Source organism: Lepus europaeus, chromosome 3, assembly GCF_033115175.1.
Source record: "Lepus europaeus isolate LE1 chromosome 3, mLepTim1.pri, whole genome shotgun sequence".
NCBI lineage: Eukaryota > Metazoa > Chordata > Mammalia > Lagomorpha > Leporidae > Lepus > Lepus europaeus.
Window position 1 is genome coordinate 10,411,962 of NC_084829.1, and position 143,318 is coordinate 10,555,279.

The 143,318-nt window shown below is 47.5% G+C and overlaps 1 protein-coding gene across 4 annotated transcripts; it reads left to right on the top strand.

Annotated features, from left to right (window-relative positions):
* The first annotated feature begins 7,954 nt into the window (after positions 1-7,954).
* GCNT2 (glucosaminyl (N-acetyl) transferase 2 (I blood group)) lies at positions 7,955-119,429 on the top strand. 4 transcript variants are annotated; one of them, XM_062184511.1, is made up of 3 exons: positions 7,955-9,080; positions 107,784-107,876; positions 117,049-119,429. In XM_062184511.1, the coding sequence occupies exons 1-3, from the start codon at positions 8,147-8,149 to the stop codon at positions 117,237-117,239; spliced, it is 1,218 nt and encodes a 405-aa protein (XP_062040495.1). In that variant the 5' UTR covers positions 7,955-8,146; the 3' UTR covers positions 117,240-119,429. The 4 variants fall into 4 exon arrangements, with proteins under 4 accessions (XP_062040495.1, XP_062040509.1, XP_062040515.1 ...); XM_062184525.1 differs by lacking the exon at positions 7,955-9,080 and adding an exon at positions 22,287-23,636; XM_062184531.1 differs by lacking the exon at positions 7,955-9,080 and adding an exon at positions 48,997-50,147.
* The last annotated feature ends 23,889 nt before the right edge of the window (positions 119,430-143,318 follow it).

Consider the following 143,318-nt stretch of genomic DNA (forward strand, 5'->3'; position numbering starts at 1 on the left):
AACTCCCAGCTCTGGCTCCTGACTCCAGCTTCCAGCTAATGCAGATCCTGGAAGGCAGCAGACAATGGCTCAGAGAATTGGTTCCTGCCACCCACAGTGGAGACCTAGACTGAGTTCCCAACTCTTAGCTTCGGCCACAACCCAGGCCCCCTCCAGACACGGATGTCATTTGGGGAGTGGATCAGGGGATGCAAGCTCTCTGTGTTTCTCTCTGTCTCTACGTCTCAAATAAGTGAACATTTAAAAAGAAAAACAGGAAAGCATAGTAAAACAGAACATCAATTTTAGGCACTATTTTAATTGATCAAATCATAGTTCCACTCTGTACACACCTGGCCTCAGAAGGAAATCGAATGTAGTAGTGGCTGGTGTGCTTCAGCAGTTGGGGTCAGAAGTCAAGGAGAAGGCGGAGGGAGGAGCCAGAGGAAATAGTGGCTTCTGCCCTCCACCCATCCCCCGAGTCTCCCCTGGCTCTGGAAAGGATATGGAAAAAGGACAGTGCTTAAATTTCTTCCTGATCAATCTCTTAATCCCATTACACGGAATTAAGTTTGTCTGGACACAGAAAAGAACTGAATGAAAACATCAGGTCCTCTTTCTCTTTTTTCTTAACATTCTGTCTCTCAAGGACATTTCAGACTTCCTACTGCAGTTTCTCAGGACGCCAGTGTCCGGGATGTGGGGGACACTCCCTGAGCACAGCTGGTTTACACGTGGTCATTTCTAGCCTCACACGTTAACTCTTAAAAATGAAACCGAACCAAGTATTTTCTCTGCTGATAAGGGCAACGCAGACTCTGGAGTGGAGTGGAGCAGCAGTGATACCTGGTAGCACTACAGCACAGAGACAGCCGCCGCCAGCATTCTGGCGTATGCCTTCTAGACCCCTCTGCGTGTGTGTGTGCCTGTGTGGCACAGACATGTCTCTCTCACTCCTGTGTTCCAAGTACATAGCACACGTCTAGCTCAGTCCCTGCGAGAGAGAACACCTTCACTAAATAGCGCTAAATAGTCTTAAATGAAAACCAAGAAAATGGAGAGCACACAGATCCATTCTTTAGAAAGTATTAGTCTTGCTCAGTCTTCTTTGAAAACTGATGTATTCTTCAAAATGATGGCTATATGGTGTCTGTAATAATATAACACATGGAATTAGAGAGCGGTGATGATTGCACAACCTTGTGAATATACTGGAAACCACTGAATGGCTCATTGCAAATGAGTGAATCACATGGTGGATGAGTTAAATCCCAATAAAGGTGATATATAGAATATTTATTACAGTAACATTGGTTGTGTTTGTAACAGGCTTATACTTTCAAAGGACATTCTTTTTGCTGCACAATTTGAATCACATTGTAACTTTATAAAGTGCACAGGACAAGTTTATTTATGGATTTTCATTTTTAAAAAAGATTTGTTTATTTATTTGAAAGAGTTACACAGAGAGAGAAGGAGAGGCACAGAGAGAGGTCTTCCATCCAATGGTTCACTCCCCAGATGGCCACAATACCTGGAGCTACACCGATCTGAAACCAGGAGCCAGGAGCTTATTCTGGGTCTCCCACATGGGTGCAGGGTCCCAAGGACTTGGACATCTTCTACTTCTTTCCCAGGCCATAGCAAAGCACTGGATCGGAAGTGGAGCAGCCAGGACTCAAACTGGCGCCCATATGGGATCTGGCACTGTAGGCGGCAGCTTTACCCACTACACCACAGCACCGGCCCCTAATTTTCTTATTTATTTGAAAGGAAGAGAGACAGAGAGAGAGCTACAGCTCTTCCATCTGCTGGTTCACTCCTCAAATGCTCTCAGTAGCAAGGTTGGGCCAGGTCAAAGCCAGGAACTCAGTAGAGGTCTCCAACATGGGTTGCAGGGATTCAAGTACTTGAGCCATCACCTCCTGCCTCCAACGGTGTGCATTAGCAGGAAGTTGGAATGGCGAGCAGAGCCAGGACTCCAATATGGGATGCAGGCATTCCAAGTAGAGTCTTATCCACTGTGCCAAACACACACCCCCATATTACTGTTTTTAGGAGTTAGCTTGTTAGTCAAGGTTGGCTCAGGGAACATTAGGCAAATGTCATTTTTGGTTGTCACAGCTGATGGGGTCAGGTGCTGCTGGTGTCTGGTGGAGAGAACCCCACACCCTACCATGCACAGGACAGTCCCCACTAGAAAGAATTACCTGATCTAAAACATAGGGAGGGTGAGGCTAAGACATCCTGCATTCAATAGCAATGATATCATATTTTTGGAAACCCTCCACAAATGCAAGTCGCTATTTCTACCATTTTACAAGTAGATTTTCTAGTATGACAACATTTCTGGAAATGTGAGCCAGTGCAAGTTCTCAGCGAATGTTTCTCGGATGGATCAGTAAACACCAAAGGTGTCTTAGCAACCATTATGCTAAGTGAAATAAGTATTTATCTCCAAGATAAATATGGCATGATTTCACTTACGTGACGTGCATTAAGTAATCAAACCCTTAAAAGCAAGTAGAATGTATGTTTTAGGGTTGGGCTGGGGAGAGGGAAATAGGAGCTGTAATTTGATGGGAACAGAGTTTCATAGCACAAAGCTGAGAAAATTCTGGAAATCTGTTGCACAACAGTTTGTGTACAATCAACCCCACTCTGCTGTACAGATAAAGATGGTGAAGATGGCAAAATTTGTGCTATGTGTTTTTTTAACCACAATTCTTTAAAAAAAAAAATGCTTTAGCAAGTCTTCAACATCGGTGATTAAAGATAAAATCTGAAGTTTCCAGGCCTCAGAATTAGGAGTTAAAAAAGAATTATGTGTGATATTTTCCTGTGACTATGTCTGCACCTGATGGAAAGCTACCATCCCAGGGCAGGTGTTTGGCACAGTGGGTAGGTCACTTCTTGGGACACCCGCATCTCACTCTAGAGTGTCTGGGTTCAAGTCCTGGCTTCACTTCCAGTTCTAGCTTACTGACAATATGCACCCTGGAAGGCAACAGGTGAAGGCTCAAATGAGCCTGAATTGAGTTCTCAGCGTCCACTTTCAAAGTGGCCCAGCCTGTGCAGTTGCAGGCATTTGGTGTTGGCGAGTGAACCAGTAGGTGGTAGATCTGCCTGCTCGAAGAGACAGAGAGAGACAAAAACTTTACAGAGATCTCTTGTCTCCTGGCTCACTCCCCAAATGCCCACACAGCTGGAGCTGAGCCAAGCCAAGCCAGGAGCCCAGAATTCAATCCACATCTCCCAGGTGGGTGGCAGAGACCCAAGTACTTGAGCCATCACCTGCTGCTTGCAGGGTGCACATTAGTAGGAAGCTGGAATTGGACACAGAAGTGGGACTTGAGCCCAGGGACTCTGACATGGAGTGGAGGGATCCCAAGCAGCATCTTGGCCACTGCCCCAAATGTTTGCCCTAGGGATTTTTATTTTGAAGACTCCTCTCTAATTCTGAAAGCCCGCTCAGTAATGCCTATCACCCCAGGTGCGTCTTTGGCCTCTGTATTCTCTCCTGGTCCTGAGCCCTTCCTGCAAGCATGTTTCAAAAGACCCCCTTGGTATCCAGAGCTGGAGTGCTTCTCTTCCATCTAATCTTGTAGGCCGTTCTCTCAGCACATCCGTTGTCCCTGGTTGTTAATGGTGAGCAAGAGTGACCGCTATGGCAACAGTCTGTCTCCTCTGTGGTGTCACCTTGGACACCGTGGCTGGCTCATGGAGCTGAGACCTCGGGACAGGCAGGTTTCTCCGTGTCCCTCATATGCCGTATTGAGCAACCTCTATGTCCTCATAGAAGTATTCTTGGGGTCGGTGTTGTGGTGCAACAGGTTAAGCCACCGCCTGTGACACAGGCATCCCATGTGAGCACCAGTTTGAGCCCCAGCTGCTGTGCTTCCTTCCAGTCCAGCTCCCTGCTAATGCACCTGGGAAGGTAACAAAAGATGGCCCAGGTAATAGGACTCCTGCCACCTGCGTGGGAGACAGGGATAAAGCTCCTGTCTCGGCCGGCGCCGCGGCTCACTAGGCTAATCCTCCGCCTTGCGGCGCCGGCACACCGAGTTCTAGTCCCGGTCGGGGCACCGATTCTGTCCCGGTTGCCCCTCTTCCAGGCCAGCTCTCTGCTGTGGCCAGGAGTGCAGTGGAGGATGGCCCAAGTGCTTGGGTCCTGCACCCCATGGGAGACCAGGAGAAGCACCTGGCTCCTGCCATCGGATCAGCGCGGTGCACTGGCCGCAGCGCGCCAGCCACGGTGGCCATTGGAGGGTGAACCAACGGCAAAAAGGAAGACCTTTCTCTCTGTCTCTCTCTCACTGTCCACTCTGCTTGTCAAAAAATAAAATAAAAATAAAAATAAAAATAAAAAGCTCGTGTCTCCTGACTTCAGCCTGGCCCAGCTCCAGCCCTGGCTGACATTTGGGGAGCGAACCAGTGGATGGAAAATCTCTCTCTCTTTCTCTCTCTATCTCTCTGTCTCTCTCTCTTTCTCTGTAACTCTACCTTTCAAATAGATAAATACATCTTTAAAATAAAAGGGGGCGTTGAGAGCAAAGTAGCATTACACATTCGCAAACACATCAAAATATTGCACTAAATGTTTAGTACAAAGACACATTCTTCCCTTCTAGCTGTTCACAGTCTGGTGGGGAACAAAATGTTCCCTTCCTCGCTTCCACATAGTTCCAATCGCCATTCCACATATGGCCACTATGGGGCAGCACCACACTTTGCCAAAGCTTTGGCTGCAACAGAATCCAGCGAAGTGCCATGAGTGCTGTGATTTTTCCAATTCACCAGCAGTGCAGTTGGGCCTTAAAAGTGATGGTGTCTGTTAGCAATAAAAGGCAGTATGTGGCAGTGTTTACCATGGGTTAGAATTTGCTTCTATGTATCCGTGAATCAACTCACAGATTCTAGAAACAACCTTTCTGGTACTATCCTTTCTAGACAAAGACACTGAAACAGAAAGGCGAAGTAACATGTGCCAGGTCACACAGATAGGAACCAGCAAAAGCAGGACCCAGATCTATACAAGTCTCTCTTTAGAGCTCACATACAACATCATTCCAGCATTCCCAAGGAAAACCTGCAAATCAGGCAAAAAGAAGTAAAATGGTACCAACCCCACAACAGTCATCTTGATGCAATTAGAATATGATTAGAATATGAGGCGCAAAGCAAAGGGTACCAGTAAGGATGGGGGGCAGTGTTCGGCCAGTAGTTAAGACACCACTTGGGACACTGCATCTCACACCAGAGTGCCTGGGTTTGACTCCTGGCTCTGTTTTTGATTCCGGCTGCCTGTAAATGGACATGCTGAGAGGCAGTGGAGATGGCTCAAGCAGTTGGGTTCCTGATAATCATGTGTGTTGACTTGCTCACTCCTGGCTTCAACTTGAATCAACTTGAGCTCTTGTGGGCATTTGGGGTGTGTACCAGCAACCTGCGGAAGGAAGATCTCTCTATTCTGCTTTCTCTGTCTGCCTTTTAGATAAATAAAAATTAAGTGGACAGGCTCAGATGGCACATGCTTTTAAGGAGAAAAAGAGAAGAAGGCCGGCGCCACGGCACACTTGGTTAATCTTCCACCTGCAGCGTCGGCATGCCATGTGGGTGCCGGTTCTAGTCCCGGTTGCTCCTCTTCCAGTCCAGCTCTCTGCTGTGGCCCAGAAAGGCAGTGGAGGATGGCCCAAGTGCTTGGGCCCTGCACCCGCATGGGAGACCGGGAGAAGCACCTGGCTCCTGGCTTTGGATTGGCACAGCTCCGGCCGTGGCAGCCATTTGGGGAGTGAACCAACAGAAGGAAGACCTTTCTCTCTGTCTCTCTCTCTCTCACTAGCTATAACTCTACCTGTCAAATTTAAAAAAAAAAAAAAAAGATTCAGCAAGGTAAGTGCCCAACAGTGAACAGTTTAGGCTTTGGTGGCCAGGTGGTTTCTGTTGCCACAGCTCAACTCTGCCAATGTGATGTGAAAGCAGACAGGATATGAACGAGGGGGCCTGGCTGCACTCCAGTCCAACTGTATTTATGGACACTGAGATTTGAATTTTATGTGTAATATTCACACATCATAAAATATTTTGCTTATTTGGATTTTTCCCAGCTGTTTCAAAATGTAAACTATTCTTTTTTAAAAAAAAAATCTATTTATTCATTTGAAAGGCAAAGTATCAGAGAGAAAGGCAGAGACAGGGAGAGAGAGACAGATCATCCCCCTGCTAGTTCACTTTCCAGATGGCCACAATGGCCAGGGCTGGGCCAGGCTGAAGCCAGGAGCTCCATCCAAGTCTCCCACTAGGGTGGCAGGGACCCAAGTGTTTCAGCCATCATTTGCTGCCTGCCTGGGTACACTAACAGGGAGCTGGATGGGAAATGGAGCAGCTAGGAGTCGAACCAGCACTCTGATATGGCATGCTGTTGTCATAAGGGATGTCTTGGGGTCAGCATTGTGGCGTGGTAGGTAAAATCACCACCTGCAACACTGGTTCATGTCCCGGCTGCTCCACTTTCGATCCAGCTCCCTGCTAATGTGCCTGGGAAAGCAGTGGAAGATGGCCCAAGTGTCTGGGGCCCTGACACCTACATGGGAGATCTGAATGATGTTCCTGGTTTCTTAGCCATTGTAGCCATCTGGAGAGTGAACTAGAAGAGTGATGATCTCTTTCTCTCTCTCTCTCTCTGACTTTCAAATAATAAATAAATCTTAAAAATAAAAAAATTGCTGCCTTGCCTGCTGTACCACAGCATTAGCCACAAAATGTAAAACCATTCTTAGCTCACAGGCTGTATGTAGGCGGGTGGCTAGATGGGGTCCCCAGCTGTAGTTTTACTGGCTGCTGGTATAGAGAAGAAGAGCGGTGAGTTAATTCAATGATGAGCGCCTACTGTAAACCAGATGCTAAAAATACGGTGATTAGCAGACACAAATAATCCTCCATAGCCAAAGGTAGAGCAAACAAACCAGCAATTATAGGGAGTACTAGGCTCTATCAAGGCAGGTGCAGGGACTCCCAACTCAGATTTTGGAGAGCAGGCGAGAGTCACCAGGCAGGGAGCCTGAAAGTGAGTAGTAACTTACCAAGAAAAGTTAGCAGGAGAGTTTATTCCAGTAGATGTTCTGTGGAGTCAAAAGAGTTAGGTTTCACAGGGTAGATGTTGTGACACAGCAGGTTAGGCTGCTGCTTGGGGCACCTACATTCATTTCAGAATGCCAGCTCAAGTCCAAGTTCCTTTGCTTCCATTCAGCTACCTGCCAACCATCCTGGGAAAGCAACAGATGATGACTCAAGTACTCGGGTCTCTGAAACCCACATGGGAGAGCCGGATGAAGCTCCTGGCTCCTGGCTTTAGCCTGGCTCAGCCCTGGCCATTGTAGCCATCTGGGGAGTGAACCAACAGATGGAAGATATTTTTCTCTCCTTGTCTCCCTCACGCTCTGTCAACTCAGCCTTTCAAATAAATAAGAATAAATTTTTTTAAAAAAACTTATCTTTTTATTCCATTTTCTACAAACTCTTTAAAGAACCCTTATGATGTCCGTGCTAACCTTCCAGCTCATCAACGAGATGATAGAAATGAATGCATGATAGAAATTAGTTACAATTCCTTTTCAGTCTTCTCCATTTGTGAGTTGAATGTGGTAGGGGAATAAGCTGCACAATTCCTTCCAGCCTTGAACTTCTGTGAATTGTTGATCTTTATTTTTAGGTCAAGAGATGAGGCTGCTAAGCAATTCTGAGTGCTGTCAATGTCCGCACTGACCTGAGGACCACAGTGGCTGCCCAGCACTGCACAAATACTGCGACATCAGTGATCCTGAGTGTGGCACTCTCAGGGGAGAAAGTGCTGCAAGACAGACACGCACCCCAGCCCTGCCCTACGGAGGAACACCGCCCTGAGCTGGCAGCCCTGGCTAGCGTGGCAGGGTCTTAACTTGACATTGAACTAGACAGAGGTGTTGGGTCTGTCGCCTTGTCCCAGCGTCTCATCTTCTCAGATCCACTGCAATCCTTTTGTATCAGAGATTGGCTTCCTTTCAAAGCACATTTTCCTCATCTTACCAAAAATGAGAAGTTAGAGCGGATTTCTTGAGGGCCTGGGCAAGGACCTGCAGGCCGACCTCAGTAATGGTATGAAGTCCAGCAGGTGACACATGAAGAAGAGATGGCACGAAAAATGAAGCGGAAGCTGCTTGCGTTTGTCACAGGGCTTATGGCCGTGTCTGTGACTCTTCTCTGGCTGTATACCGACAGTTTGGTCTCTCGAGAATACCTGAGCGTGGAGGAAATCTCAAATGCGTCAGTCCTTGCAGAAGTCTGTGACAGGATCATGACAGGAAAGAAAGTTCTCTCGCGTGCGAGTATGCCGATGACACCACTGAGACATGTAACTTGCCAACAGTACTTGATGCACAACCACTACATAATGCAACCTCTGTCCAGGGAGGAAGCCGAGTTCCCCCTGGCCTACGTCATGGTCATGCACAAGGACTTTGACACATTCGAAAGGCTCTTCAGAGCTGTCTACATGCCCCAGAATGTCTACTGCGTGCACGTGGATGACAGGGCCCCAGCCGCTCTCACAGACCTCGTGGGAAAGCTACTGGACTGCTTTGCAAATGCCTTTATGGCTTCAAAGAGGGAGTCTGTGGTCTACGCAGGCATCTCCAGGCTGCAGGCCGACCTGAACTGCCTGCAGGACCTCGTGGCCTCCCACGTCCCCTGGAAGTACACCATCAACACCTGTGGGCAGGACTTTCCCCTGAAAACCAACAGGGAAATCGTTCAGTACCTGAAAGGGTTCAAAGGGAAGAACATCACCCCCGGGGGGCTGCCCCCTCCTCCTATTATCAGAAGGACCAAATACATGCACCTGGAGCAGAATTACCGTTGGTTTTCCTTCATGCTGTGGACTTGGAGGAGAAAGGCACCTGCTCCTCATAATCTGACCATTTACTTTGGCTCCGCCTATGTGGCTCTTACAAGGGAATTTGCCAACTTTGTTCTTCAAAACCCGAGGGCCATCGATTTATTCGAGTGGTCCAAGGACACCTACTCTCCTGATGAGCATTTCTGGGTCACGCTCAACTCAATTCCAGGTATGTGGAACTCGATTTCCATTCAACATAAAGTCTACAGCATGTGCATGCGTGTGTGTGTGTGTGTGTGTGTGTGAGATACTGGCGATGTCCTTGGCGGTGTTATGTGCGTTCACCAGTTTCCAGGCTGTACGGACATCCTGTAGACCATTTGGCATACCTGTTTTAGGGAAGTCGTGCAAAATGAATTCTGCTTCTGGCGCATCACTGAACACCCTGTGTGCCTGCAGGCGGTGCACGTTCAGTGTCTCCTGGCATTGATGTCACACGTTTTCACCTGACACCCAAAGCGGTTTTGTAAACAGTAGTCGACTGTGGGTTCAGAATCCAGTATCTTAGAAGTGGATGTTCCCCCTCTGGTCCCTGTGCCGCACAACGGCTTGGTGGTGAGTGGTGAATGGACACCTTCTGTAGGCCAGGCTGGCGTGAATCTTGAAGAACCCCCTTTTTGTGCAAAATTTGGAACCAGTTATTGGCGGGTAGAAAATTTAGAAACGTTTCTTCTCATTGCAACATTCAGTCTCATTGCAGAAAATCCAGGAAGTGTGAAAAAGCATGAACGAGACAGTGAAACTGTGTTTTGTGCAGAGACAGAATTGCTGTTAACAGCTCTGCGTGAATTTTCTCTGTGCATTTGTGTCAGCTCAGTTACACTGATTATGTCATTTCAGATCCTGCTACTTTCAGTCTGCAATAGGCAGTCATTTCCCTGTTATTGGAAATATAAAATAATTTTGCATTCTTTCTCATAGAAAATGAACCATAATTTGCTTACCAATTCCTCCACGGCTGAGCATCCCTCCCAGTTTCTTTTACCGCGTAAAACGTTATTGTCATCAGTGGTGAATAACAGAAAAATAAGTAACATCTTTTCTCTTAAGCCATAAAGCTTTACCACACTTTAGTGTATTGCCTTTAGAATTAAAACCTGCTGGATTGAGAGAGATGAATATTTTGAGTTCCTGGTAAATATAACAAAGTCGGCTGCTTTCCGAAATATGTTCTCATTTTCCTCTAGTGTGAGTACAAGAGAGCTTTATTTCACAGCACCTCTGTTAACAGACGGTATTCTTTTCAAAAGCTACCTCAATGAAAGAAAGAACGGCATTATTGCTTCTGCTTACGAGCCATCCTATTTTCCAAGTGTGTATTCGCCGTTTTTCCTGTTCTTGGTGGGTTGCCAGTTCTCCATGTGGCCGGCAGCGAAGGAGGAGCAGAGCAGGCTGGGGGGGCGGAGATAAGAAAGCAGAATGGGTGTTTAGAGGGAAGAGCGGCCTCTGGGGGCAGGTGTTAGGAACTGCACTTAAGAGGCAGCCTCAGAGTTCAAGTCCTGGCTGCACTCCCACCTCCAGCTTCCTCTTAACAGGCACCTTGGGAAGCAGCAGGTGATGCCCAAACGCGTGGGTCCCACTCACTCATGTGAGACCCAGGTAGAGTTCCTGGCTCCCGGCTTCGTCCTGACTCAGCTCTGGTTGTTATGGGCTCTTAGGGAATGAACCAGCAGATGGAAGATTTTCTCTCTCTCTGTGTATCTCTCTCTCTCTCTCTGTCACTCTGCCCTTCAAATAAATGAATAAATCTTTAAAAGAAAAGAAAAAAGGAAGGAAGCCAGCTGGCAAGCATGCCAGACTATGACGAAGCTATGAGTCAGGTGCTATGAGGAAGTTGTGTTGTAGACCTCCGCCTAGCACCTGCTAAACAGTGGGAGATAAGGAAGGAGGTCACCAGCCAAGGCCATTGCAATTGTTCTTTTCCAATGAGAAAAATAATTCATGAAAATAAGAAAATTGGGCCAGCGCCATGGCTCAATAGGCTAATCCTCCGCCTTGCGGCGCCGGCACACCGGGTTCTAGTCCCGGTCGGGGCGCCAGATTCTGTCCCGGTTGCCCCTCTTCCAGGCCAGCTCTCTGCTATGGCCCGGAGTGCAGCGGCCATTGGAGGGTGAACCAACGGCAAAAGGAAGACCTTTCTCTCTGTCTCTCTCTCTCTCTCACTGTCCACTCTGCCTGTCAAAAAATAAAAAATAATAAAAAATAAAGAAAATAATAAAATTGGAGAAAGTGTATATTTCTGATAATCCCTACACCCAAAAAGAAACTCTATTAAAACAGTTGTGCTTGGGGCTGGTGTTGAGGCATGGCAGGTAAAGCTGCCGCCTGCACCCATGTGGGCGCCAGCTCCAGTCTTGGCTGCTCCTCTTGCAATCCAGCTCCCTGCTAGTATGCCTGGGAAAGCAGTGGAAGATGGCCCAAGTCTTTGGGACTTTGCCACCCACCTAGGAAATCCAGATGAAGCTCCTGGCTCCTGGCTTCTGTCTGGCCTAGCTCTGGTCATTGTGGCCACTTGGGGAGTAAACAAGCAGATGGATTTGTTGATTTGCTATTCTTCTTCTTGGTTCTTGACTGTACACCTGCAAAATCTTTGTAACTCTGTTGAATTTTATAAGCTGCTTCAAGCTTCAAACTGTTTTTTGGGGAAGAGAGAGGCATGGATGAATGCACACATGCACATAGCTTATTCCCCAGAACAGAAACCATTTCATTTCTGGAAGGGAGGGGCGGCATTATGGAACAGTAGATTTAACTGCTGCCCGGGACACCCACATCCCCTATCAGAGTGCCTGGTTCACGTCCCACCTACTCCATCTCCAATCCAGCTTCCTGTTGATGTGATCCTTGGGGGCAGCAGATGGTGGTTGAGTACTTAAGTCCTTGTCACCCATGTAGGAGACCCAGTAGAGCTCCAGGCTCTTGGATTCAGCCCGACTCAGACCTAGCTATTGCAGGTATTTGGGAAGTGAACCAGTGAATGAACTCTCCTTCTGTCTCTACCTCTGCCTTTCAAATAAAGATGAATAAATAAAACTTCAGAAAATAAAATGGTGCACTGTTAGCAAAAAAAAAAAAAAAAAAGTCCACTTGCCTTGCCTCAGAAGAGCCCAAGGTTTACCCAAGAAGTGATTCTTTCTAGGTATTCAGCTTAGAGAGGCAGAAACTGGCCTACTGACTCCCAGCCCGGGCATCTTCCACTAATTCCTGTTGTCACCTTGCAATTCACTTTTCCCTGGGGACACTGGTGTGAAACAAGATCCAAGGCTATGAAAGGTCTCCCTGACTCTGAAGCTGGAAGATTTCTTACCAGGAACTAAATGGAAAGGCAGAAGCTTAAGCAGAAGTCTGTGCAGGGAGACCAAGGCTTCCTTTTCTACACAAAGCCCCCCTCTGTGGTGCTGGGGAGGAGGAATTGGAGAGTGGTCCCAGGGAAATGCTGGGGATTATGTGTGCTGAGCCTGCAGTAGAGGGGCTGAGTGGAGACCCAGCTGTATCCAGGAAGGGGTTCTCCCCAGCAACTCCTTTTTTTTTTAATATAATGATTTTTTAAAGTTTTTTAAAATATAACTATTTACTTATTTTCATATACTTGCAAGGCAGAGAGACAGAGACAAAGAAATTATTGCAGAGAGGCCGGCGCCGTGGCTTAACAGGCTAATCCTCCGCCTTGCGGTGCCGGCACACCGGGTTCTAGTCCCAGTTGGGGCGCCGGATTCTATCCTGGTTGCTCCTCTTCCAGGCCAGCTCTCTGTTATGGCCCGGGAAGGCAGTGGAGGATGGCCCAAGTGCTTGGGCCCTGCACCCGCATGGGAGACCAGAAGAAGCACCTGGCTCCTGGCTTCGGATCAGCGAGATGCGCCGGCCGCAGCGGCCATTGGAGGGTGAACCAACGGCAAAAAGGAAAACCTTTCTCTCTGTCTCTCTCTCACTATCCACTGTGCCTGTCAAAAAAAAAAAAAAAAAAAAAAAGAAAGAAAGAAAAAAGAAATTGTTGCAGAGTAACCCTCAAACTAGTTGGAGCTGTTGCTATAGGACCCCCCAACCTGGGTCCACTCTCAATGCACAGAAAGCCAATCACTGACATGGGGTGGAGGATGAAAGTAGGTGTTTATCGCAATGTGCAGAGCAAAGAGCAGGGCAGCTCTTGCTTAATTCTCGGGCTCCCCAAGGAATTAGGGGTGAAGGTTCTTATAGATTGAAACTGGGGCTGAGAGGTATATGATCAGCTCATGTTCAAGTTCCTTGTTGGTCAGTGGTGTTCAGAACCTTCCTTTGATCGGTCAGCAATGCTGTGCTCTTTCAAGAATTTATGATGGCCAGGTGGGCTCCAGTTGGTCTGGGGGTTACATGTACTTGGTAGAACCTTCTGCCTCAGACCTGGAACTTCCCTCCCTGGACCTGGAGTTCATCTATACAAAGCCCTCTGTACAATAGTGGCCTACAGGGTTTTCTCTGTTGGAGAAGCAGGACTCCTTGAGTCTGGTGATTAGAACCTCGTTGGGCCAGCTGTACCACTCTTAAGTCAATGAATTCCTTTTGACAAAGGACAGGCAAGGACACCTTGGGCTAAGGGAGACAAATGAGAGGCTGGGTCCCGTCTTTACATTATAGGCTTTGGGTCTCAAGATCTTCCATCCATTCATCCACTCCCTGAACATCTGGGTCTCCCATGCGGGTGGCAGGGGTCTAAGCACTTGGAAGCAGAGCAACCAAGACTGGAGCCTGCAATGCCAGTGTCGCAGGTGGCGGCCCGATCCTCCCTGTCACAACACCCACCCAACCTTCTGGAGTGGGGGGCGTTCAACTCGATTCCCTCCAGGATTCTGTAGAGAGAGGATAAGCTGGTGTGGGATCGCACTTGAACTTCAGTAGCTTGAGAAATCCAGACTCCAGGCCCCTTGTATTGTGTCTCTGGGGTTCTAAGAGCAGCCTCAGGGTTGGGACTGAAGGCTAAGAGGCCTTTGTACTATCACATTCCAGCTTTTGTTATTCTCCCTTATAAACTTTATGGTTAAACTGCCTTTGCCTTAAGAGGCCCAGTGTTCCTGTAAGCCACTTTCAGGCAATTTATCCTGCTGGGTAAGAACTTACTGGAAAAATACTGGAGGAAGGAAATCAGAGAGAACACTTCTCCCCTCCCCCACCTTCCCATCACTCTGCTTATCCCCAGAGAGCAGTTAAGATCCTGTAGACTGGCACCCATTTGGGCTACATTTGTGTTTTCTATTTCTGGAACCTAGAAGAGCACAGAGGCAATGCTGAGTGAGTGGATGAACTGTTTGGCTATGACACATGAGATTTCTGTTTCTGAAAGTTTCTACAAAGAGTACCATGTTTGTACGTTAGTTTGCGATGCAGTGTGCCCACAAGGAGCTATGATTTTTTTTTTCGGTCTGTCTTGTTAAATCACAAGTGTCGAATGTGTAGAAGTTGCAACTTTCAGCATTTTATGGGGGGAGCAGTGCTCAGTTCTAACTTAATGGTTTATGGTAGGTGATTCAATTCCCTTCAGGCAATGGGTAATGTTTCCAGGATTTAATAAGGTACCTGGTACAGTCTGGCATTTAAAACATACTTCAATTAGTCACTCCCGAAACATTCCTGTGAGGTATGCATTTCATGTGATAATAGGTGAAACTGAAAACGAGGCCCTGGGCCACAGAGAAAAGTAATAGAGGGGGTGGGTGTTGTGGCACAGCAGGTTAATCTTCACTAGGGATGCCCGCATCCCAGAGCAGAGTGCCTGCCCCAGTCTTGCTGTCCCTTGTTTCTGGTCCCAGCTTTGGGGGAGGCAGCAGAAGATGGCACAAGTACCTGGGTTCCTGCCACCGGCGTGGGAGACCTGGGTGGTGTTCCTGGTTCCCAGCTTTGGCCTGGCCCAGACATGGCTGGTGGGGGCATTTGGGGGATGAACCAGTGAATAGAAGATCTCCCTCTGTCTGTCTGTCTCTCTCTCCTGTGTGTGTGTGTGTGTGTGTGTCACTCTGCCTTTCAAATCAAGAATTTTATTTTAAGTAAAGTAATAGGGTAGTATTGCAATTCTGTGAAAATCCATCTTCAGACATTAATGAAAGATCAGTAAGTAAGCTCAGGTTTTGCCAAACTTACAGCTGCTTTTCTGGTTTCCTTATCTTTCACCTGGGGTCTTGGGTCGCCATAGAGGATCTTTCGCACCTGTGACAGATCAGCCAAAGAGCCAGCAGGTGTCCAGCAGTTCCTCATAGACTGCAGCCTTGGAGAGGAGACGAAGAGACCCCAATCCCAAGGCCTGCTTCTGCCTGGCCCAGCCCCACAGTTGCGGCCATTTGAGAAGTGAACCAAAAAATGGACGATCTCTCTCTGTCATTCCCTTTCTCTGTAACTTTGCCTTTCAAATAACTTTTTTAAAACAAAATAAATCTTAACAAAAAGAAGAAGAAGAAGAAGGAAGAGCTTCCTGTAGGGACGGAAGCCTCCCTCTGCAGCTTGAGACCAGCTGTCCAGGCCCAGCCCTCTAGTATCTCTCCACTCATCACTTTGACCTTGTTCATTAACTTCTCACTTATGGCCGTGACTCCTTAATCTACTAGCTGCCTTTGGTATTACTAAATATTATAGTTGACTGTTAAACTGCTTTACCTATTGTTCTTTTTAAATATATATATATATATATATATATATATATATATATATTTGAAAGGTAGAGTTACAGAGAGGGAGGGAGGGAGAGAGAGAGAGAGAGAGAGAGGTCTTCTATCCACTGGTTCATCCCCAAGATGGCTGCAATGATCGGAGCTTCGCCAATCCGAAGCCAGAAGCCAGGAGCTTCTTCCTGTTCTCCCACACAGGTGCAGGGGCCCAAGGACTTGGGCCATCTTCCACTGCTTTCCCAGGCCACAGCAGAGAGCTGGATCAGAAGTGGAGCAGCCGGGACTCAAACCAGCACCCATATGGGATGCCGGCACTGCAGGTGGTGGCTTTGCCCACTATGCCACAGCGCCAGCCCCTTACCAGCTATGAATTGAGCATGTTTCCTGGTTGCTCAGATAGATAGGATAAATTAAGTCTATCTGGATTAACATTAGATTCAGAATTTGCCATTCGCCTTGCATAAATTTGCCCTCACAACTACCAAGAGGCACAGGCACCTCCAGACACCTTGGATCCCTCAGGATGACATGGGCTAGAGTTATTAATTTCAATCCAGGCACTTGTCTTGTAAAAAGACAAGCATTCCTTTCTTTTTTTTCTTTTTTTCTTTTTTTTTTTTTTTTTTTGACAGGCAGAGTGGATAGTGAGAGAGAGAGAGAGACAGAGAGAAAGGTCTTCCTTTTTGCCGTTGGTTCACTCTCCAATGGCCGCTGCGGCCGGCGCACCGCGCTGATCCGAAGCCAGGAGCCAGGTGCTTCTCCTGGTCTCCCATGGGGTGCAGGGCCCAAGCACTTGGGCCATCCTCCACTGCCTTCCCGGGCCATAACAGAGAGCTGGCCTGGAAGAGGAGCAACGGGGATAGAATCCGGCGCCCTGACCGAGACTAGAACCCGGAGTGCTGGCGCCACAAGGCAGAGGATTAGCTGTTAAGCCACAGCGCCAGCCAAAAGACAAGCATTCTAACTGCAGATATGTCCAAAGTACAAAAATGCTAACAAATCTTAATCAAAAAGGGAGAAAGTAAACACTCATATATACATGAGTATGGGTTGCCCCACACCAAGAAATAGTTGTCATGAGTGGGCAATGGGCCCGAGAATTGCCCAAAGGGAGGAGATGTGGCAGAGGGAGAGAGATGGGGAAAGAGAGAGCCCTCACCAGTTGTTGGTTTTGGTGGTGCCTCTACATGCATGAAGCCACCTGGGAATTATATGGGACCTCCACAAATTCTGTAGAATTGTACGGGACCTTCCACAAATATTGCAGAATCCAATATCCATATTTTCATTGTGTCCCCCCCTTAGGTTCCTGATGAGACAGTTATGTCCTGGGAAAGGGGGTGTACAGATTGACAAGTAGGAGGATAGGATTCCATATGGGGTCTTGAGACTTCCATCTCAGCAGACCTAAATTAACTACCGGCCTACTTATCCCACATCAAGGCCTGCCACTCCAGTTGCTGATCAGCTTGGAATGATCCGCAGAGCATGGCACTGTGGGGAGACACACACAAGAGTAGGTGGCCGAGTATTGCTTCTGCGGCTCACAATGGCAGACTACCTTCTTTTGTAAGGTTATCCTTGGTGATCAGCAGCTCAAGACCTCCTTTTGGTAGAACTCTGCCTACAGCAGTGATCTTTCATGCCTACAGCCTCAACATCCCATCAGGGACTTGCTAAGGAATAGCATGGAAGAAGAGCAGAAATCCAGAAAGCTGACAACAACCAAGCTGTCACTGGAACCGGGCTCTGTTCTACCTTCTCCCCATAATACCTAGCCAATAAAATACACCCAAGTCAGAGATAAATCAGGCTGTTAAATGTGGGAGGTTCTTGGCCTCAGACTTCTCCCACAGCACTTGACATTTAAAGCCTGGGGTAGCCAGGCACCTTTCCATATGCAAATACAACTGAAAAGTACCTAGGGAGCAGACTCTAACCACCACTGAGGTGGCCTTCACTGTTCAGCTTCTAGCCAAAGTCTTGAGTCCTGCTAAGGAAGTATTTAAAGGGCTGAGCTTGAAAAAACCAGCTTTCTCTTGCACTTCCCCATTACTCTCTTCTCAGCTATTTTAAGTTAAAACCATCGCAACCTGCCCCATTCCTCCACCGCTACCCCACACCCTTTCCTTCACCCTGGCTTCCCCTTCCAGGTCTGAAATTAGCTCTGACATCACTGACCAGACCCGAGCTAGACGCCTTGGGTAATCACCTTCAGAACGTCCTGACTTTACAGCCGAGCAACCAAGACACAGAGGAGCCTGTGGCTAGGAGTTGGAGGTCTTCTCCTCACTGCATCAAGTTTGCCCATCAAGGCAAACTCAGAAATGACAAGCGTAGGCCGGCGCCGCGGCTCACTAGGCTAATCCTCCCCCTTGCGGCGCCGGCACACTGGGTTCTAGTCCCGGACGGGGCACCGATTCTGTCCCGGTTGCCCCTCTTCCAGGCCAGCTCTCTGCTGTGGCCTGGGAGTGCAGTGGAGGATGGCCCAAGTGCTTGGGCCCTGCACCCACATGGGAGACCAGGAGAAGCACCTGGCTCCTGCCATCGGATCAGGGTGGTGCGCCAGCCGCAGCAGCCATTGGAGGGTGAACCAACGGCAAAAGGAAGACCTTTCTCTCTGCTCTCTCTCACTGTCCACTCTGCCTGTTAAAAAAATAAAAAAATAAAATAAATGACAAGCGTAAAAACAATGACTTTATTTGGAGGTCTTCAGAATTGCAATTTGGGAGACACGGCTTCAGATAACTCTGAATCAATGTTCCAAGCAAGGCAGGTAACACAGGAACTTAGATGTTGAAAGGGAACAGGAGCTATGTGACGGACAGATGATAAAGAACAAAGTGCAGGAAGAGGATAGAAATGTCCATGAGACAAGAGTCCAAACGGGTCTCAAGTTTCTAAGCAGTGTGACTGTCTCGCTCGGTCCAGATGCCTGTGGTCAACCAGTGGAGATGACAAAAATTCACATCCCAGGCAGCAGCTAGAATCATGCATTAGCCCTCTTTCTTCACAGCCTCGTGACTCTATTTTGAAAGACTTTCAATGTTGCTTTCATCATAATTTTCCTTTTTATTTTTCACAAATTCCCCTGCTGCCTGCAGGATCCGTGGGGGTTGGTTTTCTCAGATATACTCCATGGGAAGCTGTGAGATGTGGGATCAAGTGACTTGTTGAAGGGCTCCATGCCTGTCAAGAAATGGCCTCGGTTCACCCCGCGAAACGTAATCCAGGGCTCTTTTCAACCCACACTTCTGGCTATTTTAAACCCTGTTGCTTCAGGCCATTTCCTGTAGTTGCAAAGAAACACGGGTGATGGTAAAACACTGAAAAGGAGTAAATGAATAAATGCACCAAGAAAGTAGAGGAAAACAACTGGAGAAGTGAGAAAGCACAAAACGTCAACACGTTTCAGATTAGAAATCCATGCAATCCAAGCTCTTATTTCTCCGAGACCTCACCAGGCTTTGGTAAACAGTGAGAAAGTTTCCAGTGGCTTCTGTTTTCTAACTTGGGCAAAGAGGTGATGTCACGTTGAAATGAATGTGTGGAAGGCAACTGGGCATCACATGGTCCATGAATAAGTAAGGTAAGGACAATGAAATCAAGCCCTTTGCTTTTCCTGCCCTTTCTACAGACACTTGTCAATCTAAGTGCACTTTTCTTGGTGCAATAGAAATCAAGTTTCTTTCCTGGACTGGAAATTTAGAAGAGTATGTGTTATGGAGAAAAGCATTTCTTAAGTGACCAAATCACAAGTCTATCCTGGTTCACAATGTCTTTAGAACTCTTTCTCTTACCTGAACGGTGCTTCCAATTTAGAATTTACATAATTAATTTTGATCTAATGTTCAACGTGAGTTGAACAATCTCAATTCTTTTTTTTTTTTTTAGATTTTTTATTTTTTTTATTTATTTGAGAGGTAGAGTTACAATCAGAGAGAGGGAGAGACAGAGAGAAAAGTCTTCCATTTGCAGGTTCACTCCCCAAATGGCCTCAATGGCCGGAGTTGGGCAGGTCCGAAGCCAGGAGCCAGGAGCTTCTTCTGGGTCTTCCACACAGGTGCAGGGGCCCAAGGACTTGGGTCATCTTCTACTGCTTTCCCAGGCCATAGCAGAGAGCTGGATCAGAAGTGAAACAGCTGGGACTAGAACCAGCACCCATATGGGATGCTGGTGCTACAGGTGGAGGCTTAAGCTCACTATGTCACAGAGCTGGTCCCTAGTCTCTGTTCTTTTGCATCACTCATTAGCATCATGCCCTGCTATTTCAACCCAATTGCAAGAGCATATAGCCTGGGCCCAGAGTTGAGAAGAATGATTAGTAATAGATTAAAGAGGGCATTGGGAAGGCTAAAGGGCCAGGAGAACAGTCTTTCCCAACAGCAACCAAGAGAACAAGAAAATAGGTTCATATTCATTCTTTCAAAAATGGTGAGGGGCCAACATCTTGGTGTAGCAGGTTAAGCTACCACTGGATGCAGGCATCCCATATCAGAGCACCAGTTCAAGTCCTGGCTGCTCCACTTCCGACCCAGCTTCTTACTAAAGTGCCTGAGAAAGCAGTGGAAGACGGCCCGAGGGCAAGGGCCCCTGCCACCTGCCTGGGAAGCCGGGTTGGAGCTGCAGGCTCCTGGCTTTGGTCTGGCCCAGGTCCAGTCATTGCGGCCATTTGGGAGGTGAACCAGCAGGTGGAAGATCTCTCTGTCTCTGTCTATCACTCTGCCTTTCAAATAACTAAATAAAATTTTAAGGCACATCTTCATAATAAAAGACAAGTTTACTTTGCTGCAATACTTTGAAACTTAAGTGTGATTTTCTCATAGTTGGCATTTTCCATGAACCTTTTGAAGACCCTTTAAATAGAAAAGACTGTGTGAACCTGAATCACACTGTAGACTCTGACTCCTAAAACTGACTGAGTTCTGGAGAATGTCCCTGGGCTCCTCTCTTGTCCTCGTTTCCTGGGTTCCTGCTGCATGGGAAGCAGGATCGGCAGCCACCTCATTAATGCTTTAGCATTCAGCAAGGTTGGGCAAAGAAAATCAGTAATAGCTCCAGGCTTCAGCTCTAAAGCATGATTGCGAAGGCCGTGGATTATGTGCTATTAACTGCAAAAAGCAGGATGTAAACTTGCATCTCCCTTGTGTTCTTCATAAAATTAAAATGTATATGTCAGTGGGCAAAAGGTAGATGAAAGTCCATGATGTGAAAACACTATTCTTACAAACTATCTGTAATATTACATCATTTTATCAAGAGGATTCTTGGACAAACAGGTGTGTTATGTGCCCTATTCATACATACAAACAAATGCCTCTCACAGAGCTTTACTGCCTGGAATCACTCACTAATGCGATCAGGGAAATGGAAACTTGAGATTCAATCAATCAATATCTGATTTTCTGCTGTGTAGAGACAAGGCTAGGAGCTGGAACAGATGAGGAAAGTGTGAGCCCAGAGCCAGCAGGGACGCTCTGTCTCGTCCATGAGCAGCTAACTGATAAATAACACAGAACTCAATGGTGCCATTGTAGATGGGAAATTCAGCTGGCATGCCTTCACAGAGCAAGACGTAAATAAGGGAGGAGTGAGAAGACTTCAAGGGAGAGATCCTACTTGTGTCATTTTCTTAAAGTGTGAGTGTTGGCGGGGGGTATGTGAGTGGGGAGCTTTCGTTGACTCTGGAGTCACAATGCCGCTTCTCCACTGTGTTTGTTACTAGACAGGAGGGTGACTTCTTTACATTATTTTATTCTCATGCTTGACCAATGGTGGTAAAATTGTTTTCACTTTTCTATATATAAAGAAATTCTTTTTAAGGCATTTGTAAATCTGAATCGAACAGCTTCTCTCTAATTCAGAAACACCCAAAACTGACATAGCTTCTCTCTCCTGCCTCGAAGTGTCAGGATGCTCTGCTTGTATCCTACTTGGGCTGGATGAAATAAACTCGACATTCATTCTCTAAATTTAGCCCGCATACAATTTCTGGGTGACAACAATCTGTTCATTCCTTTGGTGTGTATATATATATATATATATATATGTAATATATATAATATATATTTTAAAGAAGTTAACCAGAGCAGGTGTCTGGTAAAAAGGTTAGGACACTGCCTGGAATGCCTGAATCCCAAAGCAGAATGCCCTAGTTCAAGACCTGGCCCCTCTTCCCATGCCATCTTCCTGCTGATGCATAGCCTTGGGAGCAGGAGGTAATACCTCAAGCCCTTGGGTCCTTGCCACCCACAAAGGAGACTTGCATTGAGTTCCTAGCTCCAGACTTCATCCTAGCCCAAACCCAGCTGTTGTGAGCGGTTGGGGAGTGAACCAGTGAATGTTGATCTCTCTGTCTCTCTGCCTTTCAAATAAATAAAATAAGTTTCTAAAAATTAACATAAGTGAGCCTTTTATCATCGGAGTACTGGATGCTGAGGTAATCTGGCTAATTAACATGCCTTTCGAGGACTTTTCCAAGCAGCAGAGAAAATTTAAGCTGTGGGAAGAATTTGGCTGCACAGGCAGTCGTGTGCCGAGCTGTGGAGCAAACCCAGCCCAGGTGGAGGGGGTTGGGGGCAGGGTTAGGCGATTTATTTTTAAGCGCGACATTTTTATTAACAGAATGTCTCCCGGCAGCGTTCACATGCTCCAAACTGAAAGCTTTTAACTTGGCAGTGCTGTTTAAGCAAACAAACCCGGTCAGTTGAACGCAATGATTAACAGGAAGCCGGGGGGAGCTGACACAGTGAGCAGCCTCTGGCCAGGAGACGAGGCCGGGGTTGAAGTCTAGAGCCATGACTTGCCGGTGGGTAACCCCACCCGCTGGTGATTCCCCTGTGGGGACAGGTGGAGCCCTAGGAATCGGGACCTCCCAGAGGTGGTTTGTTTGTGTGTAGTAACAGGTTGCAGACTGACCAGGGAAAAAGCCGATGCAAAAGAGCTACTTCAGAAATGTGTCAAAGAAAAGTGAAAACGCAGCCCAGCGGTCACTGAAGGGGGAGGGAGGAGAGATAAAGGACAGGAACCCGGCACCTGGAAGGACACAGAACAGCGGGACACAGGCGCATGGAGCAAGACGATGATTTTGGAGCCACCAGCAACTGTGAGTTAGCTCTGTCGCCGCTCGGATCCTAGCACAGGACACGCCTGACTCATTTCCTGGTTTTGAATGATGGGCTCTTGGAAGCACTGTCTCTTCAGCGTGTCTCTTGTTTCTGCCCTTGTTTTCGTGTTTGTTTACAACAGCGAGCTATGGGAGAATAAACGTTTTCTGAGGGCAGCTCTGTCCAACGCTTCGCTCTTAGCCGTCGCCTGTCAGCAGATTGTTTCCGGGAAGGTTTTATACACAGCAGAAAACACGCTGAAAACGACCCTGGAGGAATCTACCTGTCGTGAGTACATGGTTCAGAGCCATTATATAACAGAGCCGCTGTCCGAAGAAGAGGCTGACTTCCCTCTGGCCTTCACCTTGACCATCCATAAAGACTTCAGGACTTTCGAGAGACTCTTCAGGGCGATCTACATGCCCCAGAACGTCTACTGTGTGCACGTGGACGAGAAGGCAACAGGTGCATTTAAGGACGCTGTGCAGCAGCTGCTGAGCTGCTTCCCCAACGCCTTCCTGGCTTCCAGGATGGAGCCGGTTGTCTACGGCGGCATCTCCAGGCTGCAGGCCGACCTGAACTGCATGAAAGATCTTGTGGCCTCCAAGGTGCCCTGGAAGTACCTCATCAACACCTGTGGGCAGGACTTCCCCCTGAAAAGCAACAGGGAAATCGTCCAGTACCTGAAGGGGTTCAAAGGGAAGAACATCACCCCCGGGGTGCTGCCCCCTGAACATGCCATTGGACGGACTAAATACGTGCACCGGGAGTTGTTAGACAGCAAAAATTCCTACGTGCATAAGACAGCCAAACTAAAAGCTCCTCCACCTCACAACATGACCATTTACTTTGGCACTGCCTATGTGGCTCTCACGAGGAAATTTGCCAACTTTGTCCTCCAAGACCAGCTTGCCAGGGACTTACTCTCCTGGTCCAAGGACACCTACAGTCCTGACGAACATTTCTGGGTGACGCTCAACAGGATTCCCGGTATGTATGCACCTCCACTTTTGTTTCTGTGACCAACTACGCACTGCCTGACTTATTAAATTGCTTTAAAATTTTTTTTTAATTCCACATTTCAAATTTAGAAAAACAGTAAACCACGTAGAAAGGAGTGGAAATTTTTAACACTTCAACTTCTGTGCAGTTTCCAATTTTAATCCAAAAATCTTTATAAGCAGCAATATTCAGAATGATTATAAAACTCATCTATAGTTTACAGAAGAGAAAACTGAAGCCTGTGATTTACAGGGTAGATGTGGAGACTTGACTGTCTAACTTGGTTTTGCTGATAGACACGCTGTACTCTGGTTCCATAGAGCCACCCCAGTTGTGTGCCGTGGCTTTGACACAGGGCAAAACTCTAACTGTCCAAATGAAAGATAAGCTTCCTTCTCCTCCAAATGCAATGGCATTTCAAATCAGGAATAAATATTGTAAATAAAATCTGAATGACAATTTGAACATTTTAATGGTATTGTTGCTCCTATTGAGGTTCCCATAACTGAATTCCCATCCTTTCAACGTAGGAGCAGGATACATATTTAGCATTTTTTATTTGCGACATCTTTCCTGGAATTGAGTCAGAAATTTAAGGCACCTTACAGATTTCTAGATCAGTGCGTCACTTCATTGATGAGGAAACTTCAGTGTGGTTACGTGATGTGCTGGCGTCAACCCGGCAGTGAGTGAATCTCCCGAGTTTGATGTTCTTGATAAGTTGGTTTTCAGCTAAGTCTCAGTGATGACTAAATTAACTCCGCCTTTCCTTCGGTCCAAGTTCCAAACGATTTGAACGATCTCAAGTTGTGTATAGCGAACCAACTCAGTTCTGCCAGTTCAACTCGAAATAAAAATTAAGATTCATAGTGCAAAGGGCAGAGCACATGGAATCAGTACAGGGGTCAGGCTGATGACAGCTCAACCCTGGGCGCCTGCCTCGACCACTGGAAACTTTTAAAAACATGTAAGTCCAGGCCCATTTCCCAGAGAGTCTCCCTCCCTGGGCTGGACCTGGCCCCCGGCATTTCTGTACGGCTTCCAGGTGATTCCAGGACAGCCAGAGGTATTACTGCACACGTTTGTTTTTGATGTTGGTATGCAAAGCTTCATAGACTTAGAATGCTTAAAAAAAAAAAAAAGAAAAAGATTGATTCATTTGAAAGGCAGGTTAACACAAAGAGAAGGAGATACAGAAAAAGATCTTTCATCCACTGGTTCACTCCCCAAATGCCTGCAGTAGCAGTGGCTGGGCCAGGCCCAAAGTCAGAAACCTTGAACTCCTTCCAGGTTTCCCACAGGAGTGGCGGGAACTCAAGCACTTGGGTCATCCTCTGCTGCCTTCCCAGGCACATTAGCAGGGAGACGAGTGGGAAACAGAGTGGCCGTGGCTAGAACAAAGGCACTCCAGCATGGATGCAGGGAGACCCAAAGAAGCGGCTTAACCTGTTGCAGTGCAACACCCACCTCTGGTATTAAGATTCTTAATGAAGTAATAGCATCAGAAAAAAAAAAAAAAAAAAAAAAACTCTCAGTTGAAATGTCCCCAACAGAGAACTAGACAGTGTTGGAGAGAAATATACTGTGAACCACACATATGATTTTAGGTTTTCTGGGACCACATTAAAAGTAATTAAAAAAAAAAAAAGGGACTGGCATTGTGGTGCAGTGGATTAAACTACTGCCCATGATGCCTGTATCCCATATGAGCGCTGGTTTGAGGCCTGGCTACTCTACCTCTGATCCAGCTCCCTGCAGGTACATCTGAGAAAGCAGAAGGTAGCCCAAGTGCTTGGGCCCCTGCCATCCACACAGGAGACCTAGATGGAGTTCCAGGCTCCTGGCTTCATACCTGCCATTTGGGGAATGAACCAGCAGATGGAAGATCTGTCTCTTTTTCCTCTCTCTCTCTCTCTATATATATAAAACTCTGCCTTTCAAATAAACAAATGAATCTTTTAAAGATAAATAAAAATAAAAGTAACAAAAACCAGATGAAATGAATGTGTTGTCGCTTCTCTGGGGACTATGGTCAGACAGAGTCCTGCCGCCCTAGCAGAGTTCCCGTCTCTGCTTATTTTGCTTTGCCTACTTCTGTCCCCTCGTCTGGAATTCTTGCCTGTGCCGCACAGCTCCCTATCGCTCAGGGTGCCCACCCTCCGCCCACTCTTCCGTGGCTTCTCCTTTCCACATCTTCCCTGGTCCCCTGCTGCCCTGTGGCCCATGCAGGCTACACCTGGAGAGTCTCGCTTCGAGCCATGCGGCCACTTTACAACGAGCATCCCATTCTCCTCTCACACCACTGCTGGGCGGGCAGCTGCCCTTCCTCTAGGCCCCCTCTTGTCCGGTCAGCTGTGGACAATGTGACAGGGTCATGAAGTTTTAACAAAGGAAAACATGGTCACCTGTTCATCACCTGTCCCTTAGGAGGGGGCCGTTCCTCTCGAGACCTCTCAGAAGGTCCAGTTCTGCATGGCCTAATCAGGTGGCAGTGACCATGAAGGAAGAGTGTTAGGAAGGCAGAGCTCACAGAGGTCTTTAAAGATGTTGCCCGGTAACCTCCACTGGCTGCCGCCATCAACTTGGGACTTTCCATCCCACCTTCCTCCTCCCTTCACTCCCCTCCTGCTCAGTCCTTCCCATCTCCCCTCCCCCTCCAGTCCACCACAAGAGGGCAGCCTTTTAGTTTTTTGTTTGATTCGGCTGTAAATGGTTTCCAATAAGGGAAAGGAACCATGAAGAGGCCTGAGTTGCCGTTCATCCACCTCCTTCCCTACCAACTCCTTAAAGATCCTTTCTCTCTCTCTCTCTCTCTCTCTCTCTCTCTGCACAGAAACAGAGAGAACACTTCTATCCACTGGTTCACTTCCCAAATGCCTACGAGAGAGGTGGGAGCCAGGCCCCCAATCCTGGTCTCCCATGTGGGCAGCAGGAACCCAGTGACCTGAGCCATTGCCATGCCTTCTCTGGGACTGTGTTAGCAGGAGGCTGGCGTCAGCGGTGCCGGGACTCAAGCCAAAGTACTCCACTAAACCAAGTGCCCACCCCAACTGCACCTCTTAATACCTTCATGACAATTAAATTTCAACAGAAGTCTCAGAGAGGAAATTCAAACCATGCTAGTTGTCATATATGTAAAAACTCAGCGTTGGTACACCATTAAGTTCGTCCTTGGGACACCCACTTCCCAAGGGTGCCTAGGTTCAAATGCTGGCTCCAGTTTGCATTCCAGCTCCCTGCTCATGTGCAACATGGGAGGCTGCAGGTGACGGCTCCAGTACCTGGATCCCTGCCTCCTACATGGGAGACCCAGATTGAGTTTCTGACTTCTGGCTTTGGCTTGACCCAAGCCAGGTACCTGGAGATTCTTTTGTGGTGTAGGGGCCCAAGTATTTGAACCATCTTCTGCTGCTTTCCCAGGCATATTAACAGAGAGCTGGATCAGAAGTGGAGCAGCCAGGTCTCAGAACCGGCACCCATATGGGATATAGTGTCGCTAGGCAGCAACTTAACCAGCTATGCCACAACTCTGGCCCCAGACTAAATAATTTTTTTAAATTTTTTTATAAGTTAGAAGATGATAATTTAAAAAGAAGATAGTCAGTCCTGAGTTACCGGGAGCCAAGATCCTGACAGAAGTCACTGGAAGACAGATCAGAATTGAGGCGTTCCCATTTATTCACACTTGAGACCCAGTGCTGTGGCCGGGCCCTTACTGCATCCACAGGGAATTTGTGTGCCTCAAATGCATTACGATCAGAGAGCTTCTGAGATCACTGGGTGCACGAACAGACACACAGAGGAGGAGAATTTGCAGGACAAAGCTGACTGATAGTGTGGCCTGAAAATTTTCTATTTTCATATCTGCTAGAAATATTGCTTTTCCCTGCTAGTAAAGGAGATCCATTCAGTGTGGTGCGCCGGCCACGGCGGCCATTGGAGGGTGAACCAATGGCAAAGGAAGACCTTTCTCTCTGTCTCTCTCTCTCTCTCACTGTCCACTCTGCCTGTCAAAAATAAAAAAAAATAAAAAATGAAAAAAAAAGGAGATCCATGAGTTGGGACATCTGTTGAGCTCTTTTCAAGGAAATAAGCTGTCTGGGTGAAGACTTTGATTTTTATAGACATTATCAAGTCATCAGTGGCACTAGTTTTTAGCGCTCTAGAAAAAGCTGGGGTGGGGAGGTTGGCCTCCAAGTAACCTGATCTTCGGGTACCTTTGTCTCCTTCCCTTGGCTGTTCCATGGCTCATACTCTCTTATTACTTCCTTGTTTCTCTCCTTCCAGCTAATTTGACTATTCTTTCCTAGATCCCTTCTCCACTACACATTTCATGTTCTCTGTTTTTTTGTTTTTTAAATTTATTTATATAAAAGGCAGAGTTGGTGGAGGGGATCTTCCATCCGCTGGTTCACTCCCCAAATGGCCACAACAGCTGGAGCTGGGCTGATCCGAAGCCAGGAGCCAGGAGCTTCTTCCAGGTCTCCCATGTAGGTGCAGGGCCCAAGGACTTGGGCCATCTTCCACTGCTTTCCCAGGCCATAGCAGAGAGCTGGATCAGAAGTGGAGCAGCAAGGACATGAACCAGTGCCCATATGGAATGCCGGCACTGCAGGTGGCGGCTTTATCCACTATAGCACAGTGCCAGCCTCATCGTCTATGTTTTAAGTTATGGAACAGCAGGCTTACTTGCTGGAAGTTATAAAGTGACTCAGTAGAACCAAGGGCTACTGGAGACTCTGACATTCTACTGAGTTTTTAAAATCATGGTAATTCCTCGAGTCAAAAATTGCCCTGGGGCTGGTGTTGTGGCACAGCACCTTAAGCTCCACCTGTACTGCCAGCATCCCATGTTTTCAAGTCTTGGCTCCTCCAGTTCCAATCCTGCTCCCTGCTAATGTACCTGGGAAAGCAGCAGAAGATGGCCCAAGTGCTTGGGCTTCTGTCACACACGTGGGAGACCCAGGATGGAGTTCCTGGCTCCTGGCTTTGGTCTGTCTCAGCCCTGGCTGTTGGGATCATTTAGGGAGTGAACCAGCAGATGGAAGATCTGTCTCTCTTTCTACTTCTACCTTTCAAATAAATAAAATAAATCTTTAAAAAAATTGCCCCAATAGGTAGCTTAATTTATTTACATGCATTTTGTGTTACCACAAACACCACCATCAAAAATGGGTTGCAACTGGGGCCAGCACTGTGGTGTTAGAGGCTAAGCCTCCACCTCTGGCACCAGTATCCCATAAGGGCGCTAGTTTGTGTCCTGGCAGCTCCTCTTCTGATCCAGTTCCCTGATAACGCATCTGAGAAAGCAGCAGGGGATAGCCCAAGTGCTTGGGTCTCTGCACCCATGTGGGAGACCTGTTGGGGTTTCAGGCTCCTGGTTTTAGTCTGTCCCAACCACAAGTATTGTAGTCATTTGGGGAGTGAACCAGCAAGTGGAAGATCTCTCTCTCTCTTTCTCTCTCTCTCTCTCTGTCACTCTGCCTTTCAGTTAGATAAAAATAAATAAGCATTATTTTTAAATTTGTGTCTGTACTGAATATGTACAGACTTTTCCTTGTCATGATTCCCTAAACAATGCAATAGAACAGCATTTACCCAGCACTGGCATTGTGTCAGGCGTGGTAAGTAATCCACAGATGGTGTGAAGTGTCCAGGAGAGTGTGTGGGGGTTCTATGCAAGGACTGCACCATGCCCTGTAAGGGACTTGAGCACCTGCAGATTTGGGTGCCCCTGGGGGACCCTGAAACCAACACCCTCAGATACCAGGGCGCAGCTGTGCTCTTCTGCTTACCTCACAAGACGTTTCCCCCAAAGGGGAAAATCTACCCCCCAGCTTCGGGGAAAGATCTTCTTGACATCTTCCCTTGCTGGTTCAGCTTTTGAGCAGTCCCCAGAGCCGCAGCCCCCACCCCTCTCCTGCCCACTTGTCTGAAGGACAGGCCTCCTTTGCCACTTGTGCAAAGCCCGTTGCAAAACTTCTGGGGAGCGTGACCTGTGGGGTCGGCTGAGGTCAGCGCGAATTACCCTCTGTGTGCTTCGGAGCACTGACACTGTGCTTAGTTCAGGTCTAGGAAAGTGAAATCCAGCATTAAGGGAACTGGTCAGAGTTCTGACCCCGACAGACTTCGAATTAACGTTTGCAGAAAATGTCATTTAGAGCTGTTTATTCGGCTCCTGCTAGAACTCTCTGTAGAATCACTATTCCCCAGACGCACCTCTTTGCTTTCATGCCAGTTCCTCCCCTAGGCCCTTATTTGCCTGGAAAAACCCCAGTTATCTTAGGAAGCACAGCCAAGCCCTCCTCTCCGTGGCACCTCTGACCCCCACCCAACCCCAGGCAGAGCTAACCTTGCTGCCACTGTGCCCCGGGTGTTCCTTGTCTTCCCTTGATTGATGGCCTCGTCTTCCTGCTGGGGTTTGTGGTGAGGGCATCCGTTGGTACTGACGGCAGGCTGGGACTCGGAGGGGAAGGAGCTGGTCTTTGGAGCTTCTGCCTGGTGTTGGATTGAGTTTAATTCGCTTTTTATTTATTTATAAAAATTTATTTTATTAAAAATATATTAAAATTTTTAATATTTTATATTATTATTTAATTTTAAAATTAAAAAATTATTAAAATTTTATTTAAAAACTTATTTTATGTTGCTAACATAAAATAAACATGGTGTGGCTGTCACCCAGAAGTTCTCCACTGTCCACGTCACGGAGAGAACTTACAACAGAGCGACGGTATGATGGCATCATTGCAGCCTTTCTAGAAGGCTGGGGAACCATCATCGTCACAGACAAGCCTTTAGGATGCCAGACATTGGCCAATTGCTTTTCCCCTCAAAGTTAACAGCTTTATTGAGGTATAATTTACATACCAGCAAGTTTATGGAGGTATGGTTTACATATCATAAAATTCAAATACCATAAAGCATATATTTAAATGTGCAATCCAGTGATTTTTAGTATCCTTAGAGTTGTGCAACCATGACTCCAATCTAATCTGGGACTTTTTTTTAATCACCTCAGAGGGAAACCTCATATCCATTTACAACCACTTCCTAGTTCCACAACCCAACCCTACTTTGCCATCTCTATGGATTTGCCTTTTCTGGGCATTCCCTATAAATTGAGTCATCTAGTATGTGTTTGCTAGTGTCTGGCCCCTTTCACTTACTCTAATTAATTTTTTTATTTAAAGATTTATCGGCCGGCGCCGTGGCTTAACAGGCTAATCCTCCACCTTGCGGCGCCGGCACACCGGGTTCTAGTCCCGGTTGGGGCGCCGGACTCTATCCCGGTTGCCCCTCTTCCAGGCCAGCTCTCTGCTATGGCCCGGGAAGGCAGTGGAGGATGGCCCAAGTGCTTGGGCCCTGCACCCGCAAGGGAGACCAGGAGAAGCACCTGGCTCCTGGCTTCGGATCAGCGAGATGCGCCGGCCGCAGCGGCCATTGGAGGGTGAACCAACGGCAAAAAGGAAGACCTTCCTCTCTGTCTCTCTCTTTCACTATCCACTCTGCCTGTCAAAAAAAAAAAAAAAAAAAAAAAAAGATTTATTTTATTTATTTGAAAGACAGAGTTACAGAGAGAGGTAGAGACAGAGAGAGAGGTCTTCCAACCACTGGTCTACTCCCAAGTTGGCTGCAACGGCTGAGCTGCACTGATCCGAAGCCAGGAGCCAGGATCTTCCTCCGGGTCTCCCATGTGGGTACAGGGGCCCAAGGACTTGGGCCATCTCCTACAGCTTTTCCAGGCCATAGCAGAGAGCTGGATCGGAAGAGGAGCAGACAAGACCAGAACTAGCGCCCATATGGGATGCCGGCGCCTCAGGCTAGGGCTTTAACCCACTGTGCCACAGCACCAGCCCCGTCTCTGATTATTTTTAATTTTGTTTATTTGAAAGAGTGTCAGAGAGACAAGGAGAGACAGAGAAGATATCCATCTACTTCTCTGGTTCACTCCCCAAAATGCCTGCAACAGCCAGGGCTGGGCCAGGCCAAAGCCAGGAACCAGGAACTCCATCCAGGTCCCCCACATGAGTGGCAGGGGTCCATCATCTATTGCCTTCCCAGGCACTTTAGCAGGAAGTTGGATCAGAAGCAGAGCAGCTAGTATTTGAACTGTCATGCTGATATGGAATGCCGGCATCACAAGTAGAGGCTTAATCCACTGCACTACAATGCTGGCCGCTCACTTATTCTGGTGTCTTTGACGTCCATCCATGTCATAGCGTGAATCAGAACCTCACACCTTTACATGGATGAATACCGTTCTATCGTATGGACTTAACACATGGGTTTTCCATTTGCCTCTTGACGGGCATTTGCGTTGTTTCCACATTTTGGCTGCTGTGAATAATGCTGTTAGGAACATTCTGAGCCCATCCTGTGGGGACTCATGTTTTCATTTCTCTTGGGAACACACTAAGAGTGAAATTATCGGTCCACGTGGTAAAACTCTATGTTCCACATTTCGGGGATCTCCAAACTTATTCCCAAAGGGCTACACCATTTTGCATGGTCACCAACAGGGTATGAGGGTTCCAGTTTCTGCACATCCTTGCCAACACCTGTTATGGTCATTTTTCTGTTAGCTATTCTAAACCGTGGGTGTGAAGTGGGATCTTCTTAGTGCTTCAAAGTTCATGTTCCCCACTAGCAATGGCGTTGCACATCTCTTCATGTGCTTGTAGGCCTTTGATAGGTCATCTTAGGAAAGAACCACGCGCCTTCTGGATGTCCTTTCTTGGAATCTTGTTATGGTTGCCATCCTTACTTTATAGATACGGAAACTGAGGTATGGGAAGCTTGTTTTTCTGTGCAAAGCAGTAACATGCTGGTTTCAAAGGTTGCAGAAGCCAACTGCCCACCACTGAATTATGGACATACTGCATAGGCAAAATGGGCAAAATGTAAGCATGTTTCTACTTCCTGGATCTTCTGACCAAGCAATTCTCTAAGACACTTTTTTTTTTTAAGATATATTTATTTACTTGAGAGGCATAGTTACAGACAGGGAAAGTGAGAGACATCTTCCATCCACTGGTTCACTCCCCAAATGGCCGCAATGGCCAGAGCTGAGCTGATCTGAAACCAAGAGTCAGGAGCTTCTTCCAAGTCTCCCACGTGGATGCAGGGGCCTTGGGCCATCTTCCACAGCTTTCCCAGGACTAAGCAGAGAGCTGAATCGGAAGAGGAGCAGCCGGGACTCGGACCGGCACCCATATGGGCGCTGACGCAGCAGGTAGAGGCTTAACCTACTATGCCACAGCACCAGCCCCTCTAAGACACATTTAAAAAATAAATAAAGCAACCCACTTCATCCTATGACAGAATAACTGTGGCAAGACTCCTTTTCTGTGGTTTTGTGCAAGCCACGATTCCCCCTCATTTTAAGAATCAAATGGCTGCAACTCCCTTCTTGACACAGATGCATCCCAGCCCCCTAGCCTGAGTCATTTTCTTTCAGCTCTAGCAGTGAGCGAGGGGTTTGGGCTGCAGCTCTTTTTTTTTTTTTTTTAATTTGATAGGTAGAGTTATAGACAGTGAGAGAGAGAGACAGAGAGAAAGGTCCTCCTTCCGTTGCTTCACCCCCCAAATGGCTGCCATGGCCGGCGCTGCGCCGATCCGAAGCCAGGAGCCAGGTGCTTCTTCCTGGTCTCCCATGCGGGTGCAGGGCCCAAGCACTTGGGCCATCCTCCACTGCCCTCCCGGGCCACAGCAGAGAGCTGGCCTGGAAGAGGAGCAACCATGTGGGACGCCAGCGTCGCAGGCGGAGGATTATCCCTACCTCTGACCACCTAGAGACTTACGAGGGAGGTGTCTAAATGCAATTACAAACCAATTCCAGCCCCCTCTGGGCTGCTGCTGACTTGAATGCTCATTGTTGTGTGACTGAGCTGGACAAGTTTAGGGCAGCAGCTCTTACTTAGCTGCTGAGTTTTACAACCGTGGGTTTGTTCTGCAGGGATTCATAAATGTTTGTCTTTTCTAGTTTTCTCCTTATTAGGAAGGAAGTCGAGTTCAAATGGCTACAATCACTGCAACTCTAACCTCCTTCGAGCTTTGGTGGAAAATCCTAACCGTTTTCATGGAGGGTAAATCAGTCACCCTTGCAGAATTTTCCACTCAGACACAGAGCCCGGTGAAGCTGTTTTTAGCTGCTCTCGCTGGTTCACAGGAGGCAGCCCTGCTCTGTGAGACTCCGAATCAGGAAAAAGCCGGGAGAAGGGACAGGCTGTGATCTCCCTCACAGGGGAAGTGAGGACCGGAGGGGAAATGGAATGGAAGAAAAGGCGGGATTAGGAACGGGATGGCTGCCACGGTCCCTCCGTAGTGACAGGACACAGGGCCTGACGGCAGACCCTAGGAGTTGTTGTGAAGTCCACAGGGCCCGGCACAGCCTAATCCTGAGACAGACAGAAAGCGAGCCATCTTTTCCCAGGGTGTGTGGGCGTGGAGTGTTCTCGGCCAGTTCCCACACTGTTTCCGGCGACAGTGGCTGAGAGGTCCAGCCCACATCTCTGCAGGCTGATGGATTGCAGAATGACAGCATACGCAGCGGGCAGAGCCGGGGGCAGTAGGAGCACCCTTGCCCGGCATCTCTGGTTGAATGCAGCTTTGTCTTTATATGTTTGTTTGTTTGTTTTTATAGGTGCCATGAAAAATAATTGTTCTCACTATGAGGGTTCTTTAAAAAGTTCATGGAAGGGCACAGTTTGGTCCACGTCTCACTTCAGAGTCCCTGGGTGTGAGTCCCTGCTCAGCGTCACGATCCCAGCTTCCAGCTGATGTGCGCCCTGGGGAACAGCCAGCGATGGTTGGAGCAGCTGGTCCCAGTTACCCACAGGGGAGACCTGGATGGAGTCCTGAGCTCCCAGTTTCGGCTCCTTGCAGGCATTTGGGGAATGAACCAGCAGATGGGAGTTCTCTGTCTATCTCTATTTCCCTGCCTCTCAAATTAAAGGAAAAATCGTAGAAAAATGGAATTAAAAAATAAGTTTATTTTGGTATGAGAAGGCGGGGAGGGCGGACGTTGTGGCACAGCAGGTTAAACTGCCGCCCGTGAAGTCGGCATCCCATTTGAGTGCTGGTTCAAGTCCTGGCTGCTCCACTTCTGATCCAGTTCTCTGCTGAAGCTCCGGGGAAAGCAGCAGAAGACAAACCAAGTGCTTGGGAGAGAGCTGGATCGGAGCAGGAGCAGCTGGAACATGAACCAGCACCCATGTGGGATGCCGGAGCCACAGGAAGAGGCTTAACCTACTATGCCACAGTGCCAGCTGATAAATGATATTTTTAAAGTGTTTAAAGATCTTAGTAAGTTTTCCATCTCTTATTTTTTTTCTTTTATGTTCTCTTTATTTGAAAGGCAGAGAGACAGAGAGAAAGGGAGACAGACAGACAAGAGATATCTTCCATTAGCTGGTTCAGTCCCCAAAAGCCGACAACTGCCAGGCCTGGGCTGGGCCCAAGCCAGGAGCCAGGAATTTATTCTGTGTTTCTCATGTGGGACCCAAGCACTGACCCCTCATCTGATGCTTCCCAGGCTGCACATTAGTAAGAAGTGTTATGCCCGCAGTCCGTGGTCCCCCGAAAATCACACCACAGAGACCGAAGTTGAAGCCAATTAGCAGGGTCATTTTTATTATGAGTTCAAATCCGTGCCTCTCAGTGCCTCCAGGAGAGGAAGCCCCCCCCCCCCCCCCCGAAGAAACCCCAAGCCCAGTTCTTACAGAGATTTTATTATCATGTACAAGCAGGCTTTAGGGGAATGCTTAGGTCAAGTTGACACTTCTGATAAGTCCCAACATCGCTGCAGACTCCAGGGTAGGGGCTGGTTGTTATCTCAAGCTTTAAACCTCCCTTTTACATTCCTGGACCTGGGTCAGGGTAGGGTCACATCTGGCCAGGTGGAGGGAAGGGGGCCAGGAACAGGCAGTGGTGCGGGTCGTACAATAATCAACTTAATGTAGTTACTGGATTACTTAGCTCAACATCTAACATAACATATATATATAAAGTCAAAGACACTTAGCATTGCTTATTATTACTACTAGTTTCCTAATAAGCTAATGTGATTACACTTTAGGTTCCATTAAAATAATGATAACATTTTCTAGCACTATTATAATGGATAATAAGGGCACAGTAAAAGCTGCTTGTGCAGGTGTCTTCTCAGAAGCAGAGCCAGGCCTTGAACCAAGGAACGCAAATACGGGACGCAGGCAACCCAAGCAGTGTTTTAACTGCAGGGCCAAATTCCTGCCCCTCACTATTGCTAACTTACTATACTTACAACAATAGTATAAATTGCTCTCCTGTATGTTTTACGTATATTCCACAAACATTTTGTATATTTGCCTTCTATTCTCCCCTCCCTCCACCTCTCTCATGTATTTTTTCCTACTCTTGGCAAAATCGTCTCTTAACATTTCAGAGTACGTTTCCGAACAACAAAGACTCTGCTAACAGCCATGATACAGCCAGCAGGTGCAGCGACATTTCTACTTCATCCACAGACCCTATTCCTGGATGACTGTTGTACCAATCATGTCCCTCATAGCTCTAGGATACCCAACATATCTCTTTCTTCTCCTCCAATTGAGAACCATTTCCCCGCCTCCTTGTCTTTTAGGATCATGTCACTTTTTTTTTTTTTTGACAGGCAGAGTGGATAGTGAGAGAGAGAGAGACAGAGAGAAAGGTCTTCCTTTTTGCCATTGGTTCACCCTCCAATGGCCGCTGCGGCCGACGCATTGTGCTAATCCGAAGCCAGGAGCCAGGTGCTTCTCCTGGTCTCCCATGTGGGTGCAGGGCCCAAGCACTTGGGCCATCCTCCACTGCCTTCCCGGGCCATAGCAGAGAGCTGGCCTGGAAGAGGGGCAACCAGGATAGAATCCGGCGCCCCGACCGGGACTAGAACCCGGTGTGCTGGCGCCGCAAGGCGGAGGATTAGCCTGTTAAGCCACGGCACCGGCCATCATGTCACTTTTGAAGAATGCAGATCTGATGACTCCTCAGGACTAGATTCGAGTGAGGCCTTTTGGGCCAAGATACCACAGGAGTAAGACTGGGGAGCTGTACAGTGTTAAGTCGAACTCATAGTGATGAGTTTATCTTTGTATCACTTGGTTAAAATAGCATCTACCGAGTTTCTCCACTGTGAAGTAATTAGTTAAGAAGTATTTTGACTTACTGAGTAATTAGTATTTTGTGGGAAGACACTTTGAGATTATGTAAATATCCTATTTAAGTCAAATGTTTACTTGTTAGTTTTTCATCTATTGATGGTTCTTAGTTGACCCAGTTGTTACTGTAAAGGTTGTCAAATTATGATTGGCTTTTGAAACTCCTCCTTCTTCTATGTTTAGTAGTTGTCTGTCAACATTGAGGTAGAACCATCCCATCTCCCCATGTATTGTTTATTTATTTGTATCCTCAGGGGCTTGAATTGCTATTTTAGTCAATGGGCTACAATCCTTTATTATTTTTACTTAATTTGCTACTCAGGTTGTTCCAGACTTGACCAGTGAGGGGGAAGCGAGGCCTTTTATGCTAGTTCCTGTATTCTTTATTTTTTGTATTAAGTATATCTATTTACTCAATATATCTTCTACATTGACTATTCATAATGAAGAATCACAAACACATTAAACATACATTAATATATAAAGAGTATGTATAAAAAGTATGCATATAAAAATAGAAAAAATATATATACATCTTATTATAAGAAATTATAAATGAGGGCAGAAACATAGAACAGATAGAAGAAACAAATATATATAAAGAATTTTTCCAGGGCCAGTGTTGTGGCATAGTGAGATGAGTTGCTACCTGTGACATCAACATCCCATATGAGCTGCTCCACTTCTAATCTAGCTCCACTTCCAATCCAACTCCCTGCTAATGTCCTGGGAAAAGCAGCAAAAGATGGCCCAAGTGCTTGGGCTCCTGTACCCACACAGGGGACCTGGATGAAGCTCCTGTCTTCTTGCTTTGGTCTGGCCCAGCCCTGGCCATTGTAGCCATTTGGGGAGTGAACCAGAGGATGGGTGATCTTGTTTCTGTAACTGATTTTCAGATAAGTAAATAAATCTTTAAAAAAACAAACAAACAAAAAAAAACACTGTGGTTTTAAAAAAAATTCTTTTCTTTAGAGGTGTCATTCCAGATATGTGTGTGTGTGTATGTGTGTATGACAGAGACAGATAAAGAGATCTCTCTTTCTCAACCACTAGGCTAACCACCTGCCCCAAGAACCTTGGTTGAAGGATACAGCTGTCTTGATGTGACTGGCAGGAAAGCAGCTGGAGGGAAGAAACAGAGTCAGTGGTATAACAGGGTACAAGAAGTGTAAGTGACAAAGCTGATAGCTGACATTAGGGGCTCTAAGAGCTCCCATTATTCCTTCTTTTTTAAAAAAATATTTATTTAATCTATTTATTTAAAAGAGTAACAAAAAGAGAGAGAAACAAACAGAAAGATGTTCCATCTACCGATTCACTCCTTAAATGGCTGCAACAGCCAGAACGGGGCCAGCCCGAAGCCAAGAACCTAGAAGTCCATTTTGGGTTTGTTTCTGTTTTTTTTTTTTTTAATTTTTTTAATTTGAAAATCAGATACAAAGATAGAGGGAGAGGCAGAGAGAGAGAGAGAGAGAGAGAGAGAGAGAGAGAGAGGAAAAGAGAGAGATTGTTCTTCCATTCACTGGTTCACTCCCCCAATGGCCACAACAGCCTGGGCTAAGCCAGGCCAAAGCCTGGAGCCAGGAGCTTCATTCTGCTGCTCCACATGGGTGGCAGGGGCCCAAACGCTTGGACCATCCTCCCCTGCTTCCCCTGCCTGTTAGCAGGGAGTTGGATCAGATGCGGCACAGCTGACACTTGAACAGGCCATCTAATAGGGGATGCAGGCATCCCAAGTGGCAGTTTAACCTGCTGCACCACAATGCCTGTCCTAATCCTCACTTTTCTAATGACAAAGCTGAGCCTTGCCCCCACTCTTTCCCTTTGTTGGCAGAGCCCCTGACATGCTTCATGCAGGCCATCCGTCTTGCAGGGTGCCCAAGAATGAGAGGGGACCCTAGGGGCCAAGGGGAAGCTACTCATATGGTTATTTACCTTTTGTGTGAAGTAGGTCATTTTAATGGAGTTCTGGTTGTCCATAGGTGTGTCATCTGGAGAGTCCCAGGCCTAGTCTTCGTGTGAGGTTAGAGACCTACACATGATCAGAAGTGGTCAGGAGAGCAGGTGTTCTGAGGATGCTGGAGAGTAGAGTCCAGGAAGCAATGTAAGTGGGACCCCAGTTCCTTGTGTGTAAGCTGGATCCCAGGAAGAGGTGCTTTGGGCTTAAGGACTTACTCTCTGCAGGAAGAAAAGAGGTGACCTTGGGAAGACAGGATGCAGTACTTTGGGTGTGGGGGATGGGCTTGGTCACTTGTTCTCTGCAGAGAGAGAAGAGAAAAGGAGGCTAGGCAGGTGCTCTGTCCCTCGGGGTTGTTTCCAGGTGCTTGGCTAATTAGGGCCGTTTCTCAGGGGCCATTCCAATCTGGGGCCAGGCCTGGCCTGGATCATGCCTTCTGCTTGTGAGAGGTGAGAACAGTCATCAATGTGTGAATCCCCAGAAGAGGGGCTGGAGAGAAGGAATCTGAAAGTCAATCAGAATATGAGTCAAAAAAAAAAAAAAAAAAAAAAAAAGACTTGTCCAAAATGGTTTTCTGAACAATAAAGGAATCTGAGGGAAGGGAAAGAAACGTCCTCGTGTGTCTGGCCTAGGTGCTCTCTCAGTAAAGATGCTGACTAAATGTGAGCAGAAGGAAAGGCATGTTGAAGAAAGGAATGTGTGTGCCTTCCCGAACATGAATACAGCTCTCTCCTTGTTGCCCAGATTTCTCTTGGGCCTCCCAGAAAGCGCACAGGCTGCTACGGTGGCCAAGAACAAAAGTTCAGTTCAAGACCCAGTGCGTCCTGCCCACCTGAGTGAGCAGGGCGAAGAGAGACCAGTGAACTTCTGCGTCTGTCTCTTCATGGCAGAAATAGGAGTCTTTGCAGCCCCACTTACCGGCCATCGGCCTCATCATTCCTACTTCCCGGCTTCCCGTCCTGCTTTCCATTCTGCTACTCAGTGCAGTCACCTGCCCCTCCTTATAGGACCTCGATCACAAGGGCCTTAAACGGCCAGTACCCAGTTCTGTATGGATGATCAACACAGGATTTTAAATTTTTTTTTTTTTAACAAGTTAATTTATTTGAAAAGTAGAATGAGAGAGAGAGAGACAGACAGACATGGACAGGTCCCCAGTCTGCTGGTTTACTCCCCACATGTCAGCAACATCCAAGGCTGGGCCAGGACAAAGCCAGGAGCCAGGGACCAGGAACTCCAACCTGGCCTCCCATGTGAGTGGTGGCAGGAACCCAACTACTTTTTGCCTCCCAGGATGCCAGGAAGCACATTACCAAAAATCTTGATTGGAGGAAGTGTAGCCAGGACTCCAAATGGAACTCTGATAAATGATCCCATACAACAGCTTAACTCACTGTATCACAACACTGGCCCCATGAATTAAGCTTTAGCCTTTTTTTTTTCTCATGGTTCCTTCTTTCTTTTTTTGTTCCTAATTAAAAGCCTTGCTTTTTGAATTTATTTAAAAGGGAGACAGAGAGAGAGAGAGAGAGAGAGAGAGAGAGATGGATGAGAGATGGCTTCCATTTGCTTGTCCAATCCCAAGAAGCCTACAAGAGCCAGGGTTGGGCCAGGCCAAATCCAGGATCCAGGTATATAATCCAGGTCTCCCACGTGGGTAGCAGGGACCCAACTACTTAAGCCATCACCTGTTGCCTTCCAGGGTACACATTAGCAGAAGCTATGTAGACTGCAGCTAGACTTGAATGCAGGCATTCTGATATGGGATGGAGGTAGCTAAGCATCTTAATCACTGCACCCAGTGCCCACCCCACCATGAACTATTGGAAGTACCCTTGTATGTATGCAGTTCTGTTGAGTAAGTGCCTGGGAGTGGACCTGTTGGTTAAGGGAATGTCAATATGCTCAATAGTAGAGAACATTGTCAGTTTTCCAGTTCACACTTCCCATGTGGCACTGGTATCTCTGCAGCTTGGTGTTTTCTGCCCGCACCTCCACCCCCTTTCTTTGTCCCTCTGATCCTTCCCTGGAATCCTCTCCTATTTTAGCTAATGCAACACTGGCCACTCCACACGGCAGTGTTTGCTGTTCAGTTATCCTGCTTCACATTTTGTGGAAGACGGATTGTGTACAGGTGTGGATTAGAGATGGCATCTGGGGCAGAACAAATTGCAGCTGGGATTTCTGTCATTTAAAGAATGGCACCAGGGCGCTGGGGTGTATCCAGTTCCTCCCACTCTTCCTAGTACAGTGGTTGTGGTGGTCAGGATTGTTGTGGGGATTTGAGATCCTGGCTGGGCGTAGTCCAGGTTCTGGTGTTCCCGCATGGTGAGCAGGGAAGCTGGATTTATTGAAAGGCAAATAGATAGTACACACTCTCGGGTATGGGCAACCTCAGCAGGAAGAATTGCCAGCACCCGCCACCTAGGCTGAGGTCCTCTTTTTATAGAGCAAGGCCTGATTGAGTGATTCTAAGGAGGCAGGGCGTGGGGCAGGGCTGCCGCCTACATGGTTGTCTCTAGGAAGGAGTCGTGGAGTCTGGAAACTGAGGGTTTGCTGCATGGGGAGAGGGTGTGCCAATCCTTCAGCCACAAGGAGTTCACAGGGCAAGTAACGCGATCAGAGCAGTGCTCCTGGCTTTGGTGCTGGGAGTCCTTACCTCCTTGTTCCTCACTGACTCCCTGCCTCACCCACATCACCACGAATCATTTTCCATAAAAAATGTTGCTGTAGGTATCAATTATCCATCATCTGAGTTCCTGTTTATGACATTTTTTTTTTAAGATTATTTATTTGAAAGGCAGAGTTACAGAGAGGCAGAGGGGAAAGAGAGAGAGAGAGAGAGAGAGCGCTTTCCATCTTTCCATCTGCTGGTTCACTCCCCGGCTGGCCACAATAGCCAGAGCTGAGCCGGTCCAAAGCCAGGAGCCAGGAGCTTCTTCTGGGTCTCCCATTTGGGTGTAGGGGTCCAAGCATTTGGGCCATCTTCCACTGCTTTCCCAGGCCATAGGAGAGAGCCAGATTGAAAGTGCAGCAGCAGGGACTGGAACCAGTGCCCATATGGGATGCTGGCACTGCAGGCAATGGCTTTACCCAATGCGCCACAGCGCCAGCCCCTATGACATGTTTCTAAATTGTAGTCACTTTTGTCCCCAGTGTTTTTTCTTACATTGCTTAGTTCTAGGAAAGGAAGTAATTGGAGCCACAGGGGAGGGGAGAAAAGGAACTTTGACCTCTGGTCCATTGATTCTCAAGCTTTGCTCTGGGGATCAATATTATCACTAATATCTGTGCCTGAAATGCAAATTATGAAGCTCACCTGGAACCAAGGGTGGGCCCTTGCAACCTGCATTTTAACAGCCCCCTCCAGGTACTGGGAGGTTGAGACGAAGATTGGAAATCACTTATCTGGGCTAGACTTTTCCCCAAGCTCCACACACCAACTTAGCTAATACAGATGTTTGATGATACAATTAATGAGTCAGTCACCCTCCCAAGGTTAAAGTTGTTTCCACATGTAAATTCATTGGTAAATTTCATCTTGAAATGTCAATTGGCCAGGACTTATTTCTGGTAACTTTCTAAGCTCCTCCTGTTTCTAATTGCTAAATGTTTGCTACTAGAAGGTTGCTACCTGTCTGCATGTGCTATCACATTTGTCTATTTGAATAGTTTGTGTAGGATCTTTTGCAAATATTTGGTTAGTGTCGTTCAGCATCCAGGAAGTGTTTCCCTGGTACCTCGGCTGCATCAAGACCAGGTGCAGAGCACTCCACTCACGCTGGGGTGGCATGGTCTAGCACAGTCACCTCTGAACTCCTTTCCTGGGTCTTTCAAATTCTGCACCTTCTTTTCCCCCTGAGAGGAGAGCTGGCCATAAAGTTGTGGGTTCTGTGATGAAGACAACAACATCTCTGGCTAATTAGATGAAAGGTGTGGAAAGGAAAATGATTGGGCCCCAAGAGAAGGAAGATGGTCCCCAGTGAACCTCACTGGAGGACTTCTCAGGTATGGGAGGATTGTTGTTTTAGTTTAAGACATGCTTTGGGGATGTTTTCTTTCTACTTTTTCTTTAGCATCCTAATCCCTCCATTCAAAACAAAACAAACAAAAAGGCACCAGTTATAAACTATCCGGCCACCCAGCACAGAATTACTTAATTGGCCATCCAAAGTAAATCCCACTGCCCATCATCTACACTTTCTCCTGAATTCTTAGTTGAAGAGAAAAATCAAATCCCTGTATTTTATAAGAATGAATCCCTGGGTCATCTGCTTCAACAGCATAAACATAAAGAGGCCCTTCCAAAGAAAAGCCCAGGCATTGATCCCATCTGATTTCATTTACCTTGACCGCTCAGCGCCACTGCAGTAACTTCTATCTGAGCAACTGCTCTGAGCGCCCTTCCTGCTATGAATTAACTTGACAAATCCAGTACCTCTGCCCAAAGCTGCGTATCCTCAACTTCTTCCTAAGCCAAAGGATACAGGTTAATTGGGAGTGGAACCACAAGTCCCAGAACAATCAGAGGAGCATAGTGACGTTTGCCTGCGCACATACAATTAGTTGGGGAAAGGTGCACGAGGAATTGTGCACAGAAATCTTCCGCCACGTGCCAGGCAGGGCCTGGAAGTGTGAGTTCCTCTGGCAACAAGGTGAAGCCCAAGTTTTTCAGCGTAACACACACAAGGCTTTTCTGTCCATTGGTTGACTTAGCCTGACAAGCAGCAAACTTGTAGTTGGGGGAGGGAGGGTGGAGAGACAGAGATCCCCTCCACCTTCCTTCTTTCTTAGGTGAATCTTTGGCTAAGTCAAGGAACTTAATTAATGCAAGAGCTGATTAACAAGAGAAAATCACGAGTTGTTTTTAGTCTGTTTGTTTTTTAAGATTTATTTATTTGTAAGGCTGAGTTACAGAGGGGGGAGAGAGAGAGAGACAGAGAGAGGGAGAGAGAGGTCTTTATCCACTGATTCACTCCCCATATGGCTGCAATGGCCAGGGCTGCATCAGGACAAAACCAGGAGCCTGGAGCTCCTTCCAGGTCTTCCACATTAGTAGCAGGAGCCCAAGCACCTGAGCTTTCTTCCACTGCTTTCCTAGGCACAGTAGCCGGGAGCTGGGTAAGAAGTGGAACAGCTGGGGCTTAAACGGGTGCTCATTTGAGATGCCAGTGTCACAGGCAGTGGCTTAACCTACTGTGCCACAACACAGACCCAATGTATTTTATTAATTTTACATGTACATGAGGTTCTTCACAAGAGAGTGAAGTCTGAAGAAATGACCCAAGCATGATAATTTTATCAGGATACTTCAAAAGTTAATGGAGGGGCCGGCGCTGTGGTGCAGTGGGTTGAAGTCCTGGCCTGAAGTGCCGGCATCCCATACGGGTGCCAGTTCTAGTCCTGGCGGCTCCTCTTCCAGTCCAGCTCTCTGCTATGGCCTGGGAAAGCAGTAGAAGATGGCCCAGGTCCTTGGGTCCCTATACCTGTGTGGGAGACCCGGAAGAAGCTCCTGGCTCCTGGCTTCGGAACAGCGCAGCTCCAGCCGTTGCGGTCATCTGGGGAGTTAACCATCAGATGGAAGACCTCTCTCTGTCTACTTCTCTCTGTAGCTCTGTCTTTCAAATAAAAAAAAAAAATCTTTTTTAAAAAAAGTTAATGTAAAATAGAATTAAAACAAGTTTATTTTGGTGCAAAAAATTTTTTGAAATTCATGCACTTTTTAAGGATTTATTTATTTATTTGAAAGTTATTGTTAGAGAGAGAGAAAAGGAGAGATAGAGAGATCTTCCATCTGCTGGTTCACTTCCCAAATGGCCACCATGGCCAGGGCTGAGCCAGTCTGAAGCCAGGAGCCAGGTCTTCTTCCAGGTCTTCCACATGGGTGCAAGGGCCCAGGGGTTTGGGCCATCTTCCACTGCTTTCCCAGGTGCATTAGCATGGAGCCGGATCAGAAGTGGAGCAGCTGGGACATGAACCGGCACCCATATGGGATGCTGGTGCTGCAAGCTGCGGCTTAACCCATGGCCACAGCACCGGCCCCCATGCATGCTTTTGTAAAGTATCCTCATATACTTTTTAGGCAAAAAGCAATCTATTTGTGAAGGAAAGGTGAGATAAGTGCATCTCTGGCCTAAGGTGGTGAATTGTAGGGATGTTACTTGGAGATGCAAGGTGGGTGGGGAGGGGAGGGTGGAAGAGCTTGTGGCGGGGAGGGGTCATTCAGGTTCATCACAGCCCCCTTTAGTAGTTTCTGGCGATGAAGCCAATTGTCCAGGCTTCCTGTGTGATGGTCATCCCTTCTCAAAGAAACTTCAGGAAGGAAAAGGCACGCCAAAGGGTGCTTCCTGAAGTTAGTTCCTCACATGACGTCACCTTGAAATAATTGCTACACCAGTTTGGGCTGTTTCGTCTCCACTCCACTCCCAATGCTTTACACTTCCCACTTGTTTTTCTCCCCGTCTGGCAGGTCAGGTAAATGCTGCTTGATCCTTTCCTGCCGGAAAGCCTAGAGGGGCTGCGCACACAGAGGTCATTCTCCCAGCCCCTGCCCCTCGATTCGTTTTCTTTTTTAAAGATTTATTATTATTTTCATTTATTTTTTTAAAGATTTATTCATTTATTTGAAAGTTAGAGTTGCACATAGAAAGGAGAGGCAGAGAGAGAGAGAGGTCTTCCGTCCGATGGTTCACTCCCCAACTGGCCACAATGGCCGGTGCTGTGCCAATCCGAAGCCAGGAGCCGGAGCCTCCTCCAGGTCCCCAACGTGGGTGCAGGGGCCCAAGCACTTGGGCCATCTTCTACTGCTTTCCCAGGCCATAGTAGAGAGCTGGATTGGAAGTGGAGCAGCCAGGTCTCAAACTGGCGCCCATATGGGATGCCTGTGCCTCAAGCCAGGGCGTTAACCCACAGCCCTGGCCCCTATTACTATTATTTTTAATTTGAAAGCCAAAGTTACAGAGAGAGAGCAAGTGAACTTCCATCTGTTGGTTCATTCCTCAAATGGCCACAATGGCCAGGGCTTGACCAGGCCAAAACCAGGAACTGCAGCTTCTTCTGGGTCTCTACACGGGTGGCAGGGACCCAAGTACTTGGGCTATCATCCTCTGCCTTCCCAAATGCATTAGCAGGAGACTGAATAGGAAGTGCAGCAGCTGGGACTCCAACAGGCACCGTATGAGGTGCAGGCATTGCACAGGGCAGCTCTACCCGCTACGCCACACCGCCGGCCCCTGATTATTTATCTTATTCATTGAGATCCTAAGTCCTTCATCATTTCAAATAAAGGATTCTACTTCAGCTTCGAGCTGTGTTCTACATATCTTCATCATTGGATAAAACATCATCATTAATATATGAGGGTACATTAAAAAGCTCATAAAAAAGTGGAATTAACGATGAGTATTTTGGTGCAAAAATATTTCAAGTCCATACATGTAAGGGCTCTTCAAAAAGTTCATGGAGAACAAGTATTATGCATAAACTATGAATGGATTTCAAATTGTTTGTATCGAACTCAACTTATCTTTAATACTATTTTCCACAATCGTTTTTTTCCTTTTTAAGAGTTATTTATTTATTTGAAAGAGTTCAGAGAGAGAAGGAGAGACAAAGAGAGAAAGAAAGATCTTCCATGTGCTGCTTCCAAATGGCAGCAATAGCAAAAGGCAGGGTGGTGACCCAGGCCAAGGCCAGGAGCCAGGCGCTCCATCTGGATCTCCCACATGGGCGACAGGGGCCCACATACTTGGGCCATCTTCTGCTGATTTCCCAGGCCATTAGGAGGGACCTGGTTTGGAAGTGGAACAGCCAGGACTTGAACTGGCATCCATATGGGATGCTGGCATCACAGGTAACCGCTTAATGTGCTATGCCATAATGCCAGCCCCATCACAACCTTTTTTTTTTTTTTTTTTTTTTTTTTTTTGAGATTTATTTATTTATTTGAAAGAGTTACAGAGAGGCAGAGGTGGAGGTAAAGAGAGAAGCCCGCACTGCAGACTGGGGCTTTATTTGTACACAAAATCTGAATAAAGAGAAGGCCTTCAAGGGGTTGGTGTGCCTAGCCTGATTGATTGCCTCGTTCAGGAATAACTGCCTGGGGGTGGGGACAAGAGGCCTGCAACTGTCACTTTGTCTTCAGCTGTAGTAAAAGGCAGGAAGGGAAGGCCGAACTGTGCAGGAGCAGAAGAGCTCACAGGGTCCGTTCTGGGCAAGCACATTGTGTGCCAGGCATATCAGGAAGGGATGATAACGGGTAACAGACATCCTCCACCGGGATAAGCTACTTTAAAAAAATTCTCCTGGAGAGATTTTTTTAATACCAGCAACCGAGGGTGGGGAACATTGGTTCAAGGCTAGCCAACAGAGCTTCGAGGAAAACAGCTACATATGTCAGCACAAACAATGCCACTTGAAGTCCTGCACTGAATCCAGCAGCGGGATGGCAGTTCCTGGTTTGGCTAAAGTCTTTCTTAACATAGTAGCATCCCTAATGTCTGTCTTTGAAGCCTGCATAAATCTGAACCTGCATGATATCAAACTAATAATGTGAACCTATTCTGCTGCCCTGTTTAGCTTATGAATCTGTACTGTGCTTTCTCGCGCGGCAAATATTTCAAATATTTCCATGTTCATCTTCAGTCACAAGGCTTTGCTGAAATCACTCTCTTATTCAGAAATAGGACAATCTGTTTATTCTTAAATGAATGTTTTAGTAAAGTGTGTGCATAATTTTTATAAATAAATAATTCATTCATATTTAAAAGTGTCATTCGGGGAGAGAGAGGAGCTTGGGATTGAATTTCCCTCTGTTGGGAACTTGAGATCATTCCCGTCGCTCTGCTCCATCGAGAACGCTGGCAATCAAGTTGATCTGCTCCATTCCCTTTTCCACTTGACCTCAGAGTCCAGGGGGTGGGTTATATAGTTTCTGTACCGTGGGATGAGGGAGAGAGAAAGACGCACAAGCTGGGAAAGTGAGAAAACGGAAACAAGGAAAGCTAGCGGAAGGAAAGCTGCAGAGTGGCAGGAAGTGGTGCGTCTCGGGGCTGGAGTTCGGGATGTCTGGACTCCTGGGGGACAGCTCTGGTTTTCCCACCCAGGGTGAGAACAAAGGATCAGCATGTTGTCCCATCAGGTTCCGTTAGGACCTGGGCAGAGACTTTTCCAAGAGAAAGAGAGGAGGCCAGAAAAGCACATTCTTTCTCCAGGGGGCGGAGTCGAGGCTGAGTTAGAAGTTCAGATAAATAACGAGGGGAAGTGGGAGGCAATGGGTATTTAAATGGGTGCTTTAGAAGACATTTTAACAAGATATTAAAAAATGCATTAATCTAGGTTGTATTAAACAATAGCAAATGGAAAAGTAAATGGTTGGCCAGGAGAACCTTCTAAGAGCTGAGCCTCCTTAGCCAAAACACTACTATATGTGCAAACAGGGGGAAAAACAACACTCATTTCCCAGATGGTTGCTAGCTGAACCTGGTGGGAATAAAACACTTCTCTGAGCATTCAATTGTGTTCTTTGGGTGGTTAAAAAAAAAGCAGTATGGCCCCTAGATTCTCTAATATGAAAATCACTCGTGCCAAGGGTCAGGTTCTTTCCAGTGTAGCTTTAAAGTCTCATTCAAATCAGGACAAGGAGCTCAGGGCTTGTTCCTTTGACCCCAACATCCTCTGACAAATACCATGGCCTTACAAAGTTGAGGGCCCAGGACCCCCTGCAATTTCGGGGTGTGGGGGGGGGCGGCTGTTTTGGTGGAGGGACTGGAACTCCTCCCCCTGGAAGCGCTTGTTTTAGAAAAATGTGGGGAGGGGCCAGACAGCATTACAATGGAGCTGCCGTGGGGGAGGCTTCCTCTCACTTTAGACTGTGTCACTCGAGTCGTGTTTCATGAGACAGCATATTGCAGGACAGAGGCTGTCACATCGCGTGGGCTGGCCTGGAAGAGCCGAGAGGCCAGGCTGTGGCTCACTGCCGGGAGCAACAGAGGGGGCGAGGGCGCAGCCTGCTACCCGGACTGCAGGGAGAGGCACGCCTGCCCGAGCTCATCACTTCAACCTCGGTAATAACAGGAGGGGGTGGAGGGGAGGGAGGGAAGCGAAAGAGGAGCGCTCTGAGAAGCTAAAGCTGCAGGGGGCAGGAAAAAGAGAGTTTTTAGCGAAAGAGCTCTCGGATGCAAACGAGCCGGCGGAGGGAGGAGGCAAAGGCTGGGCTTAAGCAACCTGCCACTGGGATTTAAACAAAGGAGGTTTGGGAGAGGCTAGAGCGCGAGGAGAGAGAGCCCGCGGCTGGACTCGGGGTGAAACCGAACAAATCCCCAGCGTCTCCTTCAGGGTAGGAAGGACTGGAGCATGTGCCAAACTAGGAACTCGGAGGAAGAAGTCACTGTGGGAGAGGACTTAGGGTTCTGGAGGGAGTCTGACATCCCTTCCCTCTGTGAGGCATGCCTTCCTCCGTGCGGTACCTGTTCCTCGCCTCCGTCTCCACCGCCATCGTCTTCATCTTGTTCTATGTGTTCAGTTTCGGGGGTGAGCAGAGCTTCCAGAGGCTCAACGCCTCCGAGGCTTTGTTGCTGACTCAAGTTTGCACATCCTTTATCCACGGGAAAACACCTTTCCTGTGGAGGAACAAACTCACGCTCTCCGACAAGCCTTCCTGCAAGGACTACTTGGCCCACAGCCACTACATCACGGCGCCTTTATCCAAAGAAGAAGCCGAGTTTCCTTTGGCTTATACCATGGTCATCCACCACAACTTCAACACGTTCGCAAGGCTCTTCCGGGCCATCTACATGCCCCAGAACGTCTACTGTGTCCATGTGGACGAAAAGGCGCCCGTCGAGTTTAAGGACGCTGTGGAGCAGCTGCTGAGCTGCTTCCCCAACGCCTTCCTGGCTTCCAAGATGGAGCCAGTTGTCTACGGCGGGATCTCCAGGCTGCAGGCCGACCTGAACTGCATCAGAGATCTGCTGGCCTCGGAGAGTCCCTGGAAGTACCTCATCAACACCTGTGGGCAGGACTTCCCCCTGAAAACCAACAGGGAAATCGTCCAGTACCTGAAGGGGTTCAAAGGGAAGAACATCACCCCCGGGGTGCTGCCCCCAGCTCATGCCTTGGGTCGGACTAGATACGTGCACAGGGAGCACCTGGGCAAAGACCTTTCTTACGTGGTAAGAACAACAGCGCTGAAACCGCCTCCCCCCCACAATCTCACCATTTACTTCGGCTCTGCCTATGTGGCACTCTCAAGAGAGTTTGCCAACTTTGTCCTTCATGACCCACGGGCTGTGGACCTGCTCCAGTGGTCCAAAGACACGTTCAGTCCTGATGAGCATTTCTGGGTGACGCTCAATAGGATTCCAGGTATGTGAGATTCCACGTTTCCTTCAAAGGAGATGCTTGCGCCTCACAGTCGGTCCTCCATAACAACCAACAGCAGGTGGAAAATTCTCAAAAACAAATTACGTCAGTACTGAACACAGGCGGGCTTTTTTCCTTGTCATTTACTTTGTAAACAACCTAGCATGATAACTGTTTACAAAGGCCTTCGGTAGTATTAAGTATTGTAAGTAACCTAGAGATGATTTAAAGTGTAGGAGAGCTTGTGCAAGGTGTTATCTGTAAATACTACCTGTAGGCGTTATCTGTAAATACGACCCTACCTCTTTTCACTCAAGGAACTGGAGATTCTGCCTGGGGACCAAGAGTACCAAGGGTCGACTGTATCTGAAAGGGCTGTCGAACCTCCCACTTTTTATTCGGAAGCAGAAAATGAAAATTCAACTATGAAGTTCTCACTCTAGTTCTTTCCAAATGCAAAGTGCTGTTCTTCGTGCGCAATACTTTGAATATACTAGCAGCTTTCTGTGACAGTGCTGTGTAGTTTATCATGCTCTTTAGCATCTATCATCTTTTCTTTTTTTTTCCCCAAGATTTACTTGTTTCTTTGAAAGGCAGAGTAGCAGAGAGTGAGAGAGAAAGTGGGGGTGGGGATCTTCCATCCACTGGTTCACTTCTCAAATGGCTGCAACAGCCAGGGCTGGGCCAGGCTGAAGCCAGAAGCCAGGAACTCAATCCAGGTCTCCCACATCGGTGGCAGGGGCCCAAGCACTTGGACCATCTTCCACTGCCTTCTAAGGTGCAATTAGCAGGGAGCCAGATTGGAAGCAGAGAAGCAAGGATTCGCAATGACGCACCCCCGAATATATCATTTTATTAAATCTTTACCGTAAGAGGTATTATTGTTCTCAGCCACACTGGTTTTGTTCTCTGCCCCAGATATGTCAAACTTGCTCTTATCCCTGGATCCTTGCGTTGGCCATCCTCCGCCTACCACAGACCTGCACAGCCTCTTTCTTATTAGCCAGCTCTCAGCTCTCAGAGGCTGCAGCTCTTACTTCCCACCTTGCTGGCTCACCAGTACACCACCCTGTTTTTTCTTTAAAGAGTTTGTACCATTTGGGAATGATCAATTTACCTACTTCCATGGGTTTGTTCTTGGCCTCATCTGCACTAGCTCCATGGATTTGGGGTCATTTTCTAACTTGTTAATTACTGTAGCCTCAATGCTTAGAACATGTAGTAAATGCTCAGTAAATATATATTAGGTTGGGCTGGCATTATGGCATAGCTGGTTAACATGCTATCTGTGACACTGGTATCCCATAGGAGGGCTGGTTCGAGTCCCAGTTGTTCCACTTTCCATCCAGCTCCCTTGCTAATGCACCTGGGAAAAGCAGCGGAAGATGGCCCAAGTGTTTGGGCCCCTGCCACCTGCTTGGGAGAACCTGGTTGGAGTTCCTGGCTCCTGGTTTTGGACTGGCCCAGACCCAGCCATTGTGGCCATTTGGGGAGTGAACCAACAGATGGAAGACCTCTGTCTCTGTGTCTCCCTCTCTCTCTCTGTAACTCTGCTTTTCAAATAAATAAAATAAATCTTTACATATGGATATCTATTAGATGAATGACTGTGCAAATGAATGAATGACAGGCATGAGGCTTTACTGTGGTACACAGCTGTCTCCCTAAGACTCTGTGAGCTGAGAAATATTTGGACTCATGCGTGTGTCAGATGACCTGTATAGAGTTTTCTTTAAAACTACATTTTACACCAGATAAATAATGAGATTCTAGGAGAAGCTCCTTTATCAAACTTTTCTCCTTGTATTCATGTACTGGATAGACTATTAATATATATATGTGTGTATATATATTTATATATATATAACATGACACGGTTTCTTTGGAAGGCAGCTGTGCTTTGGACTCAATGAAAAATATAACATGGATTGCTGATGAGGTAGATGACATTATTATAGCAGGAGAAAAGCCATCATTGTCCTGGTGCTTGGGGGCCTGCCAAGTTGGAGACACTGGTGGGTGCTCTCCAGCCTCAGGGCAGGGCCTGCTGGGTGAAAAACATGGCTGCCCTCTCTGATCTCTGAATCCCAGGGGCACTGGCTGGAGAGCCGGCTGCCTCCTGTGCGGCAGGTTCTCGTCCTCGCCTCCCTCCCGCTTTGAGCGCCACCTTTCCACTTCCGATCTGCCGTTTCCTTCGCTGGCATTGGATCTGAGGGCATTAGGTACTGAGAAGCTGACGTCCATGTTGAAATCCTTAGTCCCTTACTGTTTTTAGTGTTCCTTTGGAATGCGTAAGCTTGGTGCTGGCTGCCTGTTGCTTAGGTGTTACTGTATGAGATGAGGGCGTTTGTAATTTAGCAAAGGTCCGGATTATCACTTTTCTTTTAAAAAGAAAAAAGAGTTATTTATTACAGAGACAGAGCTAGAGATCTTCCGTCCACTGGTTCATTCCCCATATGCCCACAACAGCCAGGGCTAGGCCAACCTGAAGCTAGGAGCCCGGACCTAAATCCAGGGCTCCCACGTGGGTGGCAGGGGCCCGGGTAGTTCCATCTGCTGCTGCTTTCCCAGGTACATCAGCGGGAAGCTGGCTTTGGCAGCAGAGTCAGGACTGGAACCAGCACTCTGGCGTGGGACGCAAGTGTCCTAAATGGTGGCTCAACCTGCTTCATGCTTCTTGCTTGTGTGTGTGTGTGTGTGTGTTTTAAAGAAAAATATAGATTTGGTTTAGTATTCACTAACTGTGGCTATTTTGCCAGAAGTGTGGTCAGTTTTATCAATGTCATATCAGTATAAGAGGCCGGCGCCGCGGCTCACTAGGCTAATCCTCCACCTGTGGCACCGGCACCCAGGTTCTAGTACCTGTCGAGGCACCGGATTCTGTCCCAGTTGCTCCTCTTCCAGTCCAGCTCTCTGCTGTGGCCCGGGAAGGCAGTGGAGGATGGCCCAAGTGCTTGGATACTGCACCCACATGGGAGACCCAGAGGAGACACTTGGCTCCTGGCTTCGGATCCACACAGCGTGCAGGCCGTAGCGGCCATTTGGGGGATGAACCAACGGAAGGGAGACCTTTCTCTCTGTCTGTCACACTGTCTAACTCTACCTGTCCAAAAAATAATAAAAAAAAATCAGTATAAGAAAAATCTAGGAGATAGGAAATCCCTTATAATTTCCTTAGCCCCCTCTTCCTCTTTCCTTCTCTAATCCAATAGGCAAGGCAGGGAGACCCGGAATGATACCCACTTGGACCCAGGAGAGAAACCTGTTGTGCTGCAGGAGTGTGGTGTGGCTCCCTCACAAGCAAATCACGGAACCTCAGGCCTTCCCAGCCACACAGTGCGGGACCCAGCTAGGGAGATATTCTTGGTTCCTACATGCGCTATTGTTGTTGTTTTAAAATATTTATTTATTTATTTGAAAGTCAGAGTTACAGAGAGAGAGAGGGAGAGACGGAGAGATAGATCTAGATCTTCCATCCGGTGGTTCACTCCCCAGATGGCTTCAATGGCCAGGGCTACGCCAGGCTGAAGCCAGGAGCCAGGCACTTCCTCTGGGTCACCTACATGGGTAGTCAGGGCCCGAGTACTAGGGCCATCTTCTGCTGCTTTTTCTGGGCCATTAGCAGGAAGCTGGATTGGAGGTGGAACAGCTGGGGCTTGAACTGGCACCCATATGGATTCTAGCATCACAGGCAGCGGCTTTACCCACTGCACCATGATGCTGACCCAGCTACATGCACTTCGCTTTACAGAAGACACAATGCTCGGAACCCTGAAAAGATCTCACACACAGGCCCCAGATGCCTCAGAGCGAGAAAGTGCCCCTGGAGCCCGTGCCATTCGGCAGCTTGGCCAGCGCACCCCATTTTCCTGGCAGGAGTTGGAGGTGGCAGCATCTCCCCATACAGAAAGCTGAGCATGGCCCACAGCCAGTGTATGTCCTATTTGATTCTGCAAGAGACGCGTTTCAGGATAAGATGACGTTTCCCCGGGTTTTGCCTCCTTCCTTTCATAGATGCTGGGCAACTTCCTGTTTCAGGGAAAGTGGATGTCCTGCTCTGCCCTTAGGCAAGGCCTTTCCAACGGAATTAAAAGAAAGGAAACCATGGCGTGCTGGGGCCCCCATCGTGATTCTGTCCTTCAAAGTCAGGGTGGAATCTAACCCTGTACTGGACTAACTCCAGCTTTATGCTTGAGCATTCCTTGTGATTTAAGACAGTTTATATGATTTACTGTGATTTAAGATGTGCATCCATTCTTTAGCACCAGAAGGTCTTTGCTCCAATCAGCTTTTCTGCTTTTCTGTGCCGTGCATGGTTTAAGGGGGGAAAACACTTACATAAATGTAGGTCAGCATCTCTTGCAAACACGCACGTGTAGGTGGTCTGTTCATTTCTTCCCTCAGTTACCTTCATCCTGTCCCTGAAACACCCTCTGTTACAGTGTGTGTGTGTGTGTGTAAGATTCACTTGTTTGAAAGGCAGAGTTACAGAGCCAGAGAGAGACAGAGAGATCTTCCTATCTGTTGGTTCACTCCCCAAATGGTCACAAAGGTTGGGCTGGGCTGATCAGAAGCCAGGAGTTCATCCAGGTCTCCCACGTGGGTGGCAGGGGCCCACGCGCTTGGGCCATCTTCCACTGCCTTTGCAGGCACATTGGCAGACAGCTGCATTGGAAGTGGAGCAGCCGGCACTCTAGATGCTCAGATAGGGGATTCTGGCATCATAACCTGTGCCACTACGCTGGCCACAATTTGTGAGTCTTTTTTTTTTTTTTTTTTTTTTTTTTTTAATTTTTGACAGGCAGAGTGGACAGGGAGAGAGAGAGACAGAGAGAAAGGTCTTCCTTTTGCCATTGGTTCACCCTCCAATGGCCGCCGCGGTAGGCGCGCTGCAGCCAGCGCACCGTGCTAATCCGATGGCAGGAGCCAGGTGCTTCTCCTGGTCTCCCATGGGGTGCAGGGCCCAAGGACTTGGGCCATCCTCCACTGCACTCCCGGGCCACAGCAGAGAGCTGGCCTGGAAGAGGGGCAGCTGGGACAGAATCCAGCGCCCCGACCGGGACTAGAACCCGGTGTGCCGGCGCCGCAAGGTGGAGGATTAGCCTAGTGAGCCGCGGTGCCGGCTTTGTGAGTCTTTTTAACACCTTCCCCAGACATCAGGTGTCCCCAAACACCCCCAAGAGTAACATGACCAGGAAAATGACTAGTGTGCTAAGAATTAAGCGGTATCAGAGAACAAAGCGATAATTGTGTACAATTTGGTGAGACTGAATAGTAAAGATGCCGTAGGGGGAGCACTAAATCATAGTGTCACACTGATTGTTTTTTTTTTTCCATGTCATCTTTCTGGGGAGAGTGACTTCTCTTTTCAACACTGTGATAAAAATGGTGCTGGGAGCAGGTGTTTGGCTCAGTGGTTAAGACACCGCGTAAGATACTCACGTCCCCTATTGGAGTGGATGCCTCAGTCCCAACTACTCTGTTTCTGATCCAGCTTCCTGATGGTGTGCATCCTGGGAGGTGGCAGGTGATGGCTCATATCACTGGGTCCCTGTCACCCATGTGGGAGACCGGGATTGCGTTCTCGGCTGTTGCAGCCATTGGGAGCTATCAGTCTATCTCATTAATAAAAATAAATGGTGACAAGGCACACCAGAAAGAGCCCTTGTGGACTGCAACCTCACACCCTCCTGGGGAGCCAGGCAGTGTGGCTGAGGTTCTGCTCTGTATGGCTCTCAGGCAGGTGAAGCAGAAACCTCCAGGGTGTACAGATCTGGTAGCAGAAGCCTGCTACCTCACTTCCTGACTTCTGGGGCACCCCTCCAGCTCCTAATTCTCAGATCTTTGTGAGTACTGCTGTGTGGCTAGGTCTTTGTTTTGCATCTGCTGCCTCTGTGGTCTTATTTTTCCACGGTCCATTCCCAGGGCTACACTGTCTTGTCCCACCACAGGGCACGGGGTGGGTCTGTCTCTGAGGGAGAGGCCAAGCTGCTCCCTGCTTTGGCTTCAGCCCCTCTCTTCCCCCTCACTGCCTTCAGTTTGTTCTTTGGCTCTTGGCTCGCGCATTCCTCTGACCTTTCTCTTGTTTTGCTTCCATGAAAATGTTTTCATTTACCTCTCTTCCTTTTTCCATTTTGTATATCTTTTTTTCTTCAGAGCTCCTTTGTCAAATAAATTATCTCAACCTCAAAAGGGACCACATGATGACATTTCCTCATTTTTAAATTCTAAAAATAGCATGTTTCCTATTTTGATTTATTTTGCTTTTTGAACTGTGCCTTTATTTGTATGTGCACATTCTTTGGGAGGGTGTTATGACCTTTTAGGTTATGAATATCAGAAATTCAACTCAAAGTAGCTTTAAAAATACCAGAATTTACCAGCTTGCATAATTGAGATACTCGGGAGGCTCCAAATCAAGCTGGATTGAGAGTTGAAAGGCAGGTGTTTGGGACCACAGGTCACCCGCATCGCATACTGGAGTGCTGGGGCTTGAGTCCTGACTCTGCTTCCAGTTCCAGCTTCCTGCTAATGCAGATCCCGGGAGGCAGCGGTGATGGCTCAAGCACTTGGGTCACCACCACCCACAGGGGAGACCTGGATGGACTTTCTGGCTCCTGGCTTCAGCCTGGCCCATCTCTGGCCACTGCTGGCAACTGGGGCATGAACCAGTGGATGGAAGATCTCTCTCTGGCTCTCCCTCTCTTGGACTTTCAAATAAGTATAAGTAAATAAATAAATAATTGTTGAAAGAGTTTAAAAATGCATTAGGACTCTTTTTAAAAAAAATTATTTCAAAGGCAGAGTGACATAGAGAAAGGGAGAGATACATTTGTGTGTATAGTTTAAATGACACAAAAAATACTGAATTACTTTTATGGAAAAGGCATGATCTCAAAAACCATAACCTTTGTCCTCATAAAAGTATTTTTTAAATACTTATTTATTTTTATTTATTTGAAAGAGTGACACAGAAAGAGAGGGAGAGACCTTCCATCTACTGGTACACTTTTCAAATGCTTGCAACAGCCGAGGCTGAACCAGGCTGCAGCCAATCCAGGTCTCCCATGTGGGTGACAGGGATGTGGGTACCTGAGCCATCACCTGCTGCTTCCCAGGGTGTGCATACGCAGGAAATGAGATTTTAAATGGAGCCCACACTCAAACCCGGGCACTCTGATATGAGATACATCCCAAGCTGGGTCTTAGCTACCATGCAGAACACCAGGCACCAGATGAAAAGATTTAAGACTGAGATACATGACTTACTCAAAGACAAATATTACATATACCTAGCAAGAACTTAGAACCAAGAGAAATACCCAGGGAAGGGAGAAGGAACACTTCTGTTACATACTTATTTTAAATTGAACCTGTTTTCACTAATTCTGAATTGTTGCAATAATCACAAGTATTCAGCAGATGAAACTTGACTAATCCTAGATCAATAATCCTATGGAAGAACTTACTCTTGTGTTCCATAGTTCATCCTGATTTTTACTCCATTTTTCCCTCAAATTTTCCCTTTTTCATGTGAGCAGAGATACAGGAAAATTGAGGGCCAACAAGGTATATTTAGCCTGGGCTTAGGGATTTTTTTCTCTGTTGAATCCTCATAAGAATCCTGTCTGGCGGCTGGCGCTGCAGCTCACTAGGCTAATCCTCTGCCTGCAGCACCAGCACACCGGGTTCTAGTCCCGGTCAGGGCACCGGATTCTATCCCGGTTGCCCCTCTTCCAGGCCAGCTCTCTGCTGTGGCCCAGGAGTGCAGTGGAGGATGGCCCAAGTCCTTGGGCCCTACACCCGCATGGGAGACCAGGAGAAGCACCTGGTTTCCGGCTTCGGATCAGCACGGTGTGCCGGCCGCAGCATGCCGGCCACAGCGGCCATTGGAGGATGAACCAACGGTGAAGGAAGACCTTTCTCTCTGTCTCTCTCTCTCCCTGTCCACTCTGCCTGTCAAAAAAAAAAAAAAAAAAAAAAAAAAAAAAGAATCCTGTCTGGCGTGTACTTAAAGCCATGGCTTGCAGTCCTTGGGAAAGGGCTTAAAGGGGCTGAATGATGTGCCTTGCCCCCAAAGCAGGGAGCCCAGCTGAGCGCAGGCACCTGGAACTGAACTCCCCCTTGTGCATCCTTGGATTCAGCAGTCAGAGCCCCTGGCTGGGTTCTCTCCCTCACCCCTGCTGACTGGCAGTCCCTGCAGTGTAGAGTTAGGAACTGAGGCTCTGGAGTTGAAATCCCAGCCCTGCCATTACCAGCCATGTGTGTGGCCCCATCTTCCGTCTGCGAAGGCATGGACCCAGCAGCCAGGGTCTCCTGTTTGGGGTACCAGCTCTGTCTGCCACAGTTATCAAACTTTCCCCCATTTGTAAAAGGGGGAAAAGAATCTATCAACTATAAGGTTTAAGTAAGTTAAATCAGTGCTTTGGAGCACATCGTAAGTGTTATAATGTTGCTATTAGTAGCAGCAGCGTGAGTTGAATATGCCTTATCCAAAATACTTGGGACCAGAAGTGTTTCAGATTTTGAATTATTTTGGGGTTTTGGAGTACTTGCATATACATGGCTGGGGTTCCCAGCCACTGAAGTCCAATCATGGATTTCATTTATGTTGTATATGGCCTGAAGGTATTTTTAGCAACATTTTAAAAAATATGTATTTTAAAATTTATTTGAGAAAGAACTACATAGGCAGACAGAGTTCCCATCCACTGATCCTCTCAGATGACTACAACATCCAGGGCTGGGCCAGGGCTGATGCCAGGAGCCAATAACAAACCAGGTCTCCCCTGGGCGTGGCAGGAATCCAATTACTTGAGCCATCACCTGCTGCCTTCCAGAGTGAGCATTGACAGGATGCTGGATTCAAGAGCCAGTGGCAGGAATTGAACCCAGGTACTACAGGATGAGATGAAGGGTACTTTAGCCACTAGGCCAAATGCCAGCCCCAATTTTATACAATATTTTTGATAGTTTTATGCATAAACAAAGATTCATAGTATGGAATTTCACACGCATAGTATCATGTCAGTGCTCAGAAATTTTCAGATTTTGCAGCATTTTTTGAATTTTCAGATTTGTAGATTTTATTAGCATAATGTATTTTTATCCATAAAACGGATATTCATGCAATAAGCGTTTATGGAGCACCTAAATATCAAGCTAGGTACTGGGACAGAATAGTGAATAAGACTCATGGAGAATATATTCTGGACAGGGAAGACAGATAACAAGGAGGCCGGTAAGCAGGAACACTGGGGACTAGGATACATAGAGTGAAGGAAATACACAGGCTAGATGCAGGAGGGGCCCTGTCTTGGGTCAGGTGTGTCAGGGAAGGCTTCCTGGCAATAGTGGCACCTGCGCTGCATCCCCACAGTGAGATGAGTCAGCCTCGTGCTGGGAAAGACGTTAGACAGAGAGAGAACAGGGACTGCAAAGGTGCTGGGTTAAGTGACAACCTGGGGTGTTCAGGAGCAGAAAGGCAAACAGGTGTGATGTGGCTGTGGCCCAACGAGCCAGGACAAAAGCTGGGCCGGGCGTGAGGTGGGCAGCGTAGGAGCCGTGTAGTCCCTGGGAATGACAGGCCCTGACAGCGCCTGCCCATGGGGTGATTGGCAGATGCAGTAGGCCCCTGGCTGTAAGTGCTCGGCACAGTCAACGAGGCCGCCTCCCTGCCTGGACACAGGCCAGCCCCGTGGCCCAGGGTGTTCTGGGATATTCTGGAAAGCTTCCGACCACTTCCCTCGGATCTGACTGATGTGTGCTTTTCTTTTTAAGATTCAGCTTAGAGTCCAATTCTCCACCAAGCCTTTCCTCCTGTGGACTCCTATGCCTCATTGTCTTGTTATCAGTCCTGCGGTGTGTGTTCCTGCTGGCTTTTTAGACAAGCTGCGGCACATACTGGCGTTTGTATTCCTTAGACCAACACAGTCCAGGGTGTATGCACAGTGGAGCCTTGGCTTATATCTATCCAACAGACACAAACTCAATAGTATGCATGTGCACACGCGTACAACCACACTCACGTAAGTTTAAACGGTGTCGGCCAGCCCAGCCTGGCTTCCATTCCACCTGGTGAGTCTGGCGTGAGAAGTGAGTGAGGGGTTGTGCCCGCGGCTCACCAGTGTTCAGTCCCAGTGACCGCCTCTCACCACATCGCCCCGCGGCATGAGTCAGCTTCTTCATCTGGTGGTAACAGAAACAAACCCACCTGGATCAAGCTTGGACAATTGCCTATGTTGAAACGATGGAGAGACTGTCATCTCTAGGGTGGCAGATCCCCATAGCATTTCTTAGAGGAATTCTTATATATTTGAAAGGCAGAGTTACAGAGAGGGAGAGAGAGAGAAAGAGAATCTTCCAGAGCCGGCACCATGGCACACTGGGTTAATCCTCCGCCTGCGGCGCCGGCATCCCACATGGGCACCAGTTCTAATCCTGGCTGCTCCTCTTCCAGGCCAGCTCTCTGCTGTGGCCCGGGAAGGCAGTGGAGGATGGACCAGGTGCTTGGGCCCTGCACCCGTGTGGGAGACCTGGAAGAAGCACCTGGCTCCTGGCTTTGGATCAGCGCAGCTCCGGCTGTGGCGGCCATTTGGGAAGTAAACCAATGGAAGGAAGATCTTTCTCTGTCTCTCTCTCTCACTGTCTGTAACTCTACCTGTCAAATAAATAAATTAAAAAATCTTTAAAAAAAAAAAAGAAAATCTTCCATCCACTGGTTCACTCTCCAAATGGCCACAGGTCTCCCATGTAGGTACAGGGGCCCAAGCACTTGGACCATCTTCCAGGGCTTTCCCAGGTGCATTAGCAGGGAGCTGGATCAGAAGTGGCCCAGCTTGGGCACCGTCCATATAGGATGTCAGTGCTGCAGGCAGGAGCTTTAACCACTACGCCACAGCACGGGCCCCTAGAGGAATTCTGACTGATAGGGTGCTCTGCCTCTCCATACTGACCTCAGCTAACCTCTATGTAGGATGTAGAACTATATTCAATATTTGTTGAATTTTTATTTTTTGGACAGGCAGAGTGGACAGTGAGAGAGACAGAGAGAAAGGGCTTCCTTTTGCCATTGGTTCACCCTCTAATGGCCACCGCGGCCGGCGAGCCGCGCTGATCCGAAGGCAGGAGCCAGGTGCTTCTCCTGGTCTCCCATGGGGTGCAGGGCTCAAGCACTTGGGCCATCCTCCACTGTACTCCCGGGCCACAGCAGAGAGCTGGCCTGGAAGAGGGGCAACCAGGACAGAATCCGGCGCCCCGACCGGGACTAGAACCCAGTGTGCCGGCACTGCTAGGCGGAGGATTAGCCTGTTGAGCCATGGCGCCAGCCCTGAATTTTTTATAATCGCCAAGGCAAAAATCCCTGTCTTCTGATCTAGTGTTGTGTCCCTTTTAACCAATTCATGCGAACTATAGAATTTTTGTTTTTTTAAAGATTTATATTATTTATTTGAGAGGCAGAGATATGGAGAGAGAGGGAGAAAAAGAGATCTCCCATCCAGTGGTTCATTCCAAAATGCTCTCACCAGCTCCAGCTGGGCCAGACTATGTCTACCACACGAATATCAGAGACCCAGGTACTTAACCCATCACTTGCTGCTTCCTAGGGTGAGCTTTAGCAGGAATGCTACGTTCTGGAGGGGTACTAGGACTCAAACCCAGGCATTCTGGTGGGGAGTGTGTGTGTTTTAACCACTGTGCCACATGCTTGCCTTGCAACGAGCCTTTTTAAATGTGCTTTCTCTGTACCAGATGTACTCAGAAGCTTGGCTTCCCCTCACCCTCTGACCCACATGCACAGTATGTGAATTCTTTCCTAAGCTGCTGTTGGACAAAACCACAAGGGATAGGGCTGCCTTCCGTCCCCTTTGCAGCGTTACATTTCCAGAGCATGCACAGGTGGAGGCCCAAGGCCTTTGCCCTTGAACTCTGACCTGCGTGATGTTCGTTCCCCATACTCTTTCTCTTCATCTAGATTTAAAAAGATCAGAACTGACCTGTGGCAATATCAGAGGACAAAACTGACACCCTGACTGGGTCAGCGGGGGACACTGGGGCCCTCCTAACGTCTGTAGCTCAGTCCTCCCCTCTTGGACGTTCTCTGCTTCGTTTCTTCTTTGTCCATATCCTGCCTCAGTCCCAGAACTCACAGAAGTAGTCCTTCGTTGAAAATCTGATTTTGACCATGGTGCGCATCTGGGCTCTTGGCCAAGCTCTTTTGGGGTCTACAGAAGAATGATCTTCCTGCCTGCACTCCCGGTTCTCTCTGGAATCCTATGTGTAAGCCGAGTTCCTGAAACCCTAGGCGTCGTTCGTCTCTTGGAAAATTCTCTGGTTCTCTGATTCTCTTCCTCCTCTCCCAGGACATGGGCTGGCCTGTGCCAGTCTCCGTGTACCCCACGTTCAGGGCTTCTCCGCTTATCTCTGCTCTGTTATGCTTCCGCTTTTTGGACTTTCCCCAGCAGTGACTCAATCTAAACCCAGCCTCCCAAGTACAGTTTTCCTGTGTAAAAGCAGCCTCCTCTCTATTCCATGCAGAATCTAGACTCATCCCAGCATTCAGAGCCGACTAGGGCCTGGGGAGCTTCTAGTTCCAGTCCTCGGGACAAATTAGGAAATTGTGAGGCAGAGAGATCAAATGGCTGCCGATTGCCCTGTTACATGCCGTAAGTACCCATTTCCTAACCTCACTGCTATGTTATAAATCTTAGTGTAAAAGCCGGCGCCGTGGCTCACTAGGCTAATCCTCCGCCTTGCGGCGCCGGCACACCGGGTTCTAGTCCCGGTCGCCCCTCTTCCAGGCCAGCTCTCTGCTGTGGCCAGGGAGTGCAGTGGAGGATGGCCCAAGTCCTTGGGCCCTGCACCCCATGGGAGACCAGGAGAAGCCCCTGGCTCCTGCCATCGGATCAGCGCCGGCCGCAGCGCGCCAACCGCGGCGGCCATTGGAGGGTGAACCAACGGCAAAGGAAGACCTTTCTCTCTGTCTCTCTCTCTCACTATCCACTCTGCCTGTCAAAAAAATAAAAAAAAATAAATAAATCTTAGTGTAGGTATTTCCATTCATATTTTTCTATTAATCCCACCTCATACAGAAAGATGTCTCAGGGGCTAGCAGCATCCCATATGAGCACCAGTTCAAGTCCCAGCTACTCCACTTCCAATCCAGCTCCCTGCTAATGTGCCTGGGAAAGCAGTGAAAGCAACAGAAGATGGCCCAAGTGCTTGGACCCCTGCACCCACATGGGAGACCCAGTAGAAGTTCTTGGCTCCTGGCTTTGGCCTGGCCTAGCCTTGGCCTTTGTGGCCATTTGGGGAGTGAACCAATGGGAGATAGATCTCTCTCCTTCTCTCTGTATTTCTGACTTTCAAATAAATAAATGAAATCTTAAAAAAGTCAGGTCACATATGGTGAGGAGAGGGTTTTGTTTTTGTTTTAAGATTTATTTATTTGAAAGGCAGAGTGACACAGAGACAGAGAGAGAGATCTTCCACTCCTCAGTTCCCCGTAAGAGCCAGGGCTGGGCCAGGCTGAAGCCAGGAACCAGGAACTCCATCTGGGTCTCCCATATGGGTGACAGGAACTCAAGTACTTGGGCCATCATCGGCTGCCTCCCAAGTGAATTAGCAGGGAGCTGAATCAGAAGCTGAGTAGCTGGGACTTGAACGAGCACTCCGATGTGGGATGTGGCCATCTCAAGTGGTGGTTTAACCTGCTGCACCACAGTGCCCACCTCAGAGGTTTGAGATACTGGTAACGTGACAATAACAATCTGGATGTCTTTATGTCTTTAGGTTCTCTCATTCTCATCTAGGTTGTGAGTCTTGCGCTGGCTGGGGACGGTTGAGTGGGCCGTGTAGTTTAAGAGCATTCTGTAGGCTCGCTGTGGAGCCACCCCATGAATGTTAATCACCTTGTCCCGTGCCTCAGTGGTTCACAGAAATGTGCGGGAGGGTCACGTAGTTGTCACGCACTGTATACTCAGTGATGGATCCTGTTCCCTCCCTCACCCCAGCCCCTGATCAGTTACTGACTGTTGTCCAGACAGTCACACCTTTCAGGCAGGATCCTCAGTCTGGGAGTGGGGAGGTCAGTGGTCTCTGGGAGACCCGTTCTTCCTGTTCTGTTCAGGACTTACTCAGTTTGAGCACTGAAAATCCTGCCTTCTGGGAAATTTCTTGGTCCTGGGCAAGTTGGGTCACTCTCACCTCTGCTCACTTTCCACATCCAGGACATGTCTGTGTAGATCATGAGTGCCCTAAATATTTAAATTCCGCAGAGCAGCACTAATCAATATACTGGAAGAAGATGATCATTGAAATCTCGGTTATCTGGGTTACAACACATTAAAGGGTAATGATCTAAACTACAGTATTAGCCATCAGCAACCACTCTTGTGCCTGCTGTTGCTGGCAACAATCTTCCCGTTGGTTTTGAGGATAGATCATGTCTGTTTAGATCTTATCTAAAAGAATGGGTTGGTAAATACACAATCTGAATCTAAAACCTCTTTAGCCAATGGGAAAATCAAATGCAGATGTGACCTTCAGTTTCAGACAAACACAGGACATTATCTTGGAGGCAAATTTGTTCCAGTTTTAATTTCTAGGAAAGCAGAAGAAACATCTGCGTTTTGGGATTTTTCCAAATGCTCTGCCCTAACAAACTGTCTAAACTCAAGGCTCTGTGGGAAAGAAGCTAGTTCAAGAGTGGATTGAATAAACTACAACAGCATCAAAAATTTAATGGGCTATTAAAATTAGAAGTTGGGAAACTACTGCCTATCTCTCTTTTAAGGCTATCTTGTTTCCATTTATATGAGAAGGTTCAGAAGATAAAGAGGATGGGATCTTCTAGACAGATTGCTGGCAGCAGCTGGAATGTAAAACGCAATCCCCGTACAAATCCTTCCCCTTGTAATTTTCAATTCCACATTCCAGACTGGGTCTGGGAGTGCAGAAGGGGTTGGAGTTGGGCTCAGAGGTAGCTGGCATGAGAGGAAAACCCAGACGAATCTCCGGACTGGGACAGACCCCAAGGTCAGGTCCCCACCTCATGAGTTTGCTGTCTTCTTTTTCTCAGAGTTGACCTTTGCAATCAGAGAAAAGTGACAACCCAAGACAAATCATCGTCTGGGCTGTCCCTTGAAATGTAACAGACTGTAGTGCAAGGTGCACGCTTTGCTTGTGGTTTCCTGGTTTCCGTGATTTTTGCTTTGGCTTAGACACTTAGAGGTCACAGGTGGGCAGCTAACGGCAGCAGGGAAGGAAATGAGCCACCCCAGCAGAGCTGAGAGGAAAGTAGCAAGAAGCAGTGGGACCCTGCAGGCACGAGGTAAGCTGGCGGTGGGAGGGGGAAAAATAGTGGGAGGACATCCGCAAAGAATGGAGCCAAGACAAAGCCTGATCAAGGCTCCTTTATTCAACAAATCCAGTAGTATTTAAACATGACCAGTTGTACACAAGAAGGCACACAGAAGATTTACATATCTAAAAGACTTTTGGGGTTACAAAGAGTTCCCCACAAGGTTCTTCCACTTAACAGATCGTAAAATGTTATCAATCATTGATTACAAGGGTACAATAAAACACCTAAGGGTTTCAGGTGTGACTGATTATCTACATCATCTCTTGTGAGAAGTGTAACAGTGAGATACAGTTCTTCCTGCCTATTCCTGGAACCTCCTTAGCCTTTTGTCTGTGCATCTCCATCGATATGTTTAAGTGTAAACAAGAGGGGTGACTGCCTGTGGCTGCCCACACCTGCTGATATGCCTGGAAAAGCAGATATGCTGGCCCAAGTACTTGAGCCCCTGCCACCCATGTGGAAGACCCTGATGGAGTTCCAGGCTCCCAGCTTCACGCTGGTCGAGCACTGGCCATTGTGGTTCACTCCCCAAAAGACCAGAGTGGCTAGGGCTCATCCAGACCAAAGCCAAGAATCAGGAGCTTCTTCCAGTTCTCCCACATGGGTGTAGGGGCCCAAGTACTTGGGCCATCTTCTACTGCTTTCCCAGGTGCCTTAGCAGAGAGCTGGATAGGAAGTGGATCAGCCCAGACTTGAAACAGTGACCATATGGGATGCTGCCACTGCAGTTGGCTTTAACACCTACACCACAGCACTAGTCCCCAGAGTCTAATTTAAACCTCCAAAGACACGCTCTCCACCACCATGCTTTATATTTGTCTCCAAAATACCCAGGGTGCACCGTAGGCTGGCTCTTCCCAGAAGTAACTAAGTCAGGTGTAGCTTTGAAGAACAGGCCCAAGCGTGGAGCGGGTGGCCCGAAAGCTACAGCCAGCCCCCTCCTGGCAAGAAGCCAGGGCCAGGAAAATGGAGGAAAGCCTGTCCCAGGCTTTTAATCCACTTTCAGAGGGGAGTGGTTAATTAACCTGATTGGCCGGTGGCACTCAGGTGTGGCCAGGTAGGGGCATGAGGTCACACAGGGGCATGGTGAAGGAGTGGTCTTCCAGCTCACAAACCTAATCAATTATTATTATTATTTGACAGGCAGAGTTAGACAGTGAGAGAGAGAGAGACAGAGAGAAAGGTCTTCCTTTTTCCGTTGGTTCACCGCCCCCAGTGGCCGCTATAGCTGGCGTGTTGCAGCCGACGTGCTGTGCCGATCTGAAGCCAGGAGCCAGGTGCTTCTCCTGGTCTCCCATGTGGGTGCAGGGCCCAAGCACTTGGGCCATCCTCCACTGCACTCCCGGGCCACAGCAGAGAGCTGGCCTGGAAGAGGAGCAACCGGGACAGAATCCGGTGCCCCAACCAGGACTAGAACCCAATGAGCCGGCACTGCAGGTGGAGGATTAGCCTAGTGAGCCGCGGCGCCGGCCAGCCTAATCAGTTTTAACCTGTATGCCTGTCTGCTTTGGCTGCAGTTGGTAATGACGGGCAGCTCCCCGATGCTGGGGTGGGGAGAGGGCAGAAGAGTTGAGGCTGCCCATGGTAATATGACCTTGAGCGTTCCAGCCTGGAGGACCCCCTCATGCATAGCTGTTCTGTATCCCTAAACCTACCTGGGAAGGGAGTCAGCATGCTTAGGGTCCTGTATGAGTCAGGTTTGGCCACAGAGAGAGACAGAGAGAGAGGTTTTCAAACTTGTCAAGCACATATTATTATTATTATTATTATTATTATTATTATTTGAAAGGCTGAGTTACAGAGGCGGCGGGGTGGGGGGGGGGGTGTCCCGCTGGTTCACTCCCCAGATGGCTGCAATGACCGGAGCTGTGCCGATCCAAAGCCAGGAGCCAGAAGTTTCCTCCAGGTCTCCCACCCAGGTTCAGGGACCCAAGGACCTGAGCCATCCTCCACTGCTTTCTCAGGCCATAGCAGAGAGCGGGATCGGAAGTGGAGCAGCCAGGACTTGAACCAATGCTCATATGGGATGCCGGCACTGCAGGAAGTGACTTTTACCTGCTATGCCACGGCACCTGCCCCATAAACTTTAGTTTTTTTAAGATTTTTAAAAAATTTATTTGAAAGGCAGAGTTACAGAGAGAGGAGAAACAGAAAGAAAGAGATCTTCCATCCGCTGGTTCACTCACCAAACAGCCACAATGGCCTGCTAGGCAAGGCCGAAGCTAGGAGCCAGGAGCTTCTTCCATTGCTTTGCCAGGCACATTAGCAGGGAGCTGGATCAGTTGTGGAGCAGCCAGGTCTCGAACCCACACCCATGTGGGATGTCAGCATTGCAAGCAGAGGCTTAACTTGGTATGCCACAATGCCAGCCCCTGTTTCAATATTTCTAAAAAAGATTTATTTATTTGAAAGGCAGAGTTACAGAGAGAGAGAGAGATTTTCTATCGACTGGTTCACTCCCCAAATTGTCACAACAGCTAGGGCAGGTCCAGGCCAAAGTCAGGAGCCTGGAACTCCATCCAGATCTCCCAGATGAGTGGCAGGGACACAAGTACCTGGGCCATCAACCACTGCTTTCCTAGGCACATTACAGGGAGCTGGTTCACCAGTGGAGCAGCCGGGACTCATATGGGATGGAGGCATTGCAGACACCATCCCAACCCACTGCACCATAAAATCGCGCCTCCCCATCAAGTTCTTTTTTTTTTTTTTTTTTTTTTTTTGACAGGCAGAGTGGACAGTGACAGAGAGACAGAAAGAAAGGTCTTCCTTTGCCCTTGTTTCACCCTCCAATGGCCGCCACGGCCGGCACACCGCGCTGATCCGAAGCACAGAGCCAGGTGCTTTTCCTGGTCTCCCATGGGGTGCAGGGCCCAAGGACTTGGGCCATCCTCCACTGCACTCCCGGGCCACAGCAGAGAGCTGGCCTGGAAGAGGGGCAACCAGGACAGAATCCGGCACCCCGACTGGGACTAGAACCCGGTGTGCCGGCGCTGCAGGCAGAGGATTAGCCTATTGAGCCGCAGCACTGGCCTAAGTTCTTTTCTTAAATTTCTTAAGAGCCCTATGGGATCAGTGCTCTGTATCTCCATCCCAGGGAAGAAAAGCAACCAAAGCAAACAGGGTGGCTCTGCGGCTGCAGAAGCGGCGTCCGACCGAGTGAAACTGGAGTGCTCCTAAGGCCTTGGTCACCTCCAGCAAAAACCGACGTCCATGGGCGTCAGAATCCCGATGTGAACGCAGGGGCGTTCACATTTCCCAGCCCACTTAATCCTCACGCCCCTTGAGGTTGAGGCTAAGATGACAACTACCTGAGCAGACTCTATAAACCCCAGCACCGTGTGCTGCAGCCCAGACACTGTGTGCACAAAGGGCTTCTTCATGTGAGTGTAAGGGCGACCCAGATGATTATTTTCCCGTATTTCACGCTTTCTTGAGTGGAAAAATACAGGAATCACAGGTGGTTCCAAAGACCCTGAGATAGCAGAAAGTCTGCCTGGGGGAGCCCAATTCTGACCTGGGGCCGAGATCAGCAGATTGCAGCCCCCAGGCTAACCATGGCCTAGTGTCAGTACTGCCCTTGAGCCGAGAATGGTTTTGCATTTTCAGATGGCTTCAAGAGTAAGAAGCAACAGACCATTTCATGGCATGAACAGTACCGTGCAATCCAGACTGCCATGTCATGAGGACACAGCTGTCCAGTGTAAGGGCTCTTGAACGCTGCAGTAGAGAGCTGAGCACTGTGGCAGAGACCCACAAGCCTAAAAACTCAACCATCGGGCCCCTTTACAGAAAAGGTGCCGACACTTGTAGAAGCAGGTGGTAAACATAGCTGCCTAGCATTTTTCGAGAAGAAAGCTTTCTCATAATGATGAGTTTTCTAGATAATTGAAGCCTAGACTTTCGTGCACAAAATAGTTAAGACTACTTTGACTCAATATTTCAGAAATGCCTTTTAAAATATGTGGAAGTATATCTAAGATATCTGTTGATGCAGCTGGCTTTTTGGCACAGTGGATTAAGCTTTTTTGAAAAAATATTTATTTATTTATTTGAAAGTCAGAGTTACACAGAGAAAGGAGAAGCAGAGAGAGAGAGAGAGAGAGAGGTCTTCCATCCTATGGTTCAAACCCAACTGGCCACAACGACTGGAGCTTCTTCTGGGTCTCCCACGTGGCTGCAGGTGCCCAAGGACTTGGGTCATCCTCTACTGCTTTCCCAGGCCATAGCAGAGAGCTGGATTGGAAGTGGAGCAGCCGGGACTTGAACCGGTGTCCATATGAGATGCTGCCACTGCAGGTGGCGGCTTTACCCGCTAGGCCACAGTGCTGGCCCCTGGATTAAGCTTCTGATTTTGACACCCATATTGGAGTGCCTGGTTTGAGTCCTGATTCTGCTATCAACTCCAGCTTCCTGCTAATGTGCACTAGGGTGCCAGCAGTGATGGATCAAGTACTTGGCACCCACAGGAACACCTAGAACTGAGTTGCAGTCTCCTGGCTTAGGCCTGGCCCAGCCCCAGCTATTGAAGGCATTTGCAGAGTGATGCAGTGGATGAGATCTCTTTGTGTCTATATGTCTCTCTCTGCCTTTCAAATAAATAAAATATATAATTAAGTAATTTTTAAAAACATTGAAATAGTTACCAGTCCTGGAAGCATGATTCATTAATTGGCATTAATTGCTGGCATTGAGAGGCACTCATGCTCGCTCATTCTTTTTTTCTTTTTTAAAGATTTATTTATTTCAAAGAGTTATAGAGAGGTAGAGACAGAGAGAGAGGTCTTCTATCCACTGGTTCGCTCCCCATTTGGCTGCAATGGCTGGAGCTGAACCAATCTGAAGCCAGGAGCCAGGAACTTCTGGATCTCCCTCGTGGGTGCACAGGCCCAAGAATTTGAGCCATCTTCCACTGCTTTCTCAGGCGCATTAGCAGGGAGCCAGATTGGCAGTGGAGCAGCCGGGATTTGAACCAGCACCCATATGGGATGCCTGCGCAGCAGGCCAGGGCTTTAACCCACTGCGCCACAGAGTCGGCCCCTCTCTCATTCTTCATAGCCTTCAGTCTCCTTGATGTCCATGACCCTATGGCCAAGTGCTAGCTGCCATCTGTGAACTGACTAGCCCCACTGCCTCTCTCATTTTCCCTTCCCTGCCCATATGCATTGGAGTGTGTGAATCTAGCCTACAATATGTGATCATTATTTTGATTGCTTAAATATCAGTCATTATTTGCTTTCTGTGTTTCACTTGTGGCCAAAGAGTTTGAGGTTGCCAGACCAAAGCCTTAAACGCAAAGAGACTGAGGAATCTTGGTGGAGTTAAGAGTTGAGGGGACTCACCGATAAGCATAGCCTTTACTCAGTAGCCAATCATTACGCCATGTGTAATGGAGAATGGGTTCCAGTCCTGCCCCTCTGCTGACCAGCCTTCGCCTTGGCCATTGTTAACCCAGCTGCATGGACTCAAGATGCATGTAAGGTTAACGAGGGCCAAGTCATTGTACAGGGAAAGAGACGCAGGCGTGTGCGCTGAGGCCCCCAGAGAGCCCGGCCCTTTGTTTTCCTGTCCAAGCTGGTCTGAGTGTGTGCTGTTACCCACAGTATTTGTGCTGCCTCTTTGTTTGTGATCATAAAGTTTATCCTGGGGCACAGAGAAACAGGATACAAAATGTCCACTCAACAACAGTTTTCAATATGTTAAACCAACTAGAGCGAATGGAGTAGAAATAATGTCTTGGTTGGAAGTTAATAGCTTAACTCACCCAATTATTTGCTGGAAGAAAATGCCTGTTCAGTTACCACAGACACCAGGCAAAACAAACCTGGTGCTCCGGCCGGCCAATAAATAGGCATCGCTTTCTAATCTCAGGCTGTTCATCTAAACCACTGTAAATAAGTCAGGGCAAATTATAGAAGCGGTTTTTTTTTATTTGTTTTGGTATCACTGTTTGGAACCCTAAATCATGTTGCGGCTCCCTGCTATGGCAGTCTGCTTTCACTGAATCATGACGAATGATTTCTCGAGTTTGCTTGGCGCTGGCGTCCACTGAAGCTCCCCGTTGCAGGATCAGAGCTCAAGGCGATGAGAAGAGGGGAGGGGGGATGTGAAAGCCCTTAGCTTCTCTTCCTCCCTCCAGCTCTCCCAGTCTTGTTCCCCAGAGCTCAGCCAAGGACATATTTTGCAGAAAAGGGTGTGGATCTCAGAAGAATGAAGAGCAGTAAAGGCATAAAAATGGGACTGTTTGTTCCTCGCACATAGATACACTTCGTGTGTGTGTGGGTGTGGGTGTGGGTGTGTGGGTGTGGGTGTGTGTGGGTTACCCCCTCCCTGGAGCAAGGAGAGGATGGCAGTAAGGAAGGAAAAGTGTAGCAATACCTTCTGGGAATAAATCCAGCCACTTAAAAACCCTATGGTCCATTAGCAGGTTCGGAAGTGTTGGCCACTTTTCAAAGACAACAGCAATCATAGCTAATGCTCCTTGGCTATGTACTAAGTGCCCAGATTCCTACAAAGCCCTGAACATGACTTTCCCTCGTTTACTCTTCTTCCCTAAGTGAAATGGGAGGCACTGCTGTTTACCATGTCACAGAGAACCTGGTACTTACAGAGGTTAAGTAACTTTACCCTAGTGGCCTTGACCCACTGGGATTTAGCCAGAGACTGGTTTCAGCGTCTTGATGGGTCCAGCCTGCTGAGCATCTCTGGGAAGAGTATCTGTATCTGCTTCCACCACCTCATCTGTAAGGGGGTTGCTTCAGGTGCCAACTCTCCACTCTCCAGCAAAACTCATATCCAAATCAGTATACATCCCATCCATGCCACTGCTGCCATTCATTCCTACAGTGATTTGGAGGAAGCTAAGGGGTGGTGCCAGCTAGGGAATGGGCAGGGAGAGTGCTGCAGTATGCACCAAATGTTTTCCAAACAGGAGCAGGTGCCCAAGCTGTCAATCGTGCCCAGGCAGGTGGGGTTGCTGGGTGACTGACTGTGAGTCTAACACCCCTTCTGGGGGGCTGCCACAGCTGACCCTTCTGTTGGGCCAGTTCCCTTCTCCCAGAAGGGTCCCTGTAGCAGCTTCCACTCACCAGGCCTCTCTGCCTGGAGCAGCCGCACAGGTGAGCTAGGAGAACCCCTCTGTAATGTGACCAGACCTGCTCTTCCTGGCTCCCCTGAGTTACACTGACTGCTACTTCCAGGAATTTTGCATCAGCCCTGTAGCTTTTGTGTTTTGAATCTTTAGAGCACAGAGCGGGAGAAAGGTTGGGTGGGAAGGATAATGAGAAACCTGCCAGCTCTGGGACACAACCTCAAATCTGAGGATGTCAGGGTCCGAAAGGGACCCACACACTACAGATGATACCTTGTCAACAGCTCAGGTTCTCGGAAGCTCTCTCGTGAAATGGGAGCCCAGCACATGCCCTCGGGGAACAATGGCTATCATCTTTCTCTGGGGCATGCAAACAAAAATGTGTTTACTGCATTATTTATCCTCAACACTGACCCTTTCATGTGAAAAGTCACTCTTAGCTTCCTTCTCTCCTCATCAAACGCCCCCAAGGTTGTGACTCTTCCTTCTGTCTTCCCCGAGTGTGCACACAATGTACATATGAGCTATGGCACCCCCTCAGAATCTGCCAGATTTCATCCAGCAAACTTCACCACCAGAGATATTTTTGCTGCTGAAAATCTTCTACTTAGACCTGTTGCAAGTGCGCATTTCCTTATCTGTGCCCAGAAGTGGAGACGAGACCGACAGGGGAAGAGGTAGCTGAGAACTGAGAAATAAACCCAAGGAGCAGATGTCCTGACTGTTGGCTTCCAAGGACTGATAGCAGGTGGTGGGGTCAGGCCCCCCCCACTCAAATTTTTGGAGCCATTTATCCTGGAAAGCAAAAGGAGAAGCGTGAGATGAGAAGGGAGATGAGATTGAAATTGATTGGATGGGAGGCGGGGAGTAAAGCAAGAGAAACATTTTCAGGGAGAAGGACCTGTCATTGCATTCCAGAACGTAATTTGCTAAGATCCACCAGTTACGTTTCATATGCAAATGAAGAGGCTGGGCTGAGCCGACAGTGCCCGCGTGTGCAGCCCCGATCCAGCACCACTGGGCTGCAGACCAGAGCTGTTGGGAAGGCATCTCAGCTCCAGCCAGCCCCAAGGAGGATGGATGAGACGCCCCGAAGCTGAGACAACAGAAGGATTAAAGGACTCAGGAGAGGCAGCCAGCCCTCGGGAGAAGCTGTCGAAATTCCAGACTGGCAAGAGCAGTCAGTCCAACCTCTCCCAGTTGGGATTTCATTTCTCAGATCCCTGCAGAGAGAGATTCTTTTCCCCCAGGAAAGTGAAAATAATGAACTTTTGGAAGAATTACTTTTTTGCCTGCACTGTACTCACTGTGGTTACTTTCGTGATATTTTACACTAGCCAATTAAGCTCGCCAAAAAGTTACGAGAAGGTGAACAGTTCCAGTGAAAGGCCTTTTAGACTAAATGCCTGTAATTACGCCTCAGAAGAGAAGCCGGCCTTTGTGTGGGGAAGAGCATCATCATCACCTTTGGGCAGAGTCCCTTGCCAGGAGTACCTGATCCAGAGTCACTACATCACCAGCCCCCTGTCGGAAGAAGAAGTTGCCTTCCCCCTGGCCTACGTCATGGTCATCCACAAGGACTTTGATACTTTCGAAAGGCTCTTCCGGGCCGTCTACATGCCCCAGAACGTCTACTGCGTGCACGTGGATGAGAAAGCCTCCACTGAGTTTAAGCTTTCTGTGCTACAGTTACTGAGCTGCTTCCAAAATGCTTTTATTGCTTCGAAGATAGAGCCCGTGGTCTACGCAGGCATCTCCAGGCTGCAGGCCGACCTGAACTGCCTGCAGGACCTCGTGGCCTCGCACGTCCCCTGGAAGTACACCATCAACACCTGTGGGCAGGACTTTCCCCTGAAAACCAACAGGGAAATCGTTCAGTACCTGAAAGGGTTCAAAGGGAAGAACATCACCCCCGGGGTGCTGCCCCCCGCCCATGCGATTGGACGGACTAAATACGTCCACAGGGAGCATGTAGGCAAAGGTGGCTCTTTTGTGAAAAATACTTATATTCTGAAAACCTCACCTCCACATCAGCTGACCATCTACTTTGGTACCGCCTACGTGGCCCTCACCAGAGAGTTTGTCAACTTTGTGTTCAGTGACAAAAGGGCCATTGATCTACTACAGTGGTCAAGAGACACCTACAGCCCTGATGAACATTTCTGGGTGACACTCAATAGGATTCCAGGTAGGAACCAGTTTCCATTCCCATTTGGTCATATCGATTAATTGAGTTTCCCAGTCTCCCACTCCTCCGGAGAACTGGCTCATCCACAATTATTTCACAAAAATAACAAATATCTGGGAAACGATTGATTTAGTTCCTTTTAGTGACAGGTTAGTGCGGAAGCTGTTGTCTTTCGAACTTGAGACATTGTGATCTGAGAAATGCTGAGCTCAGTTGCTCTGGCAGAACTGTCTTGGTGTGTCCCAGGGTTGCTGGCTTCCATCCTAGTCTTGTGAGTTAATGTTCTTCACAGTCCTTGATAAGTACACTTAAAATGAGACTGATTCTTTTTTTTTTTTAAAGTTGCATCCTAGAACTTAGGAGTTGAGGGAGGTGATGTTCCTGCTGGAGGAATATTATTGTGCTGTATCATTGATGGTTCCATTCATGGTTCATGGGGTTGTTTGGGATTGGAGGCTGTTCTTAGAATCTTGGAAATCTCTTTGAATGTTCACAAATCAGCATTCAACTTAAATGTCTCTGCTCTAAGGTCACAACAAACACCCAGACCGTAATTCATCTCAGTTCACCAAATCTATCATGATAGATTACTGCCTAGAAGAGTGGGTAGCAATGAATTGAAACATCCAGAGAGAGAGAGAGATCCTAGCTGGAGCTAATCTGAAGAGAAGTTTCCATTTTTTAACTCATAGATTTTTATTAGAAATTCCAGTTTGCAGTCTTTCTGCTTTTATATCCTGTCAAATCTTTGAGGGTGTTTATGATCATTTGGGAAGGGGTTCAAGGTATGTCAGGCAGCTGAACACAGAAAATACAACCAACTTCCTTTTTCAAAAGTCCGTATCTCCTGGGCAGCCCAGAGCAGCTCTTCTGTCTGCTGATGTCCCAACACACTTGTCTGTAATATTGCACCAGGGTGGTTGTGGGTGTCAGTCCTCCGGTAACGTGGCCCTCTGCCTGCCATTCCTAAAATAATTCCTGGCTCTTGTGTGTGCTGTTGTTATCATGGGCACACTGTTGAGTGCTGCTTGAAGCTACCTTTATATCTGAAAGTGAACGCAAAGCAGCAAGACATATTTGGCTCCCTAATCATTTGGCATTCCTAAGTGGGAGTGGTAAGCACGGAACGCAGAGAGGAGCAAACAAGGTGGCTGGGGACAGGCATCCTGTCCGCTGTCCCAGGAAACGGTGATTTTCAGAAATGCCAAATTCTCAGGTCATGAACAGAAGGGGAAGTAAACCAGCACCTATCAGAGCGTGATGTGTGTTAACCTAGTTATTTACAAGCACCTGTTTTCACACACCTGTAAATATTCTGTGTCTGATGCTGGTCTTCTGGGCACGGTTTGTGGCAGATGTGTTATATTCTACATGATTTATTTTAATGATGAGCAAAAACCATTGACAGTCTCATGTACAGAGGCAGCTGGTGAGGCTTGGAGAGGGCGGGTGAAATAATGTGGGCCTGGGGTTCACCCAGGTCGGCCAAGGCAAAGCTAGGAGATGATCCCGGACTTGTGGGCCTGACTTTCCTGTGTGTGTCTAAGAGGATTCCCTGCAGAATTCCAGAGAGGAGGAAGGATAGGAGTGGCTGGAAAAAAATGAACAAGCTGTGGAAGTGAGTTACACTTGGCCACTTTGGGGTCCCCTTTTGAGGTTGCAGGGATACGGAGAGAGAAAAAGAGAGAGTTGGAAGACAGCAAGCATGCGAGGCTTGTCAGGGCCACTGTGCTGAGTCCCAGGGTATCCCTTTTTTGAAGGCACCGCCACCACCCCATTGGGGCTTCTGTGTGCTTGCTTAGTTTGCTGCCCTGAGCTGGTGGGAATGGTTAGTGTCCTTCAGTGAATGTTCTCAGAGAGGCGGGGGAGCGAGATGCCACGGGAGCCTAGTCACTGTCATGACAAAAAGAAAATGACATGTTTAGTGGACTTTGCTTTCATGTGGAGCAGAAGCTTCGTAAAATAATAGATTTGCTTGACGTTCAGATTTTCAGCACTGAGTAGGTATTTATTTAGTCCTTCATGGAACCAGGTTCTCTTAAGTGTCCTGAGGGGACAGCTGTGAACAGACGTGGCTTCCAGAAATTGAGGTTTTGGGAATTGAAAATTGAGTATTAAACTTTAGTGATGATACAGTAAAAAGTATACTGAGTTAATTTTTCCTCCTCCAGAAAAACACTTTTCTCTTTAGTATCCATCCCTACTTATTTTTAAGTACAATTGGTTACTTACTGTGGACTTTGCCAATTTTTTTAAAGATTTATTTTATTAAGAAGCGGAGTGACAGAGAGAAGGGAGATCTTCCAGCTGTCCTCCATCTCCAAATGCCTGCAACAGCCAGGGCTAGGTCAGGCCAAAGCCAGGCACCAGGAGCTCCATTTGGGTCTTTCATGTAGGTGGCAGGAACCCATGATTTGGGCCATCCTCTGCTGCCTCCCAGGATGTGTTAGCAGGAAGCTGAATCAGAAGCCTGGAGTACCTGCGACTCGGGCTAGGCGCTCCCACATCAGACGCAGGTGTACCAAGCTGTGGCTTAACCCACTGTGCCACAATGCCTGTCCCAGCCCACCCCTTTCAAGTTAGCTTTAAAAAAAATAGAAAACATATTTATTTAGAAGGTTGAAAAATGTTAAAGCATATACTCTATCAGCTACTTATGTTATTAGTTCCTTGTCCATTCTTCCATGGGCATTTTATTATGTTCCTAGCAATAATATTAATTACTGTGGAAAACATTGCATATGAATATTTTAAAGCTCACCCCCCCAAATATTCAGAAAATGGAAAATATTTTAGGCACCACATCTTCCATGAGTTAGAAACAAAAAACTGCAATGTGGTCTTTATCCAAACAGGTCGTGTCTATGTTGAAGCTTTAAAATCTAAGGCCGGGGAACTCTGAAACAAAGCCTCCGGTTCCCCTGCTCTGCTGTGTCCAGCGATGGTGGCACTGCAGGACTCACAGGCTGACAGGGCACCGTGAACCCTTACTTAGAGTTTGGCAGTCACATTGCATCAGCTTCAGGGTCAGGTTTGAGCTCCTGGTGTGCTGACTGCCATGGCCTGGCCCCCCGCCCATCTCTCTCCTCTCGGTTCTTTTTCCTTGATGCCTCATACTTGTTTCAGCAACTGTTTGGTCCCACAAACTTCTGCCCCTTCCACTACTTCTCTGGCTTTTCATCATATCTCCTCGTTGCCATCTCTCACTGCTGGGATGCCCCTCCTAGCATCTCCAACTCCTCTTCATCCTCCGTAACCCACCCTTAGATGTCGCCTCCTCCAGATGTCATCCCTGACTGCCACCCTTCCAGGTAGTTGGTGCTTCAACCCTGGGTTTGCCCGTTCCCAATGCCAGCACTGCATTGTAATTACCTGTTTCGTGACCCTGCCTCCTCAGTAGCTGAGCTCCTTCAGGATAAGCAAAGTGACATCTATCCTTGTGTCTCCCATCTCATCCCCCACTCCACCATTTCTCACTGTGTCTGTGCCAGATGTGAAGATAAGCAGCCCTTGGGATGCCTGTGGCTGGGGGCTGGGGAGGGACAGGAATGTGCGAGATCATTGTGAAAAGGAGGAACAGATCAAGTACCCTGTACCCAAGGGTGGGGTGTGTGTGATAAGAATGAGAGAAACAGCAGGTAAAATATGGCTTGGAATTAGAATTCCACCATTGCTGGGTCAACAAAGGATATCAGGAAATGAGAGGAAGAGATGTGTAGAAACAGAAAGGACCGGAGTTCCAGAAGCAAGGTTCATGGGGCTGAGTCCCTCCTAAGAAAACCCGGTTCCCTAGGGGCCCACGCTGTGGCGTAGCGGGTAAAGCCGCTGCCTGCAGCCAGGATCCTATATGGGCACTGGTGCAAGTCCCGGCTGCTGCTCCACTTCTTCTTCTTCTTCTTCTTCTTTTTTTTTTTTTAAAGATTTATTTATTTATTTGAAAGTCAGAGTTACACAGAGAAGGAGAGGCAGAGAGAGAGAGAGAGGTCTTCCATTCGCTGGTTCACTCCCCAGATGGCTGCAATGGCCAGAGCTGTGCCGATCCAAAGCCAGGAGCTAGGAGTTTCTTCCGGGTCTCCCACATAAGTGTAGGGGCCCAAGGACTTGGGCCATCTTCTACTGCTTTCCCAGGCCATAGCAGAGAGCTGGATTAGAAGTGGAGCAGCCGGGCCAGAGTGGGGTGCAGCGGGTTAAAGCCCTAGCCCGAGGCGCTGGCATCCCATATGGGTGCTGGTTCTAGTCCTGGCTGCTCTTCTTCCAATCCAGCTCTCTGCTATGGCCTGGGAAAGCAGTAGAAGATGGCCCAAGTCCTTGTGCCACTGCACCCATGTGGGAGACCCGGAAGAAGCTCCTGGCTCCTGGCTTCGGATTGGCACAGATTAGGCCGTTGCAGCCGTCTGGGGAGTGAACCAGCCGATGGAAGACCTCTCTTTCTGACTCTACCTCTCTCTCTAACTCTGTCTTTCAAATAAAATAAAATAAATCTTAAAAAAAAAAAAAAGTGGAGCAGCCGGGACTCAAACCAGTGCCCATATGGGATGCCAGCACTTTTGGCAGTAGCTTTACCCACTATGCCACAGTGTAGGTCTCTATTCCACTTCTGATCCTGCTCTCTGCTATGGCCTGGGAAAGCAGTAGAAGATGGCCCAAGTCCTTGGGCCCCTGCACCCATGCGGGAGATCTAGAAGAAGCTCCAGGCTCTCCTGGCTTTGGATTGGCCCAGCTCTGGCTGTTGTGGCCATTTGGTTGGTGAACCAGTGGATGGAAGACCTCTCTCTCTCTCTCTGCTTCTGACTCTCTGTAATTCTGCCTTTCAAATAAATGAATAAATCTGGACCCATCTTGTTGCCAACCTCTGATGCCAAGAAAATACCTGGGCAGGCAGCACATGTGGACGCCCCCAGTTAGTTTCTGCCTTGTGCGCTCCTGGTTTGAGTTTCTCCCACACCTGGCACCCATTCAAACCTGCTGCTAGCACCATTCCTGGGCTACGGACAGTTCCTACAGTGGCTGCTTCTGGCTTAATTTGATTTAGAGGCTTAGGAAAAGAAAGAAAGGAGAAAGAATATGAAAGATTAAAAAGAGACAATAGAAAGAAACATAAAACACCCGTCCAGGTGTAGCTCTCAATGTAAACACTGAGCTATTTAGAAGGTAGGTGTTCTCTCCAGAAAGATTACCAGGGCCTTAAACCTGGGCGTGGCTGGGTCTGTCCCAATCTCTTTCAAAGTATGCATTGTGTTTTGTGTACATCAGCCCAAATTAGAATCCAGTTTCTAGAACCACAAAGGGTCATTCACTCACGTCCATTTTACCCTGGATGGAGAATTATAAACACTGATGGACTGGTAGAGTCCTCTTAATGATCATCAGGGACATTCAGGTCTACAAACACATGGTCTATTGTGGTCAGAGGACAATCCACAATGGCCCTTGTTCTGTCAATGTAGGGATAAATTTTGGTGAAAGTAGGGACTCCACAAAAACATACTTCCATGGCTTCCTATCCATTTAACAGAGCCTAAAAATATCATTTTATATATCAGATAATATGAAATATACAATAAATTTGAATGTGATTTTCAAAATATTATTTTAGCAATGTTTGACTCATTTTACCTCTTTGGTGAAGGGATCTGGATTCCTCCTGGGCCAGTAATGTAGGTAGGATCATGGCGGAAGATTTCTATCTACAGCGTATCCTGACCTCTGACCACTTAGACTGATGAGGTTTTTCTTTTTCTTTTCTTTTTTTAATGCTTATTTATTTATTTCCATCTACTTGAAAGAGCAACAGAGAAGAAAGAGACAGAGGCAGAAATAGAAACCACGTCTGTCTGCTGGTTCACTCCCTAAATGCCTGCAGCAGCCAGGGCTGGGGCGGGCCAAGCCGGGAGCCCGGAGCTCCATCCAGGTGTCCCACATGGGTGGCAGGAGCCCAGGTACTTGAGTCATTCCCTGCTGCCTCCCAGGTGCACACTAGCAGGAATGTTGGAGTAGCAAGCAGAGCCAGGGCTTGAACCCAGGTACGCCAAGATTTTTGAAGTCCCCTTGTTCAATGATGACTATATATCAATGTCTAAATTATCTCTTTAACACACAGTATCACTACCCTGTTTCTTGGTACATCATACAAAGGCATCTCCTTCTATCCTCCTTTGAGTCTTTGTATTATGCAAAGGACTTTGGAGGGTGTGTATTAGGGGGAGTGGTTAAGTTGCCACTTGGGTTGCCCACTTCCCACATCTGAGTCCTGGCTCTGCTGGTGACTCCAGCTCCCTGCTAATGTGCATCCTGGAAGACAGAAGCATTGACGCAGTGTGTTTGGGTCCTTCCCACCCATGTAGGAGACCTGGGTTAATTTCTGGGCTCCTGGTTTCCACTTGGCCCAGCCTCAGCTGTCGTGTTTGCGGGGGTGAGCCAATGGATGGGAGATCTTTGTTTCTCTCTGTCTATTTGCCTTTCAAATAAATAAGCAAAACATTTGTCTTTCTGCCTTTTAAATAAAATACAAATAAATAAATGAATAATTTCAAATGCAGTCTCTCTCTTTTTGATGGGGGGGCCTGGGTTTGGAGGCAGATAGAGTTGCAGTCCTTCCTCCCAGCACCTGCCAACTGTGCGACACTGACCTTGGTTTACTCGTCTATGATGAGAAGGATAATAAGCAGCTGTGTACCCAGAGGAATTGTAAGTGCAGAGCTAGATAAGACAGCATATAAGAGTGGATGTAGTGTTGGGCTTCTCAGCCCTGAGCATGCCCCAGTGTCCCCCTGCAGGACATGGGGAGGCACTGAAGGCTGGGGCCCGCCTCCAGAGTCTGATTCGGCAGGTCTGAAGCAGGGCCCAGAACTTGTGCCTGGTTCTGCTTCTGCCACACATTGGGAGCCACACTTGGGGAACTCCTGACTTAGACCATCTATCACAGAGACTGGCACGTTAAGAGAGAGAGAGAGAGAGAGAGAGAGAGATCTTCCATCTGCTGATTCATTTCCCAAGTGGCCATATAGCTGGAGCTGGGCTGATCCAAAACCAGGAGCTAGGAGCTTCTTCTGGGTCTCCCGTGCAGGAGTTGGGGGCCCAAGCACTTGGGCCATCTTTTACTCCTAGGGGCATTATCGGAGCTGGATCAGAAGTGGAGCAGCTGGGACTGGAACCGGCACCCATATGGGATGCCAGCACTGCAGGCAGCAGCCTTATCCACTACGCCACAGTCCTGGCCCCACATTGGTAGATTTGTAGCCAGTGTGGGTTCTGTTCATTGTCATCTGGAGACTTCTTTGAGTGAAAAGGCAACCACCTGTTAAAAAAATGCAAAGGTTTCTATAAGGAAAAGTTTAATGGTGTTGATTGCAAATGATAAGTTACTGAGACGTTCTCATGTGGAGGAAATGTCGTGGTTATCTCTGTTAGCTTTGTGTGCTTGTGCAACCCGAACCTCGAACTTCTTTTTTTTTTTTTTTTAAAGAATTATTTTATTTTATTTATTTGAAAGACAGAGTTACAGAGAGAGGTAGAGCCAGAGAAGAGGTCTTCCATTCCATTGGTTCACTCCCCAAATGACTGCAACAGCCAGAGCTGAGCTGATCTGAAGCCAGGAGCCAGGAGCTTCTTCTGGGTCTCTCACGAGGATGCAGGGGCCCAAGGAGTTGGGCCATCTTCTGCTTTCCCAGGCCATAGCAGAGAGCGGGATCGGAAGAAGAGCAGCCGGGACTCAAACTGGTGCTCATATGGGATGCTGGTGCTGTAGGCTGGGGCTTTAATCCACTGTGCCACAGCGCCGGCCCCCAAACTTATCTTGTAAAATCACAATGATGCTGTTGGTTTTGGAATTAAATGAACAAAAAAACTTGGATGTCACATGAGAGATTTAGTGTTTAACCACTTATCATTGTGAATATATATAAGAAAACCCAAACATGGGCTACTGTTCCTATAAATAATGAGATCTTCATGATGTTGAATTAAATCTCTTTTCAATACAAAAAAATGTCTATGCTGTGGCTCATCAACTTTGTAATAGAGATATACCCAAAGAGCGATAGGAGGAATTACCGGAACATGTAAATCATTTGATGTATAAAATGGATACTTCTTTTATTTTTGAGATAACATATTTTTAATTTACATTATAGCCAAAGGGTCACTGCTCCCCTAAATAAAGAGTCCAACAAATAAAAAGTAAGGAGATGATGGTTCAGCAGGTATATAGGCAATGGTATAAACAATAAACAAATGAAAAGAATTTGAACTTCAGTCTTATACAGTAAATCCTAAGATAGTCACAGATCATTAAAACTATAGTAGTATATAATTTGACAAAGATTTAACAATTTGATAAATATTTCAAACAAAGTTTGATGAAATTTGTCACAAAACTAATGCTCTTTTTTATTTTTAATTTTAGCTCCCACATATAAGGGAGAACATGTGATATTTGTCTTCCTGTATCTGGTTTATTTCACTCAACATGGTGTCCTCCAGTTGCATCCCTTTTGATGCAAATGATACAATCTCATTCTTTTTTATAGCTGAATAATATTCCATTTTGTGTGTATATGCCACATTTTCTTTTTTCATTCATCTAATGATGGACACCTTTGTTGGATACTTATTCTTGGTAATTTTGATTTCCCTTAATGCCACTGTTATAATTTTAAAGTCGACTAAAAAGCTTCCTTTGGTCCTCCCAGTAACACTGTAAGTGCATTATCTGTTAGAAGAGTGTTTCCTTAAAAACAAGAAGGACTTCAGTCAGATCTTCAGAACTCTGTATCTGAGATACATCACAGGAAAGGAACAGGAGTTGGGTTTAATTGGTTGCTTTGTTTTCTTAAGCTCTGCCGTGTTCCAGAAGGACTTACGATAACTGTAGAACATAATAAGATTTCTTGCAAAAGGAAATCAACAATAGCCAAGACATGAAAGAAGTGAGAAGGCCTCCTCACAATCTTTCTATACAGATTGCGGCTGGCCTGGCCACAGCCTTCCCGTTCTGGGTGTTGAACTTCCTCATTGTTAAATAGAATTGTGCCCATCCTCGGCACGCACACTGGGCTAATTCTTAAACTCCGCTGTAAAAATTTATCGATGCACACAACAAAACAGGGAGAAGAATAATCCCCTCCTGCCCATCAGCTGGTTTCAACGGTAACCAAGTAAATAAGCTTTCAAGCAAGAAAACGAAATTCAAGACAAGTCTTTGTTGTCTCTGTAAGTCTCATTCTCTTTTCATAGAAAATGCAGAATTCCAATATTCAAGGCTGAGGTTTTCTACTTAGTCCATAGCAGTTTTCTGAAGAGTGAAAATATTTTCATTCAACTTAAACTTTTAGGATATGCTACACCAGCTAGAGTTTTCATCTTTTTTTAATCAACAAAGCTGAATCTCTGAGCACGAACCCTGTAGCATTAGAAGTAAGAGTCATTTTTAAGTTAACTTTATATGAATGAAGTTGAGCGTCTTTGCATTTGGTTATTATTCATAGCCCTTCCTAATTTCCTAATGGACTCTGGTCTTTTTACTTTGTATTTGTTGAACTCTTTATTTAGTAGTGCCAATAAGGCTTTTACTATTAGTTAAAAATATGTTATCTCTGAAAAAATAGATACTTAGGTTAAAGAAAAAGGCAAGAAAGTTGCCAATAACCCTGGGTTGGTGCTAATGAACTTAGGAGAGCAGCAGCAGATGGCCCAAGTCCTTGGGCCCCTGTCACTCACGTGGGAGACCTGGATGGAGGTCCTGCTCCTGGATTTGGCCTGGCCCAGCCCTGGCTGTTGTGGCCATTTGGAGGGTGAACCAGTGGATGAAGATCTCTCTTTCTCTTCCTCTCTCTATGCCTTTCAAATAAATAAATAAATAAGGCTGCTTCTTCCTCTTCATCCTCCTCCTCCTCCTCCTCCTCTTCTTTTAAAGATAAGGGTCAGATTCTCTCTGTCTCTCTCTCACTATCCACTCTGCCTGTCAAAAAAAAAAAAAAAAAAAAAGATAAGGGTCAGAACTCTGCTTGATAAAATTTCCATTCTCTTGGGCTTCCTCCTCCTGCAGGGGAAACGGGGAGGGAGTTAGTTTCACTAAGAGTAGCACAGGACCCAACATGGAACTGACATGAAGATATTTTGCCTTCAGTCAAATCTGAATGCATTTCTATTACCATATGTTCTCATAGAGCCTTCTCTGTTGTAGTCAAACTTGTTGATTTTTCACACAACACATAAGTTGAGATGCCCCAATTAGGAAGGTTCATGGCTCTGCCAAAGATTTCTCTGATCTTTCAGGGTTGTGTGAAGAAAGACTGTGGACCTTGGGGTAGGAGAGAGCTGCCTCTAGTGCTTGTCTCTTAACAGCTTGTCTGACACTGAGCAAATTCCTTAACCAGCCCAATCCTCAGTCGGTTAATGTTGGCTTTAGGACACAAGAGAAAGTTTGGCAGTTGTTTGAGGATGTGTTAAAAAGTCAAAAAGTCAGGATTGTTTTAATTCAACTCTTTAATTCAGCTCTCTCTCTCTCTATACACACACACACACACACATATAAAATAGATGTGAAATATTTCAGGAGGATAATGAGTCTCATAGCAGTGACCATGACCTGCTAACATTTCTTTTCAAAGATGTTTCTGGAGGGTTGAAAGAATCCCCTCATGGCTCTAAGGATATGATGGTTTTGATGCCCCCAGAAGACACCATGGACTGGGAATAGTCGTTCCAGAACTTTGACATTTGAAACAATTCACACGACCGAGCTAAGAATACATTAAGCAAATGGATTATGAGCTCCTTGTGTGAATATTTTATTTTCCTTTTTTTTTTATAACTAATTCAAAGTCTAGCCACTGACTGTATAAGAGAGACTAATGACTTAGATATCCTCACTTAAAATTGTTTACTAAGTTCTTTTTTTAAAAAAAAAAAATGTACTTATTTGAAAGGCAGAGTTACAGATAGAGAGAAAGGTCTTCTACTGCTCATGGGATGCCGGCATTGCAGACAGCAGCTTAACCCAGCCACAATGCTGGCCCCTGTTTTCTGAATTCTTTTTTTTTTTTTTTTTTTAAGCAGGCAGAGTGGACAGTGAGAGAGAGACAGAGAGAAAGGTCTTCCTTTGCTGTTGGTTCACCCTCTGATGGCCGCCGCGGCCAGCGCACCACGCTGATCCGAAGCTAGGAGCCAGGTGCTTCTCCTGGTCTCCCATGGGGTGCAGGGCCCAAGCACTTGGGCCATCCTCCACTGCCCTCCCGGGCCACAACAGAGAGCTGGACTGGAAGAGGGGCAACGGGGACAGAATCCGGCACCCCAACCGGGACTAGAACCCGGGGTGCCGGCGCCGCAGGCGGAAGATTAGCTTATTGAGCCGCGGTGCCGGCCAGGTTAGGTGATTTCAAAAGAGAGGCCCATGTTATTTTTAAGTCTGGAACTTGTAACAGAAGGAACAAGTTTCAGAAGCAGATAGGTTTCCTTTATCTGCTCTGAAATCTTGAACAATTCTACTATCTTAGATGGGCTTCAGTTTATTTATCTGTAAAATGGGAACAGTACTGATTTCCTAAGATTGTTTGTGAGAGTCACAAAACAGTGGGGTCTTGCCTCTAGCTCAGCTACTATTGATTTTGCTATCACCTCTGGTCCCTCCCTGCTCCCTCTCCAGGAAGTATTAACTTCGTGACTTTTCTATTTCTATTACACTGTGACCAGTGGGATTCATGGAACAATAGCCTCTGGGCAGTGAATTTCTCTCCTTGTCATGGTAAGCACCCCTGGATCTGGATGCCAGCTACTGCAACTGCCACAACTTAGGACCCAGGCTTGCACTGAAGAAAATGTGGAAATTGTAGGTTGCCAGCCTTGCAGATTCCTGGTGTGTGTGACTGGAGACAGAGTAGAATATTTCTGAACTTCACTTCCTATATTTATTTATTTTTTAAGGATTTATTTATTTATTTGAAAGGCAGAGTTACAGAGAGAGAGAGAGGTCTTCATCCTCTGGTTTACTCTCCAAATGGCTGCAACTGCCAAAGCTGTGCCAACCCGAGGCCAGGAGCCAGGAGCTTCTTCCGGGTCTGCCACATGGGTGCAGGGGCCCAAGGACTTGCCCATCTTCCACTGCTTTCCCAAGCCATAGCAGAGAGCTGGATTGGAAGTGGAGCAGCCGGGACTTGAACCGGCATCCACATGGGATGCCGGCACTACAGGCGGTGGCTTTACCTGCTATGCCACAGTGCTGGGCCCCACTTCCTCTATAAAATGGGAATTCAGGGGCCGGCACTGTGGGCAGTGGGTGAACACCCTGGCCTGAAGCACCGGCATCCCATATGGGTGCCGGTTCTAGTCCCGGCTGCTCCTCTTCCGATCCAGCTCTCTGCTGTGGCCCAATACTTGGGCCCCTGCACCCACGTGGGAGACCCGGAAGAAGCTCCTGCCTCCTGGCTTCGGATCGGTGCAGCTCCAGCCATTGCTGCCAACTGGGGTATGAACCATCATATGGAAGACCTCTCTCTCTCTCTCTCTCTCTCTGTGTAGCTCTGACTTTCAAATAAATAAATAAATCTTTAATAAAAAAATTCGATAGACTCTGTCATTGCATGTGAGTTTTATGTATCTAATATACAGCATGATGTCTAGAGTTGTTTTTATTCTACCTAGTTGCTCTGAAAAAGGACAACAGGGACTGGAAGAACGCAATCCTATAAAATGCAGATGCATCTGAGATTACTACAAGGAATTTAGAAGATTTTTCTAGAACTGAGACAAAATCAGTGTGAATGTCCTTCCTCCCTCAGCTTCCCATGGTGCTGCGGCTCCTTCTGCACAGGGAAGTGGGAGGGACAGAACACCTGGTTAATGGGGTTGATTGTATCTTGGGCAGTGTTCGTAGGTGTACTAGAAAACACAAAAGGCTGCTAACAGTCCTGTGTAATCTCCTCTCTCTGCCCAGTAAATGATGCAGTGTTGGTTCCATCATATTGAGCAGGCACCTGACCCAGGTGTTTGCAACAGGTGTCACAGTGAGGGGCATCTTGCCTGCCTCCCTGTCAGCCTCCAGCCATTGTGTCCAGCAAGGGCTAGGGCAGCAGGGAGTGTGTCAGGTGACCAGTGGTCCTCATGGACTTGAGAACTGCGGTGGAATGAAGAGGAAGAAGCCCTTCCCTCAAAGGCTGGACCTTTGTCATGGCTTCTTCTATTATGACCTTGGACCAGTTCCTTCAAATCTTCACACTTGGCTTCCCCATCCAAGAAATGGCAGATCCTCTGCTTATGGAGGGGGTGGGCGTAGGGGGTGAAGAGGGCCTGTGTTGTGAGACGTGCAGTATGAAGTCTGTGACTAATAACTTGCAGCTCTGGAACCATGACTCCGAAGCCAGCAGCACCACTCCTGGCACACGGAAGGTGACTGCTGAATTGCAGGGGCATTGACGTTAGTGCTTCTTGTTGTTTGTTTTACCTTACATGGCGGAAACAGAAGGAGTAGAAATTCAGAGTGGCTACTTCAGAAATAACAATGTGGAGGCAGGTGTTTGGCCCAGCAGTTTAAGATACTGGTGGGACATTGACTTCCCATATCAGAGCTCCCAAGTTCTAGTCCCAGCTCTGCTCCCTTATTCGGCTTCCCGGTAATGCATAGGTGATGGCTCAACTATTTGAGTCCCTGCCACCCACATGGGAGACCTGGATTGAGTTCACAGCTCAGCCTGGCCCAGCCCCAGCCAACACAAGCATTTAGGGAGTGAACTTGGGGATAGGAGTTCTCTCTCTCTTGCTCTTTCTCTCTCTCTCTCTCTCTCTCTCGGCCTCTCAAGTAAATAAATAAAAATTAAAAGAAAAACAAAATAATTTGATGAACTGGAATGGATAATTTCCTTCTGGAATTAGAAGGAATTTTTCTCCTAAGGCAGGAATTTTATCTCCTAAGATGACAAAAACTAAGCCCAGGGAAAGGAAATGATTTGTTTGTGTCACATGACTTAGCAGCTGAACTAGGTCAGAAGATGGGGCTCCTGGGGCCGGCATTGTGGTGCAGTGGATGAAGCACCCCATATCAGAGCACTATTTCAATTCCAGTCCCAGCTGCTCCACTTCTAATCCAGCTTCCTGTTAATGTGCCTGGGAAGGCAGCAGCAGATGTCCCAGGTACTTGGGCCCCTTCCACCTGTGTGGAAGACCTGGATGGAGTTCCAGCCTCCTGACTTAGGCCTGGTACAGCTCGGGCTGTTGTGGCCATATGCAGAATGAACCAGTGGATGGAAGAATCTGTCTTTCTCTGCCTTCTTCCTCTCCCTCTGTCACTCTGCCTTTCAAATAAATAAATGATTTAAAAAGAAAAGAAGGTGGGACTTCCAAGTCTCATTACACTAATCTTTATGTATTTAGAGCTTCTCACAGTTTCTCCTTGCAGTGCTCCAGATATTAGGACAAAAGGGTAATAATATTCTGGGAGGTGGACATTGTGGTGCAGCAAGCTAGGCCACCGTTTGGGTCACCTACCTCCTGTATCAGAGTGCCTGGTTAGAGTCCCAGCTCCTCCACACTTTCAACCTAGTTTTCTGATAATGTGGCACGCACGGCAGCAGATGACGGCCTAAGAATCTAACAGCAACAACAACGACGAAAAAAGGGTAACCAAAACAGTGCCCCACTTTTACTCCAGGAACAGATAGGGCAGCCTCTTAACTCCCCATCATTGCTCCTTTCAATCAGTCAGATCATATGAGAATCCTAATGAGCATCTCCCAGCCCTAAGTAGGCTTCTTATCAGAACTCCTTCAGAAGAGGCTCCATCTAGATGTAAGTGGCTCAAGGGTTTATGTTGTCCTGTAAGTTGAATATTTTAGTCATTGGTCTTGAGCTGAAGATGTCCATGCTTTATTTATTTATTTATTTTTTAAGATTTATTTATTTGAAAGGCAGAGGCAGGAAGAGAGAGAGAGAGAGAGAGGTCTTCCATCCACTTCTTCACTCCCCAAATGGCTGCAATGGCGGGGGCTGGGCTGATCTGAAGCCAGGAACCTGGTGCTTCCTCCAGGTTCCCTATGTGGGTGCAGGGGCCTAAGGATTTGGGCCATTTTCTACTGCTTTCGCAGGCCATAGCAAAGAGCTGTATTGGAAGAGGAGCAGCTGGGACTCGAACCGACGCCCATATGGGATGCCAGCACTGCAGGCTGTGGCTTTACCTGCTATGCCACAGTGCTGGCCCTTTTGCTTTAGTGGTTTTTTTTGTTTGTTTGTTTGTTTGTTTGTTTTTGACAGGCAGAGTGGATAGTGAGAGAGGCAGAGAGAAAGGTCTTCCTTTTTGCCGTTGGTTCACCCTCCAATGGCTGCTGTGGCCGGCGCATCTCGCTGATCCAAAGCCAGGAGCCAGGTGCTTCTCCTGGTCTCCCATGGGGTGCAGGGCCCAAGCACTTGGGCCATCCTCCACTGCCTTCCCGGGCCATAGCAGAGAGCTGGCCTGGAAGAGGGGCAACCAGGATAGAATCCGGCGCCCCAACCGGGACTAGAACCCGGTGTGCCGGTGCTGCAAGGCGGAGGATTAGCCTGTTAAGCCACGGCGCCGGCCTGCTTTAGTGTTTTTAAAATATGGACCTACCTTCTGTACAGATGAAAACTCCAGCACTCAAGTGCTTAGAAACAAAGCCCTCAACACCTGCCTATTGAAGTCCCATGTTTTATTTGACAAATGTCTGTCATTATTGCATTGCTGTCCATTTTGTAACTTTCTTAAAATTTTATATTGACATAATAATACAGAGCACTATGTGTTAGGCTGTCACAAAACACACCAAACACTAGAGTAGGGAAAGGGTTTATTGGGGAAACCCAGCAGGTTGGAGGGAAGGGGAGAAGAAGGAAAAGAGAGAGGAGAGTATGAAGAGAGAGCAGAGATAAGAGAGATGAGAGGAGCCAAGAGAGCCACAAGTTCAGGAACAGGCCCTTTTAAAACTTTGCCGGAGGGCGGGCAGGAAAGCAGGAGCAGCGAATCCCATTAGGATGGGGGTGGAACTTGACACCAGTGGTTGGGCCATGTGGCCACCTGGCTTCCAGCAATGGTGGTGGGTGGGGGGTGGGAGGGCTAGAGCCTAGGATGGTGTCAGGGTGTAGATCGCACCATAGATAAAACTGCGCCATTTTCCTAACACTATGTGTATCAGAATTGAACAGATCACTGCATTTTCAAAGCACCCCTTACCTGAACAACCTTGCTCCTAGTATACCTCGAACTCCCAAGGGTTCCTTTCTGGTCACTTCCAAGAGTAACAACTGTCCCAACCCCATAAAGTAGCTGTCTGTTTTATTTTGCAGTGTGGCTGCTGATTGGAGCCCAGTGGTTTTTACCCCAATGTTTAGGTTAAATGGATGTTTCGGGAAGAAGTGCTAGGTCCGAGTGTCCCGTATTTCTGCATTTCCCATAGAGTCAGAGGATGGGGACAGGGGCCCACAAATTCCAAGCACATTGCAAGGCTCTGTCTCCCATGTTTCTGCTCTTTGTTTATTTAGGAGTTCTTTGTAAACAGAACTGCTGTGCTGCATTGTAGAGAAGATTAGGCTTGCTGTCGATAGGGACTTTATTCCCAGAATTAGCAACCTATATATACCCAGGACATGCAACAACAGATGGGATTTATCTCTGACCTTCAGCAACTTTTGACCCGTCTTGGGTTTTAAGTAGAGGTTAAAATTAGACAACAGTCCTAAGCGAGCGTGGTGTTTTTTTTGTTTTTTTTTTTTTTTTTTTTTTAATTTGGATGTCTGTGCAGGGGATAGGAGGGGAGGTTTTACAACTTGAGAATGAATTCTTGATTTACATCCAACTGGGTGTAGCCTGGTGCCTTGTTTTGAAGGTGAAGAAGGCACTTTGCTCAGAATGAGATAAAAATTTGTCTCATGGACTCATTAGGAACTTTTCCCCAGGCAATAAACAAAACAGTACAGGGCAGGCTGTGTCCCATTGATTTCGATGAAGGACCCTGCCATGAAAAGAAATCAATTTTGTGCTTTTATTTGGAAGTCCCATAAACCATAGGGAATGCTGCTTGAAATGCAAAATACCCGATTCAAGCTGTGAACAAAGACATCAAAATAAGCAGACTACAGAGGAAAGCTACACTTGATGTTCAAGTGCCACACATAGCACCAGAATCTCCCAAGTTTCGAGGAGATGATACAGCTTAAGTTTTAAGAAAACAGTCATTTATTTTTAAATTTTCTTAAAGATTTGTTTATTTATTTGAAAGCCTGAGTTACAGAGAGAGAGGGAGAGACAAAGAGATACCTTCCATCCATTGGTTCACTCCCCAAATGACTGCAACAGCCATGGCTGGGTCAGGCCGAAGCTAAGAGCTGAAGCTTCTTCCAGGTCTCCCTCTTGTGTGGCAGGAGCCCCAACACTTGGACCATCTTCTGCTGCCTTCCCAGGCACATTAGCAGGGAGCTGGATAGGAAGTGGAACATCCAAGACTTAAACAGGTGCCCCATGGGATGCCAGTATCACAGGCAGTGGCTTACCCACCACGCCACAATGCTGACCCCCATTTATGGATTATTTGAATTATTCTAACTACGATTTGTTTCACAAGGAAGAAAGATTCACACTGTAAATGTGCCAAGATGCTAAAGCTAGATAATTTGGAGGAGTTGAAAAATAAACACTTAGTTTCTTCTTTGAACTTTACTGAAACTTAAAAATAAAGAAAGTTACTTTATTTAGTGAAATATAAATTCTGTCCTTCCTGAGACACAACACTTGGTGTTTTGGTAGTATAGTATGTATATATATTTTTATCAATGATTATTTTTTAAAGGCAGAGTTACAGAGAGAGAGAATTTTCCATCCACTGGTTCATGCCCCAGATGGCCAGGGCTGGGCCAGGCTAAAACCAGAAGCCTGGAACTCCATCCAGATCTCCCATGGTGTCAGGGGCCCAAGCACTTGGGCCATCTTCCACTGCTTTCCTAGGTACATTAACAGAGAGCTGAATCAGAAGTGGAGCAGCTGGGACTCAAACTGGCACTCTGGTATGTGATACCAGCATGGCGGATGCCAGCTTAACCTGTTGTGCTACAAATCCAGTTGTGGAAATATAATATAGATAATATCATAAAGTATTATCCTGTGTGAAGAGATATTCAATAAAGGACTTTTATGAAGAACAGGTGTTTCTAACCACGGCTACATATGACAATCATGTAGGGCACTTAAGAAAACAGCAGTGCCAGGCCCCACCCTGGACTCAAGTATTCAGAATACCTGGGAGATGTGGCTTAGTGATTAGCGCTTTTAAAAAGTTCCAAGGATGAGTATAACATGCAATTAGAGGGAGGAAACACTGGGAGAGATGAAGACAAGAGTTAGAGATAAAAACTGAAGAATGGAATGTGCTGGTGACTTGGCCTTATTAAATGCATAAGTATCCATTTGCAGTGGATAGTTACTTCCAGAAAAACAAGTTAAGATTCCACTGGGATGAAAAGAACTTCCTACATTTAGGGGCTTGAAGAAAGGTTTTTGTGATTCCCTGAGTTCTTTGCCCGAGGCCAGCTCTGCTAGGGTCAGATGGTCTTAGATGACAAAGTTACCAGCCTCCCCAGGTCACGCATTCCCTAGCAGGTTTATCTGGGCTGCTTCACTCTGTGGCCTCAGGAAACAATCAGTGAATGTTTTTTAAGTCTGTGCATGTGTCACATTTGATAATGTCCCATTGGCCAAAGTGGATCACATGGCCAAATGCAAGTGGAGAAACATTTTCTACCCTTAGTGGGAAAAGTACAGAGCCCTACTGAGCAAGGATGTGCGTTAGCAATGAGACACATTCATGAATGTTTTTTCCAGTCTGCTACCACAAAGCAAATTATATCCTTGCTTACTGGAAACATCTGATTAAACAAGATGTTTACTGAGATCATTAAAAAAAAAAAAAAAAAAGAACTTAGGGAGTTCAGCATTGTGGCATAGCTGGTAAAGCTGTTGCCTGTGATGCCAACATCCCATACAGGCACCAGTTCACATCCCAGCTGCTCTGCTTCCAATCCAGCTCCTTGCTAATGGCCTGGGAAAAGCAGTGGAAATTGGCGCAAGTCCTTGGGCCCCAGTACCTACGTGAGAGACCTGAAAGAAGCTCCTTGCTTCAGCCCTGGCTTTCCCACTATCTGGGGAGTGAATCAGTGAATGGAAGATCTGGAAGATCTAATCTCTCCCGCTCTCTCAGTAACTCTGACTTTCAAATAACTAAATAAATAAATCGGTTTTTAAAAAAGAATCTCTTCCCTTTGCTGCTGTTACACTGCCTCTCAAATGATCATTTATAAAATATTTCCTTAGAACAAATGCTAATAGATTGACTTGGCAAGTCAAAAGATACTACATTTTCAAGGGTTCTGATAGAGGCATATTGGTCCTTCAAAAATGGCACCAGTGTATACTCCTGTTTGTAGGTGTGAGAGCCCCATTTCACTATACCTTCTCCTAGTAGGTGTGAGGCCGCCACAAAACACCAAACACAGGAGTAAGGGAAACCCGACAGACGGGGGGGAAGGGGCAAAGAAGGAAAAGAGGGAGAAGGAGAGCATAAGAGGGAGAGACAGAGATAGAGGTCAGGAGATGGAGAGAAAGAGAGAGCGAGCCACATGTTCAGGAACAGGTCCTTTTAAAAATTTGCCAGGGGGCAGGCAGGGAAGTAGGAGCAACGAATCCCATTAGGATGGGGGTGGTTGGGCCATGTGACCACCTGGCTTCTAGCAATGGCAGCGGGGGGCTAGAGCCTAGGATGGCATCAGGGTGTAGATTGCGCCATAGTTAGACTGTGCCATTTTACTAACAGTAGGGATTACCTTTTTCTAAATCTATGCCAGCTTAGTAAGCATAAAAGGGATATGAGGCTATCTTAGGGTTTTCACTTTGTGTTTTTTTTTTTTTTTTAAGATTTATTTATTTATTTGAAAGAATTAAAGAGAAGGAGAGATACAGAGAGGGAGATCTTTCATCTGCTGGTTCACTCCCCAAATGACTGCAAAGGCCAGGCTGGAGCCAGGAGCCAGGAGCTTCATCTAGGTCTCCCACATGGGTGCAGGGGCCCAAACCCTTAGGCCATCTTCTGCTGCTTTCCCAGGTGCATTAACTGAGAGCTGGATCAGAAGTGGAGCAGCCAAGGCTCGAACCAGCGCCCATATGGGATGCCGGTGTTGCAGGTGGAGATAAGGTGGGCAGTGGTAGAAGATGAGGCCTGGAACCTAGGGTTGTAAACCGCAGGAATGTAGGACCAGGCAGACCGAGGGGAGTGAAGCCTGGTATGGGGTTCAGCGGAGGCAGGAGAGCAGCTGGAAATCAAACTGGTGCCCCTTTGGGATATTGGGGTTGCAGGCAGAGGCTTAACCTGCTATACCATCAATAAACTTTAAAAAATATATAAAAGCTGAGCCAGCACTGTGGCACAGCAGGTTAAAGCCTTGGCTTGCAGTGCTGGCATCCCATATGGCACCAGTTTGAGTCCTGGCTACTCCACTTCTGATCCAGTTCCCTGCTATGGCCTGGGAAAGCAATGGAGGATGGCCCAAGTCCTTGGGCCTCGTACCCAAGTGGGAGACCCAGAAGAAGCTCCCGACTCCTGACTTCACATGGGCTCAGTTCCAGCCACTGCAGCTATTTGGGGAGCGAACCAGAGGATGAAAGACCTCTCTCTGTCTCTACCTCTCTCTGTAATTGTCTTTCAAGTAAATAAAATAAATCTTTTAAAAAATGTAAAACTTAAGAAATTTTTATAAGGAAAAAACTGGTATGTCCTCCACTGACATACGCAAATATTTGTCCATGGCTTATTGAGGGTGTCCAATTTCATACCCTGTTTTGTTTTAGCTTTCGTACAGCTCAACCACAGGTTACTTTCTGCTCAGATTTGGCAATATCTGGAGATATTTTTGTTGTCACAGAGGGAGTTGGGAGACTGCTAGTGGGTTAAGGCCAGGGCTGCTGCTAAATACCCCTGAGGACATAGGACATCCACCGCTCAGCCCACACACGCAGCAGTATTGGCAAAGCTGGGAAGTCTGCTTTTGATGGCAGGAAAGAATCAGCCTCTTCCATAGATACATTGTCCTCAGGATTTTCATAGAGGGATTATATTTTCAATTTTTTATTGAATGGCTAATTGCTAAGCGCAGTACATGCATGATTTCATTTTTTTGAAAAAGATTTTATTTATTTATTTGAGAGGTAGAGTTACAGACAGTGAGAGGGAGAGACAGAGAGAAAGGAAGGCCTTCCTTCCATTGGTTCAATCCCCAAATGGCTGCAACGGCCGGAGCTGCACCGATCCAAAGCCAGGAGCCAAATGCTTCTTGCCGGTCTCCCATGCAGGTGCAGGGGCCCAAAGACTTGGGCCATCTTCTACTTCTTTACCAGGCCACAGCAGAGAGCTAGATTGGAAGAAGAGCATCCAGGACTAGATTCCCATATGGAATCCTGGCACCACAGGCAGAGGATTAACCTACTGTGCCATGGCGCCGGCCCCATATCATTTCATTTAATACTGGTTTAAAGGTTTTAAAGATTTGTATACCATATCTTAAAGAGATTAAGTAGCTGTAAAAAGAATAGAACTAGTAAAAAAGACAGGGATTTGAATTCCTGTCTAGCTTCAAAGCCTGTTCTTTGCTGTTAGTTATTATGTGTAACAATGTCATCATGAATATCTTCATATACAGATTGCTGACTTTTTTTTTTTTTTTATTAGACAGGCAGAGTTAGACAGTGAAAGAGAGACAGAGAGAAAGGTCTTCCCTCCATTGGTTCACCCCCCAGATGGCCGCCACGGCCGGCATGCTGCACCGATCCGAAGCCAGGAGCCAGGTACCTCTTCCTGGTCTCCCATGCGGGTACAGGGGCCCAAGCACCTGGGCCATCCTCCACTGCCTTCCCAGGCCACAGCAGAGAGCTGGACTGGAAGAGGAGCAACCGAGACTAGAACCCGGCACCCATATGGGATGCCAACGCCACAAGTGGAGGATTAACCACGTGAGCCACGGCGCCTGCCCCTAAGGTTGCTGACTTTTAAAAACTATTGCTTTATTTTATTTTGAAAATGTTTGTTTAAAGGGTAATGGGAATTGTCAGTTATGATGGCTTTTCCTACATGTTTCCAAATTTTCTAGAGTTTACAGTCCCACCATTAAGTGGTGACAAACTTGTTTCAATACACATTCAATATATGACTATATAATGGTTGAAAACAAAAATCCTGGGCCCAGCATTTTGGTGCAGCAGGTTAGGTGTTCTGTAATCTCCCTGATTATGTGCCTGGGAAAGCAGCGCATGGCACTTCAGCCCATGCCAACCACTTGGGAGACACAGATGGCACTCCAGGCTCCTGGCTTTGGTGTGCCCCTGCCCCAGCACCAGCCATTGCAGCCATTTGGGGAGTGAACCAGTGTGTGGAAGATGTGTCTCTCCACTCCCCCCTTCTGTGCCTTTCGAATAAATAATAAATCTATTTTAAAAATGATCCTTGTTTATTTAATAAATGAAAAAAACCTTTATCTGAGCTTAAATCACAAGCAATTGCTGGAACTTGTTACCACATATAGGTCTCCTAAAGTGAGACCGAATCATGTAAGAATAAGGAGAAAGATAAGACAATATAAATACAGCTTGCATTTCAAAATAAAAGTCATGTTCATTTATTTAACAAACGGAGTTATTTGTTTAATCAAAGCTGAGCCCCAAGGAAAACATTCCTGGTTACTCTGCAAACTTTATCTCAAGTGTTTTGTTTACACAAACCTAGGAAGAGCAAATGAGGGAATTGGATTTTGTAGTTTTAAAATGTTTTCTCTGATAATATTGGAGGCCTCTTTGCCCCATCTTAGAAATAATGAAAAATAGGCTCTTCCTGGGATACTTGTGAATTGAGGGTAAATTCATTTCTTTATATCCCATAACTACCCTAACAGAACCCTGACAGCAGCAATAATCAGAGTCAAGTCTAATGACTTTCAAATAATAATTGGACTCCATTAGAGAGTGCGTGCAGAAGTCACGTTAATCGTTTTTATAGAAATTATTTATTTACTTTCATTCATTTGAAAGAGAGACAGACACAAATCTTTTATCTATTAGCTTACTCTCCAAATGCCCACAACAGCCAACAGTGGGCTAGGCTAAAGCCAGGAGCCTAGAACTCATACCAGATCTTCCACAAAGGTGGCAGGGGCCCCGTAAATGGAGCCATCACCCTCAGCCCTGCATCGGCTGGTACATCAGCAGGAAGCTGAAATCAGAAGCAGATCTGGGGCCAGTGCTGCGGCTCAATAGGCTGATCCTCCGCCTAGCGGCGCCGGCACACCGGGTTCTAGTCCCGGTCGGGGCGCCGGATTCTGTCCCTGTTGCCCCTCTTCCAGGCCAGCTCTCTGCTGTGGCCAGGGAGTGCAGTGGAGGATGGCCCAAGTGCTTGGGCCCTGCACCCCATGGGAAACCAGGAGGAAGCACCTGGCTCCTGGCTTCAGATCAGCGTGATGCGCCGGCCGCAGCATGCCAGCCACGGTGGCCATTGGAGGGTGAACCAATGGCAAAAGGAAGACCTTTCTCCTTTCTCTCTGTCTCTCTCTCACTGTCCACTCTGCCTGTCAAAAAAAAAAAAAAAAAAAAAAAAAAAAAAAGAAGAAGAAGAAGCAGATCTGGGACACAGAGCCAGGCACTCCAACAGAGGAGTCAGGTGTCTCAAGCAGTGTAAGTGCTGCACCAAACGCATGCCCCACCTTAGTAGTTTTTCACCAGAATTTTAACGATGAAACTGGATTAGAAAACAACAAACCATAGCAGGTAAAGCTACTGCCTGCAGTGCCAGCATCCTCTATGGGCGCCAGTTCAAATCCTGGCCACCCCACTTCTGATCCAACCCTCTGCTAATGCACCTGGAAAAAATGTGGAAGGTGGCCCAAGTGCTTGGGGCCCTGCACCCACATAGGAGACCTGGAAGAAGCTCCTGGCTCCTGGCTTCTGATTGGCCCAGCTCTGGCTGTTGCAGCCATTTGGGGAGTGAACCAGTGGATGGAAGACCTCCCTCTCTGTTTCTTCTCTCTCTCTCTCTTTCTGTAACTCTGCGTTTTAAATAAATAAATAAATATTTCCGAAAAAAAGATAAAAAAGCAGCATAAACAATTGCATTACATGTAATAAGCCTAAGTGTTGTTTTGTGAAACTTCGGTTTGGTGTGTGTGTATGAGAGAGAGAGTTGATGTAATTTCTTCTCTGTGGGCTGCAGTCTAAATTGAAACCCGCTGCTCTAATCCACTTATTTCATTTGAGAGATGAGGCTTGGAGACATTAAATGACGCCCAAGGGTACACAGCCGGTTCATTGTGGCAAATCCAGGATAAGAACACAAGTCTCCAATGCCTAAGCCAGTGTCTGTTTTGTCAGGGGGTTGGGCCTGAGGTCAATGTCTGGGAGACAGATAGGAAACAGAGCTATGCTTGGTAATGTCACAGAGATGGCTGGAGTAGAGGTTCTTGTCTTCCTGTAAGAAAAGAATTTCCGTCCCAAGACAGAGAGTGGCAGTAAGCAGACAGCAAGGTTTAATGGATAGCACATCCGTCAGAATGGATGGGCACCTCTTCAGACTGGGGTTGGTAAAGCTGTGGGGTCCACATCTTCCTCATGCTGGTTCAGGGGCCCGAGGACTTGGGCCACCTTCTACTGCTTTCCCAGGCAGAAGTGGAGCAGCCGGGACTTGAACTGGGGCGCCTGTATAGGATGCCGGCACTGCAGTTGGCGGCCTTATCCCCTGGCCCCAAGTGGATGCTTTAAGAAGGAAGTGATTTGAGAAGTCTGGTCAAATGCAACCATTCGCAGCAGTGGGGACAAGTTAGTTCAATTAACCAAAGGATATAAAGGTACCACATCCATTCATTAGGGGGGATTCTCAGGAGGAACAGGAGACTAAGTAAGAGCTTGACTGATAAATTTGACGAAGAGTTGACAAGCTGTGTCCTTTTCACAGGGGTACTTGTCACCCAGAGCTTCTCACTCATGATTCAGGATCCTGCACGGCCTGTCCTGTGGATCCTCCAAGATCCTGGTTCTAGTGCAGAAGGTCTGGGTAGGGCCCGAGATTCTGGCTCTCTAAGAAGCTGCCATTATGCAGCCTGGTGTGGTGGTGCAGTGGGTTAAGCTGGCATCTGTGGTGCTGGCTGCCGTTCAAATAAACAATCTTTAAAACAAACAAACAAAAAACAAGCTGCCGTGTGTTTCCCATGCTTCAAGTCCAAGACCCACACTTTCACCCACTGCTGCCAGATCTTTCTGTGCCCTAGATTTTTTTTTGCAAAAACAAAGTGGAATTCCACTTGGTCTGTGTTGGCCCTTCTGTCCACTTCTAAAAATGTAAAATATTTTTATGCACAAATGTGAATAATATGTAAACATAGACATGATTGAGAGCTGTCATCAAACTAAATGTTTAGAAGTTGAGATTTGGAATTTCATTAGCAGAAGATTAATAGTTGTAATATGTTCTTTTATTTGAAAGTCAGAGTTACACAGAGAAAGGAGAGACAGAAAGAGAAAGAGAGAGAGGTCTTCCATCCGCTGGTTCACTCCCCAGTTGGCTGCAACAGCCAGAGCTGCGCCTATCTGAAGCCAAGAACCAGGAGCGTCTTCCGGGTCTCCCACGTGGGTGCAGGGGCCCAAGGAGTTGGGCCATCTACTGCTTTCCCAGGTCTTAGCAGGCATATAGGAATATAGATGTAGGTCACAGGGAATGCCGGTGCTGCAGGCCAGGGCGTTAACCCACTGCGCCACAGCACCAGCTCCTAAGCCTTTTTACTGTAATGTAAGTTGAAAATATGTAACCTAAAAAATTAAAAAAAGAAAGGGAGAAGGAAGGAAAGCGGAAATTGTATCTTTTTTTTTTTTTTTAATTTCATTTCATGAACATAAATTTCCAAAGTACAGCTTATGGATTACAATAGCTTCCCCCCCCCCATAACTTCCCTCCCACCCACAACCCTCCCCTCTCCCACCCCCTCTCCTCTTCCATTCACATCAAGATTAATTTTCAATCATCTTTATATACAGAAGATCAATGTAGCATATTTTAAGTAAAGATTTCAACAGTTTGCACCCACACAGAAACACAAAGTGTAAAATACTATTTGAGTACTAGTTATAGCATTAATTAAACACCTAAGAATAATTGTGTATTAATTACAGAGTTCAACCAATAGTTTTAAGTAGAACATAAAAAATACTAAAAGGGTAAAGTATTAAGTTTTTTTTCTTGTTTTTTTTTTTGTTGTTGTTTGTTATATAGGTTTTTTTTTTGTTTAATAAATATGAATTTACAAAGTGCAATTTTTGTATTGTTGTGGCTTCCCCCCCCAACCTCCCTCCCTCCCATGGCCCTCCCCTCTCCCACTCCCTCTCATCCCGCCCTTTATCGAGTTTCATTTTCAATTACCTTCATATACTGAAGATCAACTTAGTATACACTAAGCAAGGATTTCAACAGGCTGCCCTCACACAACCGCACAAGGTATAGGGTATTGTTCGACTAGTAGTGTTTTTAAGTTTCATAGTAAAACACATTAAGGACAGAGATCCTACATGGGGAGCATGTACCCAGTGACTCCGTTGTTGATTTAACAATTGGCACTCTTATTTATGACGTCAGCAATCACCCGAGACTCTTGCCATGAGCTGTCTAGGCTATGGAAGCCCCTTGAGTTCACCGACTCTGAACTTGTTTAGTCAAGGCCGTGTCACAGCGGAGGTTCCTTCCTCCCTTCAGAGAAATGCGCCTCCCTCCTTGATGGCCTGTTCCTTCTGCTGGGGTCTTGTTCACCAGGATCTTTCATTTAGATTGTTTTTTGCCACCGTGTCTTGGCTTTCCATGCCTGTGAGACTCTCATGGGCCTTTTAGCCAGATCCGAATGTCCCAAGGGTTGATTCTGAGGCAGGAGTGCTGTTCTGGGCATTTGACATTCTATGAGTCTGCTGTGTGTCCTGCTTCCCCCGCAGGATCATTCTCTCCCTTTTAATTCTATCCTTCATTATTTGCTTACACTGGTCTTATTTGTGAAATCTCTTCGACACATACCCTAATAGAATTGTATCTACAAAGCACATTGAGTCTGCTAAAAACAAATTAAAAATTTAAATTAAAAAATTTTTTTAAAATAGAGTGTGTTTCTGAGCGAGAACCAGTTTGTGGTGATCAGCTGATCATAATACATGGAAAACACATGAAAACTATGCAGGGACTTCAATTTTTTGTGAAATTATTATTTTAAAGATTTATTTGTTTATCTGAAAGTCAGAGTTACACAGAGAGAGGAGAGGCAGAGAGAAAGAGAGAGAGAGAGAGAGGTCTTCTGTCCGATGGTTCACTCCCCAGATGGCTCCAACGGCCGGAGCTGTGCTGATCTGAAGCCAGGAGCCAGGAACTTCTTCTGGGTCTCCCACATGGGTGCAAGGGCCCAAGGACTTGGGCCATCTTCTACTGCTTTCCCAGGCCACAGCAGAGAGCTGGATTGGAAGTGGAGCAGCCAGGACTAGAACTGGCGCCCATATGGGATGCCAGTGCTTCAGGCCAGGGCATTAACCTGCTGCGCCACAGCGCCAGCCCCAATTTTTCATGAAATTAAACTTGAACTTTTCACTCCATTTTCCATGAACTTTTTGAAGTTCCTTGAAGCACACAGGCAAGCTAAAATAATTTTTGAAGTATTCAAATGCAAATTAATGCAATTAGGAAGTAATATGATATAATAAAATGTTTACTCCAATACTTTTCCTGAGTAATTTTCTTTTCTTTTTTTTAAGATTTATTTGGGGCCGGCACTGCGGCTCACTAGGCTAATCCTCTGCCTGTGGTGCCGGCACCCCGGGTTCTAGTCCTGGTTGGGGTGCCGGATTCTGTCCCGGTTGCCCCTCTTCCAGGCCAGCTCTCTGCTGTGGCCCGGGAGTGCAGTGGAGGATGGCCCAAGTTCTTAGGCCCTGCACCCACATGGGAGACCAGGAGGAAGCACCTGGCTCCTGGCTTTGGATCGGCGCAGTGGCGCCGGCCTTAACAGCCATTTGGGGGGTGAACCAACGGAAGGAAGACCTTTCTCTCTGTCTCTCTCACTGTCTAACTCTGCCTGTCCCCCCCCCCCCAAAAAAAAAAAAAAAAAGATTTATTTGGAGGCCGAGTTACACAGAGAGAATTTCCATCCCCTGGTTCACTCACTAAATGACCGCAACGTCCAGGGCTGGGCCAGGCTGAACCCAGGAGCCAGGAGCTTCTTCCAGGTCTCCTATGTGGGTGCAGGAGCTCAAGCACTTGGGCCATCTTCCACTGCTTTCCCAGGCACATTAGCAGGGAGCTGGATTAGAAGTGGAGCAGCCAGGACTCAAACCGGCATCTATACGAGATGCTGTTACTGCAGACAGCAGCTTTGCCAGCTACACCACAGTGCTGGCCCCTACTTTTTTTTTTTTTTTTTTAAAGATTTATTTTATTTATTTAAAAGGTAAGTAACAGAGAGAAAGGGAGAGACAGCGAGAACTACTCAGATTTGCTGGTTCACTTCCCAGATGGTCACAATGGCCAGGGTTGGGCCACATCAAGAGCCAGGGACTCCATCCAGGTCTCCCAGTTCGGGCAGTGGCCCAGGTACTTGGGTCATCTTGCGCTGCCTCCTAAGACTCATTAGCAGGGAGCTGAATGAGAGCTGAAGCAGCTAGGTCTCAAACGGGTGCTCTGATACGGGATATGCTGGTGTTACAGGCAGCTTAACCTGCTGTGCCACAACACCTGCCCCGAATGCCTTCAAGTACGGGAGCTGCAAGGAAAAGATTCTACAGAGAGCTGTTAGGGTTAAAGACCCATGTTACTTACAGGAAAGGCTGCAGCAAAATTCAATTGTAGTTGGATACTTGGGTACAGTTCTTGATTTAGATCATCAAATAATGATTATGTGATCTCAGAGCCAAAGAACAGAGTTTTTTTGTTTTTTTTTTTTCCTTCTGAAAATCCACATGTTTTCATTTATAATTTTAGAAGTTATTTTAAGGGGCTGGTGTTGTGATGTAGTGAGTGAACCTACCACTTGCAATGCCAGCATCCCATGTGGATGTCAGTTTGGGTCCTGGCTGCTCCACTTCCCATCCAGTTCCTTGTTTATACACCTGGGAAAGCAGCAGAAGATGGCCCACGTGCTTGGACCCCTCCTACAATATGTGGGAGACCTGGAAGAAGCTCCAGCTTCCTTGCTTTGACCTGACCAGCATTGCAGGCATTTGGGGAATGAACCAGTGGTTGGAAGATCAGTCTCTCTCTGTCTGTAACTCTGCCTTTCACATAAATAAAGTAAATACAGTTTTAAGAAAAGTTATTTTAAATGCCTTATCCAATTAAATTTCTTTAAATATATTGTTCTCCAATTTTTTTCTTATTAAAGAATTATGACAACTTACTCAGTTAGTGTTACATTTTGTTCTCCTTAGTGTGAGTGTTGGGTTTTTATTTACTACCATAATAAGTTACCACAAATGGAACAGCTTAAATAACAGGGGTGCCCTGGAGGTCTGTCAGGCACAATTAGGACATGGGTCTCACCAGGCTGGAAGCAGGACTGTGGCTTTGTCATCTTCCTTACTCGAGGTTCTAGGTGTGGTGCACTTCCTGGCCTCTTCCAGCCTCTAGGGGCTGCCCACGTTCCCAGCTGGGGGTCCCTATCCCATCTTCAAACGGCAAAGGGGAAGTGAGCCCGCTCATACCTCATACCCTCTGACTAGCGCTCGGCACCCCTATCCACTGTTGAAGACCCCGTGACTGGGATCACGCTGGGCCCTCCTAGATAATGAAGAATAACCTTCTTGTATCAAGCTCGGTTGACTGGCAGCCTCGATTTCCCCTTTCCAAGGAGCACTCAGTAGTATTGTAGTTTCTGCGAGCACTACATGCATGTCAGGACAGGATGTAGACCTGTGTGTGTGTGTGTATGTGTGCCCCTCATAGTATGTCATACCAAAATTTAAGAAGAGCCTTCTGGGGCTGGCGCCATGGCTCACTTGGTTAATCCTCCGCCTGTGGTGCCGGCATCCCATAGGGGCGCCGGGTTCTAGTCCTGGTTGCTCCTCTTCCAGTCCAGCTCTCTGCTGTGGCCTGGGAAGGCAGTGGAGGATGGCCCAAGTGCTTGGGCCCCTGCACCCGCAAGGGAGACCAGGAGGAAGCCCCTGGCTCCTGGCTTCAGATCGGTGCAGCGCACTGGCCATAGCGGCCATTTGGGGGGTGAAGCAACGGAGGGAAGACCTTTCTCTCTGTCTCTCTCTCTCACTGTCTAACTCTATCTGTCAAATAAAAGAAATAAAAAAAAGAAGAAGAAGAAGAGCCTTCTAAGGGAACAGCTGTAATTTGGGTACAGACGTCATTTGTGTCATCACATTGCAATTGTGTTCAGATCGCAGTGCTTACTGGTGGAAAATGCTAGAGCTCTCAAGAAGCAAAGACTGCCTTTTGGTTGCATTTACACTGATTCCCAGACAGTTTTCCCCCTCATCCATAGCTTCCCTTTCTGAAGGTTCAATTACCAAAGTCAACCACAGTCTGAAAATACTAAAGGGAAAATTCCAGAAAGAAACCATTCATTAACTTTTAAATTGCAGAGTATGCTGAGTAGCCTGATAACATATTGCAGTGTGCTGTTCCACCCCCTGGGACACACATCATCCCTTTGTGCAGGTTCTGCCGTACACACACTGCTCACATGTTAGGCCCTTAATAGTCACCTTGGTCATCAGGTTGGCTGTCTTGGTCATGACATCTCAGTGCCTGTGTTCAGGTCATCCTTGTTGTTCTTAGTGATGGCCCCAAGGCACAAGAGTAGGGATGCTGACAACACAGAAATGCCAAAGAGAAGCTGTGAGTGATGCCTCGAGGTGAAAAAGTGATAGGACAAGGAGACATCCTGAGAGGAGAGACCACATTCACATAACTTTTATCCCTGTATATTGTCATATTGTTCTATTTTTTATATTCTTACTATGGGGTGACACTACCCGATATGGTTAAATCAGCCCTCAATCTCTGTGATCTCTCCAAAGTTTATTGAGTTGATGAGACATAGCTCAGTGTTTCTCCAGTGGGCTGATTTTGTTCCTGCACTGGGCTCTGGACAATGCTGGCAGATATTTTTTGGTTGTCACATTGGGAAGAAGGTACTACTGGTATCTAGTGGGTACAGGCCAGGAATGCTGCTTGACCGCCTACAGGGCATGGGACAGCCCACTAGAACCAAGACTCAGCCAGCCCCAAGCATCCACAGTGCTGAAGTGTCACACCCTCACTAAGCATGATGGCGACCTAAGGCACCCTCCCCCAACATCTTTCTTATTTTAAAGGCTAAGTCTATATATTTCAAATAACTACATATTCATGTGAGTGTGCTTCAAAAAGTTCATAAAAAATCTGAAATCCATGTATACAAGGGATCTTTTAAAAAGTTCATGAAAAATGTGTATTATGAAAAAGCTATACATGGACTTCAAAATGTCTTGCACCAAAGCATCTTATTTTTAAAAAAGCTTTTACTTAATGAATACAGATTTCATTGGTACAGCTTTGGGAGTATAGTATTTTCTTCCCCCTATACCTGCCCTCCCACCCCTACTCCCGTCCCACCTCCTACTTACTCCCTCTCCCATCCCATTCTTCACTAAGATTCATTTTTAATTAACTTTATATACAGAAGACCAACTCTATACTAAGTAAAGATTTCAACAATTTACACACACACACACAAATTATAAAGTAGTTTGAAAATAAGTTTTCCATTTAATTCTTATAGTAAAACTCATAAAGGACAGAGGTCCTACATGGGGAGTAAGTGCACAGTGACTCCTGTTGTTGATTTAACAATTAATACTCTTATTTATGACATCAGTGATCACCCAAGGCTCTTGACATGAGCTGCCAACGCTATGGAAGCCTTTTGAGTCCACAAACTCCATCAGTATTTAGACAGGGCCATAAGCAAAGTGGAAGCTCTCTCCTCCCTTCAGAGAAAAGTATACCCTTCTTTGATGGCCCCTTTCCACTGGGATCTCACTTACCAAGATCCTTCATGTAGATCATTTTTTTTGCCACAGTGTCTTGGCTTTCCATGCCTGAAATGCTCTCAGGGCTTTTCAGCCAGATCTGAATGCCTTAAGGGCTGATTCTGAGGTCAGAGTGCTGCTTAGGGTGTTTGTTGTTCTGTGAGTCTGCTGTGTGAACTGCTTCCCATGTTGGAACATTCTCCCCCCTTTTAATTCTATTTATTGTTATTACCAGACACTTGGTCTTATTTATGTGATCCCTTTCACACTTAAAGCAGCTTATGTTTTCATTCTATTTTTCCATCAACCTTTTAAAAAAAGTATCTATGTATTTGTTTATTTGGCAGAATGACAGAGAGAGATAGATCAATCTTCCTCCTCTGGTTCCCAAATGCCCACTACAGCTGGGGCTGGGTCAGGCTAAAGTCAGGAGCCAGGAACTCCATTCTAGTCTCCCACAGGATTACAGGGACCCAGGTACTTGGGCCATCGTCTGCTGCCTTCCCAGGCCCATTAGCTGGAAGCTACATAAGAAGCCAAATAGTTAGGCCTGGAACCAGCACTCTAATATTGGTTGTGGGCACCCTAAGCAGTAGCTCAACCTGCTGTGCAACAACTCCCATCCCTTCTGCCAACTCTCTGATTCCCTTGTACTAAGATCCAGCTGGGATTAGATACTAAAATATTGATTAGAATTATAGTCATATATTGCTTGATTTAGATATTCTATTATTAGTTGAATAATGAGTCAGCAGCTAAAGTTTCAGTCAGTTTAGCTGGAGGAAGCAGAAGCCGTGTGGATCTGTGCACAGCGTCGGTGTGACTGTGAAAGGTAATAGTCTACTGAAAGAAGATGGTTAGAACTGGAGGCCACATTGAAGGAGCCGGAGCCCTTCTCTCATGGTTCTCATCTCTCTGCTTGTTCTTTATCAATATTTCAGATGTCCCTGGCTCGATGCCCAATGCATCCTGGACTGGGAACCTCCGAGCTGTCAAGTGGAGTGACATGGAGGATAAACACGGAGGCTGCCATGGTGAGGCGTTCACTTCATGTTTTTTGGCTGTGCTGCTTATGGGTGTTGGCATGGATGCAGTTGTGGCCTGCAGGTGTTCTCAGATAGAGACAGAACTGCTGATATATTCAGACCAGTCTGCTGCTTATTAAACAGTGAAGCCAGAGGCTTCAAGATGTAGTCTTAGAACATATCTCACACACATACTCCCTTTGTAATCACCTAGGGAGATGTAGAGAACATTCAAATTGTAATGATACTTTCTTCTTGCTAGTGCCAGTTATCTCTCTCTCTCTCTCTCTTTCTGTCAAAAGCAGAGAACAGAGACAGAAACAGCTCCCATCTGCTGGGTTACATGCCCACAATGCCTGGGATGGGATAGGGAGAAGAAGCCAGGAGCTGGGAACGCAAAAAGGAAGACCTTTCTCTCTGTCGCTCTCTCTCTCACTATCCACTCTGCCTGTCCAAAAAAAAAAAAAAAAAAAAAAAGCTGGAGATATCCAACATAGGCCGTGTCTTCGCCACAAGGCCCAATGCCTACCCCTAATTCCAGCTTTCTTATTCCTCATGCTCTTCCTTTGGGCAGTGTAGCTGTTAAAAGGAGAAGATGTGACGTCATGTTCTCACTACAAAGCACCACACATCGGCCCCGCTCTCCCCACAGACAGGCTGAGAAACGGCTTGGAGAGCTGCAGCTGTTTGTTTCAGCTCTGACTGGACAGCAGGTGACACTACTAAGAGAAGGTTGTCCTGCAAAAGGACAAGAACTAGAAACACTGTGTGGTAGTCACTTCTACAGGATCTTACGACATTCTGACATAGTCCATCCAGAGCACTGCCCAGCACACAGCAGACGTGTGTGTAAGCCTGCTACAGCTACCGTAACCAAGTAGCACAGATTGGGTGGCTCAAATAACAAAAATGAATTTTCTCAAAGTTCTGGAGGCTGGAAATCCAAGGTCAAGGAGTCCCCAGAGCCAGTTCCTGCTGAGGCCTCTCGCTTGGCTTGTAGGTGGCTGTCATCTCCCTGTATCTTTTCATGGTCTTCCTTCTGTGTGTGTCTGTGTCCCAATCACCCTTTAGACTTTAAAGACCTTCTCCCTTCTGAAGCACCAGTGTTAGGATTCAGCATGTAGGCCGGCGCCGCCGCTCACTAGGCTAATCCTCCGCCTAGCAGTGCCGGCACACCGGGTTCTAGTCCCGGTCGGGGCACCAATCCTGTCCCGGTTGCCCCTCTTCCAGGCCAGCTCTCTGCTGTGGCCAGGGAGTGCAGTGGAGGGTGGCCCAAGTGCTTGGGCCCTGCACCCCATGGGAGACCAGGAGAAGCACCTGGCTCCTGCCATCGGATCAGCGCAGTGCGCCGGCCGCAGCGCGCCTACCGCAGCGGCCATTGGAGGATGAACCAACATCAAAAGGAAGACCTTTCTCTCTGTCTCTCTCTCACTGTCCACTCTGCCTGTCAAAAAAAAAAAAAGGATTCAGCATGTAAATTTGGACGTGCACACAAGTCAGCCTGCAGTAAACATTTATCCAGGAGGCTGGTGTTGTGATGCAGTAGGTTAGTTCACTGCCTGTGACACTGGCATCCCATATTGATGTCAGCTCGAGTCCCAGCTGCTCCACTTCCTTTTTTTTTTTAAACAGGCAGAGTGGATAGTGAGAGAGAGAGAGACAGAGAGAAAGGTCTTCCTTTTTGCCGTTGGTTCACCCTCCAATGGCCGCTGCGGCCGGCGCATCTCGCTGATCCGAAGCCAGGAGCCAGGTGCTTCTCCTGGTCTCCCATGCGGGTGCAGGGCCCAAGCACTTGGGCCATCCTCCACTGCCTTCCCAGGCCACAGCAGAGAGCTGGCCTGGAAGAGGGGCAACCGGGACAGAATCTGGCGCCCCGACTGGGACTAGAACCTGGTGTGCCGGTGCCGCAAGGCGGAGGATTAGCCTGTTAAGCCACGGCGCCGGCCTGTGGTTTTTTTTTTTTTTTTTTTTTAAGATTTATCTATCCATTTGAAATTCAGAGTTACACAGAGAAGGAGAGGCAGAGAGAGAGAGAGAGAAATAAATAAATCTTTAACAAATAAATACTTATCCAGTGAGTGAATGAAATAATGAGAATTTGTAGCTTTAGTCTTTTCTCCTTATTATCACAAGGCTTTGGCTACTCTTCCATTCAATCTAGAGTTTCACTCATTTGCTTGTCTTATCTACACCTGAGGTTTCAGCTGAAAATCTCTACATTGCTGCTTCTCTTTCTCTCTCTTTTTATTTATTTAAGATTCATAATTACACACAGAGAGAGGAGAGGCAGAGAGAGAGGTCTTCTATCTGCTGGTTCACTCTCCAACTGTCTGCAACGGCCTGAGCTGTGCCAATCTGAAGCCAGGAGCCAGGGGCTTCTTCTGGATCTCCCACACAGGTGCAGGGGCCCAAGCACTTGGGCCATCCTCCACTGCTTTCCCAGGCCACAGCAGAGAGCTGGATCAGAAGTAGAGTAGCCAGGAGTTGAACCAGTGCCCATGTGGGCACTGCAGACGGTGACCCTACCCACTATGCCACAGCGCCAGTCCCACTGTTTCTCTTAAGACTCTCCACCAGGCCGGCGCCACTGCTCAGTAGGCTAATCCTCCACCTGCGGCGCCGGCACACCGGGTTCTAGTCCCGGTCGGGGCACTGGATTCTGTCCCGGTTGCCCCTCTTCCAGACCAGCTCTCTGCTGTGGCCTGGGAGTGCAGTGGAGGTTGGCCCAAGTCCTTGGGCCCTGCACCCTATGGGAGACCAGGAGAAGCACCTGGCTCCTGGCTTCGGATCAGCGTGGTGCGCCGGCCATAGCAGCGGCCATTGGAGGGTGAAGCAACGGCAAAAGGAAGACTTTCTCTCTGTCTCTCTCTCACTGTCCACTCTGCCTGTCAAAAAACAAAAAAACAAAACAAAAAAAAAAAACTCTCAACCGCATGCACACGTTGGTCTCTTGTTAGTCCCTCCACTGTGGATGACAGCATTCTCACCTCACCGTACAGAAATTTCAGCCTGTTCTTGTTCTTAGGCATTTTCTTGCTGTTACCTTTAGTGGCCCACGTTTTCCCCGGAAGGTGGTGCACCTGCCTACTTACCCATCGTGGCCTGGCTCCTCCCTGTGGAAGGAGGATGGGGAAGACACCACTTTGCTTTCTGATCTAAGACTCCCTTAGAAAACAGACCTCACATCAGTCAGGCTCCCAGTATGTGGACATGTTGTGTTCTCCACACTCTGCCATCAACCACATCTGCCTCCTTCCAGACCACACAGTCAGTGCTGACCTGCTTCTACACCTCCTTGCCACCTCTGACACTGGAGGACTTCACTGTGCACTGTGACCCACACGGCATTGCCGCCTTCCTCATCACAGAAGCTCACCCCACAAGTGGACTTGGCTCCAATCTCATGGTCATGACCTGCACCCAGCTCTACCCTGGTAGAGAAGGTAGAGGCCAGACAGGCTTGCAAATTTTAAAACATCTCTTTATTTTATAATTTATTCGAAGGGCAGAGAGACTGAGAGAAATCTTCCATATGATCTTTCACTCCCCAGATGTGTGCAACAGCCCAACAGCCAGGGCTGGACCTGGCTGAAGTAAGCAGCGTGAAACTCCATCCGGGTCTCCCCACTTGGGTAGTAGGAACCCAACACTTGAGCCATCGCTTGCTGCCTCCCAGGTATGCAATAGCAGGAAGCTGGATCAGAAGCAGAGCTAACAGGAGTGCAGTGGAGGATGGCCCAAGTGCTTGGGCCCTGTTCCCGCATGGGAGACCAGGAGGAAGCACCTGGCTCCTGGCTTTGGATCGGCGTAGCTCCGGTCGTAGCGGCCATTTGAGGGGTGAACCAACGGAAGGAAGACCTTTCTCTGTCTCTCTCTCACTGTCTAACTCTGTTAAAATTAAAAAGAAGAAGCAGAAGAAGAAGAAGAAGAAGCAGAAGAAGCAGAGCTAAGACTCAGACCTAGGCGCTCCGATATAGAATGTGGGCACCTTAATTGATGCACCAAATACTTGCCCCAATGGGCTTGCATTTCTGCAGGAACCCCTATTGATCACATGGTATATGTGGCCAAGACAGCTGGTCCTGGCCAGGAACCAGTATTCAAAGCTTGGGTAGCCCAACCCTCTCTCAGATGAATGTTTCATTTTTCTGATTTGAGTTCCTGTCATGCCAATGTAAATTTTTTAAAGACTTTTGTTTTAAAGATTTATATATTTATTTGAAAGAGTTACACAGAGAGAGAAGGAGAGGCAGAGAGAGGTCTTCCATCCTCTGATTCACTCCCCAATTGGCCACAACAGCCAGAGCTGCACCGATTCAGAGCCAGGAGCTTCTTCCTGGTCTCCCACGTGGGTGCAGGGGCCCAAGGACCATAGCCATCTTCTACTGCTTTCTCAGGCCACAGCAGAGAGCTGGATTGGAAGTGGAGCAGCCGGGACTTGAACCAGCGCCCATATGGGATGCCAGTACTACAGGTGGCGGCTTTACCCACTACGCCATAGCGCCAGCCCCAGCCAATGCACATGTGATCCCTTTATACATTTAAGAGCTCTAATACTGTCTAGTTCTCCAAACCACTGTATAGGGAAAAGTACACAGGACACAGGTAGAACATTGCATGCCAACCCAGTAATACAATCCGGTCCTTTTCCCCTTGTCTGGAGGTCATTAGGACTTGCTCCAAACTCTTGTGTATACTTCCTTTATCAGCCCTCCTGGCACTCAGCACGGTCTGGAACTCGGAGCTCCCGTTTCTGTTTATAATCTCTTCTGCTTCTGATTTCTTCACTGATTTACATACAATATATTTTTCTTTCTTTCTAGAACAGAACAGATGCTCCACGGGGGCTGGGGTTTTTGACATTTTGTGCATGATTATGTTCCCCACACCTGAAACATATTGTTGATGTGTAAAATGTTTTTGTTTGTTTGAACTGAGATTTCCAGAGGTTCAGCATTTCTGGATTCTTCCTGAAACGCCTGGGGAACTCCCTGTGTGATCTGGGTGCTGGGATCAAGCAGTGCCTGCCATCCTCACCCACATTCGAGCTTCCCGTGCCACTCTGACCCTACGAGGCCGACTCCTAAGCTGGGGAATATTTGAGAATGGACAAAAGGCTCGTTCACTGTCCTGCATGGGGTGGAGAACGTCTGGCCTGCAGGCATCTAAGGCCCAGAAAATCACTGGGCCTGGCCCTGCCAAAGCGACTGCAGGCAGGACTCGAAATTCACAATATCTATAGCAGCCTAATGATTGATTTATTTATTTTATTATTATTATTTTTTTTGACAGGCAAAGTTAGACAGTGAGAGAGAGAGAGACAGAAAGTCTTCCTTCCATTGGTTCACCCCCTAAATGGCCGCTAAGGCCGGCGCACTGCGCCGATCCAAAGCCAGGAGCCAGGTGCTTCTCCTGGTCTCCCATGTGGGTGCAGGGCCCAAGCACTTGGGCCATCCTCCACTGCCCTCCCGGGCCACAGCAGAGAGCTGGACTGGAAGAGGGGCAACCGGGACAGAATCTGGTGCCCCGACCGGGACTAGAACCCGGGATGCGGGCGCCACAGGCAGAGGATTAGCCTAGTGAGCCACGGTGCTGGCCAGCCTAATGATTTAAGTTGATAATTTTGTGTGGCCCACAATGATGTCATCAATACCCAAATGGCCCATCACAGAAAAGAGTTCCCAACACCTGCTAGGGACCTACTATCTCACTCCAGCAAGGCCCTCCTGGCTACCTACTTTTTTTTTGTTTTGTTTTAAGAATTTTATTTATTTATTTGAAAGGCAGAGTTAAAGAGAGAGAGAGAGATAGGTCTCTGTTAGTTCACTCCCCAAACCACTGTAACAGCCAGAGCTGGGCCAACCTGAAGCCAGGTGCTTCTTCTGGGTCTCCCAAGCGTGTGCAGGGGCCCAAGCACTTGGGCCATCTTCCACTCCCAGGTGCATTACCAGGGAGCTGGATCGGAAGTGGAGCGGCCAGGACTCGAACTGGTATCCTGGATGCTGGCACCGCAGGCGGCAGCCTTATCCACTCTGCCACGGCACCAGTCCACCGGCCCAGCACTTTTATTTATCTCGTTATTTATTTTCCTGGTGCACTTCCTGGGGTTCACTTTTTCAGCTCCTCATCTTTAAGCTCTCAAGGTTATGCCAAAACAGCCTTAGCACCCTCTGTGAAAGGTGATCGTTCAACTTAGGAAGAGCTTTCAAGACAGTTGGGGAGGCCGGCGCCGTGGTTTAACAGGCTAATCCTCCGCCTTGCAGCGCCGGCACACCAGGTTCTAGTCCCGGTTGGGGCGCCAGATTCTGTCCCGGTTGCCCCTCTTCCAGTCCAGCTCTCTGCTGTGGCCCGGGAAGGCAGTGGAGGATGGCCCAGGTCCTTGGGCCCTGCACCTGCATGGGAGACCAGGATAAGCACCTGGCTCCTGGCTTCGGATCAGTGCGATGCACTGGCCGCAGCGGCCATTGGAGGGTGAACCAACGGCAAAAAGGAAGACCTTTCTCTCTGTCTCTCTCTCACTATCCACTCTGCCTGTCAAAAAAAAAAGAAAAAGAATAAAAAAAAAAAGACAGTTGGGGAAGATTCCGTGACACTTCCTGTCATGCCACCCCTTCCCGCCATTCCCTCTTTGCCTCTTCCTGTGTTCAGTAAGAAAAGTTGCCCATTCTCTAACCCAAAGCCGCCCTCTGCGGTCTCATTTCTCCGTGGGCCTCACAGATTACGCCCCCGCCCTTGTGCGTGCTCACTCTCGCTCCCCGCTGTCTCTTCTCCCCTCTGCAGCGTCTTCCCTGCAGAACACCACGTTGTCCGGAGCTTTCCGCTGTTCCAGGCTGAAGTATCCTTTCCTGTTCACGCCTGTTTTCTTCCTCCTCCTTCTCCCTCCCCCCCTTCCTCCTCCTAGCTCTTCTGGAACTTAATGTTCTCTGGGGCGCAAGATGACGCACAATTGTCTGGAAAGAGAGTCAACAAAATAGTAATTTCCTTCTTTTTAGAAGATGTATTTGTTTATTTGAAAGGCAGAGTGACAGAGAGGGAGGGAGAGAGGACAGTCTTCCATCCGCTGGTTCGTTCCCCAAGTGGCCACAACATCTGGGGCTGGGCCAGGTCGAAGTCAGGAGCCTGAGCTGCATCCTGCTCTCCCACGTGGGTGGCAGGGCTCAAGCGCGTGGGCCACCTTCCACTGCCCTCCCAGGTACATGAGCTGGGAGCTGGATCCGAAGTGGAGCAGCCGGGACCCAAACAAGCGCTCTGAGTTGTCAGCATCACGAGGGGTGGCTTAATCTGCTTCACCATAATGCTGGCCCCAGTATTTCCTCCTTAGCACTGGTACCTACCAGCTGGCAATAAACACGCAAAAAGGAAAAAAAAAAAAAAAAAGAAAGAAAAGAAGGAGAGTCAGGGAAGGTGTCCCCGAGAACATGGCCTTGGAGCAGGGAGCCATGCATGCCCTTGTACAGGAGGGAGCCTTGCAGCTGTCTGGGAGAAGGGCTGTCCAGGGAAGGAAGAGCAAACACAGACTCTCAGGGCAAGCGTGCCTGGTGTGCTCAGGGCTAACAAGGAGGCACAGAGGCCAGTGTGGTCCCAGGGGATGAGAAAGGGTTAGACTAAGATTGGAGCGGGGGCAACGTGGCCATGAAGGGCCGGTCTCTGAAGAGGTCTGAACGCCGTTGTTAGGGTTCTGGGCAGAGGAGATGTGTTCTATTGATGCTTTCTTTGAAAGTATACAACGTTCACGTATTTCATACATACAAATTCAGGAACCTAGTGATGCTCCCCACCCCACCCTCCCTCCCGCGCTCCCACCCTTCTTCCTCCTCCCTCCCTGTTCCCACTCTCAATTTTTACAAAGATCTATTTTCAGTTTACTTAGTAAAGAGTTAAACAAATAGTATGTAGAAAAAAAAAAAAAAAGACTGCTCCTCAACAGTATCTACTGACACTTTTCTTTTAAAGACTTACCTATTTATTTGAAAAGCAGAGTTACAGAGATGGGGATCTTCCATCTTCTGACTTACTCCCCGAGTGGCCACAATAGCCAGGGTGGGCCAGGCTGGAGCCACAGTTCTGAAACTCCATCTGGGTCTCCCCCATGGGTGCAGGGGCACTGAAACTTGGACCACTACTTTCCCAGGCACAACATAGGGAGCTGGATCAGAAGCAGAGCAGCAGGGACTCAAACTGGCTCTCTTATGGGATGTTGGTGTTGCAGCTGGGGGCTTAACCTGCACCAGACCCTCTTACTGACATTTTCAAGGTGGAGCTGACAAAATGGCTGATAGATTGGCTATGGGGTGTGACAGAGAGGGAGAGAAGTGCCTGGGGCACTGAAGAATAGAATTCCTATGATGGGAAAGACTTGGAGAGGAACAGGCTTACAGGGAGATGAAGAAGTTCAATGTTTCTGTGTTGTGTCAGTGAGGTTTATGACACATGTAAGTGGAGACATGAAGTAGCCACTTTATAAAGATAAGAATAAAAAGGCTTTACCAGTATAACCCATAAAAACCACTCCCATATGTACACTTCCAGAACTTCTCATCCATTACTCATTTGATAATACAGGAGCAATTGCCTTGTGACACCTCCTTGTTACTGCTTCGTCTCCTTTTCTTTTTTTTTTTTTTTTTTTGACAGGCAGAGTGGACAGTAAAAGAGAGACAGAGAGAAAGGTCTTCCTTTTGCCGTTGGTTCACCCTCCAATGGCCGCTGCGGCCGGCGCACCTCGCTGATCCGATGGCAGGAGCCAGGTACTTGTCCTGGTCTCCCATGGGGTGCAGGGCCCAAGCACTTGGGCCATCCTCCACTGCACTCCCTGGCCACAGCAGAGAGCTGGCCTGGAAGAGGGGCAACCGGGACAGGATCGGTGCCCCGACCGGGACTAGAACCTGGTGTGCCGGTGCCGCAAGGCGGAGGATTAGCCCAGTGAGCCGCGGCGCCGGCATGCTTCGTCTCATTTAACTTGCATTTTATTCCACTACATTGTACCTCCTGTCTGACTCATGGAGTTTAAGTTCCTTGTGGGCTGGGACTATACAGTCCTATTTCATTTGTTCCCCATAGCCCTCGGCACAGTCTCAGCTACTCCGCAGTCAGGCCGAAACCCTCCCTCTGTGCAAGGCCATCACCTTGCCTTGCGCACACAAGCATGCCTTACCCGGGCCTTTTGTTCTTTCCTCTGCAGGCCACTATGTGCACGGCATCTGCATCTATGGCAATGGAGACTTGAAGTGGCTGATGAATTCGCAAAGCCTGTTTGCTAACAAGTTTGAACTCAACACATACCCCCTGACGGTGGAATGCCTGGAACTGAGGCTTCGAGAAAGAACCCTCAATCAGAGTGAAACAGCAATACAACCCAGCTGGTATTTTTGAACTACAACGCATGACAGAAGGGAAATCGCAGAAGAAGCTTTCGTTGTGAGAGACTTGTGCCTCGACTGTGTTAAGGGTCCCGGGGCCTGGCTGTGTAGACTTCAGCTGTGCACGGTGATGCTCTGAAGTACCCCAGCAGGGCGGCTGAGAAGAGCAATCCTGGCTCCTTGACCAGTTCGGCGGTTTCTTGATACTCACCTCTATATGAGGCTGTGCTTCTGATCAGTGGTAAATATTGCCAGATCTCTGCAGCAGATTGTTGTAGAAATATGTTCCGATGAAAAAGGAGAATTGTAGATAATAGTATTTGAGAAAATAGGAATTTGATTTCTTTGAAGAAAAAAAATCTTTTCAACACATTAGTAGTCACCACTAGAATCGGCACGCCCATATGGGTTCCAGGGGTCTCAAGTGGCTGCTGACCAATGCTCAACACTGTTCGACCACATACAGGCATAGAAACAGCTTTTCTGGGTAACTCGCCAAGGTCTTTAAAACATAACCTCCAGAATTGAGAACAGACCTTGTCTCTGAGTTGCAACACTAGCATTTTCAGTTGCCCATGTCCAGAGTTCTGTGTGTAGTATAAAGCCATTAACACAAGCTCATGCGGGCGTGAAGATAGGTGTTACTGTCTGCTGCTCCAGGAATAGGACCTCGGGGAAACAGAACATTTCTCTACATATGCTGGAATGTGCTCTGACCCTCCTCCATGGTGTCCATTGAGAACTCTAAGAAGTCCTTGCAAAAAATGAAGATATTCCTACAAGAGGTGCTGTTGCACGAATCTTGCGTGGTGTCTGGAACGCCTTACAAGGAAGCACTCCTCGGCTACAATCCCCTCCTCTCGGTGTTATGTAACTTGCAAAAGAGTGGCCGGATTCTGTCCTGCGAGGCTTCTAACGACACTGTAGTGTTCTCTGAGTAGCTTTACAACACCCAGTGCTGATGGCAGTGCCTTCATTTCTAAATATAAGGGCTTTCAGCCGTGGGTGACCATCTCTGGCATTAACCCCCTCCGTCCAGCCACCCACACATCCGCTCTTCCATGCAGGTTGCATTCCAGAAATAGTTCTGCAGTGTTTGCTTTGCTTCTGCCAGGCCTGTGCCGAGACACGTCAGATTACCTCTCGAAATCTCTGGAATAATGTCAAATTGGAGGGCCCGCCGTGGAAGGTCTTACAGAGCAGTTGCATTCAGCACTGTCATGACGAGTTTATATGTGGCGATTTCAGGCCAAGTAGAACACTGATTACCAGCGGAGGTTAAAGCAGAGATTGTTCGAAAGGGAGGGGAGTGGGGAGACAGAAGCTACAGGCCGCTGCGCTGTGTTCCAGGCCACCTGTGAGCCCCGTATGTTTCCTTTCATTCAAACCTCACAGCACTCCTGAGGGGCTCACATGATGACCCTCACCCTGCAGATGAAGTAGCTGAGGCCGAGAGGAGCCAGTCAACACTGGGAAATGGGTTCTCCGACAGTGAGCTGGGATTCTCTCACTGCCCTTCTCGGTTCATTTCTGGGGGTGGAAGAGCGAGAGAAGCGGAAATCAAGCTGTATTGAGCGCACCAGAAAAGGCAGGTTTTAGTTACAGTCTCAGTGTTACCATTGAGAGAAGGTCCCATCACCTCAGAGAAATGTGAAGTCTACTTGTGAATTGCTCTGATCCACTGAGCTGTTCGATATTTATTTATTCTAACGAGAACCAATGACTACAACTGAAGTGACACTGAATTAACACACTTTTACTCTTTTCTCTGTGATTGTACCCGTTGAATGTTAATCATATTTAAAGGGAATGACTTTGAAGTGAAGCCTTTTTTCCAGCTACTGAAAAACACAAGGGACTGTTTCAGGTGGAGAATTGTTGACAGGTAGAGAACACACCTGGGGTCAATGCTGAGGTCTGACGTCTCTTGAACACGTTATGTAAGTGATCGCACCTGAGAAGAAATGTGTTACACTGGATTTTCTCCCGTAGCACGAGCAATTTTTCTGGAATTGATGTTTACATGTCTGTTGCTGGTCATCCCACCCACGTCTTAAATGCTTTAGTGTCGGAAGAATGTAGCGTTTGGCTGATAGATTTCTTCCAACCCACTGGGATGCCCTGAAACTACTGTATCTGTCTTTGTTTTTGATGATGTTCTGTGTTGTTTCCTTGGAAATAAATTAATATATTATTTTCCACCGTTGGGGATATTGTGGTTTTTTTTATTTGATGGTTAGCTAAAAATCCACTGAAGAGCATGTTTTAAAAACAAGGCAATGCTACCATTAAAAAAAAAGAGAAATACATTCATATATGCATGACTGTCTAAAAACACCCACCACTGAAAAGTAACCAAAGCTTTCCCTTTGTGGGGTGTTTGGAGAGTAATTTAGAATGAATTTAAATTGGGTACAGATATCTTAAAATTTGAGATAGGAATATATTATTATCTGCCTGCCTTGTGTACTCATTTATTTTTACTGAAGATACAATTTTGGAATAAGATTTCATGTTAATACTATCATAATTATGTATCAAAGTTTTTGAGCACCATTTCAGGTATAAATTTTCTGAATAAATGATGCCTCTGACTGACACATGAAAATGGTAAGTTTTAAAGAAAATAACTCAAAAGACTTTTTTTAAATTTATTTTTGCTTATTTGAAAGGCAGAGCAACAGATAGAGAAAGACAGAGGAGAGATCTCCCATTTGCTGATTGATTCCCCCAATGTTGCAATAGCCAGGGCTGGGCCAGGCCGAAGCCAGGAGTCCGGAGCTCGGTTCAGGTCTCCTACGTTGGAGGGCAGGGACCCAAGCACCTGAGGCAGAGCCAGCCCCGGAACCTAGGTGCTCCATGTGGGATGTGAGCATCGCAGGCAGCATCTTTAACCACCTTGCCAAACACTGGCCCCCAAAGGACTTCTCAAATGTCATTTTTAAAAATGAATATATTTTAAAAGTAAGCAAACATATTTCATACTACTAAAGTAATAAAATGTGTGCCTTAGGGGCCAGCGTCGTGGAGCAGCGGGTTAAGCTTCCTCTTCTGATGCTACATCTCCTACTGGAGTACCAGTTCAAGTCTCTGCCCCTCCTTCCCATACAGCTTCCTGCTAATGCACTTGGAAGCAGCTGCTGATACCCAAGTACTTGGGTCCCTGCCCCCCATATGGAAGACCCAGCTTGGGTTTCAGGCCCCTGGCTTTGTCCCAGCTATTGCCGTCATCTGGGGAGGGGACGAGCAGATGGAAGGTCTTTTTCTCTATCACTGCCGTTCAGATAAATAAATAAACCTTGAAAAAATAAAGTGTGCTCGTAAAAACGGAAACAGTACAGAACAAAAAGTGAACTGTTTCCTCCAGAGGTAATCAGTTATGTGGGTGTGTGTGTAAGTGTGTGTGCAGTGTGTGTGTTCCAGTTAAACTTGTTTACACAGTCAGGCAGCAGGCCGAATGTGCCCTGTGACACATGGTCTGCAGACAGGCCGCGGTGCTCTGTGCTCGCCCTCAGCCCCACCCCCTCGGCCGCCCCCGTTTCTTGCACAAGGCTGAGAAGCTCCGGGCTTTACACCCACTACCACATTCCTTTCCACTGACACCCTCTCCCTTCATCACTGGGGAGCATTTTAACAGCTGACTCACTACCTTCTCCCAGGACCACCTGCTCCACCTGCCACTGGTGATGCTCACCTCATTGCCAACTGGGCAGTATAGCAAGTAAAGCCTCCCATCTGCAGTGCCGGCATCCCGTAAGGGCACCAGTTTGAGTCCCAGATGCTTCACTTCTGATCCAGCTCTTTGCTAATGCACCTGGGAAAGCAGCAGCAGATGGCCCAAGTCCTTGGGCCCCTACACCCACGTGGAAGACCCGGAAGAAGCTCCCGGCTCCTGGCTTTGATCTGGCCCAGCCCCCACCATTGAAGCCATTTGGGGAATAAACCAGTAGATAGAGGATTTCTCTCTCTGTCTCTCCCTCCCTTGCTCTAACTCTTCCTTTCAAGTAAATAAATAAATAAACTAATTAATCTTAAACCAACAACAAAAAACACACCATCTTTCACTTTGCTTTTGTGGATTCCACTCAGGCTGGGTTCTCTGGAAGCAGAAGCTGAGATGGAAGAATCAATACCTATGGTGGGGAGGGGGACAGGAGTGGCAGAGGAAGAAGTGGAACTGAGGTAGGCTCAATACAACTTGACCCCCACCCCCACTCCGCAGTGGGGATCCAGGGAGTGAATACTGCCCATCAGGGATACTGCCTCTGACAAGCAGTCAGGCCTTCACCTCCACACCTTGTTCTGCCCCTGTGCTGGCTGCCCCAGGAGGAGGGTGTTCCCTGCAGGTGCATCTGACCCTTGGAGACTCTGTCTTCTGATCCCAGCCTCTGCAGGTGCCAGCAAGTCCTACCACGTGAGTCCTACTGCTAATAAGCTCTGCTTTGGGGGTGCTCCCATCCACGGCTCTGCTCCCAGCTCCAGCATAAAAAGAACGCCTCAGGCTTGGGAATACACTGCCTCGAGCGTCTCTGGTTGGGGAGGTTCTTACGACTATGGCAGCTCAGGTTCATGAATGCAGTGCCCCAATGACACAGGCAGCTGCCGGTCTCCGGCACCACACCCTGTACAGGGTCCTCAGCACCATCCAGGTTCTGCCACTCTTCCCCAGCAAAGTCCAAACCACACCCTCACAGGACACCAACCCCTGAGACTTGCACATATTCTGTTGTTCTTGGAAATAGAGAATTCTGGAAGCATAGCTCTAGCTCCAGGGACACAAAATTCAACATCCGAGCTGCAGAGAACTGTGGGAAGACACAGGGTCTGCAATTTCCATCAAGAAGGCTTCTTAAGTATGTTCAATGAAGTGGTTACACACACATAGCTCCTACAGCAGCACTGTCCAATACAACTGCTGCCCCAGGGAAAATGTCCTGTCTATAGTGTCCAATACGGTGTGTGTTCACCCAAGCCAGGGTAATGTAGGGTTATAACAACCCAGTGCCCTTGCCCTGTCTTGACTCATTGCTTGCTTGCTTGCTTGCTTTCTAAGATTTATTTATTTGAGAGGCAGAGAGAGAGGTCTTCCACCTGCTGGTTCACTTCCCAGATGGCTGCAATGGCCGGAGCTGCGCCAATCTGAAGCCAGGAGCCTCTTCCGGTCTCCCACAGGGTACAGGGGCCCAAGGACTTGGGCTATCTCCACTACTTTCCCAGGCTATAGTAGAGAGTTGGGTTGGAAGTGGAGCAGCTGGGACTCAAACCAGCACCCATGTGGGATGCCGGATTGCAGGTGGTAGCTTTGCCTGCTACACCACAGCGTTGGGCTTGACTCATTGCTGGGACATGAACCAGCCCCCACATGGGATGCTGGCACCACAGGTGGAGGCTTAGCCTACTACACCTGCATGCCAGCCCTGAACATTTTTTTTAAACGGTAGCAGTGATAGAAGTTCTCCTTATGTTTTTTCCAACATTATAGGGCCCAAGGAGCTATTGTGCACGATGTCAGAGTTTCTGCTGGATACCTTTTATTAAGAATCAGAATAACAGAGAACAAATGTCATTGTCATTTTTTAAAAAACATCCCAGTTCTCATCCCTTGTTGTTGGCTAATGGAATTATAAGTGAAGAGTGAGGCAAATAGTTTGCATCTGGGGAGACCAGTGCCTGGGCTGGGAGGCTCCTATCGTAAACACTCTCTCTTCCAGGCAGGGTGCCTAGGGACTACAGGATCAAGCCATTGGAAAAGATACCAGTGGACAACCTTCCTGTAGGACTGAGTTCTGACCCTGGAACTAAGATGTCTTTGATGGATGAAGAGTAAGGGTGAAGCCGACCAAGCCCACCTTCTCTTGAGGAACTCTTACCTCTGAGAGCAGTGGGCATCCAGTCACTGGAAGATCCACATGGACAAGTCCTGCTGGAGCCCGGGAACCCTGCTCTTCATCAGGGGCTGGAGCCCAGAGGTAGACAGGTGCACAGAACCACCCGCAGTTAGAAGCTGAAGAGTGGCCGCCATCGAGTGCCAAACTGCAGGAGCAAACCTCAGGCTAACGTGACCCGGATGGAGCTGAGGATATTAGGAGAGGCAGTTGCAAAACGTGGGTGTGAAGTTAATTAGCACGATTTATTTCAAGTTCATATCATTGAAGGTAAGCCGGGCAAAAATGTAAGTTCTAGAGGACTTTTAAAAAAATGTTTTATTTTAAAATAATTTTTAGGCTGAGGAAAAAGTTACAAAAACAGTACAGGGAGTCCGTGTGGATCTCTCCCCCGAAGTCTCCTTATGTTAACATCTTACATAAGCAAAGTTCAAAACCAGTTCTGTTTTGCTTTCACCCTAGGCTGGCTGGGTGTGGGGCGTGGGGGCCCAGCTGCCATTGCCTTTGAACAGGGCACGGCAGATGGGCCAGCTGAGTCTCTGTTACACACAGAGTCATCGCACTAGACCCAGTGACAACAGCAAGGGGCTGATCTCAACAGATATGCCAGAGGCTCTGCGTGCCAGACCAGTGTCCCACTGAAATTCTGACACAGAAGCCTACTCCCCAAGGTGCTGGGGTTGGCAGGTGGGGCTTTGAAGAAGTGATTAATTTCACAGTCCCCAGACAACTGCCTCGCCCCTTTCGCCACGTGAAAAGAAGCCAGACATGGGCCCTCGGCAGACACCACACCCACTAGCAACTTCTCAGCCTCCAGAACCACGAGAAAGAAATTGCTGCTGTGGATAAGCTACCCAGTGTAAAGTGTTGTTGTTGTTGGAGCAGCCCAAAAGGACTGACACATGGGAAGGAAAATTCTGCATGTTCTCTCTCCAGGACTCTGGAAATGAGACAAAAGGCAAGGCTGAGAAGGTAGATCCATAGTGCCCTCACTGAGAAGGGTGTCTAGTGGCTGTTACTGGTGATTGGACAGCTCACCGGTGGGAAACCCTCCCTCAGGTCCGTTTTCTCCCCTTTAACTTCCTAGTAATCAGGTATTGAGTCAGGGGGGAGAGGGGAGGAAAGTGTTGCTCTGTGTCTACACGTGTAAACTCTGTCGCACAACACCTTTGCTGATCCCCTTTGCACACCTCTGAGCAGGTGAGGCAAGGAAGTGCCCTGATTAGCATTCACACAGTGTGTCTACAGTGCAGGTATTCAAATTAGGCTTCCCAGGGGTGGGCACTTGGCCTGGCCTTTCAGACACCCGGGCTCAGAGTGCCCGGGCCCAACGCCCGCTCCAGATCCTGATGCCAGCTTCTTGCTAACACAGATGCTGGGAGGCAGCAGTGGTGGCTCGGTGACAGGAGAGACCTGGACTGAGTTCCTGGCTTCTGTCTCCGGCCCCCAGCAGGGACCATCACTCGAATACTGGGAGTAAATCAGTAGATGCTATCTGTCTACCCCTCTCTCTGCCCTCAGAAACATTTTATTTATTTGCTTTAAAGATTTATTTATTTGAAAGGCAGAATCACCGGGAAAGAGAGATCTTCCATCTGCTGGTTCACTCCCTGGATGACCACAACAGCCAGGGCTGGACCAGGCCAGAGCCCAGAGCCAAGAGCTTCTTCCAGGTCACTCACAAGTGCAGGAACCCAAGTGCTTGGGCCATCTCCTGGCTGCTTTTCCCAGGTCATAAGCAAGGAGCTAGATCAGAAGCAGAGGTGGTGACTTTACCTGCTGGGTCACAACGCCTACATTTTTTTTTTAGACTTTCCGATAGCGGGGCTATTTCTCAGAAATGGGTTAAAGACTAACCACAGGCCGGCGCCGCGGCTCACTAGGCTAATCCTCCGCCTGTGGCGCCGGGCACCCTGGGTTCTAGTCCCTGTTGCTCCTCTTCCAGTCCAGCTCTCTGCTGTGGCCCAGGAGTGCAGTGGAGGATGGCCCAGGTCCTTGGGCCCTGCACCCACATGGGAGACCAGGAGGAAGCACCTGGCTCTTGGCTTCGGATCAGTGCAGTGCCCCAGCCGCAACACGCCGGCCATACGGCCACTTAGGGGGGTGAACCAACGGAAAAAGGAAGACCTTTCTCTCTTTCTAACTCTGCCTGTCAAAAAAAAAAAAAAAAAAAAAAAAAAAAAAAAAAAAAAGACTAACAACAGCAACCACATAAAAGTCTGAGGAAAATATACACAGAAAGCAACAGAGGGACTTCAATACAATACAGGTTGGGAGGGAAGCATTTGAAAATGTAGCAAAATGGCCGGCGCCGTGGCTCAACAGGCTAATCCTCCGCCTTGCGGCGCCGGCACACCGGGTTCTAGTCCCGGTCGGGGCACCGATCCTGTCCCGGTTGCCCCTCTTCCAGGCCAGCTCTCTGCTGTGGCCAGGGAGTGCAGTGGAGGATGGCCTAAGTGCTTGGGCTCTGCACCCCATGGGAGACCAGGAGAAGCACCTGGCTCCTGCCATCGGAACAGCGCGGTGTGCCGGCCGCAGCGCGCTACCGCGGCGGCCATTGGAGGGTGAACCAACGGCAAAAAGGAAGACCTTTCTCTCTGTCTCTCTCTCTCACTGTCCACTCTGCCTGTCAAAAATAAAAAAATAAAAAATAAAAAAAAAAATTAAAAAAGAAAATGTAGCAAATTTACTAAACCATGGGCATTGCATGGAAATTTTCCTATCTGAATAGGAGATGGAAACCCTCCTAAGGCGTGGTAGGAGTCTGGGAAAATGTCATTTGAAAATGTTCCCCACAACACAGTCCTGTTTTGATAGAATTATAGAATGAAGATTCCATCCATTCTTTTGTAAGTGACTGAACACACTGTTGCAGGTTCAGGCGCTGGATACGCAGCGAGGCACTAACAGAGTTCTCCTTCAGCCGCGACTGACGCTAACTAAGCACCTGACAAACTGTCAGGATCTCCTGAGCGTTAGCCTTTGCTTTCAGAGCTTTGTTTGACTCACGTATGTAGAAAACCATGCATTAGGTCAGGTTCATTTGCAAATAGTTAAGTACATGCTAACCACCAGCATCCGGTTCGGTTCGTGGTTGAAGATTAACAGAGAAAAGTCTTGCCCCCATGGAAATGTATTATAGTTGTATCTTTGTGAATTTGAAAGAACTCTTTGTATTTTGTTTGCTAACAAAAAGATGTGAAGGATTCTGAAGGATCCATGCTTAAAATCTGTCTCGTGTGAATTGAAAGGCTTCATTTGTCATCAAGTCAGTCATGATCTCTCCTAACCAGTCACCGTTAAAAAAAAGAAAAGCTGACATGTTCTTTATATTCTAATTGGAAGGATAGAAAATATATAAAATAACCAACAAACAGGATAATTTCGGTGAATAATTGCTGTGATGAAAAGAAAACAAGGCGTGGCGATATATACAGCTATTTCAAGAAGTTCATGGGAAGAATTAAAAGGTAACTTAATTTTGGCACAAAAACTTCGACATCGTCACGTGGATCAGCAAGTGTGGGGGGTGAGGCTCCTTTGGATGGGGCTGCCCGGGAGGGCCTCTCTGCAGAGGAGGTGTTTCCGGACGGAGGTCTTGTCGCCCACGAGTGATCATGGTGGCTGTCGCTGGACATTTGGACTTGCCTTTGCTAACATCTCCCTTGCTGCGCGTGTTTGGAGCAGCCATGAAGAGGCCCCCTGGGACACCAGCAACCCCAGCACAGTGCCTGGTCTGAGTCCTGGCTCCTCCACTTCCAGTCCAGCTTGCTGCTAATGTGCACCTCTAAGCCACAGTGATGGCTCAAGTGCTTGGATCCCTACCATCGGTGTGGGAGACCCAGAGTGGGTTCCAGACTCCTGGCTTCGTCTTGGATGTTGTGAGCATTTAGGGAGTTAGATGGACAATCTCTCTCTGCCTCTTGAATAAACAAACAGAGGTCAGCATTTTGGTGCAGTGGGTTAAGCTACCTTTTGCAATGCTGGCATCCCCTATCAGAGCACCAGTTCAAGTCCTGGCTGCTCAGCTTCCAATCCAGCTCCCTGCTAACGTGCCTGGGAAAGCAGCAGATACTGACTCAAGCACTTGGGCTGCTGTCACCTACATGGGAGATCGAGATGGAGTTCCTGGCTCCTGGCTCCTGGCTTTGGCCTGGCTGAGCCCTGGCTACTGTGGGATTTGGGTAGTAAACTGGAGGAAAGAAGGTATCTTTCTCTTTTCTCTCTTTTTCAAATGATAAATATTTTTTAAAAAGAAAATAAAAATTGAAGAAAGTAAAATTTCGAAACAAAAGCACCTTTTCCTTGGTGTTAGTAAAAATTCAGCCTTTCAGGGGCTCCTCAGAGAGCAAACTCGTTACGGAGCTTGGCAGGGCCTGCATGCGTAAGAGGACCCTGGAACACGTTGTTGCACCGGAAAGTGAGAACAAATCCAATGGCAAAGCATGCTCCGGCTGACCAGAAATCGGACATTTCAACACCAGGATAAGTGACGGGAAGATTGTAATCCAATAAGTAAAATGGGAATCCACAATTACATACAACATGTATGTGAGCATGCATGCATGTATATAGACATATGTACACACCATATATCATTACACACAACCTACAGGAGACCATGGATTTGCCTGAGCGCCTGTACTAGGCTCCGACAGGCCAATTATAATACAAAACCATCTTCAGCAAACTTCTCCTGCAAGAGGCCAGAGAGTAAATCTTGTGGGCTTTCTGGCTCAGGAGATTGGTATTGCAGTCAATGCTGCTGAAAGAAACATGGACAATGTGTGAACATGGCAGTGTTCCAATAAAACTTTATTTGTAGCTTCTGGCAGCTCGCTTGTTGGTCTCTGCTCTAAACATTCGTTCTTCCCCTGTGTGAATGTCAGTCTGAAGAGGGGGAGAGAGAGCTCATATCTACCATCCTAACAGGAATGCTGTGGCTGCCCCATCTACTGCTCCCCTCCTGGGAATGCAACAGGAGGAAATTGGGCTTCATTAATTCTGCCCTAATTTCCTGAAGAGGGCTTGCAGCCTCTGCCGAGCTGGCCATAAGACACCCAGCGAGTTGTGGGAGAGCCTGAGCCCCCAGGCCAGAGAACACAGACAGTGGGAGGATGCTGAGCTCTCCCAAGAACACACACTAGGCCCTGAGCCACGCAGGAGGTAACCACAGCTCTCGGATATGGGGAGGAGGTAGCCACAACAAACAGAGCCCATCAGCAGCCAGGTTATTGAAGTAGTTCTGTGTTCCTCGCCAGGAGAGAAAGCGAGAATGTCTCAGGGGACCACCACATCGTCCCACCCCCCCCCCCCCCCCCCCGGCATCACCATGTCAGGTGAGCAAGGTGACTGGGAGCCAAAGAGCAGTCCCTCACCCAGCTACCTGCTCCGTGTGGGCTGAGACGGTGGCTTTAGGTCAGCATGAGACTGGCGCTCCAGAGGCAATGGAACTTTAACTGCTGGAGAAGGTGCTGTGTACATTATGGGGTCTGTTCAAGATCCTATCAGAGAATCTGCTGAAGAAAAGAAGGGGGGGGGGGGCGCTGTGGCACAGCAGATTAACGCCCTGGCCTGAAGCACCGGCATCTCATATAGGCGCTGGTTCGAGACCCAGCTGCTCCACTTCTGATCCAGCTCTCTGCTATGGCCTGGGAAAGCAGTAGAAGACGGCCCAAATCCTTGGGCTCCTGCACCCACATGGGAGACCTGGAGAAAGCTCCTGGCTCCTGATCGGCACAGCTCCAGCCGTTGAGGCCAATTGGGGAGTGAACCATCAGATGGAAGACTTCTCTCTCTCTGCCTTTCCTCTCTCTGTGTAACTCTGACTTTCAAATAAATAAATAAATCTTAAAAAAAAAAAAAAAAAAGAAGAAGAAGAAAAGAAGAGGGAGATTTAAAACCATGGGTTTGGGCCGGCGCCATGGCTTAACAGGCTAATCCTCTGCCTGGCGGCGCCGGCATACCAGGTTCTAGTCCCGGTTGGGGCGCCGGATTCTATCCCGGTTGCCCCTCTTCCAGGCCAGCTTTCTGCTATGGCCCGGGAAGGCAGTGGAGGATGGCCCAGGTCCTTGGGCCCTGCACCCGCATGGGAGACCAGGAGAAGCACCTGGCTCCTGGCTTCGGATCAGCGAGATGCGCCGGCCGCAGCAGCCATTGGAGGGTGAACCAACGGCAAAAAGGAAGACCTTTCTCTCTCTCTCACTATCCACTCTGCCTGTAAAAAAAAACAACAACAACAAAAAAAAACAAAACAAAACAAAAAAAAACCACATGGGTTTGGGGGCCATGATTGCTGGGGAAAAGGCTTAGCATTGGTATCTCCTGGGTTGAGATTGTTTGAAAAACAAACAGCAGGGTAGGTTTTTGGTGTAGTGGGTAAGATGCTGCTTGGAACACTGAACCTCATATTGGAGTGTCTGCGTCTGAGTCCTGGCTCCACTCCCCAACCCAGTTTCCTGCTTGTGGGCACCCTGAGAGGCCGCAGCCATGGCTCAAGTGCTTGGATCCTTGCTACCCATGTAGGAGACCTGCATGGCGTTCTGAGTTCCTGGCTTAAGCCTGATTTAGTACAAGCTGTTGGAGGCATTTTGGGGAGCAAACCAGTGGATGAGATCTCTTGGTCTGTCTCTGAGCCTGTGTGTGTATGTGTGTAACTGCCTTTCAAATAAACAAAAAAATCATAGTTTTAAAAGCTAATCATATACTCATACATAGTAACAATGGTTACCAATTCTGCCTCCTTACTTAGCATTTTTGACTGCAATGCCAGAAGTTAAGAAATCAAACAGACACTGGTGAAAACCAGTCCTCTGAATTACTTGAATTAGTTAAGTGATAACAATGATTTACCCTTTTAAAAAATAAAAAGATGGAATATGGGTAGGTGTTTGGGAAAGTGGTTAAGATACCTGCTCCCACATCGGAGCACCTGGCTTTGTTCCCTATTTCTGGATCCTGACTCCAGTTTCCTGCTATTGTGCACCGGGAAGGCAGCACTGGTGGTTCAAGTAATTGGGTTCCTGCCACCCACACGGGAGACCTGGAGTTCCTGGCTCCCAACTTTAACCCCAGCCCAGTCTCAACTACTGTGGGTATTTGGGGAGTGAACCAGTGGATGGAAGGTAGTCCTGTCTCTACCTCTTTGCTTTTCAAATAATACTTTTTTTAAAAAGCTGGAATAGTTCACGTTTTACCATGCTTGGTATATGGCTTCTCATCCCCCAGGAGGCAACCTTGAGGCATCGCCTGTGGAATCTGAGACCTCGTGTGATTTCTGCTTCTGTCACTGGGCAGTCGTGGGGCCTGGACATGAGGCCTCTCTCCTTGCAGCTATTCGTCTCCTCACTGTAAGCTGGAGACAATAACACTGCAGAAAGAGGTCATGAGGGTTCAGCTTCCTGGCTCCTAAAAATAACTTGACCAACTTATTACTGTCATGTCATGAATATTATAGAAGAACCAGAAGGCCAAAAATGGAGACAAAAATGGTTTTCTATCAAAAGGGAAAGTAGAGTGTATACAGAGGGCTTATATATAGGATTTACAATAATTGCAATAAAATAATATATTTTTTGTAATTTGGGAAGCCCTCAAGAAGCACTTCTGTTTAGAATAGAAGGCAGAGAAAGCCTACTACTTTTTAGATAAACTACTAACAAATTAAAAGAGTTGGCCCATTAGGAAATGCACTTCAATTATTTGGAAAATTTTCATGATGCTGTATGAATCGCCTTATGAAGGCAAGAATTTAGAAACATGGGAATAATTAAAATCATTATAGATGAATAATACAGTTCTCAGTCCTCCACAACGGACAGCGCCAAACATGGAGACTCTGTCTCCTCCAAATTCCACAGTGGATGGTGGGGGGATTTTGCCACCCCAAACTGCTAGGACCCTTCAACACTAAGTGAATGAGGGGGGCAAGTTGCACCATTCCATCATTCATTACCAGAATCTTCTAGCACTCAAATGCGCCCAGTACTAGGATGACAGAACCTTAGGATCCGGGCCTGTGTGATGGAGCGACAGAAACCTGGAAAGACTCTCCCACTGATAGGGGAGAGAATGACAAGCCAGGAGGGAAAGTGCTAGAACATACCCAGTATGAGCAGACTCAGGAAAAGGTAGCCCAAGAAAGGCAGGTGTGTAACAAGCAGTTATGTACCTGGGCACGATTATGACAAATTAGCTATTCAACAATAGAAACAGGGAATGAGAACAAAGTCTTCACCATATCTCCCTGGTAAACAACAGACAGGACATGAAGGAGGGTGTGTGACACGGAGTAGCCTTGGTGACCCAGCCTGTATGAGGATGCATTGGCCAAAAGAGACCAGAGCAAGCCATCAGCTGTATCACAGTATGCGGGCATCCCAAGCCACGGTTGCACAACCAACAGCCACCCCTGCCCCCGGGGCCCCAAAAGCTCTGTGCTGGGACAGCTTCTCAAATCTGCATTTCTATCATTGGTTCTACCTTTCTTACTCTGTTCCAGGCAAACATTTCTTCTGGTACAACCTATTTTTAATGTTTTAATAAAAAAAACTCCCTAATACACTTGGGAGTACAATGAACCCCCATAATCCTATTAGTTAGCATTTATATCATAGTGTCATTCTTGTTTCATTTATTGTCTTTTTTTTTTTTTTTTTGACAGGCAGAGTGGATAGTGAGAGAGAGAGGCAGAGAGAAAGGTCTTCCTTTTTGCCGTTGGTTCACCCTCCAATGGCCGCTGCAGCTGGCGCATCTCGCTGATCTGAAGCCAGGAGCCAGGTGCTTCTCCTGGTCTCCCATGGGGTGCAGGGCCCAAGCACTTGGGCCATCCTCCACTGCCTTCCCGGGCCATAGCAGAGAGCTGGCCTGGAAGAGGGGCAACCGGGATAGAATCCGGCGCCCCAACCGGGACTAGAACCTGGTGTGCCGGCGCCGCCAGGCGGAGGATTAGCCTGTTAAGCCACGGCGCTGGCCTGTCCTACTTTTTTAACTGGAATATTTTGAATCAAGTCCAGGCCACGATGGACATTTCTCACCCAACATAATGCTATTGTCACAATAATCACCCTTTAATATAATTGAAGACCTAATACAAATATGTCTAATTGTCCAAAGAAAATTATACTTCATAGAGTTGTTTTGTTTACATAAGAAGCTGAACGTGTTTCCCTCACTGTTTCTCATTTGTCTCTCAAATCTCTCTGATGTTTCCTCTGTCCTGGACAGACCTTTTGCCTTGGGAAACAGCCCCGTTGTCGAACTGGCAGATTCCCTTCCCGTTTTGTTTTAACTTGTTTCTCTATCCCATGCTTTTGCTGCAGACTGCAAATTTTATGTAAAAGCTTAAGTTAAGGTTCAGGGGGCCAGGAGGGCATGAGGACCCTCGGGTGGTGCTAACAGGACAGAATGCACATTACGATGGGTTGTCTCACTTCTCAGTGTACTACCACTGGGAGTAGGTATGTTTAGAATAATGCACTTTTTAAAGAAGGTTTTATTTATTTATTTGAGAGGCAACGTTACAGACAGACAGAGGGAGAGACAAAGAGCAATATTCCATCCACTGGTTCACTTCCCAAATGTCTGCAATGCTGGCCGGGCCGAAACAAGGAAGCTGGAGCTTCCCACATATGCAGCAGGGGTCCAAGCACTTGGGAACCTGGAACTTTATCCGGGTCTCCCACACAGGTCGCAGGGGCCAAAGCATCTGAGCCATCATCCACTGCTTTCCCAGGTGCATTAGCAGGGAGCTGGATATTGGAGCAGCCGGGACTGGAACTGGAGTGCCGGCACTGCAGGAATACTTGTTAAAGGCTGAGTGGGGATTGGAGGAGGAGAGGGAGGACAATGGACACAGTGGATGGTCTGCTGGGCAGTAGTCCCTAAGGCTTGACTCTTTATGGTGGGTGGCCATAAATCTCCTGGTATTCCTTTAGCATTAGGCTTGGTGGCTACAGATTCCTTCCTTATCCGAGGTTTTGTAATTCCAACCATTTCTCCCACAGTCAGTCCCTGGAATTCTTAAGCAAGCATCATTTGTCTGTTGAATTAAGCATGGATTTGATTAGTCACAAGCCAGCAATTAGGTTTTGATAAACGGAATATGAAAAGAGAAAGAAAGTGCATTCATGAGGGTAAGCTCTCATGTTTTCATGGTTTCCTTGATTTCACATAGAAATATATGCAAATCTGCCCCACTTTCATGAGGATAAAGAAAATAAAAATGAAATAAGAGCTTGCTTTGGCCTCTGCATTCTTCAGGTTCTGGAAAGAGCTGTCAAGAGTTACCACCTCGAACACCTTCCCCATAGCTCTCCCTCGTCTGCACAATGCTACACTCTCCTTCTTGCAAATGATCTCCTGGGGGCATGAATGGCCTCCATATTGACAAGTCAACTGCTTACCCTTGAACCAAGCAAGAGCTACCACACTCCTTGGTTGTCTTCTCTGATAACTTCTTAGTTTGTCACTCTATTGTCTTCATAAAATGATGACCTTGATGTTTATCAGAAGGTGGATGGAGCCTCTCTCCACTTCTAACCATATAGTGTTTGTCTTCGTCAAGAGCAGGCAAAGTGCCTGTAAAAAGGGCCAAATTGAAATTACCTTGAGGGCCAGACACTGTGACCCCTAAAAAGATATATTTATTTGAAAGGCAGAGTTACAGAGAGACGGAGACAGAGAAAGGTCTTCCATCTGCTGGTTCACTCCCCAAATGGCCACAAAGGCCAGAGCTGGGCCAGGCCATAGCCAGGAGTTTCATCTGGGCCTCCCACATGGGTGCAGAGGCCCAAGCACTTGGGCCATCTTCTGCTGATTTCCCAAGCCATTAGCAGGGAGCAGGATTGGAAGTGGAGCACCCAGAACTTGAACCAGCACCCATATGGGATTGCCAGTGCTACAGACAGCAGCTTAACCTGCTGTGCCACAATGAAGGCCACCAAATACATGTAAAAAAAAATCTGATAAGAATGCTATTCTGCTTCAAGCACTTTTGCCACTTTAAGTCAGGCTGATGTCTGCAGGTTGCCGCAGGATATAACCTGCCTCCGTCCCTCCCTCTCACCTCCTCTCTCTCTCTCCTCTCTCCATTTGCTCCAGCTATTCTGGCGCTATACTGACCTGCATATTTTAAAACCTCTTTCAGAAGCCGTGGCCGCGGCTCACTAGGCTAATCCTCTGCCTGCAGTGCTGGCACCCCAGGTTCTAGTCCCTGTCGGGGCGCCGGATTCTGTCCCAGTTGCCCCTCTTCCAGGCCAGCTCTCTGCTGTGGCCCGGGAAGGCAGTGGAGGATGGCCCAAGTCCTTGGGCCCTGCACCCGCATGGGAGACCAGGAGAAGCACCTGGCTCCTGGCTTTGGATCAGCACGGTGCACCGGCTGCAGCGGCCATTGCGGGGTGAACCAATGGAAAAAGAAGATCTTTCTATCTTTCTCTCTCATTGTCCACTCTGCCTGTCAAAGAAAAAAAAAAATTTTTTTTTCAGTAGACTTCCCTCACCTAAGGCCATAAAGATACTCTCCCACATTTTCTATAAACAGTTTTGCTGTTTTTACTTTTTCACATTTATCATTTTAACATACCTGGAAATCATTTGGGGGGATGGAAATATGATATTAGCAAAAAACCCTAATTTATCTTTAATCCATCTGGACAGCCAATACTTCCAACACCAATGTTTAATAAATAGTGCTGATTTCCAGTGCTATTTCCTTCTAAGCACCCTGGGTCAGTTTCTAAGCTGTTGTTTTTCCACTATCTGTTTTTCTAACAGCAATATCATTTTTTCAGCTATTATGTTCAAAATGTTCCGGGCTAGTTCAATTTTATATTCACAAATCAGTACAGGTACCAGCTTGTAAAGTTCTGATAGGAATCCCACTGTGGTATCCATCATAGGACATCAATAAAATTGGTAATCCCTTTTCATGGATAACATACAGATGGCACAAGGTGAGTGAGAACTAGAAACTCTAACTTTGATAAAAGTAGAAGGAACTGAAGCTAAACCACAAAGGACACGAAAGAGCTTCCCGAGCAAAAAATTCACAGTGATGCATGTGGAGAGCAGCAGACTGGAGACGCGTCTTTCTAAAAGCCTCAAAGTGCCAGCAGAATAGATTTCTCCAAGGTGAGTGGACATTCTCAGATGTACAAAACCATCTCCCCCGCTTTTTAACACCAATAAAATCATTACACTTGAACCGGCAGTGAGAATGGCTCTGGACCTGCTTTGCTTCCAAAAACAAAAAACAAAAAAAACACAGAGACAAGACTAAATAAAGAAGCTTGCAGATGAGCTGCAAATAATCTATGCCAAAATTATTTTTAAAATTGTATTTATTTGACAGAGAGGTCTCCTATCCACTAGTTTATTCCCCCAAATGCCAGCCCCTGGCTAGGCCGGAGCTAGGAGCTGGGAACTCAACCCCGGCCTCCCTCGTGAGTGACAGGAACCCAGCTACAGGGGCATCACCTGCTGCCTCCCAAGGTCTGCGCTGTCAGGAAGCTGGAGTCGGAAGCTGCAGGGCGGGCGTGGAACCCAGGCACTGTGACGTAGAACATGGGCGTGGTAATCGCCAGGCCAAATGCTTGGCCTCAAACGTGATTCTTTTTGTTTGTTTTAAAAGATTGATTTTATTTGAAAGTCAGAGTTAGAGAGAGAACTCTTCCATCCGCTGGTTCACTCCCCAATTGTCCACAATGGCCAGAGCTAGGTCAGGCCAAAGCCAGGAGCCAGGAGCTTCTTCCAGGTCTCCCATGTGGGTGCAGGGCCCCAAGCACTTGGGCCATCTGCTACTGCTTTCCCAGGCCATAGCAGAGAGCTGGGTAGGAAGAGGAGCAGCTGGGACATGAACTGGCACCCATGTGGGATGCTGGTGCCACAGGCTGAAGCTTAGCCTACTATGACACAGCACAAGACCCCAAACGTGTTATTCTTAAAGGTGAAATCTCGGATACATTTTATTTAAAGTCTGTAGTAGGAGCTGGTGTTATGCCACAGTGGGTTAAGCTGCTGCTTATGAGCCCATATTGGAGTGCCAGTTTGAATTCTGGCTGCTCAGCTTCTCACCCAACTCCCTGCTGATGTGCCTAGGAAAGCAGCAGAAGATGGCCCAAGTGCTTGGGTCCCTACTGCCCATATGGGAGGCCCAGATGGAGCTCCGAGATGCTGGGTTCAACCTGGCCCAGCCCTGGCTGTGGCTGCCTCTCAGGGAGTGAACCAGTGAATAGAAGATCACTTTCTATTTCTGCCTTTTTCTCTCTCTCATTGTCTTTCAAATAAATCAATACATCATTTTAAAAAAGTCTATAATAAAGATGGTCATTACCTCTCTTATATTCAACATTTTAAAGGAAATTGTAGACAGCTCAATAAATCAAAAGAAAAAAGTTTAAGTATTGGAAAAGAAGTCTTTTCTGTCCAAAATAGAAATTTGGACAGGAAGAGAGAGGATACACTGTGTTTGACGTTTGCCTCTACTTTCTAGGGAAATTTTCTTCCAATTACCCTGAGCTTCAAAGTAACACCATCAGCAATGACTTAGATTTCTCTGCTTGCTGATTTTTTTTTCTCATATTCTATTTATCTTTTTTATTTAAACACAGTTAACATTTGCCTTAAATATTTTTTAGGGGAAAGGACATCTCACTTGTACTCAAAGAGAAATGCTTTTACAGTTTGGAGATTTTTTTTTATGATTTTCACACAGATTACACCATGAATTCAGGGAATCTGTTGCATCTGATCTGACAAAGCAGGATTCTCTGGTGGAGCAGGCTGGCCCTCAGTACCCCTCTCTCTGGCTTCCCGCTGTTCCCCATCAAATCCTTCACGTTTCAAGGTGCCATCTCAGCTCTCGGAGTGCTCACTGTGCTCAGTGTGTGCCTTCATTCTCAGGGTTAGACTCGCCCTTGTGTGTCTACAACAATGCCAACAGCATGCTGGGTAGCACTGGAGACTCTTCCAGTGTTGCCGTGGTAACTTCTTTGACTAGTACCCATCTCCTCGATTTCTACAATATCACCTTTCTTGTAGGTTCATGTTTGTGGCCCAAGGAATAAATAAATCCACATTTCCTAAGAGGCCTAGAGAAAGTAGGTTGAGTGCCTCTCCTCTTTCCTTTCATGGTGGTCATTAGGCAAATTACTGGAAGATGGAGCTCTGACTGAAAGCCATTTACCTCTTTCCTAGATTAATATTTCATGCAGTTGGAATACATCCTTGAGTAATTATTTAAAGTGGTACGGATCATTTGCATTCTTGTGCTTGTTTTCACTCTTAAATGATAGGTTCATTGGCAGATAATTCTGAATTTAAAACAATTTCCTTAAGAAGTTTGATTATTTTTAAGATCAAGTATCTCTAATGAGTTACCAGTGAGAACTGTTTCCAGCTCATCTATTTGATCTCTTTAGAATCTTTTACAATTTTCTCTTTGACTTTGAGACATGAAACATCACCAGGAAGCATCTAATGTATAGATTTAAAAAAAAAAATCTACTTGGCCCTCAATGGACACTTTCAGTCAAAAGAATCACTTTATTTTTTTAGCTCTTGAAAATGATTTTCTACATTTTTATTTATTTATTAAAAGATTTATTTATTTGAAAGGCAGAGTTACAGAGAAGCAGAGGGAGGGAGGGGGGAGAGAGAGAGAGAGGTCTTCCATCCACTGGTTCACTCCCCAATTGGCCACAACGGCTGAAGCTGCGCCAATCCGAAGCCAGGAGCTTCTCCTGGGTCTCCCACGCAGGTGCAGGGCCCCAAGACTTGGGCCATCTTCCACCGATTTCCCATGCCATAGCAGAGAGCTGGATTGGAAGTGGAGGAGCAGCTGGGACTCGAACTGGTGGCTTTACCCATTATGCCACAGTGCCGGGCCCAAAATGGAATTAAAAGTTTATTTCAGCGTAAAAACGATTTTCAAATCCACACATGAACGTTTTCCCACATTTTCCTAGAACTTTTTGAAGGCCCCTCATAATCTTAATGCCACAAAGGCCTAGTTGTGAGGCAGAGGAATAATGTGGTCGCCTACAGTTCTAAGCTGGCCTCACTCACGTGTCTGTCACATGGGTGCCGGCTGTCTACGCGGATGCCTGTCTCCACACAGAATCTCACGCTTTGGGCGTCAGTAGGCTTCCTCACATGATGGTGGACATAGTCCAAAAGAGCCAACCAAACCCCACTGCGAAAATACTGATCAGGCTTCTGCTGAAGCAAATCACATGGTCAAACCCAGGCCTGACACAAGGGGAGCTGTGCAAGGATGTGGCTGGTCAAGTGATTCACCCGGGGTCACTGATGCAACAGTAAGGATACTAGGGGAGGGAGTCTTCCCCTTTCTTCTTTCTGTAGGGCAAACAGAAAGGGTAATATCAGCGAGGAAGCTTAGGCGTCAGTTGGAAATCAAAAAAGCCTTGGGTGTGGGGGGGGATTGGAGGGAGTAATGTGCTGTGGCACAGCAGGAGAAGTGCCACTTGCTCACGCAGCACCCCATGTTAGACCAAGCAGAGAGACCGAGCTCTCAGAACACCGGCTCGTGTCCCAGCTACTGATTCCAGCCCAGCACTCTGCTGATGTGCCTGGAAAAGCAGTGCAAGATGGCCCAACTGGTTTGTCCCCTGCCACCCATATGGGACACCAGGATGGAGTTCCTGGCTCCTGGCTTCATCCTAGCCCAGCCTCTACCATTGTGGTCATCTGGGGAAGTGAACCAGTAGATGGAAGCTTGCTCTGTGTCACTCTGCCTTTCAAATAAATGAAAAATCTTTACAAAATAAATAAAATTATAAAGCAAATCATGCGAGTCCCTTCCTTACAACCCTTTAGTTGCTTTCAACAGTTTTTACAAAATCCAGATTCCTTATGGTGAACTAACTGAACTGACACCAGTTCCTGCATTCTCGGTAGGATGACCTGGCTCCCGAGGAGGTGACAATTGGTTCTGGAGGGGATGAAGGAACTCTCCAACGCATAAGGAACAGATATGGGATGCATACCAGGACTTCAATAAGTTCACGGAAAATGGAATTGAAAGGTAAGTTTATTTTGGTGCACAGATTTTTCATAATATGAATTTTCCATGAACCTTTTGAAGTCCTTTCCTATATCTATAGAATGAAAATGTCATGGGAGGGGCAGGCATTGTGGTGCAGCGGGTTAAGCAGCCACCTGGGCTACCCACATCCCAAAGTGCCTGCTTTGAGTCCCACCTCCACCTTCGATCCAGCTCCCTGCTAACATGCACCTTGGGAGGCAGATGACGACTCAAGCACTTGGGTCCCTGTCAGCCGCATGGGAGACCCAGATGGAGTTCCTGGCTCCTGGCTTTAGCTTGGCCCAACCCTGGCTGTTGTGGTCATTTGAGAAGTGAACTAGCAGATAGGAGATCCATCTCTCTATCACTCTACATTTCAAATAAACTTTAAAATGTCATAGGAGAAATGAGCAGGAAAAAGGGGTCTAAGCAAAGGTCAAGAAATTAACCTGACCTCATCTCAGGTTCCTCCTCTCTTGATCTATCACATCAGTGCTACACAGTAAAACTGCTCTGATAGAAGTATTCCACAACTTGGGGCCAGTGCTGTGGTGTAGTGGGTAAAGCCGCCACCTGTAGCATCGGCATCCCGTGTGGACACTGGTTCTAATCCTGGCTGCTCCACTTCCAATCCAGCTCTCTACTATGGCCTGGGAAAGCAGTAGAAGATGGCCCAAGTGCTTGGGCCCCTGCACCTGAGTGGGAAACCCAGTAGAAGCTCCTGGCTTCGGACTGGCCCAACTCTGGCTGTTGCAGCCATTTGGGGAGTGAATCAGTGATGGAAGACTTCTCTCTACCTCTGCCTCTCAATTTTTTTTTCAAAAGAGAAATATTCTACAACTGTTGCTTCCCAATTTGGTAGTCTCCAGTTGCTTGTGGTATTGAACATTTGAAACGTCTCTAGTGCAAAAGAGGAAGCAACTTTAAGTCTTTCATTCACAACTCTAGACACACTGACAGTTCTCTTTTGATTCAAGGTCATCAAGCTCTGCACATGCTGTGTCTGTTACGATGCTTTTGCTACCAGTAACAAAAATTCAGAGTGGCTTAAAAAGAAAATAGAAACAGTTCCCAAATTAAGACAGTTTGACCTACAGTTGTTCTACTTTACTAGGATACAGAAGTCAGATACATTCAGTAGAAGCTGTATTTAGAATGTCGAGTTTTCAATTCATTTATTCGAGAAGCAGAGAGACAGAGCTCCCATCCATTGGTTCATTCCAAATGCCCACAACAGCCAGGCCTGGGCCGATATCAAAGCTGGGAGCTAGAAACACAATTCAGGGATCCTATGTGGGCAGTGGGAACTCGGTCACGTGAGCCATCACTACTGCCTCCCCAGTAGCGAATTAACAGGACGCTGGAGTCAGAAGCCTGCGGTGGGAATGGAAACCCAGGCGCTCTGATGTGGAATGTGGGAGTTTTAACTGCTCGGCCAAACACTGCCCCAGAATGCTGAACTGTGGCCTTTCCCAAGGCCAGTGCTGAGCAGGCCGATCATTTCCAATCCTGCTGGATGGTGACAGTGACACAGCTCCCATCAGTCCCATGGTCAACAACCCATGCTCTATAGCATGTTGTGCTCCCACACTAGCTTTTGGAAACATAGTTCTATGTTGTAGCCTCCTACCATGTCTCAGAATGCCCACCTGTGTGTCAATGAGACAGTCAACACTATCATTAGCAGGGCTTTCTGGTAAGTGATTTTTCCCAAGTATAGGTTCCGAGATCTGAGTATGTTTAAGGTAGGCTAGGCCAACCTGTGATGTCCAATAGGTCAGATGTATTAAACCTTTTCAACTTACAATATTTTCAATATACTCCAGGATTTATGGGGATGTAGCCCCATTTTAGGTTGAGGAACATCTGTACGTTACCCAACAAGTCCAGATGTAGAGACTTCAAAGTTGGCCAATTCCACAGCCAACCTTGAAGTTGGAAATGTCCTTTCCATCTTACCCCACTCTCATCCCTAGGTTTTTGGCATTACTTTAAGTTACAGAGTAGCTGCCACTGTGCCATTTATCACAACCAAACCTAATTCTAAGAACACAATTGTCTCGTTTCTCCCTTTAAAAAAACAGGTGAAATTCTTCCTGTTAGCATAGCCAGACTTTTTCCCCTATGTCTCTATCTAAACCAACCACTGGCAAAAGCAGTGGGACCACTACACATAACTCAGACCCGGCAAGAACCTCTTCCTGGAACTGAACCTGGGGCTAATCCCAAAACACACAGCCGGAGGATGGTGGATCCCGGAAAAGTCGGGGCCAAGTGGGGAATGCACGCTATGCTGGGGAGGGCTGTGTGAGAGAACTTCCTGGCCATTCTAGGTTGAACTAAACGAAACCAGTCGAGGATTTCCCCACGCCTGTGGTTTTCACAGTGGTATCCACACCAGAAGCAGCAGCAGCATAACCCAGAAACTTGATAGAGAACTGAAAATCTTTGGGTCTACCCCAGACCTATTGAATCAAACTCTAAGAAGGTGCTCAAGAATCTATGTTTCTGGGAAAGCAGTGCCAGATGGCCAAAGTACTTGGGCCCCTGCTACCCATGTGGGCAACTGGGATGGAGTTCCATGCTTCTGGCTTCAGCCTGGCTCAGCTCTGGCTATTGTGGCCATTTGAGGAGTGAGTCAGCAGACAGAAATGCTCACCCCCAACTCTACTGCCTTTTAAATAAATAGATAAAACATCATATATAGATATAGTTTGACAAGGTTTCCAAGAGATTCTGACACAGCCAAGTTTGGAAAAATTGTTCTAGTGGTTCTCAATTGGGGAAATTTTATCTCCGGGGACATTTAGCAATGTCTGGAGATGTTCTAGTTGTCATAACAGGGGTACAGGATGCTAGTGACCTCTAGTGGGTAGAGTTCAGGACCATGCTGAAGACAGTCCCCGTAGCAAAGAATCGTCTGGACCCCAAACGGCAAGTAGTGTTGAGGCTGGGAGACCTCACTGGTGCTGTAGGGCACAGGATATTGTTTTCGGCTGTCCGTAGGCCACCTGGCTCTCCACATGGGATTCAGGTGCTTGAAGCCTACTTAACTCAAGTGTTAGTATCTATTAAGCGCATTCAGAGCAGAAGAGAGGCCAGATTCCCCGTGCCCAGTCTGATCGACTCTCCTGAGCTGGTCTTCGAGCTCTCAAGCCAGTTACCATCTCTCTGATCAACACAGACAAGTCTTGTCTCCACTGTCTTCTGCTGCACACTGAGCTACACACAGAGCACTGGAGGGCCAGAAAGAGATCAAACCTCTAGTTCTGGGGTGGGTGTTTGGTGTAGTGGTTAGGTCACCACTTGGAACACCTACATCCCACATTGGGGTGCCAGTTTGAGTTCTGAGTACTCTGCTTCCAATCCAGCTTCCTGCTAATGTGCAGGCCAGGAGGCATCCAGTGATGGTCCAAGGACTTGGGTTCCTGCCACCCTGTGGGAGATCTGGATAGAGTTTTCGGCTCCTTTGACCTGGCCCAGCCCTAGCTGCTGCAGGCAAGTGGAGAGTGAATTAACCAAAGGAAGACCAACATCTCTTCTCTAATAAAATGGGGGGGCGGGGACCAAAACAACTAACCCTGTTTGGGACACCCACAAGCCACATCAGAGTACCTGGGCTCGAATCCTGGCTCAGCTCCTCATTCCAATCCTGCCAATGTGTGTCCTAGAAGGCAACAATGATGGTTCGGGTAGTTGGGTCCTTGCTACTGACATAGAAGACAGATTTCGTCCTTGGCTCCCAGCTTCCGCCTGATCTAGTTCCAGCCATTGGAGACATTGGGGGAGTGAACAAGCAAATGAGAGTGCTCTGTCTCAATTTGGTAAATGCTTTAGCTCTAAACTACATTTCTAAATAAGACACACACCAGTTAAACACAAGAGGACAGCGGCAAACATCAGGGTAGCTTGTGCCCCAGTCAGGTCAACCTCAAGCCCAACTCACTCTGACAACAGTGCCTTACAGCACAGTATGTCCTACCAGGACAGCCAGGTGAGGTTCTGGCACCGATTTAGCACACTTCCACAAAAAGAGATAGTGGCAAAGTTTATTTTTATATTGTGTTCTATCATGTCAAAGACACTTGAGTCCAGGAAGTTCCTATTTACATACAGAATCCAGGATATTCTTGGGACAACTCCCTTCCCCTAATCCAAAACAAAA

Coding starts and splice junctions, on each gene's coding strand:
- GCNT2 (XM_062184511.1), top strand. CDS start 8,147: ATGGCACGAAAAATGAAGCGGAAGCTGCTTGCGTTTGTCACAGGGCTT. Junction 9,081..107,783: donor CACGCTCAACTCAATTCCAG/GTATGTGGAACT, acceptor TCAATATTTCAG/ATGTCCCTGGCTCGATGCCC. Junction 107,877..117,048: donor TAAACACGGAGGCTGCCATG/GTGAGGCGTTCA, acceptor TTTCCTCTGCAG/GCCACTATGTGCACGGCATC.